At 28.4% G+C, this 144,179-nt stretch overlaps 4 protein-coding genes across 8 annotated transcripts; 2 read left to right on the top strand and 2 right to left on the bottom strand.

Moving 5' to 3' along the window:
* Positions 1–4,214: 4,214 nt before the first annotated feature.
* LOC101237379 (neuropeptide Y receptor type 5) lies at positions 4,215–7,706 on the top strand. Of its 2 annotated transcripts, none has more exons than XM_065798010.1 (2): positions 4,215–4,310; positions 6,427–7,706. In XM_065798010.1, the coding sequence occupies exon 2, from the start codon at positions 6,448–6,450 to the stop codon at positions 7,585–7,587; it is 1,140 nt and encodes a 379-aa protein (XP_065654082.1). In that variant the 5' UTR covers positions 4,215–4,310; positions 6,427–6,447; the 3' UTR covers positions 7,588–7,706. The 2 variants fall into 2 exon arrangements, with proteins under 2 accessions (XP_065654082.1, XP_065654083.1); XM_065798011.1 differs by lacking the exon at positions 4,215–4,310 and adding an exon at positions 6,085–6,222.
* Positions 7,707–75,512: 67,806 nt separating this feature from the next.
* LOC136080344 (uncharacterized) lies at positions 75,513–77,101 on the bottom strand. Its single transcript, XM_065796961.1, has 4 exons — positions 77,029–77,101; positions 76,619–76,747; positions 76,072–76,302; positions 75,513–75,961 (listed from the first exon to the last, which is right to left on the bottom strand). The coding sequence occupies exons 1-4, from the start codon at positions 77,099–77,101 to the stop codon at positions 75,513–75,515; spliced, it is 882 nt and encodes a 293-aa protein (XP_065653033.1).
* A 10,664-nt stretch (positions 77,102–87,765) lies between these two features.
* On the top strand, positions 87,766–109,875 carry LOC100213349 (uncharacterized). Of its 3 annotated transcripts, none has more exons than XM_065798007.1 (3): positions 87,766–87,849; positions 92,314–92,385; positions 108,223–109,859. In XM_065798007.1, exon 3 carries the CDS (start codon positions 108,237–108,239, stop codon positions 109,749–109,751), a length of 1,515 nt encoding a protein of 504 aa, XP_065654079.1. In that variant the 5' UTR covers positions 87,766–87,849; positions 92,314–92,385; positions 108,223–108,236; the 3' UTR covers positions 109,752–109,859. The 3 variants fall into 3 exon arrangements, with proteins under 3 accessions (XP_065654079.1, XP_065654081.1, XP_065654080.1); XM_065798009.1 differs by lacking the exons at positions 87,766–87,849; positions 92,314–92,385 and adding exons at positions 88,527–88,765; positions 100,530–100,578 and having other exon boundaries at positions 108,223–109,875; XM_065798008.1 differs by lacking the exons at positions 87,766–87,849; positions 92,314–92,385 and adding exons at positions 96,636–96,762; positions 100,530–100,578 and having other exon boundaries at positions 108,223–109,805.
* Positions 109,876–125,696: 15,821 nt separating this feature from the next.
* On the bottom strand, positions 125,697–132,836 carry LOC136080807 (uncharacterized). Of its 2 annotated transcripts, XM_065798005.1 has the most exons (4): positions 132,502–132,836; positions 130,550–130,744; positions 128,668–128,703; positions 125,697–125,847 (listed from the first exon to the last, which is right to left on the bottom strand). In XM_065798005.1, exons 1-4 carry the CDS (start codon positions 132,734–132,736, stop codon positions 125,720–125,722), a joined length of 594 nt encoding a protein of 197 aa, XP_065654077.1. In that variant the 5' UTR covers positions 132,737–132,836; the 3' UTR covers positions 125,697–125,719. The 2 variants fall into 2 exon arrangements, with proteins under 2 accessions (XP_065654077.1, XP_065654078.1); XM_065798006.1 differs by lacking the exon at positions 128,668–128,703.
* Positions 132,837–144,179: the final 11,343 nt, after the last annotated feature.

The following is a 144,179-nucleotide window of genomic DNA, read 5'->3' as shown; positions in this document are numbered from 1 at the left end:
ATATATATATATTTTTTTTTTTTTTTTTTTTTTTTTTTTTTTTTTTTTGCTAGTCACTTTTCAGTGATTAAAAATTTACAAACTTTTTGCATTAAAAATAATTTTTTTTTTTTAAAAGTTAAACTAAATGTGTGGTTTCAACTCATTTAAAATTTTACTTGATTTATCTGTTTTCACACCAGTTACAACTGAAACAATGCATTACACAGTAAATACAGTTTAATGCATCCCATTATATGATTATTTAGATTTTAAAAATGTTTTTGGAGATTTTCTAACAAAAGGGTAATAGTAATAACATCAAAACGCCCAAACCTTTTCACATCGGAATTTTAACTTGTAAAAATCCATTTTTTTTATGCAAGAGCAACTTCTTCAAATGGAGAATAAACTAAAATAAAACAAATAGGAGGTTATGTTTCATCAGTTCATGAGGGGAGGGGAGAGGTAGAAAAACTAATGCTCTGCTTCTAAACTTCATAAATAAATTTATTACTCATACCTGTTCATATATCCTACCATATATCGCTAGGCACTTCAACATTTTTTTTTTAATGTAAAATGAAAACAAAACAAATACCATAAGTTAGAACTAAATATAAATATTCAAAAAATATTAGTTTTATTATTATATTATTATTAGCTGAAAAGTTATGCAACTTTTAAACCGCAAAATTTATGATTTTTTTGTATGACTTTTGAGGTTTTCAGCAATAAGAGTTTTTAAGAATTGCATCAACGTTTTCATCACGTCCGTTCTTTTACAGCCTCGCATTAGGTAGATGATAGAATCAAAAACTTACTCCAACGTTTGAAGTTTTGTGTAAATTGATAACCCGATAATAAATCATTGTTTTAAATAACTGCGTAGCGAAAAAAAAAAAGTATATATTTATAATTTACTACATCATAGCTATGTTTTATACGGTCTTGAACTTGAAAATTTTGCCTTGTCGCCGGGCGACGCGGAGTCGATCCCTTTTTAGCGCATGTTTTTGTGTTCCTATTGAGCGCATGTTTTTGTGTATACTCTTATGTTATATTTTGAAATATTTAGTACTGTTTTTATGCGTATTGCCAATGATCGTTGCTTATAAAAAGTTATATTGTTTATAAAATTTTATTTATTATAAAAAACTAGGAAGTGTGTCTACATGTTTAAGACTGACTTAAACATTAAACAGAACAGTCAGGGAGTGTACATTAGGGTTCTGAATTTTTTCCAACCTTATGCTCTTGTATTTTAGTTTAATGAACTCTTACCTAAAAAGCACGAAATGAACTATTATTTGCATATCTTTTGAAAAAAGTTTACCCCACCATTAAAAAATCGATTTTGACATTAGTACTACTATGTATTCCTATTGGCAAAAGACATGTTTAAAACGTCTAAAACACGTGTTAAAACGCATTAATACATATTTTAAACGTTTAAAATACGTCTTATTCCCAATGGCTTACATGTCAAAAAATCGATTTTTCAATGGCGGGATAAACTTTTTTCAAAAGATATGCAAATAATAGTTCATTTCGTGCTTTTTAAGTAAAATTTCATCAAATTACAGTGCAGAAGCATGCGGTTGAAAATAAGTCTAGTAACCCTAGTGTACATACATCAACTGACTAAATAGGTAGAACATGCAGGGTGTGTACATACATCGACTAACGGATTCGGTTTGGGCAGGCAACAAGTTAAAAAAGTAGTTTGTTTTAAAAAGTGTTAAAAAATCAAGGCAAACACTTACTTTGTTATATACCGGTCATCCATTTACACAAAACTTCAAACGCTGGAATAGGTTTTTGATTATATATCATCTACCCTCGTATCAAAAGTAAGAATAATCAAGACAAAACTATGCAATAAAAACTTTTTTTTAAAAAAACAACAACATGAGAAATTGGAATTGAAATAGCTAGGATACGATCCTAGATATAATATCTTTATCATACAAGATATAATATCTTATAAAATCTTTGATATAATAAATCAGCGACAGTACTTTTTTTTTTAACATTTTATTTAACGGTAATGCAAAAAAAGTTCTACAACAAAATAATCATCATTTTTTTTTACCATCTTGTAACTAAGAACTTTAAAAAATTAATTTTTTCTCTGTTTTCTCATGAAGTTAAGTCTTGAAAATTGACGAGTTATAAAAAAAAAAAGAAAAACTGAATTTTTTTTTCAAGTTAACTTTTGGGTGGGAGGCATAATTTTTGTGTGATCAACGCTCATCAATCAAAATTATGCACATTATTAGTGTAATATAATTGATGCCAGAATTGATTTTGTAACTAAATAAAAAATAAAAAAATACTTTCAAAAATGTTTAGATAATGACCTAATTTATGGCTTTAAAATGACCTTAATTTATGAATCAAATTATATAAAAAGTTATTGTATTTAAAGTCATTGGTTGAACGATGGAGGAAATTATACCGCAAACCATTTTGTCGACATAAAAACTTGAGATCTTTTTTTCTTAGCCGCGTTTTAATGATTATCAATATCACGCTCTCAGATATTGAAATGCCTAACTGAACTCTCGCTTATTTAAAAGTGAAAAGAATAGATTATCTAACAAAAAGTAGTTAAAACTACTATTACAGTATTATCAAACTACTGTGTAACAAAGTTGCAAACAAAACCGCTATGCAAAAAAGTTGCGATTAAAAATTTGTGAAAATTGACAAATATGTAAATATTAGCTTGTAAGTCTAAAGTAAGTCTTCTAAAGCTTCCGAGTACAACCAAAAATTGAAGTAAATATTTGCCAAACTTACAAAAGTATATAGATAAAAAATATATCTATTTATTTCATAGATATTATGTAGATTCAAATTTTTGAATGGTATAAATAACCAGTCATATTAAGTATTACTTATTTTATCTATTTATTATGCTTTATCAGATGTCATAAAAATACGCTTTTGGTATAGTCTTAAAACGTCAAACCTAAATGATATTTTGTCTTTATGGATACAACATTTATATTTAAAAAAGTTGAAAATAAAGGCAGAGGTTGTATACCATATCACGGGCTCACTGCGGAAAAGTTGTAACTGACATTTTTGTGAAACGAAGAAAACACGGTTAGGAAGTCGAGATGTGGTCTTGCATTAATCGATGCAAATCCAAAATGTTTTGATATTTAGCAGGAAGATAGTTATTAATGTTTGTTAGTTGCCTACAGATTGATATTACCCCTAAAACTAGATCGGATTATAAAGTAAACTCAGTTTTCGCTATTTTGTCAGTTAGAATGTTTTTGCTCTGAGCCCTCGATATGCAATTATGACTTTTGAGCATTCGGAGAGTGATTTTTATACACTATTTTACATTAATATATTTTTAGTTTGAGTAGTAATTTATAACTGTATATGTAAAATCTAACTTTGTGGCTTAATTTTTAATAATATAATTTTTAACTGCAAAAGTCGTAGTCAAAACGCTCAGTCGGCATAGGTTGTATGCCGACTGAGCCTTTTTTTTAAGAACGTTGTATATCCACTAGGTGTAGTAAGTTGTAAGTTGTAGTATGTCCAATGTCCTAGGTGTAGTAAGGTGTAAGTTGTAAGTTGTAGGTGTTAGTAAGTGTAAGTTGTATTTCCACTAGGTATAGTAAGTTTAGTTAATATATATATATATATATATATATATATATATATATATATATATATATATATATATATATATATATATATATATATATATATATATATATATATATATATGTATATGTATAAGTATTTATATAGATAAAATTATTTATTTATGCCGTTTTTAAACGGCATAAGAATATCATTGTTACGTAACATAACCGCGTATTATTTTTGATCAATTAGTGGTTTTGGACAATTGTTTTAAGAAATAAATGTTTTATTCTACTTTTTATAAATTAAAGTTATAAATACATTTGTCTTGATCAATTGATTTCAACATTTTAATTGTATATATATAAATATATAAAACAATCAATTAGAAGTGTTAGTTGTTTTACTACAATTTTTTGAAATTAATTTTTTTTATTCATGTTAAATATTCACACGCCTCAAATAAACACTTACAAATAAACCAACAGCAATAAAACTTTTTTTGCAAAGCTTTACTATAACATTAAAACTAGTTTTGATTTTGGAAGACGTGAATTCAATTTTTTATTTATATTATTTTATTTTTGCATCCTAATATTTTGGAAATAACACTTTAATTTTTACAACTTTTTATAGTTTTATGGCAAAATGAAACAATTGTTCTGGAAAAAGAAATTTCAAACCAAACCAGATTTCAAAAATAAAGAGTTACATAGGTAGTAAAAGTTTTTATTTTATTAAATCAAACCGGCATCTAAGAAAATATCTATGTGAATAATACTTACACAAATCGTTAAAATCTTTTTCCTATTCTCCACTAAACTTACTTTCATTTGTAAATTTCAATTTTCATGTAATAGACTCTTTGCCTTCGCAATTCTGGCAATATAAAGTTTCAAATCCCTTCAGTATAAAGGGGTTACGCAATTTTAAACGCTAAGAGAATATTGCACGAAATTTAGAATTTTTTGATGAAAATTTTAGAGCTTATTTGTTTCCAGGCTGTACTCAAAATGATCAATATCCAATTACTTATTTTTCTACGGGAACGGTAAGGAAAAAATAACATTATATTTACCTTATTCGTTACCTTCGAAAAGTGCATAAGTAAAAACATATAAAAGTTAAAAGTATATATATATATATATATATACATATATATTATATTTACCTTATCCGTTACCTTCGAAAAGGGCATAAGTAAAAACATATAAAAGTTAAAAGTATATATATATATATATATATATATATATATATATATATATATATATATATATATATATATATATATATATATATATATATACATATTATAATAATAATAGATAAAAAAATCATAAAGACCGATATTTTTATAATAAATAATTTGTAGACATGTCCTCGTTTCTAATGTTCAATATGAAATGCAAGTATGAACATTAGAAAGTATACAAACAAATACATACGTTTTTAACAACATCCCGTACAACCTCAAATGTTCAAAGAATTTATTTTCACTTAATTTTACTTAGTTATTCAACAGCGGAATATATTTTTTTTGATTAGATTCGTTGAAAAAATTTGGAATATTTTGTTAGGAAACTGGTAAAATAGAAGTTTTACTCTTCTATTTCGTACCGCACCTAAGCATTACGTATTTTACAGCTCTGTCCTTAAGTACTTCAAGTAGTCACAAAATAAGTTTTGAAAATTTAGAGCATCATTTTTTAAAATTTTATTTAGGTGCCCCAAGAAGTTCTTACGGTCTTATCACAGAGCACCGCGGATAAATGCGTCATAAATTAAATCTAAGCATCATAAATATTTACTAAAAAAAGTTTTTTAGTTTTCTCCGCAGGAGGGCGGAGAGGGTTATAACCAATCCGCCTTCTTCTGAATTCTCTTATTAACACACAGACACGCACTTTAATCACATCACAAGAACGCAAACACGCATGTGCGTATGTTTTCGTGCGTGTTTATGTATGTGTTTGTGTGTATATGTTTATTTAGATTATAGGTTTATTAAAATATGAATTAATTAAAAAAATAGTTTTAATAATAATATAAATTATATGAGTATTATTAATATACACAATAGACAATATTAATATTATAGAATAGTTTAAAAATTAGCAAGTTTAATTAGTTTAAAGGCTCAAAAAGTAGGAAACATAAAGTTTAAAGCTCAAAAAGTAGGAAACATAAAGTTTTATTTATATGATAGTAAAAAACAAAACAAAAAAATGTTTAAATAAATGTAGCATTGAAACATTAAAAAGCTTATTTATAGATTTATTATACTATAGTTTATTTATTTCAATGCCTCGTAGCAACCACCTCAGCAACCACCTTAACCCCAATAACAACAATCAACATTCACTTGTGATACAAAATACCACTTTTTGAATGTATGTAAATATAGCAAATAAAGTATACATTTCACCCAATGAATTCAGAATTGAAATCACATGTTTGACAGATTAATGATTGTAAATGTTGTTTTATAACTTTTCTTAAATCTAAATCTTCAAGAAAACACGAGCTCCAAAAATAAATTTATTAAATATACATTTTATATAAGTAATGGTAGAAAATAGTCAAATAAAACAAATATAAATTAATAGTATGTTAATAAATAAAGTAACGGTAAGTAATTTGGTGACTGAAATAATTAGTAACTTGAACATTTAAAGATTTACTTTTCTGAGTTTTGATATAATTTAAAAAAATTTTCAATACTCGAGAGTAAATGTTTCAATGTATTTTTATAACTATATATACTTTTTAAGTTTTTTTTGATTAAAGACATGTGATGGAAAACGCAACTTTTTGTTTTTATTTAACTAATAGTTAAAATTCAAACTATGAAAAATGTCTGGAAATGCAACTCAGCAAGAAACCGAACAGCAATGGATTGTATTTACATTTACCGTTACTAGATATATCATTCTTATTTTTAGTGTTTTGGGAAATGTTTTTTTAGTTGTAGCATTGATTAAAATTCGCCGGTATAAAAAGTTTGTTGACAAACTTATTATTAACCTAAGTGTTGTTAATGTTTTACTGGTGTCCGTTTCAATACCTGCCGAGCTAATTTTGCGGGCGTCTAAAAACGTTTTACTTGGACACGTAGGATGTAAGCTTTTAACCCCCATTTCGACATATGCCGTAAACACAGGAGTATTTACTTTATTAGTAATTGCGTTTGAACGTTGGAAAGTAGTTGCTCAACCATTTAGTTTAATAAACGATGGTCTAAGATCTGTTTTGATAATACTGACTATTCATATTTTTGGCATTGGAACTGTCATACCTTTTATGGTCACTCTGCGTATGGAAAATCATCAAGTACCGTATGAATGCAAAGAAACTTGGTCAGATCAATCTGCTCGTTTGTATACTGTGGCGTTGTTCGCAATGCAATACGTTATTCCAGTCCCAATTATGCTTGCGTTTTATGCTAGAGCGTGGATTATCATTCAAAAAAGAAATCTGGCTGTAACCAAGCCAATGACACCTTTATTTTCTAGCCGTGAACACAGCGAAGCATCACGAAAAACGCTTTCTTTTAGTCACGATGGTACGCATTCAAAATGTTCAGAAAAACATGCTCCGTTATTACCAAGTTTGCGTAGATCTAGTGAGGTAATCATGAATTATATTTTCCCTAACTCCATGATTGAACCAAAGACATTACAGCATAGAGCTTTTGAACGGCGGTTCCGACAAAGTCGGGATTTACTGCGTACGTTCACTGTAGTTGTAATGGTATTTGTCATATTCATGCTTCCAAATCAAATTTATTGGATAACAGTAACTTTCAATAAATCAAACAACACAAACAGACCCAATCCTGTTATTTATAATGTAGTTTATATACTAACATACGCGAATTGCGTTTTTAATCCGTGGATCTATGGAGGCCTAAATGAAAGGTTCAGAAAAGATTTTAAACGCGTTATTCTCCGGATTTCATCTGTATTCAGCAAAAATCATAACTCATATAAGTAAGATAATAAAAATATTATACTAAATAAATAGAAGATTATTTATTCGTTTATTTTCAATTTTTTTAAACTTGATTTGTAATACTTTTATTAAAAATACTTTCAAACAGTTTTTTTAAACGGTATTGTTGCAAGAATTTTAACGATTTTGAAGTAAAAGGTAAACAGAACGGTAGGGTTGTATACGGTTTATAAACTATGCAGTATCTACCATTATACAGTAATAATAGTATTGAACCTAAATCCGAGCTTTAACTTTAAATAAAATTTGTATTCTGCCTTGAATTTTAAAAGTTATATTTTTTCACTTTCTTTGCTTATAATAAATTCATTTATTATTTATAACTAAAATTATTAAATACAAAAAAAAGAATAAAAAAATGAAATAAAAATTAAACAACACTACAGTTAGGTTGTTTTAATTTTTATAGGAGGTTGTTCAAAATCGCAACTTCTTGCTAAAAAAATTTACCACTGCACCACTACCTCTACCACTACACCATTATTGCATGTTTATCTAATTGCAATTTTACTTCTATTGCAACGCTCTATCTATAAATAAGATTAATATATAAGATTATTTATATTTAAATTATTAAAATACTTATGCGTTTCATCGACTACCGGTAGTTACAGTCCAAAGTTATAGAACATAACAACTATTGATATTAACCAATTTAGATAACCAAAAATATTAATTTGAAATAGAAAAATTTTTAATAATAGTATAAATAATCATGAGAAATCAGAAAACTAAAAGAAAAGAATAACAATTAAGAAAATAAGGAAGCTTTTAAAAACAATAACTTTAGAATTTAAATCTATTCAAAAAAATTAAACCAGTCAATGTATATTGTGTGAACAATGTATATCATAGCTACTTAGCTAAATTTAGCTACTAGCTAAATAGTTGGACTAGATGCTTACATGTTCGTACAACAGTACCCCGCCATAGCCATTTTACATGGTTGAAGAGTGGCTACTAATTCAGGAATGTTTGTCTCTAAATAATCAAGCCTATCATGTCCAAATGATTTAAGATTTTTTTTATAGCTGGGATCATATCTTTGAAAGTTTTTAACATTTTCAATGCATTTTTCTATTGATTTCTGACATCAAGAACTAGCAATTTGAATTTGATTCCAAGAGATTGAGCATTTTCTTTAGGCTCTTCGACTAATTTAAGTTTGTATTTGGGTTTTTTTTACAATAGTTCGAACATCTTCGAGAGTTTAATTACTAGGCAATGCAGGATAAAATATCAACTCAAATTGTACTCAAATGCTTCCTTATCTTCCACGTTTTCTTTATCAGAACTTGCTTCAGCTTTATTTTTGTCTTCATCTTCTTCTTCGTTTGTTTCTAAACTAAGCACGCTAGGTGCGTTGTAAAAACTCTGGGATGTACATGCTAACATGTCACTCTCTGTATCTGATTCTTCTTTTGATTTTGGTCTGATAATAAATTCTTATTTGCTCTATTGGTATCTGTAATAATAGTTTGATAAATCCAATCTCAGTCAGGATTAATACCGAAGGGATTTCGATAATTTTGCATTCTCAAAAGGTTTTTAGCATCACATTATTTTCCCATTTCGATCATACCAAGATTTTGATTGTATTTTTGATTGGTTCCTAAAATATGGATGTTCATAACTTTAATTTGCTGATGTTCAATAACGTTTAAATGTTGCCTTATCAATTACAAAGGAAAACTTCCCTCCGTTAGATTTTATCAGCGTTATTTCCTTCATCACTTTGACCCTTGCATACGCTAACGAGCTATTAATTGTCTGACAAACTCTTTCGAAGTTTTTGGGAACTTCAACCTTTGTGTAATTTTCAATCAGCTTTTGCACCAACGGATTCGCAATTCGGTTGAAATTAAGTTCAATATTAGATGCTACCTTAGCAACAATTTCGTCAGTCAATATTAGTTTCAAATTAAAAAACGAGTCAATCATTTTTGAGCGACAGAGACGTAGCAAGGGTGGGGCAGTCGCCCCGGGCGCCACTCTGGTTGGGGCGCCAAAAAGGAAAAAAAATAATAAAAATTAATGATTTCACTATTCAGATCCAGAGCCAACAGTCAAACGACTACAAGATCCCACGATGAACTTTAAAGATGCAGCATCTGATATAAAAATGTTGGAAAATTATCTCGAAAAAAATTTCGTGATCATTTTTGCTAAAATGCAATTGAGTATAACAAGGGCAGATGTATGGAATGGGGAATTAAAGCTGAGAGGAGAGTCAGGCGACGGCAAATAAGGCCAGGTGAAAGGGCTAGAGATAGTGGCCTCTATGCTGAAGATGAAGTTAGCAGAGTTTTGAAAATGATATTGGACCGCTTCCAACAAGAACTAACAACTTGTTTTAGACGATTAAATGATCTCAATGAAAAATTTGGATTCCTGCTCGATGTGAGAGTGTTACTAAAGAGAGATGGTGATGAAAATCAAGAAAGTTTGCAGCAGCATTGTTTGGATCTGGGAAACTTTTACAGTACAGATATCAGTGAAGCCGAATTATTCACTAAAATTGAATACTGTGAGACGCAGCTTAAATCTCATGGGGGTCCAATACCAACAACTCCACTGGATTTACTTTCATTTATTTTGTCATACGGAAATGACGTTTTTCCAAACTTACGCATTACATTAAAAATCTTGCTCACAATTGCAGTATTAATAGTCAATTGCGAACGTTCATTCAGCAAGTTGAAGCTTATTCTTTCAAATCTCTGAGCTTCAATGGGGCAACAACGTCTTGTTAATTTGGCAATCCTTAGTGTCGAAAGAGAAACTCTAGAATCAACAGACTTTGACGACATAATAGATAAATTTGTTTCAGTTAAAGCTAGAAAGATCAAATTATAATTCATAAATAATTGTTGATTATTGGATCTGATTGACCATCTACCATCTGCATGAACCATAATGGATACGTAATTGGAAACATGAGTTAAATTGAGTTTGCATTATGATTAGCATTTGCATTTTTTTTTATTAAAATTGTCATATACTTGAAAAAATCAAGTTGTTTTTAGTTCACATGTCTGCTTCAGGGGGGCGTCAATTTTCAGCATTGCCCTGGGCGCCAGAAACCCTAGCTACGCCACTGTTAAGCGAGATTGATGATGCGTTGATTTTTCGGATTTGTCAGCAGAAGGAACATGGCGATATTGATGGAACTTCCATTGTATTGTAGTCTGTTTGTTTGATGAATTTTTCATTTGCACCGTCAGGACACAATGGGCATTCAACGTGAAACTTGTCATTTTTGGAAACTAGGCAGTAGTTTTGCCATTTCAAATAAGTTCCTCTCGCATTTTTTTCCATTTCAATATTTGAATCTGTTCAATTTTAAAAAATCATTAAAGTTGCAGTTGCTATTAGACACTAGATAATCGGTATCGTATAAGTCGATACCGAGAAGAATGGTCTCGTATCGCGTGGTATCGCTTATATACTAATGTCGATACAATCAGTATCGGTTCGATACCACTCGATACCGAGAATGAAGGTCTCGTATCGTGTGGTATCGCTTATGTTCCAATGTCGATACTATCAGTATCGCTTCGATACCAAACGATACCGATAATAAAAAGAATCGTAAAATATCGCATGGTCTCGAATCGAGACTCTCAATAAAACAAAAAATTAAAATGTAACTTTTTGAATTTTTTATTAACAAAATACAAGTACAATTGCTTTTTAGAGATTTAGTTAGTGTTTTTTAATAATATACAATACTTTGGCTATCGTCCATTCGTTGTTTTTTTCTTTGCCGTACTTTCGTTGGTATTTTAGGATTTTCTTCTATTAATAATGGCAAAGATAAGTCTGATTCATGTCCTATATCACTTTCATTTTCTTGTTCGATTGGTCATTTTTTAATGTAACTTTCAAGAGCGAAATAGTTCCGCATTATAAATATAAACTTATCTGTCTTGTCATTATCGAGATTGTATCTATGATCAGTGATGACAAGGCCAGAAGCAGAAAATGCTCTTTCAGATGATGCAGAGGCTGATGGAGTTGTCAACCAAGATCTTGCAACACCCGAAAGGATAGGAAGTTCCGCTGAATGCTGTTTCCACCATGCTAAGGTGTCAGTTTTTTCTGCATTTTTAGATCTTATTGTTTTTTGGTATTTTTCCATTTCAAGTTTAATAGGAGGGTTTTTGTGTATATGATGTGAATGATGTATCTTCCTTCTTCTATATCTTCCTTGTACTTTGTATCTTCCTTATACTTTGCTAAAATAATATTGTACTCATTTTCCTCCCAACCTTGTGCATTTTCAGGAACGGAATCGTTACTACCGTTGTTATTACTGGAGCTTGAGACAGACAATGAAGAATTCTCAAAGGATTCTTTGGTTGTGGGATGGTTTTCAACCAGTTTTTGAATATTTTTATCGTCAACATCAAGAAGATGTCCACGAAAAAATGGATGAAGGTAATGTCCTAGTGCAAATGCGGGTAATTTACGACCTTTGTCTGGGAATCACTTAGTTAGTTTTGATAATAAATCCTCCGAAAATTTTTCTACTAATTTGTTGTTTCCATGAGTAACATAATTATTTTTTTCTTTTTCGATGAAGTTGATGAGTGCTGTTACTTTCCACAATGACATGTCAATTCTGATCTCTGTGTCAGAAGATAAAAAAACTGATAATTCTTTGACAGTTTTAAGCATTGGAACAATAGCTTCAAAGAATAAGAACTGTTCATCTGTAAGTACGGTTTTCTTCCAATCATCACCTTCTGTATCGCGTAAGTATATGAGTGGAACCTTCAGTCGAAGCATGACGTGCAGCATATCGTAATGGCTGTTCCATCTCGTGGTTACTATGGAGGGTATTTTGAGATAACTCACATCTAACCTAGAACAAGAATCTTTCAACGAAGCCTGAAGGCTGTAGATTTATGAAGTCTGGTAGTAAGTGAGCTGGCTTTAAGAAAAGCATCTTTCATTTCCGGGGTACCCTCAACTGTTCGTTGAAGTGCAGTGTTGAGTTTGTGATCACTGCATGTAACAGAACCTTCTTCTTAAAGACACTGTGATCACTGCATGTAACAGAACCTTCCTATTAAAGACACACTGTTGTTTAGAGCACATGCCATATTTGATGCCTGATCAAATTGATTCTGAAAATTTTAAGAGGTTTATGAACAAAATATACCAAATGCCATAATAAAACATTCAACAACTTTCTCAAAAAATAAACTCTCTCAGCTTTACCATACACTGAAGGTAGTAATGCATGAAGTTATGGAAAAAGATCTCATAGATCTTAATCAGGTTGCCATACCCATCGACCACTGGACATAAAGGGCAAATGATTCATACATGTCCGTGACATTACATTATATCTCGCCAGACTTTGCCCTAAAGAAATTTACATTAGAAGTGTGCTTATTCAAAGAGCGACACACTGGTATCAACTTTGCAAAAGCACTTGATAACACAATCTCATACCCTGAATCATTAAAAAAAGTACCCAATAAACTGTGTGTTATTATAACACACAGTTTAATAACACACAGTTTATTGGATACTTTTTTTAATGATTCAGGGTATGAGATTGTGTTATCAAGTGCTTTTGCAAAGTTGATACCAGTGTGTCGCTCTTTGAATAAGCACACTTCTAATGTAAATTTCTTTAGGGCAAAGTCTGGCGAGATATAATGTAATGTCACGGACATGTATGAATCATTTGCCCTTGATGTCCAGTGGTCGATGGTTATGGCAACCTGATTAAGATCTATGAGCTCTTTTTCCATAACTTCATGCATTACTACCTTCAGTGTATGGTAAAGCTGAGGGAGTTTATTTTTTGAGAAAGTTGTTGAATGTTTTATTATGGCATTTGGTATATTTTGTTCATAAACCTCTTAAAATTTTCAGAATCAGCAAAACTGAACGGCAAGCACTCAGTAGCAATCAAAGTAATGATGTCATGATCAACTACTAATTGACGCCGATCTTGAAGTGGCCACTTTTTTATAATCGCTTTCTTCGGGAGAGTGAGGTTTTGAAGGCTACATCTTTTTCGGATCCAGAAGCACCTGCCTCAATTGCGTTTAGTTCTTCATCTACTTGTGATCTCCGCTCGTCTTCTTTTTTTTGAAGTTCGATGAATAACTTCCCATGTTGTGTTTGAATATGCTTTCGCAAGCCAGTAGTATTTGCTTGCTTTGTTGCAAGCTTATTTCCACAAGTTTTACACAGAGCAGATTCTCCTGAAAATGTAAAATACAGTTTAATAACAAATAAAATGATTTTACTTTTTTATTATTATTATATTTTATTTTTATTAAAAACAACAGGCCGGGACGCTTCGAACTCACTTGGGGCCTGAGGCAAAATTAAGTTTTGGGGGCATTTACTGTAAATTTTACCTCTAAAAAATGTCAAAAGAGTTAAATAATTTCAAAAATATTATTACCAGAAAAAGACCCTTTGATAGGTGTGAACTTAATTTTTTTTTTTTACAATTAGTTACTAGGTATCTTTATATGAAACAAAAACAAATTCAGAGTACCCGGCATACAACCTGGCCATCAATTAAGCACACTGTGCTTTGCGATTTATGAATTATTGCTCCACCAATTAAATAAACTTTTTTTCAAATCTTAATATTTAATAAACAATAATAGTTATAACGTAAAAAAGTAAAAAAAAACTGCATTTTTATTTAAAAAAAATTAAAAAATCTTAAATTCTCTTGAAAGACTTGAACCCAGAACTCCGCGCGTCCATGCCATAACTTTATCCGCTTGGCCACACAAACTTACTAGCATGCAAGTTACGTTATTATATCTAACAATAATTCTGCCGGTAATTAATTTTAGAATTATTTCCCGAAATTGCCGGCAATTACCTTTTGAGATAAAGTATGAAAAATACTTAGTAAGTAGTGCTTACCTATATTTTTCTTGAAATAATCCCAGATTAAAGATGTTGTAAAAGGCATAACGAGTAGAGATTAGTTTTCTTTAATAACTAAAGTATACTTATGTTTAATTGTTTAAAACTAAAGTTTAGTTGTTGAATGTTGAACACAGAACAAAGCGAGAGTTACGATACCACGAGAGATTTGATTAAAGTAACTATACCAGAAGAGAAATTAAAATATGAATGCAATATTACACAATTAATTAAATTAAAGTAACTGTAATGACTGTTGAAATCAATTCGCTTTGAACAATCATTTGAACAAGCGTTTAGAATACTTATTAACGATTGCATCACAAGCAATTCCCTTTGGAGAATTATATGAAAAACATTCTTTAATGATTGCAAAACTATTCCCTTGGAGATTATATCCGCACAGAAAATTTTCGCTTGAATGGAATAAAATTTCGATAGAGTTGGAATAACGAGATGGAAAATTACACATTGCAGGGGCTGATCCAGGTCATTGTTCTAAGGGGGTAGTCGCACCAAAAAAAATATAAAAAATAAGGTTTGCGTTTTTTCAAAATAAAACAACTGTTTCATTTGATATTTAGAATGATTTTAGAAAGGATATAAGATAGTTAGTAATAGTAAATATATTGAATGGTTATGTAAATTCTTATTTTTTTAATTTTATCAATAATATTTTGAAGTTTGACGTTTTTTAGGTAGGGGAAGGGGGTAGTTACCCCGAATACCACCCACCCCCCTCCCTTACCTTTTTGTCCGTCCTTACACACTGTTTAGCATAATTTAATAATTTGTAAAAATTTAATATAGAAATAAATGTTGAAAAAATCTTTTCTTTCCTTTTAATCACGGTAGAAAAAGTTGTAATAAGGATAACAGATTAGAAATTAAAATACAGAAGTGGTACCGCACAATTAGTTAAATTAAAACAAAGATACCAGATGAGAAATTAAATGATAAACATGATGTCATACAACCAGCTTAGAGAACTTTTTTTTTATAATAAATGAGCCAAATATATATTTCATAAATTATACGAATTTACTATTTCAAATTACAAATCGTTTATAAAAATAACATGGAAGTTCTCATGATGACCCGAGTTGCAATACCAAATGATACTATCGGTACCAAACAATAATAACATAACCGATAACTTTTGATATTAATATCGATATCGATACCGTATGGTATCGCAGCGATACCAAACGATACCAACAAAACCGATATTTTCGATACCGGTATGCGTGATCTCGAAGTCGATACTGTAAAGTATCGCATCGAGACCAAACGATACCAAACAGTACCAACATTAACGATACTTTCGATACCAGTATCGCGTGATTTCGAAACCGATACTCTATGGTATTACACCGATACCAGACGAGAAATCGAGACTCGAAACCGATTATCTAGTGGCTAGTTGCTATACCAAATGTCATAAATTAAGATAATTTTTTTTATGAATAAATTTAATAAACACTTACCTTTTAATTTAATACAGTCTTTTTATTTAATATATTTTATCATCTTTTTATGCGACAAATCTCATTATCAACAGAATCATAAATGCAAAAACATTGCACTACAATTGTAACTTTTACGATTTTTAAAAACAATAAAACTGAGATTACTGAACAGTATTTAAAATCTTCAAAATTAGCGCTTTCCTTCGGAGTAATACGTGAAAAATAGTTCCTCCAGACAAAATTTATGCTGAGGATTCTTGTTTATTCAAAAACGTTTTGACTCTTTTCTTATTAAAAAATGAAGAATTAAATTTGGAAGGTTTTCAATAATTTTCAGTAATCTCAGTTTTTATATTTTCACATTTATTTTCTCGGTATTCCGAGGCCGAGATAGAAAAATGACCGAGATTTCCGAGACCGATATGTCCGAGACGAGCGAGATCTGAAAGTATAGAATGAAATTTAGATTAGTGCTTAAAACAAACCTCCATTAAACGTCAAGATTTTAACGTACTTTTGACATCTATTAAACGTATTTTCGACGTCTGATAAACGAAGAAAAAGAATTAATGTTTTTCAGCAAGAAAAATAATTATTATTTTTAAACGTATATAAAGAGCTTATATTTAGTATAATATGAATATGTATATATACGATTTGAATTGCTCTTATTACTATTGAATAACTAATAAATAACTGTTTTAATAAATGACTATATTGAATAACTAATAAATAACTGTTTATTTCGTTGTTTTACTTACCAATGTTAATGCATAACCTTTAAATTGAGTTAACAACATGATTCAACCAGGTTTCAGTAACTTAAAGAAATAAGTACTACAAGATTACTAGTGGCGCAATAAATTTTTAAAATGTTAAGAAAATTTTGTTTCTTGAAATTAGAAAAATTAAAATTTTTTAAATTTCAAAACAAAGATTCGAAATGTACGCTTTAATCTTTTTAATGTATACGTTTACACGTTAAATTAATAGGCTTGCAATGTACGCTTTAATCATCCTAATGTATGCGTTTAATAAACGTTTACTAAACGTCTAGAATAATACTCAATATTCTAAACGTTTAAATAACGTTTATTCAACATATACTTTAAAAAGCTTGTAATTTTGATCAAAATCAACCATCGATTTTTGATCAATAATTGGTCGCTAAACGTTTTATTTATTTTTTGAGCAATACCGGCTAAATATTGATTTATTCTAGACGTCTCTGTGTTTACTGGGTAAGCTTAAATATCTTTTTGACAAACCAATAAGGGGTCGTCCATATTATATCACGTAGTTTTTTGACATTTTTTGACCCCCCTCCCTCCTCTGGTAACGCATCTGTAAAACTTTATTGAGCGCCCCCCTAAAATTACGCAACAATTTTGTACCCCTCCCCCTAAATTTTTTTTGATGTTTGTATAAGGGAGGGGGCGGGGTGTTTCAAAATTATACAAAATACTACACTATTTTGAATATAATAATGTCTATAATACTCTGAGCTTTTTTGAGTTAATTAATTAGTTTTTTTCAGTCTGTTTGGTGTTTTTTCACCCCAATAGTTCCGTGTAAAATTGTATAAATTAACATCGCTATCCTAAACATGATACCAATTTTTAAAACTTATTCTTCTGATATGTAATACATGCAAAATTTTTTATATATAAGATATAATACGTAATAATACATTATAATATATTACACTTTCCAAAATATTTATTTATTTATTTTATAATTTTCTTTCAACATACAACGTTAGTGTGGTCGAGTGGATTCCGCTTCAGGCAATCTTCTCTCGGTTTAAATTAAAAAAAAAAAATGCTGTGTCACAAAATCGAGACCCTTCCTCCCCCTCGTAACAAATCGTCACAAAATTGTCTAACCCCCCCCCCCCATCTCATACTAAAGCGTGACGTAATTTATGGACGACCCCTAATATCCACGGTCGTTTAAAAGCGGCAAGTTATTATACGCTCAATGCAACAAAGGCAAAGATCAAACAAACACGTAAAAAATAAAGCCGATAATTTTAAACAAATCCAATTGGTTGTTAGTGGCAAACTGAACAACTTTTGTTTTATTGGTATTTAATTTAAGCAAACAAAGAATTCGTAAATAATGGCAAAATATTATAAACGACCGAAGCGTTTTGCAGGAGATATATCTACATCGTTATAAAGATATCTTGAAGTGTTTATTTGACATTTTAGTTTTTATCTTGTTTTAAATCACAACTTCAAGCCGCTAGAGATCAATTAGTACTTTTTATCGTTTTACAAGCTTTTAGGGAGCAATTAGCGTTTTACATTTGAAATTTATAACTTTATGTGTTTGCTTTAAACAATGTTTTACAATTCACAAGGGAGCGATTAACGGTTGTAAATATTATATAAATCTATACATTAGCCCATTTGACTTAATTCACAATTCCTAATCTTACGACTAGTATTTCCTTATAACTACGAAGAGTCATAACAGAACCGTCTCATAAAAAACAACAAACACTGATTTCTTACTTTGTACATGACAAGCATTCTTCAAATTCAACTTTGCCAACAGAAGAAATTATTCAAGAAGGACACGAAATTGAAAAATCTTTTCCTGCTTGTTCCTGCTGTGAGTGGAATGCCGAAAAAACAGAAATAAATCCTGCTGATATTGAAGCAACCAAAAAATGTATAGCAAGCAACTTAGATTTTTCGATGAAAAATGAATTATAGATTACACTTGGATTATACTATGTCATCCCAAAGAGAAAGAATTTTGCTATATTTACATAAGTGCTGTCAAGAAAATTCTGGTATCTTTTTCAAAATGCGGTGAACAAAATTTTTTGATAATTGGTTAAGACAATTGGAAAAAGGCTGTAGAAAGACTGAGAAAACGTCACCTATCATCATTTCATAGGGAGGCACAGGAAAAATTGTTTACACTACGTGTAGCAGTTTTAAAAACCGTACATCCAATGATAAGTGAAATGCATGATAAGCAATGAGATGACCATTACGAGTGCTTAATTCGTGTAATCTCTACATTAAAATGTGTTACTCAACAAGGTTTAGCTATTGAACGGAATGATGAAATTGAAGGCAATCTTAATCAACTACTTTTAATGAGGAGTGAAGATAATCCACTTCTATCGAGCTGGCTGTCAAGCAGTAAGTACATGTCTCATGATATTGTTAACGAAATGAACTAATGGGAAATTATGTGCTAAGAAATGTACTTAGTGCTATTAAAATCTAGAATTTTTTTTCTGTAATATGCGATGAAACTTAAGACATTTTCGGTATTGAGCAAATGTCTATATGTGTTCAATCAGTTTCTGAAAATTTTACAATATACGAAGATTTTCTTAGTCTCCATGCAGTTGATGCTACCGACATTAAGTCGCTTTTTATGCAATATATGATGTTTTATTAAGATGTGGACTAGACAAGAAAATGGTGCGGGGGCAAACTTACAATGGTGCCGCTTCAATGTCCGAGCATTTAATTGATGTTGCTAAACTGTTTCAAGATGATGTCAATGAAGCGATTTTTATACATTGTTACGCACATCGGCTCAAGCTTATTCTTCAAGATGCTTGTAAATAAGTCAGTTGTATGAACAGGAATTGTGCCAGCTGTTATATAATTGTTTAGCTCCAAGCTCCAAGAGACTGGTAAGGTTTGAAAAATTACAATGCGATATACTTGACGAAGATGTCAAGCAAATCAATTTAAGTGCTCCTTGCCCAACTCGTTTTACAGCGAGGACCAAATCATATGGTTCAATTCTGACAAATTTTCAAGTAATTGTTTTAGAGCTTCAATTAATTTCTGAATCAAATGATCCTAACAGAGCTAAAGCAGAAGGTTGATAAATTATTATCATTTAAATTATATTTTAGGTTTAACCTGGCTTATGATGTGTTTGCAACTGTAGAGCAAGTCTCTCAACATGTGCAAACTGCTGAAGCAGATGCTCAAACAATTGCTTCATCGATAAAGTTATTAAAAACTCATATATCGTCTATGAGATCAGAAACAGGTTTTAAATCATTTTTTAAATCTTGTGTTAATGAAGGAGTTAAGAAATTTGGTTGCAATTCACCTCATGCTTCTTTGCCTCGCCGACGTTTAACTCCTTCACGCTTTTATGATAATACTTTGAACATTTACAAATGGGACACAATGAAATATTACAGAGCTCAGTATTACGAGGTACTTGAATTTATAGAAAGTCAATTAGATCAGCAATTCCCAGAAAATTCAATGGAATCAATAATTGCTTTAGAAAGGTTATTATTACCACTGCAAATGATGATACGGACATAAAAGCTTTAGAAAATATAAAGGTTTTTTATAAAAATGATACAGTTTATGAAAAATTAAAAGCTGAACTCTTTCTGTTTAAATCCATTAAGGAAACTTATAACATTACATATAAAATGAACATTAAACAAGGAACATCAATCACAACTATGGTAGATACGTTAATCGACTGTAAAGGAGTCTCAATAATGTTTTCTGAAATCTCAAAACTTCTAAAAATTTACTTGGCGATACCATTGACAACCTGCACAGTCAAGAGATCTTTTTCTTATCTAAAAATGATGAAGTCATATAGTCGCTCGACCTCGACTTAGAAGCGGTTGAATCATCTTCTCCTTCATCAATTTTATAAATTGAACACCGCGGAAATAGATAAAAAAGCTATAGCAAAAGAATTTATAAATGGAAAAAGAAATGACACCAGAGTTTCTTACTTTGGAAAACATTAAAATATTTTTGTAACATGTTCATTTAATTTTAAATTTTAGTGAAAAATGTTTATAGTTCTTCTCGATCAACAAAAAAGAAATCAAATGTTGCAAATTTTAAAGTAACATGAATTTAGTTAAAAAAAGTCTTCTAAAAATATTTTTTTTATTACATTTTAAATAAAAAAATATTGAAATTACTTGTTATTAATTGTTAGAGTTTATTTGATATTAATTATTTGAGTTATTGAGAATTATTGAACTAAATATTTGAATGTTATCAAATACATTAAAAATATTAGCTTAAAACTTTAAATTCATGTAATAATATCATGTATTTAGTTAAATATATATGTAGAAGCAAATGATGACAAGCAGCTGAAACAAGCCACTATTAATTTAGATTAATAAATTGAACAACACCAACTGTTCTCCTGAAACTGTTTATTATGGAATGTGAAGTAAGATAAGATAATACTTCCTTATGTTTTGCGCAAATCTAAACAAGTTTTGGTGATTTAATGATATTAAAACTGTAAATCTTTTTTTTTAAATACCCAAATCTGTCCTTATGTAATATACAGTATTGGACATAACATTTGCAACCAACATCGAACAATGCTAAAAAGTGTTCCTAATTTTACATGTCTTAAAAGCGAAACGAACTATACTACCACAGCAAACAGTTCAGGAGTCTGGAGTCGTAGCATGCCATGACATGAGCAATCAGCTGACAGGTGACAGCACACAGGCAGAATTTCGTTGACAAGTGCCATTTTGTAGCGGACAAAACAAGTGCAACTTTTTTGGTTTGTTTCATTTTATTAAGTCTGGTCCGTGTCAACGTCACGGAATTTTTTTAATAATTAAAGGAAGTATCCAGAAGTTTCCAGAAGTTTCCAGAAGCATGCAGAAGCTTCCAGAAGAAGCATCTGGAAGCATCCAGAAATATCCAGAAACATTCAGAAGCATCCAGACGCATCCAGAAGCTTCCAGAAGCTTCCAGAAGCATCGAAAAGAAGCATCTAGAATCTTCCAGAACAGGTTCACACCGGTTTATTTTACTATATAAGAGACATGTAAATTGACATGTAATTCAGTCAGTATATGAAAGTCAATCACTCAGTATTATCAAGACAGTTTATCGAAGTGAGTTTTGTCAAAGTGTTTTATCGAAGAACATCAATACAAGAAGTAAAATACAACAAGTGTTTTATTACATCAATACAGTCCACATCCAACCAAGACGTTGTGTTCCACAGAGCATTATTGTATCATCACAAGGTAAATGTAACACGGTAAGCCTTGAGAAGCGTGATTATTTATTTTTATTATTTTTATGACTTCAAGTGCAAAAATGGCTCCCGACAGTCTTGGATTGGAACTAAGAAAGAAAATTATTGGCGATTACGTAAATGGAATGTCACATCAAAGTATTTGTGATAAATATCGCGTGAAAAAATGGACCGTATCAAGACTATGTTCCAAATATCGTTCTACGGGGAAGTTGGCAGCAGGGAACAAAGGTGGAAGACCGCGTTCCACCACTTCTAGAGAGGATTCTATGATCGTCAGATCCGTCAAGAAGGATCCCTGGATATCATCAGTCTAGATACAAAAGCAATTAGAGCTGCCTGTATCAGACCGAACAATCAGACGACGTGCTGTTGAAGCCGGATTGTTTTGTCAACGCCCTGCAAAGAAACCGCTGGTTTCACTAAAAAACCAGAAGAAAAGACTCCTGTTTGCTACATCTCATATTGACTGGAATATGCAGAAATGGCGAACTTTCCTGTTCAGTGATGAATCGAAGTTCAACATCATTGGGAGCGATGGCATTTGCCGTGTACGACCAGGCAGAAAACGCCTCAATTTACGTTACTGCCATAAGACCGTGAAGCATGGTGGAGGCAATGTAATGGTCTGGGGGTGTTTTTCTGCTAACGGTCTAGGTCCAATACATCGAAACGATGGAATAATGGACCGTTTCATGTATAAAAATATCCTGAAAGATGTTATGTTATTTCATGCTGAATGAAATATGCCAATAAAATGGGTTTTTCAGCAAGACAACGATCCGAAACACACTGCAAAAGTAGTCAAGCAGTGGTTTCAAGACAATCACCTATCGGTGATGGAAAGGCCGCCTCAATCTCCGGATCTCAACCCTATCGAGAACCTGTGGGAGATTGTCAACCTCAGAGTTAATTGTGAAGGTGTTAATAATGTTCGTAATAAGGATCAACTGTTTGAACAAATCCAAAAGGCCTCGGCATCGATTCCACAAAGTTTCATTGATCACCTGATCGAACCTATGTCTCGAAGATGCAAGGCTGTGATCGATAACAAAGGATTCGCCACGAAATATTGATAGCGAAATACAGCTTGGTCAACATTTTGTCGAGTTGCACTTGTTTTGTCCAGAAGGAAATCAACTTTTTTAAATACTTTTGATTAATTTATTAATTTTTGTGTACAAATAATGAACTTTGTGATGTGTAAAACTTGAAGAACTTTGTCTCTAAACAGTTACATAGTTATTTCTCTAAATTGAAAAAATGCAGCACTTTTATATAAAGAAACTAAATTAGCATTATTTGGTTGCACTCGTTTTGTCCGATACTGTACTTGCTCAAATATTATACAATTTTCAGTTAAGCTTGATATGTTTTCAGAATATGACGAACATGGTGAACACAGAACTAAAACTTTGTAATGGTTGCAAAAACAAAAATACAAATATGTTAATTGTGGAAAAATAATTTAATTATGACAAATCTTTCAGAAGAGCTAGCAAAAACAAGATGGAAAAAAAAGTATAAGATTTGAAATGGTTATTTTCAATATTTTAGAATAATATGTAATATATGCTTTTATAATATTAATATTTTACAGACGAAGGTTAAGATTTACTTATCATATTGAATTTTAGTTGTATAAGAAAAAGTACATTGCCCATACCCTAAAAACTGTACTATCACAATCAATTTAAAATAGTTATTTCCCATATTAAAAAAAAGTGCAATATCTGATTTTCAGATTATGTATAAAGATTATGTAGAAGAAAACAACATCTTCTTTATCTTGGAACACTTGGAGAAGTATAGAAATAGTTATAAGTAAATTAATATTATATTTGTTTGAAGACTACAGAACCTGGAAAACCCACGTTTGTTTATGTTTTTAATTTTAATAGAAATTGCATTTTGTTTTTGACTACTTTAGTCTTATATATGTTATATACGACTGTTAGTTGATTTCTGTATAGTTAATTATATTCAAACACCTCAGTTGTGTCTAATAGTTTTCTTTTATATAATGGCATAAGCAATAGTTAAACACCAGTGCATGATGAAAAGGATGCAAGTACGCAAATTAGTTCCACTGGGTGCGAAAATTTATGAAAATAGTTTTTCCTGTACAGTTTTCAACAATACAAGTTTTTGTAACTTAGCAAATTCAAAAACAAAACAAGAGTCTTGAGTATTAGTCTTAGTGTTGAGTAGTTATTAATAACAGTTAAATAAAAATAAATACAATAAACTTTATTTCTTAAACTATAAATTCAGGAAGGTGTTGATCTATGCATCATTGTTGGTTGCGAACTGTCATAAAACAATATTAATTTTGCAGAAAATATCTCGGTGTAGAAAATTTAAAGTTTTACTAAGTCGATCAAAAAACAAACTATACTGATGAAAACGCTTAAGAAAGATACCCCAAACAATTTTGTGGATCAAGTTTTTATGAGTATTGTTCTATCTAATCTGTAATCCTTTATTATTTTATAATTTTCAATTAGTGTTGCAGTATGGAATAGTCTTGCGTTAGTAATTTGTTATATTATATAATATATTATAAATTATATATTATATTATATATTATATTATATATTATATTATATATTATATTATATATTATATTATATATTATATTATATATTATATTATATATTATATTATATATTATATTATATATTATATTATATATTATATTATATATTATATTATATATTATATTATATATTATATTATATATTATATTATATATTATATATTATATGTATATCTTCTATATATATAAAGGGCAATGTGTGTGTGTGTGTTTGTTCTCTATAGAAATCCAAACCGCCGGACCGATCTCGATGAAATTTGGCATGGGGGTAGTCCTCGAGGGGGAGAAGGTTCTTAGCTGGGTTTTGACCCTGTACCCCAACCCCCGGGGTCAAGGGGGCTAAAAATTGAGCCCCCCTGACCCCGGGATCAGGGGGGCCGATTTTTTGGGCCAATTTTTGGGCCGATTTTTGTGTACAGATATCAGGTAAGCCAGTTTAAATATTGGCCCGGGCAACGCCGGGTAACTCCAGCTATATATATAAAGGGCAATGTGTGTTTGTGTGTGTGTTTGTTTGTTCTCTATAGAAATCCTAACCGCCGGACCGATCTCGATGAAATTTGGCATGGGGGTAGTCCTCGAGGAGGAAAAGGTTCTTAGCTGGGTTTTGACCCCGTACCCCGACCCCCGGGGTCAGGGGGCCCAAAAATAGGCCCCCCTAACCCCGGGGTCAGGGGGACCCATTTTTTGGGCCCATTTTTTGGGCCCATTTTTGTGTACAGATATCAGGTAAGCCAGTTTAAATATTGGCCCGGGCAACGCCGGGTAACTCATGCTAGTATTATATATTATATGTATTACATATACTGTTAAGATGAGTAATATTATATTTTTAGTTATAAATTTTTTTTGAGAACAAATTAATTAAAGTACTATATTGTTTTAGTTGTTAGCATATGCCAATAAATAAAACAATTAAGTACTTAAGTTAATTTCCTCTCGATAAAATTTTTTAATCTCGATAAAATCTTAAATGACCGTACGACCAAAAGATCTTATAAGATTATTTTGTAGTTATTCCGATTCTACTAAATTTTACCACTCGTATTTTCGCGATAGAATATTCTACCTCTACGCAAAAATACGAATGAAATTTAGTAATAATTACATTATTACTAAATTCTGGTCGGAATATTTACAAAATAATCTTGTAAGATCTTACAAATCTTACCAAGAATTTCTCTTATAACTTGAAAATCTTCTCAGAAATTATGATATAATTTACATATCTTTTTAAGATCTTACATATCTTACAAATCTTACTAAAAAATCGTACGTAAACTTACAAACCCTAATAAGATATCCTTAGTTTTCTTGCACGTCTTGCAAGCCTTACTAATCTTACTAAGGTTCTTAATACGAAATCTTATTAAGATTTGTGAGATTCGTCGCTCTGGGCATGGCTTAGTTGTATTGAGCGCAAACGCGTTAAAACTTTAGGTATTAATAAATATCTAAATCTTATTCATTGAATAAAATTATTATAAGGATTAATCAGTTTATTGATAATAAAATGAAACTAACAAGAAAGGCAAACGTCTCATTATATTAAAATATGTTTTTTATGCAATTATAATGTATTTGTCTAAAGCCTCATTTATTTACTTTTTTGAAATTCATTACAAAAATTTCTGAGCGTTGAAACTTAAAATTTTTTTTTTCTAATTTTAGATTAACATGTTCTTAATTTGTTTCTTTTTTCTGCTTGTTGGATTCAATTTTTTTTTAATGTCAAAGAATAACTCTACTAGCGCTTGTTTTGAAAACCCTAGTTTTTACTTTTATGTTAAACATATATATGTAATTACTGTATACACATATATTTTTGAATATATACTGTAATATAGTAGAGTATATAGTTTAAATATAGTAGAGTATATAGTTTGAATATAGTAGAGTATATAGTTTGAATATATACTGCAATATAATAGAGTATATAGTTTGAATATAGTAGAGTATATAGTTTGAATATAGTAGAGTATATAGTTTGAATATAGTAGAGTATATAGTTTGAATATAGTAGAGTATATAGTTTGAATATAGTAGAGTATATAGTTTGAATATAGTAGAGTATATAGTTTGAATATATACTGTAATATAATAGAGTATATAGTAAGCCATTTTATATTGAATAGTTTGTATAAATTTATGATATAAATTTATACATTTAAACAACAATATCGAAATGTTAATGTCTTCGAGCTTAAAAAATCATTAATTATAAAATCAAGAATTATTGTTATAGTATTTATGTATCACGCAAATATTTTTTATAATTAACTAGTACAATGCGTTTTTACATATATCATTTATGAAGTACGTATTATATTGTCAAAGTATATACTTAATTATACTTGCTTAATACATTCATACATATATTATATGTAAGAATGTGTTATCTGGAACATAGTATATACAGTTGAAAATACTGTATGTACAATTGTATATACTTATTAAGCTCTACTTTATGTATTACCAAATTATAATAACAAGTAAATAATTATTTATTTTATATGCATAAATAATTCGTTAACTATCTTAAAAGTCATTTTTAAACAAACGCACATAAAAAGTCATACAAAAAAGAAAGAAAAAAAAGAAAAAAGAACTTTGAATTAAAAAAAAAGAGCACTTAATAGACTTGAATAAAGATAAAAAAGAAAAGAAAGTAAAAGCACGAAAGTGAAGTAAACAAATATAATAAAAATTAAAAAGTAAAGAAAAAAAAAGAAAAGAAAAATTAAATAAACTAAGAAAAAAGAAAGAAGAAAGAGGAAAAAGCAATAGTAGAACTAGAAGATTGTAGTGAAATTTAAAAAGAATTTAGTTTGTTTATTTTATAATATGCTTTTAATGTAATTATTCTTAGTTTATTATTACTTTTTTTTTTTAGCTTTGTTTTGTTTGTTTTTCATAAATATTATAATTTTTTTTAATCTATTGTTTATTATTATATATACTTTTTATTATTATTTATTATTAATACTATTATATATCTATGTAGTTTTGTTACTTTAGTTTTACTTACTAACTTATTATATAAGTTTTACTTATTAATTTATAATATAAGTATAAACTTAATAGTTTTTTATTATGTATTTTCACTTGTTATAAACTAGAATATTTTACTTATAATCATTCATAATTTTTTATTATTTTAGTACAATTTATTTTATACTTATAACTTATAATTTAACTAATTATACATTATTTTTAATATATATTTACGTTATCTTCCCTAACTTTATTAATAGTATTTTTTTCATTATTTATTTTAATTGTTAAATGAATGTTATTTTTATTTTATCATTTATTATTTGAATTATATTTTTATTATTAATAAATATTATTATTATTTTTAATATTTTTAGTTATACTGCTGTTCATATTACTGTTTGTTTCCTTGTTTCACTTCATTCAATCATTTTATTTTATCAACTGTGCTACTTAAATGTCTACTCACTGCAAAGATTTTCTCAAGAATACCATCACTACCTTCAATGTAATCATTGCCTAAACCTTTTTCATAAAAAATGCTGTCGTCTAAATGATATGGAATTTAGGATAATGAAAAACTCTTAAAACATCTTGGTTTTGTATTTCATGCAGAAAATATATTTTTCCATTTAGTTCTTTATCTGATAAAGAGCTGCGTCTTCAAACAATAAATGATAAAGTGATTCATATTAAGGAACTCTCAAACAACATATCATCTTTTCCAAACACTAGAGAGTCTAATCTTTATAATGAACTTAATGACTTCATTTCCCATCAACTTAATAACAACAATGACAATGACGTAAGCCTCCGAGAAAACACTATTAATTGTAAATATATGGACATAGAATGTTTCAACTCTGCCAACATCGACAAAAATAATTTTTCTCTTTTTCGTTTAAATATTGATTCTCTTATTAAAAATTTTGACGAATCAAACTCACTTTTATCTCTTATTAACCATGAATTTAGTATTATTGGCATAACTGAAACTAAACTAAAAAATAACATCCTACTAACTATCCCATTAAATCTTACCGATTATGTTTATGAGCACACTCCAATAAAATCTAATTTTATTACAAAACAACTTTTTTAATGGGCGATTTTAATGTCGATCTTTTATTAGCAAATTCTGATGATTCTGTCTCAGAATTTTTAGACACCATAGCTTTAAATACCTTTCTTCCCTTTATTTCATTGCCAATAAGAATCACGAATCACTCAAAAACTCTAATTAATAATTAATTTTCTAATGCAACCTCTACAAATATTTTTACTGGTAGTTTTACTTCTACGGTATCAGATCATTTACCCCAATTTTTAATATATCCATTATGTAGAACCAAAATTAATCCTCGTAAAAGCTGCATTTTTTGTCAAAACTAAAAAAAATTGCGAGGAATTATGTAGTGATTTCTCAAAAATTAGCTGGATTAATGTAATCAATTTTGACGAAGGTAAGACAAATAACTCATCTGAAGAGTTTTTCACAAGTTTCAATTCTCTTTTAAATAAACATGCACCATTAAAAAAGTCAGCAATCGCTGTTTATCAAGGGGTCTCAAACCTTGGATAACACAAGGAATCTTGACTTCAATTAAAATACGAAATAAAATATTTAACGAATTTCTTAAAACAAAGAATCCTAATAACAAACTCAATCTAGAAAAAACTTATAAAACATATAGAAACTTACTTGTTACTCTCACCCGTCGTAGTAAAAAGAGCCATTACTCTAAGTTCTTCTCTGATATTGCCAAAAATTTGAAATCTGCATGGGATGATATAAGGAATCTTTTAAACATTAGTTCAAGAGTTAACTCATATCCTTCGTGCTTATCTTCTAACAACTCCATGATATATGACCGCATTAAAATTTCGGAATCTTTTAATTCATTCTTTGTTTCAGTTGCGGAAGCATTACAGAAAAAGATTCACTCATTCAATACTGATTTTAATAAATATCTCAAAAATCTTAATCTTAAATCAATATTCATAAAACCTACAGACAAAAACGAAGTATTATCTATTATTCATTCTCTTAATGACAGCAAGGCTTCAGGACCTAACAGCATTCCAATATCTACTTTTAAAGCTCATGCAAATGATATCTCTCCTGTAATTTCTGAACTATTTAATCTGTCATTCATCACCAGTGTGTTCCCTGATATCTAAAAAACTGCTTCTGTTATCCCAATTCATAAAAAAGACTCAAAACTTGAATGTAATAACTACAGACCAATTTCATTATTATCAAATGTCAGCAAACTTTTAGAAAAACTTATGTATTCTCGTATTTACAACTTTTTGAATAGTTCTTCTTCTTTTCATATTCGACAGTTTGGATTTCGCTCAAATCACTCCACTTCTCATGCTCTTATTAGCATTACTGAAATGATTCGTGGTACAATTGACAGAGGTTCCTTTGCTTGTGGTGCATTTATAAATCTCCAAAAAGCTTTTGATACGGTTGATCACAACATTCTAATAAAAAATTTAAACTACTACGGAATACGTGGTATTGCTAATCATTGGTTTTCTTCATATATTAGGGATCGCACTCAGTTTATATATATATATATATATATATATATATATATATATATATATATATATATATATATATATATATATATATATATATATATATATACATATATATATATACATATATATATATATATATATATATATATATATATATACATATATATATATATATATATATATATATATATATACATATATATATATATATATATATATATATATATATATATATATATATATATATATATATATATATATATATATATATATAAACTGAGTGCGATCCCTAATATATGAAGAAAACCAATGATAAGCAATACCACGTATTCCGTAGTAGTTTAAATTTTTTATTAGTAGTTAACTTTATTAGTAAAAAATTTAAACTACTACGGAATACGTGGTATTGCTAATCTAATCATTGGTTTTCTTCATATATTAGGGATCGCACTCAGTTTATATATATATATATATATATATATATATATATATATATATATATATATATATATATATATATATATATATATATACATATATATATATACATATATATATATATATATATATATATACATATATATATATATATATATATATATATATATATATATATATATATATACATATATATATATATATATATATATATATATATATATATATATATATATATATATATATATATATATATATATATATATATATATATATATATAAACTGAGTGCGATCCCTAATATATGAAGAAAACCAATGATAAGCAATACCACGTATTCCGTAGTAGTTTAAATTTTTTATTAGTAGTAGTTTAAATTTTTTACAACCCTCGGAATTAGGGTCTCCTTCATGTCAAATTTTTTCTGCTGACCTCTAACAGTTTGAGGTTGGCAATTTATTGCCGACCTCATTTTTCCTAATTCCGAGTTTGTATATGTATATATATATATATATATATATATATATATATATATATATATATATATATATATATATATATATATATATATATAGTATATATATATATATATATATATATATATATATATATATATATATATATATATATATATGTATATATATATATGTATATATAAATATATATATATATATATATATATATATATATATATATATATATATATATATATATATATATATATATATATATATATATGTATATATATATATATGCATACATATATATATATATATGGATATGTATATATATATATATTTACATATATAAGCAGTCATTCCATAACCAGTATTTATCTTGAAGTCTACTAAACATACTATATAAACAATGCTTACATATTTTATAAACTATTTTGAATTCAAAATATTCTGAATCTTGTATAATATTATTGTAATTTACTTTATTACGAATTATGATAACAGTTGAACAATGGTCGTTCTCCTTGTTTAGCCATGATATATCAAAGGAAGCTATCCACCGATTTTTTTAGACATGAAATAATTAGATAGTGACCATATATATGTTAACCACATTTTAAGTTTAAAATTGTTGCGATAAATGTTAAAATCAATAACATTTTCTGTTCTTGTTTCAAAAATAAAAGAAGATTTAAACTCAACAAATAAAAACATTTATTTGTGAGCAGTAAAGTAACCCGAAAAATGACGTCAAGCAAAAAAGAACGAATTATTAATCAATGGTTTGTAGAAAGAAAGTTGAATTTTTTTATTTTACTCATTATACAAAATTATAAACTTAAATATTTATGTACTTAATTAGATTGAAGAAGGTACAGATTATTAAAAGACAGGAAAAGAAATTCTAACTATAATTTAACTTTAATTTTAACTTTTTTGTTTATTGCCTGTGTATCATGTAAAGTATTATTCTAAAATTATTAGGTTAATAAATAGCTATCTATTTAGAAAATAAAGAAAATTTTGTTGATTTACTACTAAATATCATCGTGCCCTAGGTTAGGTTCCCATTAATTTTAGAAATAATTTTAACTTGTAAAGACCTCTAATATCGAGTTATAAATAGTCTACGACTCATTCGCTACCACAGTGACTAACAAAATTAGAATGTAATAAATAAGAATTTGAGAGATTACAAAATATAGAACTTATTAATAAAAAGAAAGATATACCTAAGGTGGAAATCCCTTCAGATATATGAAAATATACGAAAAATTTAGAATATTCTCCAAACAGAGAGTCAAACAATCAACAAGAATACTCTCAAAACTATAAACACATTATATTCAAGTATGTTTTATCGTGATTATATAACTTTTATGTTGAGATTCTTTTTCTCTTTGCAACAACAGGCTACATAAAATAAATTACCTTCATACAGATTTCAGTATAAAAAAATCAACTGGAAAAGTAGACAATGTTAAAGAAAAAATAAGTGGTTGCTAGTGCAAATTTTTTTATTTATTCAATTATAAACTGATTAGGTTTTATTGCAATATTAGTGTTTTTAAATCAAGTAAAGATTGTTAATTTATTACAAATTTAGACAAAATCTTTTATCTTTTTATGTAGAATAAAAAATTCATTCCACGCAGCTAAACCAACTACTAAAAATATTAAAATCTTAAATAATTGAAACAAAAAAAAATTTAATTTTAACGCTTAAATAGCGAGCAAAAATATTTTAAAACTTGTAAACAAATCACAAAAAAAGTAACTTTTTTGTGTTTATATTTTTTCCATAATGAAACATTTCTTATTATGTTTGAAATAATTTATGTTTTTATCTATGTATAAGCTTACTTAACTCAATAAATAATTGGAAACGTATATAATGACCTAGAATATACAAATAAGTGGGTTTTCATTTACATTTTTTCTGTTGCTGAGGGTCCGTAGCCATTTTTTATTTTCTCAAGTTTATAAAATTTTATTGCGCTTGCGTATAGTAACTTTGCGCTTTTTTCCAATGATGTATAATAAATCTCTAGCTCCGGGTTTTTTTATAAGCTGCAAGTGAAGCCGATTTTTTTTTGTTTACAGTTTTAAGGGGCCATTATTATATCGGGAAAAATAGTCAAAATACCATATTATAAAGATAGTTTATTCCCGACATAATTTCTGTTAATTTGCTTTAGCATTCATTTAAATTAGTTATTTCTTTGGTAATTTCATCATACAAAGGTTAATTCTTGTGCTACGTACGGATGTTCTAATAGATATACAATAGGCGGCCCAAAATCCTTCCATAAATTTCCTATTAAAAATTCAGAATTGTGTAAAAGATGGATTGATACTTTGAAACGTGAAAATTTTATCCCAACTAAATATACTTGTATATGTAGCGACCATCTTATAGAATCAGACTATAATTATTGTATCCCAGATAAAAATATTTCAAGTGTTGATCATCATTATAAACCAATTTTTAAAATTAAATCCTGTGCCATCTGTTTTTGTATTTTCTGCAAATACACAAAAGCCAAAAAGGAAACTCCCAACAATACGAACACAACCAAAATTGATCCTTTGTCAAAAAAAAAAATTGTTGTCTATCCTGCTGTAAATGACACTGACAAAGAAAATATTTTAACACAAAATTATCAGCCAGAAAACACAATTCATAGTAGTGACCAAATTAATCAATCTTCAACACTACCTGTAAGATCTATATCACCAACAAAAGAAAAATTAAAAAAAACATCAAAGCTTTACAGCAAAAGTTTAGAAGAAATCAAAATAAAATTAGTTCTATAAGAGACGCGGTTTCCCATTTGCAATCTAAAAATTATTTGACTACAGATGCTGCAACTGTTTTAAGCGAAAATTTTTCTGGACTCTCTTATGAAATCATTAAAAATCAATTTCTCAATCAAAATGTTAAAACAAAAGGTTACAGATACAATGACGAAGTAAAAAAATTTGATTTAACTCTAAATTTTTATCTCCACGTGCATATAACTTTCTTCAACCAATGTTGGGCCTTCCTTCTGCCAGTTCAATATCACATTGGACATCATCTGTAAATTGTGACCCTGATTTATTCCATGATGTTTTTGCCTATCTTGGTGATAAACAGAAAACAGATGTAAACTTCAAATATTATGCCCTCATTATTGATGATATATTTGTCATAAGTTATACTGTTTTTAATTGTTATGGCAATCAAAAACAGTAACTTATGACAAAAGTTCAGGTCACTCTGTTGGTTTTTTTGATTTCAGCAAGGATATTATTGTATGCGAACTCGATACTCAAGCTACTGAGGCATTAGTTTTCAGGTTTGTTGGCTTGCAAGGACATTGGAAAACACCCATTAGTTATGTTTTATTGAATAAAGTTAAAGCAAGTGATTTAATACTTTATTGAAAATATTTTGAATTCAGCTTTGACATATGAACGTTACATCAAAAGTATAACATTTTATGGTACAAGTACCAATTTAAATTCTGTTATCCCCTTTGGATGCCAATTTGGCTAAAACATTGACAATATAATCAGTACTTTTTCATATAACAACCAACTGATACACGTTTTACTTGATCCAGGTCATATGGTTAAATTAGAAAGAATTTCTCTTAATGATTTGGATGTTTTTATTGATTGTGATGGCCAATATATTAAATAGAGTTACATCAAAGCTTTGTTCGAATTACAAGATTTTGAAGGTTTAAAATTTACAAACAAACGTTCAAGAAAACATATAGAATTTTATCGACACATAATAAATGTAAAAATAGATGGCCAAACTCTTAGCAGCTCTGTTGCTGATGCAATTGAACTTTTAATGGTATCTCAACATCAATCAATCTTAGGAAAGAATCCATTTTCTTCGAGTGACAAATTACTTTACATGCTCAATTCAAGAAATGCAAAAAACTTTAAAAAACCTTTATATCTTCATGATCAACTTTATTGGAAAGATTTTTTAAATGATACTATTACTTATTTGAGCAAGTTGACTGATAAAAATGCATTCCTTTACTTTTGCATAGCAGAAAGAAATTTGTTTTTGTTATAGCTGCTAAAAACACTGAAAATTTATCCACCGATCTGTTGACACTTCCAGAGAAACCATTTAAGTATGTTTTAACTTACAAGTATTCCCAAAATCATCTTGAACAACTGTTTGCATGCATTCGTGGCAAAAATGGTTACAATAACAATCCTGATGTAGTACAGTTAATGTTATTTTTAAAACGAACTCTGCTGCAAAATTCCATAGTCAGATCGAATCATGCAAACTGCTTAATGTTTGAACCCTATTCTAATGGTTCTATTTTTTCTCTTAATTGGAGCAGAAGGTCGTGTTCTGTTGATAATTTTTATCAGGACAATATTGACTTAGAAAATGTTTTTTTGTACTTTGATGAACTTCAAATGACTAGCTACAAAGAACTAATACTGGGATGTATCTGTGCGAGTTGCGAGTTCTTGTAATATTTGTGCCCAATCATTAATATTTTACAATATGAACATTCCTATGTGAAATCTTATTCTTCGTTAAATAATGTGAAAAATCGTAGTGGTTTGTTTTTGCCATCAAGGGATGTTATTTCTGTTGTTGAGTCATGTGAAAAAATATTTATCTTCTTCATTAGTGGTAAAGATTTTAAAAAACCCAAAATCACCACTGACCGAAATATAAAGCAGAAAATCATTCATTGTGTTAACAAATTAATCATGATAAAAAAAAGTATTTAAAGGACTTTATAGCCATGACATAGAGTATTGGACTTTTAATGAAGATTTACATTCTAGCCAGCTTATTAAAAAGATAAGTGAATATTAATTTAAAATTCGAATGTTCAGATATGCCAAGAATTATACTACTAAAGTGCTACGGAAGTCATCAATTGGATTAAACAAATAAATTATTATTATTCAAGGGTTTATAAATGTTTAATTTTAAAATTTAAAATTCGTTGAAAAATTCTAAATGCAAATATGTTTTTAAAAATATATGTTTTTTGTTTTGAGGCTTTTTAAAATAGCCGCTAGTTTTAGTTTGTAAGCCAATACATTGTAAGCCAATACATGAAAAATCCTCTTTGACCAACACAAATTTATATTGGTTGTAGGCTCATCATAATTATCGTCTCTTAACTAATCAACTTTAATTCCAACTTTAATCAAAACTTTATAATTGCAAATTTCCTTTCATTCGACTATGATCCACCGAAAGCTTTCGCCCTATATAATAATGGCCTCCAACGTATTACGCAATATTAAATTGCCTTCACTAAAGTCCAATATCTAGGTAATATCTTTATACCATTGCTTTTTTCCAATATCTAAACGTCCGTGATATAAATTTTATTTCCAATATCTAAACGCCCGTGAATAAGATATATCTTATTTTATTGTTACTTTTTATTTAAACTATGTGCTATACTATTTATTTGTAAAAGTTCGCGCACGACTCAAAATACGTGTGCTGGTCGGAAGACACTGAGCCGTTATACCCCAAGAGAAGTGAGAATAAATTATTTATTTAGTTGAAGTTATATGACTGGGCAGATGTCCAGTCATAAAACAAAGACTATGTTGATACGGAATGAGGGGAAAGGGGAAGGAAGAAAGGTACCATTTGACTATTTAATTTTTAAATATTTTTGCGGATAAGTCTATTATTTCTAATTAGTGAAAGTTGCCTAAATTAAAATAATTTCTACCGACATCTTGGTTTTAATATGCAATCGTTTTACATGATCTTAACGATATCATTCTGTACTAACTGTTACTAGATACTTTAGAACAAAAAAATAACAATCGATAAAACATTTTGTTTCATCGATTGTTATCTTTTTTATGGATAAACCGATTCTAACAAAGGTTGTATTTTATTGAGCAAGACAAAGCTAAGAATAATAATTTTTGTTAAAGGATTTATTTCATCTTGTCTTTAAATAGTTTCACGGATAAGGTTTTCAGTTCTATTTCTATAGAGTTCAATAGAGTAAAATAGGGTAATTTCGCCACTTTAGAAATTTCGCCACCAATTGGTGTATATCTACTTTTGTAACTATAACTTTACTCAGGAATAAGATTTTATAATTCAAATTTCTTATCAAATTATGTAAAAAAAATCTACTTTCTGTGAAATCTTGATAAGAAAGTTAAGTGACAAAAATAATCTATAAAAAAAACAGGAAATTTAAAATTCTTATAAAAATCAAATAATCTATTTCTATTCAAAGTTTAAAAGACTAAAATATTGGAAATTTTTCAAAGAATCTTTGTATTGTTTTTTTCTTTTTAATTTTGATTGGTTCCAAAGTTTTTACGGAAATACTAAATGGGGGAATTTCACCACCTATTTATATTAAACAGTAATGCGCTTTGATTGGATAATTAATATTATTTCGTTTCCTCTTGTTTTGGTAATTAATTTATCAGGTCATGTTGGTCTTATAATCAATTCAAATTAATTTAATCGATCAATTATCAGCAACAATGCCGCGAAACTACAAGAGAAAATCCGTCACCAAAAGACAGATCCCGAATTCCAATGATGTAATGTTACGGCTACCTGAAATCAAGGCGAACCATGACAAAACTTTTAGATGCTAACAAAATGTTTTGCTATCAAAATTTAAAAAACATGTCAACTCTTACTGTAAATGATATTTTAGATACTGAAGAAGCTATTCCTCTTTTTTGTCACAAGAGTTACCTGAAAATGATTGTTTAGAAGAAAGGAATCTTTTTATACCATATAAAGTTACAAAGATATATCAAAAGTATCTGTTACAAAACAAATGGGGCAAAAGCTTGAAAGAAATACCCTCATTTACCATAAAAGAAATTTAAAATTATCGTAAATTAAGTGGTAAATTATAAAGGGCTATCAATTAAAAAAACACTACAAGAGGTAGAAAATTCCAAGAGGAGCGCTTTATTTCATTAGAATCAATATTTACATATTCAGCAAAAATTGTATTTCAAGCTAAAAGATTGTATAAAGCGAGTATGAAAAAGGGAAGTTATTCAATAACATGGTTACAATATCCTATATTAAATATATAAGTAAAACTCCTATAATGAGTTCAACTGTTAAGAGAGAAAATGATAAGCGACTTTTTTCTTTAATGAACATCACGTGAAATTAAAAGTGTTAGAGTTGCAAAAAAAATTTATTGAAGTTGACTACAAAATTAGGTTTGCCCATGTTGTGCCAACCATTTACACTTACAAGTAGAGGCGCGGATATAAGGGTTGGCCATTGTGGCCACGTAGTTTAAAGTCAGATTGATTTATTAGAAAATTTATTTAACGTTTATTGAAAATCTTTTAGAACTTTTGGAAATAAATATAGAAATATTTTTGAATATATGTTATTGAAAACAAATGTAAACAATTTAAAGACTTGCGTATTATTTTTTCGTCTAAGTGGTTTTTGATAAACTACGTCACGCTAAATTTAAATTTTAAAACTTCGCGGTAAACATCGCTATATTACTTCAAAAATCTCTGCAAAAGAGAGTCAATAATACTTATAAACTCTGCGTGACATATTTATTGAAGGCTTATGGCCATGGAAATAAAATTTCACGGCAGCCAAGTTAGCTTTGGATTTTTTTGCGAAAGGAATATCCCTCAAAATTTAGTTGTGTCTGCCATATTTTACAGAATTTAGCTACAACAATATACTATCACGGTCGTTCATACTCACTTAATAAACGACAAGTTATTGTACGCAAGCGCAGTTTGATAATAAAATTTTTTGGACTTTCAGAATGGCTTCGGGCCTTAGCTACGAAGTTAATTTTTAGGAAACGACCAATTTTTTATAAGTCATAGCGTTTTTACCATTTTCTACGAATACAACCAGTTTTTAGGCTATCAGTAGTGTTATGGTAACTTAATTTAGTTATAAAGTAAGTAAAATAAATAGAACACAATTTTATAAATGATGCAGATTTACTTAAAAAAAAACTTTGTTTGATTTGTTTATAGATTTATAAGGCTTGTTACTTCTTTTTTGAGTGGTAATTACATTACATCATTGGAATTTGGGATCTTTTTATTACTTTTAACTGATCTTAGCTCTCAATCTTTTGTTTTGTTCAAAAATCACATCTCACAATTGCTATAAAGTGACACCATTTTAGTTAATGATTTATGTAATGTCTTTATGTAAAATAAATAATGTCTTAATTTTAAATAGCATCATTAGTTTTGTATGCAGTTTATTAATAATTTTTTATTTTAATTTATTTAATGAATATAAAAAATATTTAATAGATAAAGTTAAAACTTGTTAGTTATTCAGTACACTTATCTAAAAACTTTTCTTTTTCTTAGGTCCATAACAAGAATTTAAATATTTTTTGTGAGGTTTGTAGATATTTGGCTCAGAAAATAAATTACGTTGTTGGAACAAACCAACAAAACAAAGACGAAAAAATGTTCCATGTCATGCTATCAGATGAGATAGAAAAAGTTCATCCGAGTAAATTTTGCTATGTTATAATACCATAAACAATATTATCAAAAGACTGAGATTAACAACACTTATTTAAGTATGATTTCGAAACCTCATTATGATGAATGCTATTTTTGTCAGCAGGTATAAAAACTCAGTAAAAGTCTAAACTTTACAAAATAACTTAAACAAAGTAAAAAGCCTATTTATTATCCTGGTATTGGGGAAAAAGTCTGGCAATTTTCAATGATTTCGTACTTTAAAAAAAGTATCGTGACAGCGCACAACTCAGAAATAGATATTGAAAAATTAAAAAAATGAACTTAATTCTCATTTACAACTTTGTCATTGTAATTTATGTGGTAAAATACCAAACAATCAGTAACTCTAAAGAATTGCAAATTCTTTTTTTTTTTTCTGCCTAGTAGAAAATTAAAGGTAAACAAACTCAATAAAACTTTATGTCCTAAAAATTTGGTGACCAAAACAAACTCTTTTTTAAATATGATAACTGTTGATTGTAAATGTAAAAAAAAGTTCAACGTAGTAAAAGAATATGGTTTACATACTAATCTTTAGAGAGCATATAAATCAATATCACAAACAGCCCTATTGTTATCGCCAACAATATCTTCTTTTGCTTCTAATTTGGCTTCATCGTCATCATATTTATTGGCTCCAGTATCATCGTCAACATTAACATCATATTTATTTAATAAGATGGTATTCCAAGAATAGTTAAAAAGACTGCACTCTATGCTCTTAAGCAAAAGGTAGCTTAAGATGGTGAACAAAAAGTTGAGTTAAAAAGTGGAAGATCTTGAGTAATAATGTTTTTTAATTATAACTGTTAAATTTATTATAACTAAAAATTAAATAGGTGTTATTTTTCATGGATCTTTTTTTTTAACCAGTTTTGTTTTTATTTACTCCAAAAGCTTAAGTAAGCAGTAACCAAACATTAAATACAACTATAAAAGTCACAAATGGTTTTATCAAAAGACACATAAAGTTATGTCTGGTACATCCAACGATGCAATTTTCTGTCTATAATCAAGAGTGCTAAATTCATTTCAAGCAGAGACAAAAGTTTAATATTGGATATTCTAAATACTGGAATAGTAGTAGTTTGTGCAACTATCATGGTAGCAGTGAAAGCGAATCTGTGCATATTTTATTTGAATATCTAATATTTTATTCTGTTAAGAAGGATGTTTTAATTTTTCAATTAAAATATTTCTAATGACCTGGTTTTACATAGCCATAAAATATATGGAACAAAAGAAATCTCCTCAAGAAAGAAATTAAAACGGCTATTTTCATAGCCACAAACATAATAAAAATACATTTGGTATAAAATAATTTTTGAGTTATGGGCAATACATGAATATCACCCCTGTTATTTTAATTGTTGCTGTCTTTTTCTTACACACACAGATTAGATATTGGCTGTTCATATACAACATCCAAAATGTTGTACCATGTCCCAGCCCCTTCTTTTTTTAAAATTTCATGTTAAATAAAAAAGGAAATAATATGCACCAGCACCTTGTCTAAAATGTATATTTTCATGCTAATTAAAAAACGAAATAACATAAGTATTTTATTATAAAAGTAAAATAAATACTCCAGAAGTTCCCTTCAATTGCAGAATAAAGGTTCTAATGCTAATAAAGGTTTTCAACAATATGTGGTTATGTTAACCGTTTTTATACCTTGCTAATCAATTACAGCTGCATGGTTTAATGATAGTATAATTTAAGATATAAACTTTTTATTATAGAAATTATCTATTATCAAATTCTAATTCTAATATTTATACATTCAAGAAAAAAACTGAATTTACTGTAATAAATAGAAATAATCGAGATATAATTAAAATTTTCATTCTAAACGTCTCAGCAATCCTTATGTGGAGCAACATTTAATATTTATAACAAGCCTTCAAGAATTGCATTCCTAAGTAAAAAAAAATAGGACTTTAGATACATTTTTGAGGAAAACAAAAACATGGGAAAATTGAGTCAATTTGAGGTCAACTGACGCAATTTTTCCTCAAACATAAAAGTTTGGGATTCTTATGTTTTAACTTTTCTGACAATTGGTTTTTTTTTACTAGCATAAAAAAAACGCTACTGCAGTTTCTCTCTCCCCCCCCCCCCCCCTATTTTAATTGCTGATTATGATAGAGAATTTAATGCTGATTAAGAATCGTATAATAACATAGGTCTGAAAATCAACATAAAGTGCTGTAATTTGCTGTTGAAGTTTAAACTAAGTATTGAAGTTTAAACACTAAATAACGCTAATATTCGCCATTTTTTTAAAGCGTTTTACATCAAAGTTTACATTTTGAAATTATTCGTTTAAAAAATCTTTTTTTAATTACGCAACCCGGTTTTTATTGTCGTCAAAATTAAATTATATTTAAATTAAATTAAATGTTTTTATTGATGCATTTCATATATTTTTAATTAATTTTTTAAAAATTAATTTAAGATTTTGCTTTTAAAATGTACATAAATCGACTGACAAATAGGGATTGGCGTATTTAAATGTACATGCATCGACTGAAAAATAGGGATTGGCGCAATTGAATGTACATACATCGACTGACAAATAGGAATTGGCACAACTAAATGCTCATACATCGACTGACAAAAAGGGATCGGCGCGATTAAAAGTACATGATTTGAGACAGGGTTAGGGTTTGGGCCAGAGATAAATCAGAAAATGATGCGCTCATCATTTTTTAACAGTTTTGCTTTACATTTTTGATTGAAACCAGGCTTTTTTAAATTCATCGTTGAAAAGAATTTTATTTATAACCGAGTATGACAAAATCGCGAATAGTAGCGTTTTTTACTGTGTTGATTATGTGAAAATACCTCAAAAATATCAGATACCATCAGCACCTAAAATTTATTATTAATAAAATTAAACAATAACATTAAATATCTAAATTTAAAGATACACATAGCTTTCTCCAATATTTACCTTAAAAACAGTTATCAGCTGAATCTTCTTGCAATATAGCGTTTATACATATTGCATTTTGTTCTTCTTGCCGTATAGATACATGTCAGATGTCATAAATGAAACCAAACTGACGTTCAGATTTCTGCTTGAAAATTTTTACATCTGTTGCATCTCCTTGGATACATTATTATCAGTATGTATTTTATATTAGAAGTCTCTTGTTACGAATTGGTTTTATAACATAACTACAAGAGAAACACGTTTTTTAAACGCGGTTCGTGAACATATATGCAATAATAAACCTCGTGTATATAAGAATAAATAAGAAGCGTAAAAAAGTTAAACACGTGCGCAATCACGCGCAACGTTCCCCGGCCAACTAATTACTAATAAAGTGTATCTCATTTTTGTTACAAAACTTCACTTGAGTGGTTTCTTCATTCGGGGCTCTGTTTAAAATTTCTAAAACGTATAGCTTATTAATAGGTCTTTGGATGATAATTTCTTTTCCATCGCTAATGTATTTAACTTCTGCTACACGAATCTGTTTATCCTGTGATTTGATTAGTCTCTGAACTAACCCTGTTTTCCACAATCCTCTCTTAATATTCGGATCGTGTATTAGTACAACATCGTTTATTGAGATTTGGTTTGTACCTTTTCTTTTAAAGTGCTTATGATATGCTCGCAGTTCAGTTAAATATCCTTCTCTCCATCGCTTGCAATAGTGATTTAAAATGTCATCAATGTACGTGTATTTAATTTGTACTCTATATTGCTTAGAAATTTAATGTCCTGTAATATAATAAATGATTAGGCGTCAATAGGGTGCCTCCAGATTTATCATATGTAAATGAAATTGGGCGATTATTGCTGACAGCTTCAACTTCTGCTAAAGTAGTTAAAATCTATCGTAGGTAAGGCGTGCGTTTGCGATTACTTTGCGGAGGCAACGTTTTGTCGAAGCAACAAGTCTTTCGAAGAATCCTCACCACCACGGTGCAGCAGCAGGGTTGAAATGCCATGATATGCCACAATATGCAATAAAATATTGAGTGACTTTAGAGATAAATTGTGATCCGTTGTCCGAAATGATTTCCACAGGTGCTCCTCGTTTTGCTGTAAATCTTTGTAAACTACGAACACACGATTCAGCTGAAAAATCAGAAACCAGATCTAAAAACAAAAGGTCGTGTCGTACAACATGTATATAGGAAAATCCACGTTTTATATACAATTCTGCCCTCATATATTTTTTTAATGTATAAATAGCCTGCATAGTCCACACCTGTAAAATAAAAGGCGTGGTCATCATTAAGTCTGCTTAAGGGTAAAGGGGTTGCTTTGGGGTAAGAAAAAGACAGCCCTTCAAAACGTTTGCACAAGTGACACTTTCGAATAAGTTTTTTGATGTAATTTCTTGCTTTTGGTATCCAAAACATGCTGCATAGTTAATTCAATGTTTCTTTTACTCCATTGTGCATTACTATCGAGTGATAAATTAGTAAATACGGAATCACGTGGTAAGAAAATAGAATATTTCATGTCTAATGAGATCGGAGTATTTTCTAGACTTCCTGACGACTAACTTCAAAGTTTACTTGAAATTTAAGATACAATATATGAAAAATTCACTAAAGTAAATCAACTCGACGAAGAAATCTCTAAAACAGGATGTTTATACTTCCACAGACTTTAAACTTTTATGCAAAAACGAACTTTCCATCATCAACAAACACTTACGAAAATATGATCCTAAAACTGATTCGTCAAGTTTATCTAGCAATTCTAAAAATAAAACTGTCAAGCTTCCCATATTAAAACTAGAACCATTTGATGGCAAAGCTGAAAATTAGGTATCATTCATTGAAAATTTCAATTGTACAATCACCTATAAGGAGGATTTATAAGACATTTAAAAAATGACCTACTTACGTAACTTACTCCAAGGAACAGCACTAGCCTCTATAACTGGACTTGCTTATAAAACTGCACTAAATGTACTATAAAATTGCACTAAATGTACTATAAAACTGCACTAAATGTACTTAAAAGAAGATATGAAAATAAACATGCTCTTATATCAACACATACGCGTAAACTGTTATCATTTGAAAGAATCATTAGTATAAATAGAATTGATAAATTAAGACAATTTATCGACAGTTTAGAGATACAGATAAAAAGTCTTTAAAATTTAGGTACCAGTTGTGACATGTATAGACCTCTACTCATCCCAATAATCTTAGAAAAAAGTTAAACACGTGCGCAATCGCGCAAAAACATCTGGTCTCGTGGTTGTACTGTTTATATCAATGAGCAGGTCCCTAAATAGTTTGATAATATTGGTATTGAAATTTAAAATTCTTTCAGTCACAGATGGACTATTAAAGAATTTTCTTGCAACATTGCCCGTATTGGATGTACCACTTCCCTTCCTCACAAAAGATACCCTTATTTTTAATTGCATTTCGAATAAGTGCTGGAATTTTTTTTTGTTTTCAATAAATTCTTAGCTACTTTATGCTGGAATTTTTCTTCCTTGTTTCACTGCTGGAAGTTTGAAACCAGTTTTGAAAACCCACTCCATGCTGCATATCCACAAATGAAGACTACAAATTCCAAGTTTCAATATATTATTGTCAACAATTTTATCTTTATTCCAAATAGTTTCGAAACTAAACTCCTTAGGACTTGCTTGACATTCATGACAGCACTGAGATGCTATTCTTTTTTTAAGCATTTTTGATACCACAGCATTAAACGTTTTACCATCATTCATTGTGGTATAAATAGTTGACAAACTTGAATTTATAACAAAAGTATTGTCATGAAGTGTAAACTTAATACTCTCCAAAGACAAAATTTTATTTTGTAAATGTTCAAACTTCTCTTGAATAAAACTAGCAGTCTCTTTGGCAAAACAAAACACAAGATGACGGGTTGCATCTTGACTATTTGGATTACAACTTTTCAATATTATCTTTTTTCCACTTTGAATCTCCAAGAGTACAAACACATATATACACAGTGGAATCATCTACACCTCTCTTCATTGTTGCTGCATTCTGAAACTCAGATTGGTCACTCTGACCATCACCTCCCTCTTTGAAAATAACATAAATGTTATCACGTTCCTCCTGTGCTAAAACTTAGAATTATTAGAATGTAGAACAATAGAATTATCTTCACCCTCCAAAAGATACTCAAACCTTCTAGAAACTGAATGTTCGATCATATTGAAGAGACTATATATTACTTCAGTTTCTGAATATCCCACCTGCTCTGGATATGTCAAGTTTTTGTATTCTTTTAACTTGGTTAAACCTGGAGGAACAAGTTAATGATTTTGTGTAACAATTTTCTTAAATTCAGCCCATGTTCTGTCTGTTAGTCTCAAACTGCAAAAATTATGCAATGATAAATTCGGACCATATAAAGTAGATCAGGGTGCAGTAAAGGGATTAAATGCAAACCTTTTTTCAGCATGTTGAAGTTCTTGCAGTTCTTTTCCCTGAAGATTATCAGTTCTTTTACGTTTCATCCTACTTGTGAGTTCTAAAAAAGATTTTCTAGGTTTTCTTGCACAAGGTACAGTAAATATACCTGCTTCAGGTGTTCCATTGTCACAGTATTTCTCCTAAAACATATATAAAATATGTGTACAAATATGTATATATATATATATATATACATAAATATATATATATATATATATATATATATATTTATATATATATATGTATATATATATTATATATATATATATATATATATATATATATATATATATATATATGTATATATATGTACCGAATTACCCGTATATATACCTACATATATATATATATATATATATATATATATATATATATATATATATATATATATATATATATATATGTAGGTGACAGGACAATATGTATATATAGGTGACAGGACAATTCACTACACGGGCAATTCAGTACACGGATAATTCGGTACATAGGCAAGTCAGTACATGGGCATTTCAGTACACGGGCAATTCAGTACAGGGCAATTTAGTGCAGGGCAATTAAGTACAGGGCAATTAAGTACAGGGCAATTCAGTAAAGGGCAATTCAGTAAAGGGCAATTCAGTACATGGATAATAAGTACTGTAATTTATATATAGGTACAAAAAAATTTCCTCTTTACCTCTTTCAGTCTTATTACCCTTTTCTACTTCATTATGGTTTTTCAAAATACATTAGGCACAAAGGATAGTAAATTAGCAATATTCTCAGTATTAAAACTTTTCACTAATTACTAATACTTTTTGATTACTATTCTCTTTTACAATATTATCCTAAAGATATATACAACTAACTTCAAGAACTGTGAGCAGAGTTGGTGCAAAAGAGAACCAAACCTATATGACCTACTGTAGAGATACCATTTAAATGTATCCCCTTAACTAATATCTAATCTTTTTTTGCCTAAATGAAACACATAATTTAATATAAATCTTCTAAAGCTACAATTTATATATTTTCTCTTTAAACATAACTAGTTTACATACTTATCATAAACTGGTTACTTTTCTGAAATGTTTTCTAATGAAATGCATGATTAGCTATTTTTTCTGATTGCTTTCATATATATCTGACTTGCATATTGCTAATTGCTCTCAGGTAGCGAAGTTTTTCACCTTCATTTTGATAACTCTCTGCCAACTGCACATACTTGTTTCTTTGGTTCTCCAGATTTAGCACGTCAGCATTCTAAGCAGTTAAACGATGGTTTGCCATGTCCCTGATGAGTCCATTGAATAGTGTTCAGATAGTTGGGTGTGAACACATAAATAGTGCCTGCAGTGCATTATGAAATCCTTAGCAGCAGCTAGTCATTTTTGGTGCACAGGCTAATGCATCAGCATAATGATTCCAAATTGCAGGTGGGAATCCGGAACTCCGGAACACCCCACCTACCCTTGGACCTATGACATAAGTATCTCAAAATAAGAAAGTAAGTCATTTGTTGGGGGATTGTCTGGAAACATTGGAGTTAATTTTTCAAATCTTTTATTAAGCTCAGCACAAATGATAGGGAAGCTAGTGATTTCACTAAAATGTTGAAGTCCTCATTTGTCTCAAATTCCCTCTTTAAATCAAGTTCTCCAACCTTTCGTATAATTTATTGAGAAAAGTGGAAAGAAACAACCAGAAATATTTGCTACTGCAAACTCATTTCGAAAGCTAGAGATAGCTGCTTGCTCAAAATCGTGAAGAATTTTGCTTGGATTAAAATTTGGCACAAGCCCTTTGATTTTGGAGAAGGCAAAATGGTTTTTGCATATTGTCTGATCCGCCTAACATTTCCTTTAACATCAGTTCGTTTCGGTAGTCTAGCAAGAACATCATTAGACTGCCCCTAAAGATGTTTCCCCAAAATATTCCTTGTAGATGCCTGGGATGTTGAAGCTTCTTGTCTAAGGTTTGCTATGACAGCTCTAGCCTTTGACTGTATTGGGTCACCAGGATGAGTGTGCTCAGTTGGAGGCTTTACAATTTGATTTCTAGATGTGAACATTCTTGAAGGACAAGTTTCGTACTTTTGACAGCGCCATACCTTAATGTCACCATTGGTATGTGACCTGTGGAACAGGTAGTCATGACCATCAAGCTGTAAAATATTCTTGTTCTTCTCTGAATTTGAAAATGAAAATGCCATTTTTATTTAAATTCTAAACTATGGACCTTAATTAGATAGACTTGATAGGTCAAAATATTTAAGAAGAATGAGACTGACTAAAATTTTAGTCCTCCTTAATAGCAGAAGGTGGGCTGTTTCACCAAGATCATCTCCCCACGGTACTAACAGGAAGAGTATAGAAGAAAGGTATGTGAGAAAGAAATCACTTGCCTGTAAAACTGGGAGGGGTGTAGTGTGGGAGAAAAAAAGTTTATCCTCTTCCCTTACTTCTGCTCAGGCAGAAAAGAGTGTGGGAGAGGAAATGCTTTTCCAAAGCTTAATTTTGCCTGAGCATTAGTAAAGGAAGGCAACCTTTTATTCAGGAAAAAAAGAGTGTGGGAGAGGAATTGCTTTTATTTCCCACACTAATATATGCGCTTTTATTATATATGCGAGTGTCATTGCATGCCAATGTGAGTATTTTATTTCTAGATGCGATTGTCAATGCAAGTCAATGTGAGTTGTTTCTGGAAATTATTTATAATTATTTCAATATATAGTTAATGAGTCAGGGGGAAAAGGGTAGTTTTTTGCAAAAAGTCAGGGGGTAAAGTTTGTTTTTCAAGAAAAAAAATTCAGGGAAATTAATTATATATTTGATTTGAGTCAGGGAAATCTTTCTTTTAGAACCTAGATAAACCCTGATAATGTTAAACAAAAACGAAAAATAACTTTAAAATTTTGTTGTTGTTATTAACTCCAATTATTTTATGTAGAAATACTGAAGAGAAATCACAAGGTGTATTTTAAGCATAGAGATTATTCATTTTCCGGAATACCTTTTGTTTTTTCTTCATGCAGCATTTTTAACTTCCAACATGGAAAAGACAGATATGATAGTGTCACATAAAAAAAAATAATAATAATAACAAAGAAACAATTTCTTACGAAAAAGAAAATATATAAGCACTAAAATAAAAAATAAAAAACTTAAACTAGAAGCAAATCTTTTTGTTACGTTTTTAATTGCGTTTGAAACAAATGTTATTAAAATCTTCACTTTTTTAATATTTTATTAAAGTTACGCAAAATGCTTTTAAATTAAGTAGCAAATTACTACTAATGGTTTTGTTTAGTAAATGAACAAGCTGTATCAAATTTATTAAAAAGTGTTATATATAATATTCTTTAATTGTATAAACAATTTTAAAATATTATATAAAACACTTATACTTTAATTCGAGCATTACAAGCAATTTGTTATTTTTAAAATTATTTAATAGGCATTTCACATAACGAATTTAAAAGTTATTATAAAAGATTTAAACTCATTCATTTCTATCGAAATAAAAAAATAAAAAAACTTCTTTTGCAAAAGTTTTTTTTTTATAAATAAAATGTTTGTTTAGAAGATTTAATAAGATCGTAAGTTTAATTATAAATATTAATCATATGAATATTACAAAATAGTTCAAAAGTTTTCCATTAATCAACAAAATACATTATATAAGTAAATAATTTACTTTATATTCTTTTATAATTCATATTTATATGATTTTTATAATTCATATTTATACGCTTATAGTAGGAACACTTTAGTGTTCCTACTATAAGCGTATAAGTTATTAAAATCTTCACTTTTTATTTTACAATGGACTTCTTTTTATAAGCGTAATTTGTTACTGAGTGCAATCGCAAGCCATTTCTGTCCAAGCCCGATATAAGTAAGAAAATTATAATTTATTTCTGTTTTAGAAAAAAAAAAACAATTTGTTGTAATAACTCTAACTAGATTATTTAATACAACTTTTGAAAATAAATATTTAGCCTATACATTTGCATTGCGTAATTCAACTCACCTCTGTTAAAATTTTAATAAGATTTCGAAATTATAGCTTGGATTTTTTAAAACTTCCAAGAAAACAGAAAAAGTGAAGAACAATTAAAGGAGCAATTTGATATGGTCAATACTGTTTCAGTTTCATTATTGTCAAGTTACATTTTAGTGCTTTATACAAAGTGGGATGGATGATGGTTTTTTTTTTGTCCAGATGTAACAAAGGTGGAGATATCAGGAAGGAAGGGGAGGTCCTAATAAACAAGTGGGTGGGAACTTTGGTTTATTTTTGCCTGAAAAAGTAATTCGTTTTTACAGGATACCAAGAAATTTGATTGCCCTGCCAAGGTTTCTACAAAATAAGTTTTAGAGTCCCCTGAATTTTAGGTGTGGTACGGTTATTTAAAAATAAAACATAAATTTATTAATACTATTATTATTTTAACTATAGGGTGGCACTACTCTAAACAAATTTATAAATTGTAGTCATCCTGTTGTTATGACTACTACAATGGACTCTCTAAGGAGTGTCTATCAATATGTTTATAAATATAGAGATGTGCCATGTACCAAAAAAAAACACAAGTTTATATAGTTTATGAATTGGAAATACATTTCAATTTCAAAACATTCAAGAAACTTTTCTAAAAATTACAAATAAGCCAAATTAGCCTTTTTTTACCAAATATAAATATGTGTTTGATCCCAATCCTGATACACACATAATTTCTTCTTAATTAGTCAGCAAGTGGGTTTCGAGGTACATAGGAAGACCGCCTGACTATCTGACGGTCTTCCCATATACCTGGAAACCCACTTGCTGGCTAATTAAGAAGAAATTATATGTGTATCAGGGTTGGGATCAAACACGTATTTGTATTTGGTAAAAATAGGCTAATTTAGCTAATTTGTAATTTTTAGAAAAGTTTCTTGAATGTTTGTAATTGAAATGTACTTGCAATTCATAAATTACCAACGTATTATGATATTTTTCCTTATTTTGTGTCTTCTTACTCTTATAATTGACCACCTGCCCCTTATCTCATATGCAACATTTGTAGACTCTCTCCCCATCCCAGTATACGTTATGGGGTATAACATTTTTACAAACTCAATGACCATCTAATATTCTGTTGAAGTTTTGTATATAATTAAGAGAACTTTGTTTTATTATGTTTCTAGAAAAAAAACTCACATACTTACTTACAAAAAAGCCGAGCCAAAAGCTGTTAATCACATAAAAAACACGCCTGCAAATTCTTTACTGGTAATTTGAAGTAAAATACAATCTGCTTTGTCTCAAAATAATAAGTTATGTTTAAATGAGTAATAAACATACATATCATGTAAATAAAGCTGTAATGATTAACAAAACATCAAAATGTTTATAAAACTATATTGATAAACTACAATAGCTAAAAAGGTTTGCATTGCATTTATTGTGATTTGTTAGTAAATATTTCAAATACAAAGCTTATTCAGATTTGCAAAGACTTTTGGTATCTTCTAAAACTTTTATTGCTCGTTCGGGACATATTGAATCTTTACATATTGAATATTGCATATTTGTAGGCGAAGAAATATCACACCAAAAACTTCTTGGATGTATTGATAGCCTTTGGATGATCTTTAATGGCTTCTTCCAATTCTTTACCATTTTCAGGGTTAAACATTTGGTTTAAAAACCAGATATTTGCCCATTTTCCAACAACAAATTTAATTGCCATTTCACGTCGTTGACTCTCTGAGGGTTAATACCTTTAGAGTATTTATTATAAGCAAGTTGTAAATAAATTGCCTGGCAGTTCCATCTCGATTGGTTAATATTTGGTAAACTTTTAAAATTAACCTTAGGGAGCATCCATGAAGTAGGTACGCAGATACGGGGGAAGGGGGGGGGGGAGTTACCAAATGTGTACAAGAGGAGGGGGGGTGTTCAAGACAGCGAGTATGTACGCGGTTTGACTATTTTTCTCAAGAATTATTCCTAAAACTTGATCTGTATATTAACAAAAAGCAATGAACTTCTCGAATGTAAAAAATCTTGTTTTTTTCTGACTTCGGTCACTGAAAGAAAATAGAAAGCGAGCGATCGCTGTTCGAATTATTTTTTATCTTCAGTAAAGTCGATTGGCCTTAAAAAAAAAATTTTTTTTTGAATTGTTTTTTTTTTTTAGTTCGCAACCTGCTTTTTATCTTTTCAATTAAAACGTTACAGCAAACTAATTTTTATCATTTTAAATCAATATTTTATTATTAACTTTTAATAAACAATGTACTACTACAAATTATTATTAAAGTTAAAATGTATTTTTACTGATTATAAAAAACAATTATTTTTAAAAACAACTATTTTAATGCTAATAGAGACCAATACTTTTGATTGCGAAATGTAACTGCAATTAATTTGAGTCAGGTTATTTTTTTTACGTTTTTCGCTTTAACGACACTGAATCTTATTATTACATCGTTTATTTTCAAATAAACAAAAACTTTTATCTTTCTATTCGAATAACTGAATGCTTTGCATCAACAAAAAAAAAACTGTTTATTTCTAAGATGTCGAAGGAATTTGTTGGGAACGAGAAAAAGTATCTTCAACTCCTTGAGTTAAAGATACTTTTAAGTATTTTCAACTCAAGAAATATAAGAAGCATATTCAACACTTGAAAAACGAAATCAGTATCAGCACGCACAGGAGTTAAGAAAAATAGTAAAATATGATCAGTCTTTGCATGAAAAAAAGGTAAACGAATTAAAAGTGAAAGCAACAAAGTCAAAAGGGTCAATCATGTCATTCTGGGGAAATGCTTTATCATTGCCTAGCAAAATGAAAAAAGATATCCATCCAGTGCCGTCTTCGTCAAATAAAATACAAAGTTTTCCGAACGCAACTATGACAAAACCTGAAAGGATTGAACTTAGTAAGCCATTTTTTGTAATAATTTACAAACTTTTTCTCTCGTGATTTTCTATATATTGAATTCAACCGAGTTGGTAATTAAACTACATTGTACGACTATATCGCAATCGCATAGTTTTATTCATCGTAATTAGACAACTCGAACAATTTCTCTACATCAAATCTCTATATTTGTGAAGAATTTATAATAGTTTATTTTTGGGTATTTCCTAATTTAGATTTAATATCAAACGAGAAGGAAGGAGCAAATCCGACGCAAGTTAAAAGTCAGAAGAAAATCTCAGATCTTGAATCACGGCTTTCATCCTTGATAATCATACGCGATTCTGGTTTGTCTACTGTAACAAGGAAACAATTAGACAATTTGAAAGAAAGCATATGAAGAGAAAATACAAACTTAGACAGGTAAATGTTAAGAGATATATCGAATAGAGCTTATTTAAGAATATAGATAGATGTTTTGGCCATAAAAACCAAACTTTTAAACAAGCATAAACTTTCAAACTTTTATTGTCAATAAGAATTTCTAATTGAGGATTTAAAAAATTCGCAGAATCCAGGAAACTTTAAGAATAGAAGGTTTTATAACGGAATCAAAAACTTGTGTAACATTTTGTTTTCAGATTGATTCGTAAATTGGCACGACAAAGAAAACGGAGACAAAAACTTAAAGGGGGCATCAAAACAGTTTGTCGAAACAACCTTGAAGTATTAAGTGCTTTGAAACAGTTTATGCGAAACCATCCTGGACGGCCACGGCTTGAACTTGATCAACAAGAACTTTTATCAACAATCATAAAAATTGTGCAAAGTTCTTCAGCAGCAGACGAGCGTCGAAGAACAAAATTTCTTTGTAGTGTCTCCACTTTGGATAATCTTCAAAAAGAGCTGACGAAGATTCAACTTGAGTAGAAGTGGTTTGTACCTTTGTCTTTTACCACAACGTGGAAACACTTCTGAAGGAAAAAAGCATGTCAACACAGTTCCAGTAAAGCTACTACGTCCAAAAAATTCGTTGCAAAAAAGAAATAATGATAAAATTTTTGCCAAATCTTTTATTGATGGCATGTTTGAAGTTTGCAAATTGTTTGGACCAAGAGCTGTGCTTTTCATGTCCAATGATGATAAAGCCAGAGTACCGTTGGGCCTTACTGCTGCAAACCTTTAAGCGCCGTTGCTGATGCATATGGAATACAATGTCAAACTTATGGATCATGACATTGTCGTTGGCCCACAGCACAGGTTAATCCCATCTGTGTATGGCATATGCGAAGTTAACATTAATGGAAATGTATCCTACAGTGGAGATTCTTTCATACGCATAAGAAGTGGGAAACACGATACATAGAATGCTTATACACATGCTTTTGATGTTTGGGAATTTTTTGAAATTAAGTTGATTAGACGTAAACCAATTATGTTAATGGAGACTGATGGAGCTCAAGATGAGGCACCACGCTTCTTTAAAACGTTAGCAACTGCTGTTGATCTCTTCCGCTTGCTAGATTTAGATGTCTTGCTTCATGGTGTGAATGCGGCTGGGCTTTCAGCCTTCAACCCTATTGAAAGAAGAATGGCACCTCTTTCTCGTGATTTGGCTGGAATAGTTCTTCCCCATGATTATTTTGGCAATCACTTTGATTCTTCTAGGAAGACAATCAATCAAGAACTGGAGGTAGGAAACTTCCAAAAAGCGGCCGACGTTTTATCCCAAGTTTGGGAGAAAACTGTCATCGATGGTTACCTTGTTAAATGCCGGGCAGTACTAGTTGGGAAAACATATAAACCGCCGAATCCTGATCCTGTTTGGGTAGAGAAACATTGCTAGCAATTGCGATACTGTTTACAAATTGCGAAATGCCAGGACAAGTTATGTTGTTCATCGTTTGAAACAAATTGACTGAATACCATCCCCCAACGTTTCATTCCATTTCCGGCCATCAACGAGTACTGCAAGAATGGTTACAAAGCAATGGAACCGTCTCGATATTTTAAAAAAGTATCAAACCATTCAAACTTTGCACCTCTAGCGCATAGGCATATGCTACAAGATATACCTACAGAAGGCTTAAAGTACAAAATTATACCTTTTGTCCTTCGTTGGAAAAAAAGCTTTTAAACGGAATTTGCGACAAATGCAACAAATACTGGCCGAGCGAGGCTGCAATGAAACGGCACAAGAAAGTATACATAAGATAAAAATTGAAATGGAGAGTGATTTAAGTGAAAGTGAAGAAGTCGGTGAGGAGATTACGAGATTACCAATGAAAAATTAGGAGCAGAGTTCATGCCTGTCTTCCATGACATATTTAATTTATTTAAGTCACCATTTGTGGAAATATAAAAACTTAAATATGAAATACTCACTACTCGAATCCTTTTTAAATCATTTTTCTTTCCTTTTGTTAATAATTGCCCGTTTTTTAGTTAAATACAGAAAAATCTCTAACAAAAAATGTTGATCTTTTTTGTATTTAATGTTTTGAAAACTTTTTTTTTTGGGTGGGTGGGGGGTCATACTTTTTTAATAAATAAACCACCAAAACTATAAGTAACTGGTTTTTTAAATTCTATTTGTCTCTTTTTAAACAATTTTTTTATTATTCTTGAAACTGATCTTTTGTCTGTTGTTGAAAAATTCAAATTAGCCCATAGTTCTAAATATTCATCAGAAATTTTCTTTATTCGTCCTTTCAAATTTTTACGGTCTAATGTCAAGCTGGTGTTAATTATTTGCCAATATGTTGGCATTTTAAATATTGTTCCTAATGATTCTTTAGATATACTCTTACGTAATCTTTTACTTTTCTCAAAGTGAATCAAATTCTTTTTCCATATGTATCTTGATATTTCGGTTGCAGTAGAATTTTTGACATATTGAATGGTTGTGTAATAAAAGAACTTGAAATGCCTTAAACAGTTTATTATTTGAATAGATTAAATAACGCAACGCTAAATTTTACTGAGAAAACAAAACAAAAAAGTTTTCCTTCGCAGAGCATCAAGTTAAATCAAAATAGCACGTTAAGTTTAATAAAAATTGCCGCGTAAAAGTGCTTAAGATTTCCTATTTCTGTTTTTTAAAATTGATTTAGCATTGTGTAATTTATGGACAATCCCTTAAGGACTAAAATTTATTTGGTGCGTGAGTTTTTTAAAAGGATGTACCTTAAAATTATTGTCATTTTTTTCAAAATATAAAAGCTCATAACTAGGTGACATGCTCATTTGAAAATATGAAAATTATTTTTTATTTTATAACCTTAGCGTATATTTCTATTAATGATCCCATAGTCCTGGTTGCGTGTGTTTGAATTTTTATTTAGAAATCTAGTATTAATGTAGGGGAAGTTGGGGTACAGTGGATCGAGAGGCACTGTGAATAAGAGACATTTTCTCAAAGATTACAATTTTGTTCCAACTTCCCCTATTTGTACATATATAATTAAATTTTTTATTATGTATATGTTTTTAAGGTCTATTTTTGCCATTTCTTTTGATCTACATAAAGCTATTGATTCTTTTTATATTTTTATTAAAAGAATTATGTATTTAATGTAAGTTTAAAAATGTTTTTTTTATTATACCAAATCTTTTATTTTTTTTTTAGTTCAACCTTAAAGTTCTGTCCTACTTCTTCATTATTTATAATAAGTTTGATTACTGTTGAAATACGGTTTTAATTTAGTAAATTTTCGTGTACTGAAATTTACTTTATTGATCATTAGCCAAGAGTTTTGGTGATAAAATTGAATTCAACGCCGTCAACGTAAGAATAACTTTGTTTTCTTGTAACACTACACCATGCTAATTTTTGTTTGTATGTTGTACTTGTCATGGTATCCAATAGTTTTTGTTATACTTATAGCAAAATTAATGTCGTAATAATTTTTTGTAGGCTGTTGAATGACATTTTTTATCAACGCTACTCTCAGTAAAAATGAATTATTTTCCTATAAATGAGGTATTAAATTAATACCAAGATACTTAATACTTAATGAATAAACTTACAGGGTGCGTAAAAAGTTCCCGCACTCAGTATTTACGACGTAAAAACATGTAGAACTATCATAATGTGTCAAAAGTTTAAACATTTATTCTTGATAACATACTAAACAACAAAAACAAGTCAGATCTCAAAAAGTCCTCCTTTCGCCTTTATACACACCCTGAGGCGCTTGGGGAATGCTTCAAACGCGGCGGACACCATATCATCGTCAAGAGTGGACCATTCTTTTTCGAGTGCTTGCCGTAGAGAGTTAAAATTTGGATGAAGAACAGCTCCAACCTTGGCGTTCATAATTCACTAAATGGAATAGTCGAGATGATTAAGATCTGGGCTGTTTGGAGGCCACTCTTCTCGTGTGAGGAAACCCGGAAAATTGGCTTTGCACCAATCCTGGACGACCGTTGCTTTGTGGGCTGGGGTGGAATACTGTTGAAACTTCCAAAACCGCTGTCCGAATTGTAAATTGTTCCAAGTTAATACCTCTGTTGTCAAAACATTATCCAGGTAGTTTTGAGCACTGAGTTTCACTCCTTGATTGACAAAAACAAATGGCATCTTTCCGTCTCCTGTAATCGCTCCGAAAAACCATCACTGCTTGGGGGTGAGCTGTCTTTGAAGCAATTTAATCTTTCTGGTTTGCTTCTTGAATGTTTCCAGCGATTATCCGTTCATTCTGAAGGTTCACAAACTGCTCGACAGTGAAGAGACACTCGTCCGTGAAGAGACTCGTCAAGGCGTTCTCCGGCTTCTTGAATCGCTTGAGAAGCTCCTTGCAACGGGCCAAACAAGTGGCTTTCATCCGATCAGTAAGTCCGTGAGCTTTTTGAATTTTGTACGGGTATTTTCCGAGCTTTTTGTGGACTCCCTTCATCTTTGGCCATTTGTTTCATCGATCGTTTTGGGTTGTACCGAATCTTGTCGCGGATTTTTTTGACGATTTTACCCGAAGTTGCAGTTTTTGGTCTTCCTGAACGTCGATGATCATCAATGGAACCAGTTTCTTCAAGTCGCTTCAAGCAATCGTAAACCATACGCTGCGGAACATTCAGAAGACGAGCGATCTTCGATGCTTTCTTTTTCTTTCTAGCTAGCCTCTCGATTGCCGGCCGCAAGTCTCTTGATTTCGTCATGGAACCTAAAAACTTCAATATTAAAACATATTCAAAGATTAGAGAAGAGCATAAATAATGCAGAAAAATAAACGGTATGCTTTAAAATAAGGGAAATAACGTCGTTGCCAGAGGAGTGCGGGAACTTTTTACGCACCCTGTATTTAATGTCTCTAATGATAAAGGTTTATCAAGTTAATTAAGTTTACTCCTCAATTTTAAATTATTGCTGATTATTTATTTATAAACATCCGTTGCCATAGTTTGCCAATAAGAGTTGGGTAAAATAAACTAAACACTTTATTTATTAAAATTGACAAAAAAAAACAACAACAATTAAACAATTTAATTACTACTTATTCGTAATTAATTTAAAAAATTTTTTAAATATAATTTAATTTTTTTAAATATATTTGCTTCTAACAAGGCTGCAAGCAACCACTATTAGAGTCTTGACAGACGACTTAAAATATTGAAAGTTATATAATCAGGAAAGTAAGATGAAATAAGTGAATTCCAAAGAATTGATGTTCGAGAAAAAATACTAGACGAATAAATTTTTTTGAGTACTTAGAAAAAGTCAAAGTAAAAGGATGAGACTCAATTAAATTAAATGGCACAAAAGGTACTAGCTCTTTAGAGCAGTGTCCATTATAGTATTTGTAGTAAAGAGAAAGAGAAGCAACATTACGACAAAGTGATAATGTTTGGAGGTTGGCTGCAAGAACAGGTCCAACTATGTTTGCAATGCATTTTTGCACCTTTCTAAAAGATAGGGCATCATTGGAAGACCCGCCTCAGATATGGCAACAGTATTCCATACAAGGACGGATTTAAGATTTATAAAGATAAAGAATAGAATTCGGAGTAAGAAAGTGTTGAGCACATTAAAGAGATGCGACCTTAGTTGATGCTAGTTTTTCAATTATTATTTAAAATGACAACAAAACAGCAGCAAGTGCATAATGCAAGTTTTCGCGTTTTAGTGGAAAATCCTAATTTGCTTCTAAATAAATGAGGCAAAGAGATTCTACTATTCTGAGTCAGCTCGGACTACATGTGTTGTATTAAAAATTTATTTAAGTTTTATATAAATACGTAGTTAACTAAGTTATCTAATTTTAACATTATGTTAATGAAAAAAAATTTTCTTAGTATATTTTAATGTAACGTTATATAAAAATAATTTTTTACATTCAGGTAAATTAGATTACTTATTTATTTTACATATATTTACATTTACATTATTTTACATTTACATAAATTAGATTACTTATTATATGCCTACAAATTAAATAACATTTACATTACATTTATTATTATTACAAATTTGATTACTTATTTATATATAACTTTTATAAACTGTCGATACTTGTATTCCAAGCCGACGATTTTCAGAAATGGTTGGATGTTTAAAAAGGACTATAGTTAGAATTATTTAACATTTAATACATTAAAAAACTTTTTTTTGATTTAAATCTTAAAAAATTATTTGATGGTGTTAAAAAGAAAAAAAATTATTCTTACCTTGACGGTGTTGAGTTCAATTTTATAATCAAAACTGTTGGCTAATGATCAATAAAGTAAATCTCAGTTCACGAAAATTTACTAAATTAAAACCATAATTCAACAGTAGTCAAACGAATCATAAATAATGAAGTAGGGCAGAACTTTAAAGTCAAACTAAAAAAAATGATATAAAATTAAAAATAATAAAAAAAATATTTTAAATTGCATTAAATATAATTTATATTCTTTTAATGAAAATATAAAAGAATCAATAACAGTTTATTTAGATCAAAAGAAATGGCAAAAGTGGAACTTAAAAACATGTACATAATAAAAATTGAATTATATAAATACAAAAATTTTAATTTTAGATTTCCAAATACAAATTCAAATACATGCAACTAGGACTTTGGGATCATTAATAAAGTGCGTACGCTCAGACGGGGGAGCATATGCTCAGACGGGGGAGCATACTGGTTTAAATGGTGGATATGAGTAAAATATTTAATGTTTTGAAATTAAAATTTAACTTAATTTTTGTTTGTTTAAATGACATGCAGATTTAAGTTAAAAAAAAAGTTAAAATTTTTTTTCAATTTAAAAAGTTACTTTAATGCAAAGTTGAATAATTTGGAAGAAAAAAGACGTTAAAACCCAACAGAGTTTTGGAGTATACTCTGAAAAAAGTGATGAAAAAAAAAATTATTGATCCAAAACTTGGAAAAATAATATTTAACAATACGGGATAAAGAGTCTACATAAAAATACATTTTTCTGGCTAATAATAATAGTATTTCAGGAAACAGTTGGATAATCTTCATAAAAGTGATATAAAAACGGTTAATTTTTGCTGTATTTTTTGAACATTTCAGTCATTATCTCAAAAACCGCTAATGTTATATATAAACATACTAAACCTTATATGATTTCCAATCTACAAAATAAAAACTTTCATTTGCTGCAATGCCTAAGTTGGCCCATTAGCGGTTTTTGAAAAAAAAAAGAAACTTTTGAGGCTAAAAATTGCCATCTTGAGGTTAAAGTCTTGGAATTTAATTTTTTAAAAAGTAACAAACATACTATTGCTACAAAAATAAATTATTTATAAACAAAAAGGTAGTTTAAAATATCATCAGCTGTTGCATTTCTGCACATACATGAGCGTTTAGAATGCCCTATATCTAAACAGTTTTTGAAAAATAGCCGCTCTTTGCTTCGTTTATCTGCAACTAATGGGTCAGACCCCAGGCTAAGTCTTTTGAAGCAATCTTCTATATTGACTAATTGATTAATTTTTCCCTCAAGTATCTGAGACACTTATTAGCTTTGATTACTTCTTCACTACAAGATTTCAAACCAGTGGAATCATTTATTTCTATCCTAGCTATGAGCAAGAGTTTAGTGCAACGTTGTAGTTATACTTACCCAATAAAATTCATGAAGAGGCAAGATGTTTAGCTCCTGACACATTTATTGTATACCTCATTCTTTTTTTGCCAAATGACATTGATCTCAGAATTGCGGAAAGTAGTAAGCTATACTTTTCAACTAGTTTGTGGTCTGTTTGACTTGATATGTGATCTGTAATTACTTTTCCCAGTACATTATTATGTAAAAACTTTCTGGCAACATTTCCAGTTGTATTTTACTTTTGCCCAGTAAATTCTGCAACTTCCTATTTTGTTCCTGTTTTAACTCAGATAATTTCTTGTAGTTCTGCTTTTTCTTCTTTCAGCAATGTTGTGTTTTTGTTTATCTTAGATTCTTTCCAAATTAAGACACTTTCCGTCATGTGAACAACTACCTTCAGAAAATGATCAAAGCTCCTGAGCAAACCATGAAAAAGCTAAATAAACCTAATATTCAAACATGCAATCGGACTTGTAATTTGACTGTGTTGAATGTGGTAATCCTTTTTTTTTTCAAAACTCTCCCGTTCTCTTTTACTAAGTCAAAAAATATTTATTGATGGACTTATAATCCCTTTTTATAATAAAACCATCTTAAATTGTTTGTATATTTGCACATTGTTCTTTTGAAAGGTCACAAATATCACAATATAAACCTCCAAGACCTTAATAAATATTTCAAGCCTTTCTGTCCAAACTACGAGTGACAATGTCTACTTTAACATGGTATTAATTTTCATTATGCTCAACAATAATTCCATCTTCCTTCATACAGTGTATGTCTTTGTTAAATAAATAAAAAAATTGGATATTTTCATTTGACTCTTTCCTCAATTGAATCATGTATATAAAGTTCGCAACTAGAACAAGTATGTCTAGTCACTAGTATAACATATTTAGTCGTAACTGCCTGAGAGAAAAGAAGTGATCAATTATATTAAAAAAAGTGTTAGTGTAATAGTTATACTATTTGAACAGATGTTTAGTGTTAAAGCAGGTAATTAAATGAAAAAGGTAGGAACAATATATCCGTCTTAATACTTAATTTGTTTTTTTTCTTGTTTTATTTTTATTTTATTTTCGAAGCCAGCCGAAATGATGACCAAGTTAAACACATTTTGTGATTGTTATCGTTTGCAAAAATCAAGGCCGTATGAAGCGGTTTTTGAAATATAAATACACAAATTAATAGTTTGACATAAAATTTCATTTTATGTAAAAACTTTTAAGTCAAACTTTCACAATTGTATCTTTTATGAAATAATACAATAACTAATAAATGCTAGGGCATATGCTATAATTTATAGTGTTTACATTGCACTATAATTTATAATGTCCGAAAATTTATTAGTTGTTGTAGGATTTAAAAATAAAGTGGATAAAGCTTGATAATATGGCTTGAAAACATCAACTATTACCTAATATAATTACCCTAAAATAAATAGCAACAGAAGCTCGATTGCAGGCAAACGTATTATTCGAGAATCCTATATATTTGTAGGCGGAGTTTGTAACTCTATACCGAAGATCTATCAAACTACATGAATAAAGAAATAGGTATTACCCTTCAGACATTAAGCTTAATAGAGTAAACATGTGCAACCATTCATTCGAAGAAAAAATCAATAGTACTGAAAAAGAAATGGTACTTAAACCCGATGTTTGGGATAATAACACTACTGTTAAACCGTTTAGAATGCGATGAGAAGCACTAACAATTGAAAAACCACATCAAAATACCGAAAAACATTTGCCACAATTGTTACACCATTCTTCAGCATTCATGCGACAATCAAATTTTAAATCATAATGGGAGAGAAATAATTAAATTTAATTAGCACAAATATAAAACGTTGTCAAAGATTTAAATCGAATTCATATTTTATTTCTAAGTTGTTAAAGTCTTTCGATATTGTTTTTATATCAGGCTTTTAAATACCGAGAGTTTTCTGTTAAATAACATTGCATTACTAACACACAAAGTTTTTTTTCATGCGGCAGAAAAAAATAGACTGGTAAACCATATGGAGGAAATGCTTTCATTGAACGAAACAAATGTTGTCTTTTTACATAACACATGAAGATGAAAACATTCTTGCTAGTAAAGGCACACTTAACAATTATAACTTAATTTTTATTGGAGTTTACCTTTCATCTTGTCGTAATAATAACGAATCATACGTAAAATATTCTTCTCAGTTACAAACAATTACTTCAATCATGAACAACTATGAGGATGAAGGAGAGTCTAAAGCATATACCAGTTACGCATTTAAGGAAGAAAAATAGACGGAGAAATAAAAAAAACATGCTTCTATATCAAAAATGCTGCTTTCTTGAGTGTTAAACAATATTTCAGACAACAAGAATTTTATAAGTATTTAAAACCTTGATGGACACCGGAGCTTCAAAAAATTAAAGATAATCTTTCCTTTCACTTTAGACAATAGCAAATTTCCAGTTATAATAAGTCAGCAGAATGTATAGTCTACAAAAGATATATTTATTCCCGAAAAAACTTCCGTAAAGCTGTAAAAGCGGCACATAAAAATCCACAAAAAAACTAAAAATATAGAACACCTACGCAATACAAATCCTCAAAGTTTTTGGGATATTATTTAAAAAAACAAAAAAAAAATGCTAACAATTGACTCTTTACAATTAATAAATTGCAAAACAAAAATGAAATCGTAGAAGAATTTAACCATCATTTCCAAAAACTACTTAATACGCCGCAATATACAAGTAACTAGTTCAATCCTCTCCAAATTCCACATTTAAGGCGAGAGCCTAATTCAAAAGTTATGAAATAAGTGCTGAACATTTTAAAAACATCAATAATCTTCTTATATTACTTTCGTCGTTTTATAACAGTGTGTTTACAAATGGAAAGATTCTACAATGTTTATCAACCGCTACAATTATTCCATTAGTTAAGTCTTATAAAGCATCACTGGAAAATCCTAACAAATATTGAGGAATCATCAATTTACTAATTTTGAAAAACCTTCTCGATTATCTTATCATACACATATGCCCAAATATATAAAAGAAAGATAATATGTCCGTAGAACAAAGAAGAAAGTAAAATCTTGTCAACAACCTTTTTTGTATATAAAATAAAAAAATAAAAGCTTTTCTTTTTTACAATGATCTTTATAAAATAAAGAGTTAAACAGACAGGGGCTCAAAGAAAATGAAAATGACAATAGAATATAGATATTAAATTAAAAACCATTATGAGCATAAAATGCTGCGCTAATCAGTAAATCAAAAAAAGATCAAATAAAATAAATACTTAAATAATTAAAATTACTTGGTGATCCCTTTAAGCACAAATGATTCCCAAATTTTAAAAGTTTCCTTTTTTATTCCATATATTTGGTCCTCGAAATGCAATGCCATATTCAGCATATTTATTAAAGTTTTGAGGTAGTTTAAATGAGTTACTTATGTTTGCTCTTAGATAATAGTTTTCATTTATGTTTATTTCAAAACTATTATTAAAATTTGCAGGAGAGAGATTATTATTGAATTGATACATAAAAATTAAATGCTGATAGGTATTTATTTCAAAAACATCCATCATTTTCATATCTTTTATTATAGGTTTGGTGAGTTCACGCTTATTTTTAGAGTAAATGATTCTGCTAGCATGTTTTTGTAGACTATAAATTTTTTTAAGTTTTGATGGTTGCGTACTCGCCCTTGTTATGTTTGCATAGCTAATAAAGCAATGAATTAATTCAAAATATATTAGTTTGAGACTTTGTTTATTGATATATGAACGAACTCGATACATCTTACCAATTATATTAATGATTTTAGATTGAATATATCTTATTTGAGGAAGCCCGGATGAGTTCTCATCAAACTCCTAAGAATCTAATACTGGCTTGTTTTTTAATTATATATATAATTAAAAAATAATAATATATAGTCTATCAATAAAAATATATAGTTTGTTTTCTCTGAGTTAAGTGAGAGCTTGTTAGCCCTAAAGCAATTATTTACTTTATTTAGTTCAATATTCATATCTAAGTATAATTTCTTGATATCACTGTTAGTAAGAAATATATTTGTATCATCAACAAACATGACTGAATTAAGTTTTAAAAATCCATTGCAAAAATCATTTATATAAATTAAAAATAGGAGTGGACCAAGGATAGATCCTTGAGGGACTCCACATAAAACATTTAAAACTCCAGATTGTATATTACACATATATTGTTTGCTATTAGTAAGATAACTTTTGATCCAATTGTAAGTTTTATTAATTATACCATAGTGCTTTAGTTTATCTAATAGGATGCAATGGTCAACTGTGTCAAAAGCTTTTGATAAGTCAATAAGTATTCCTGAGTAAACTTGTTTTGTTTAAAACCATCAGTTATTTGATTAACTAATTTAATGATTGCATGCTCTGTTGAGAGGTATTTTTTAAAATCCAAACTGGTTTGGGTAAAATAATTTGTTTATAATGAAGTGATTATAGATTCTATTATAAATTACACATTCAAAAAGTTTTGAAAATACAGAAAGTATTGATATAGTTCTATAAATGGTTACGTCTGAATGTTCATTACATTTAAAAATACGAATTACTTTTGCTAAATTAAGTACATCAGGGAAAATCCCCGATGTTATTGAGAGCTTAAGTATATGAATCAGAGGTCTGCTCAGACTGATTTTATTGAAGATAACTAAATCGCTAGTTATTTCATCAAACCCTGGTGCTTTCTTTTTTTTTAAGGAAAGAGCTTCTTCGAATTCTTTATAGTTGAATTCATTATCATACATGATAGCGTTATTTTCTAGTTTTAGGTAAATTTTTAAATGAGTCAGATGTTGGAAATATTTTGTTAGCAAGATTAGGATCAATATTTATAAAATATTTGTTAAATTCTTCCAAGATTTGTTTTTTACAGAATATGTCAGTGCTGTTAATATTAATTCCTTTTTGTAAAGAAGTTGAATTTATTTTTTTCCTTCCCATTATCTCATGTACTGTAGTATTTATTTTTAGCCTTTTTGATAAGATTTTGGTAAAAATAATCAAAATTTTTGTAATTTATCTCATTTTCAGAATTTTTATTTTTTTCAAATTTATTATAGAGTTTTTGCTTCTTTTTTGAGCATTTTATCAGTGATTCATCCATCCACGGATTGGCACTGCTTTTGCCTTAATTTGTATATTCTCTTGAGGACAAGTTTCATTAAAGCAATCTAGTAATATATCTAAAAAATTAATAAAAGCTTTGTTAGTGTCATGCATGGGCGCCAGCAGGCAAGGGCAAAGGGGGGAGTTGCCCCGTCCCCCTCCCCCTCCTTCCTGGAAAAGCAAAATAACAAATTTTAATATTCACGAAATTTCTTTTAACTGTTAAAAAATTTTATTTCGATATCTCATCAATTTAACTCATTCATAGTTTACTCACTAAATGCTTATTATTATAATTATATATATTTAATTTGATTAACTTGCATTAACCTGCTATATTTTGATTTTTGTTTTGTTTTTTGGAATATGTCTAATTTGTATTTAATAAATCATTTAATGTTTTTTAACTAATCATTATACTATTATATAGTTTAGCGTTATTAGGTGTTTACTTCACATTAGATTTTTAACTAATTGTAAACAACTATGAATGTAAAATCTTTATTCAGAAATATATATGATTAATATAATAAAAAAAATTTTGGAAAAAAGTTTCTTAAATTTATTTAATTTTGTGGACTGTTTTATATTTTTACAATATTTTTTTAGAATATTGAGAAAAATATCTAAAAAACGACAAAGTAGTAATATTTTGGATTACTTCAATTTTAAATGTGTCGCAACTACAGATGATTCCAAAAAATCACAGGAACACATTACTCTTCCTCAACCGGTAGTGGCACCAAGTGAAAGCCATTGTGATGGAAGACAGCAACAAGATGTTGATGCATGCAACGGAAACATGCAGAAAACGTCAGATGTTATGATTGCAGATAAATCATCAAAATGTAAAAATGATAACGATAACTCAGTTTTCGATGTTCGAATTTATATTCAGGCAACAGCTAGATTAAATAATGATCTCAAGTATCATATACTAACCGAACCATTCAAGTCCCATAAAACGTATAATTTCAAAAAAGATGTGCCAGAACATGAAGCTAGAAAGCGACGGTTTAGACATGCATGGTTGGTTCAATATGGTTCTTGGCTGGCGTACTCTTCAAAACTAAAAGGCGCTGTTTGTACATATTGCATTCTTTTCCCACAAAAAGTACAGCAAGGTTTTCAAGGTGCATTTATTATTACAGTCTTTAGAAAATAATAGGATTTTAACGAATGCGCTCGAAATGATATGTCATCGTCATGGCATATATGTTCTCAACAAGATGCTGAAAACTTCATGGCAGTGAGAAGAAATCCTAACAAGGAAATTGTATGTCAGCTTGATGATTCTATAAAACGCATTGTTGAAGCAAACAGACAGAAGCTCTTTTCTATCCTTACAACAATTTTGTTGTGTGGAACAAATGATTTGGCTCTGCGAGGGAAGAAAGGAAGTAAAGGAAATATGCATCAGCTATTGAACTTTCGAATTAAGGCTGGTGATAAGATTATAAAAAATCACTTTGATACTGCTGCAAAGAATGCAAAATGTACATTACATCAAACCAAAAAAGAATTGATCAAAATATCTGAATAAATTTTTTTAAATGATATTGTGTCAGCTGCAAATAACTCCATTTGGTTCTAAGTATTAGTTGATGAACCAGCCAATATTTCAGGGATAGAACAATTTTCCATTGGAATACGCTTTGTCAAACCAACAAAAGAGCAAATGATTCAGGAAGAATTCCTTAGAGTTTTTCCACTGAACGACATGTCAGCAGCTTCAATTTCCAACGCCATATTAAGCAAGTGTTTATCAGTAGGTATCAATTTAGATTGTCTGTTCGGTCAGTGATACGATTGTCTGTTAGGTCAGTGATAGTTGCTCAGCCATGGCAGGAAAGGATAACGGCGTCCAATCAAGAATCAGAATGAAAGATCCAAAGACGGCTTTTGTTCATTGCTCATACCATGGACTGAACTTGGTTGTAAATGATCTGAGTGCACTTCCACAAATTCCCAATACAATTGGTACTATCAAGTCAATTATTGCGTTTTTTCTGTGAAAGTCCTAACAGAAGGTCAATGATACCCAACGTTCCTCTTCTCTGCGAAGCTCGATGGACTGCAAAGTATAAGAGCATTCAAGTGTTTTGTGATAATTTTGACCAAATATTTACCCAGTTGGATGTGTTATCTAACGAAGCAAATGAAAACACATGTCAATCGGCACATCAATTGCTGTTAGCATCCAGCTCAACAACTTTTTTATTTGGACTAATTATCATTTCATTTTACTCAGCTCTCCTAGAACCCTGTACTCAAGCACTTCAAGTCATTCAACTAGACCTTTCACAAATACAGAGGCACATTCACGAATTGCTCTTGGTTATAAATCTACACCGTAACAAGGCAGATATACATTTCAGTGCAGATATCTACAAGAGAGTGATCCAGTTGTCTGGAAAGTTGAACATTCAACTAACACCACCAAGGCAATGTTCAAGGCAGTTTTACCAAAACTATTGTGGAGCAACGGATACAAATGTCGAGGAATACTTTCGCAAGGATATATATATCCCTTATCTCAATTCATTAATCAATTCGCTTCAAACGCGGTTCTCCGAAGATAATATTGCTCAATTAAATAATCCTTTGCTCAATCAATCAAATCATTTGCTCAATCAATCAAACCTTTGTTTACTTCATCCTGCTAAGATAAAAATTTTAGCTCGTAAAAAATTCATTGAGAAAATGTCAACTGTCAATGAAGTATACAAAATTGATAACTCTAAACTCAATAGTGTAATTTGGTTTGATTTTTGGGCCATTCAATCTTTTCAAAACGCAATAAGTGAATTCACAGATTTACTACCAAATACTATGTTGTATTCTGCAGTTCGTGAAGCTTTGCTCATTTTAATAACACTGCCAACAACAGTATGTACTGTAGAAAGATCATTTAGTACATTGCGGAGCGTGAAGACTTGGCTACGATCAACCATGTCCAATGAGCGTTTGTCTGGGCTTTGCATGCTGAGCGTGCATCAATAAAAAATACCCTCCAGAAAATCAGAATTTATGGAACAAATCGTAAATAAGTTTGGCAGTGAACGCAGACGACTACAATTTCTATTTACTAAATAACAATGATTTTATTCTTGTGTTTCTATTTTTACATTTTCTTTATTTTTTTATAGTCACTGGTCTAATAAAATGACTTGATTATTTGATGCACTTATGTAGTTTTTGAAATATCACGGTTGAATTTTATTTTGTCCCTCCCTTGTAAAAAATCCTGCCGGCGCCCATGGTGTCATGACATCTATGCCCGTTGGACCACGTTTCTTGTTTTAGTCTAATTGATAATTCATTTGTGTTACTTGTTTTAAGATTGCGTTTTTTCAAATTTTTAACTTTTGGCTCACAATCAGACATGGTTTTTAAATTTCTTACTTTTATAAATATCGGAAAGTGATCGCTAATATCAGTCATAAATATCCCGGTTTCAAATTCCAATTCCAGGTAATTATTAATTAAAATATTTTCCATTGCCGATGCCGAGGATTTTGACACTCGTGTTGGCTTGTTAATTGCTGACGAGACGTTAAATTTAAGAAGCATATCAAAAAGGATTTTGTTTTCAGAGACTTTGAATAAGTTAGAGCATCAAGGTTCGTGTCTCCAGTAACTTATAAAGTTTTATTTTCTTTATTTATTTTTTTAATTGCATTTTTGATAAAAGTTTGAAATGATTTAATTTACCACTTGGTGGATGATAAACCCATTCAATTAAAATATTTTGAAATTTTTTATTTATAATTTCAATGAAAAGGCTTTCATAATTATCGTTTGAGAAGCATAGTATGTTTTTTTACCTTAAAATCATGCTTTTTTGAGACATAAAGCCCTAACCTTCCACATTTTTTTCCACTTCCTCTTGTTCGGCTAATAAGTTTATAAAGATGGCAAATTAAAAGTAGAATTTAATTCTAGAGAATTTTCAAAATCATGTCAAGTCTCTTTAAAAGCTATGACGTCAACGTGTAATTTATAATATTTAAAAATTCTTTTAGTTTCTCAAAATATTGCTGCATGCTTTTAATGTTTATATGCAAAACTTAAAAAGAACAATGATCGTTTATTATTTTAAAATCAAAAGGATCAATATATGGTGTGTCAATTAAATTTATTTGGGTTTCTTGAAAAATATTTATATTTTCTTAAGACAGGTTATTTAAAAAGTTACCCTCAAAAGATTTTAAATTTTAAAAATCGTAGCCGAATAATCAAAAAGATCAATAATCAAAAAGTATATCCATAGATAAAAACAATGAAATAAATAAAAACTTTAAAAAATCTTACTTTGTGCGTCAAACAACCAGCTGCGCTGTGGTCAATTTTTTCATTTCCGTGCGTCGAATTAACAATTACTTTATGGACGTTTTCATTAAATTCATCAACAATAAGTTGATTGTGCACAACTTTAGCGTAATGACCATTTTGTCGATGAAGCTTGGCTTGCTCAAAAAGTTCTTTTCGTATTATTCTAGTCGCAAAATTATAATCTTTATTTATAAAAATATCGCTCCCTTTTAATTTTATTGCTTTTTCTAAGATTACCTTTTTATCTTCATAATCGCGTAGCTTTAGAACATTTGTTTGAGCTCGTTCTATATTAACGAGTCCCACTCTATGGGCTTGTTCAATTTTAATATCTTTCTCTATTTCAAGTTGTATGTTAAAAGATTTTTTTATTTTTTTATTTTGTTATATCCTAATCTTTTTCTTCGATTATTTCTATCTTCATTATCTACGCTCTTTAGTTTTAGTATGGTATTGTCCGAAGATATTTTTCCCAAAATTTTTCTGACATTTAAATCTTCACAGACCCTATTTATTTTTTCTCCTACTGCTTTAACTTTGTCTTCGCATACGCCACCAAAAAAATTCAATCCTAATTTTATTTCTTCTAGTTCGCGACAAACCTCTAGAAAACTTGTTTGAAAATTTTCAAACTTTTGATTCATGCTTGAAATAGCTTCACGAAAAAAAGATAAAATTGTTTCTTTTTGTAGATTCAGCATTTCCCTCATCAAAACAATGGAAACAAATTCGTCTGATTTAGCCATTAGATAAATAATATTTCGTAAAAATAATATCCACAAAACTTTTTTTTAATTTTTTATCACTCCAAAGAAAAACGCATCCGTTCACCACGATGCTCAATATCTGTATCCGAAACGTAATAACTCACCACTATATGTATGCAGTCTAGACGCCAACAAAGTTTTTGACAGTTGTAATTGGGAATTAATATTTGAGAAACTCTATTACCAGAAAAAAATCCCATTATTTATAGTTCATACAATCTCATCACTATATCAAACAGGAACTTCTAATATATCTTGGATGTATATCTTCTAATATATCTTGGATGTACATCGAAAAAATTTAGGCTGTCTCAGGGAGTGCGTCATGGATCATACTGTTGCCTCATCTCAACAATATCTAAACTGAAAATCTTCAAGAGAAATTTGTTAAAGAATCAAAAGTTGGAACTTCTATAAATGGGGTATTCAGAGGTGTCATTGCGCATGCTGATGATATAGTTTTACAAAGTTCCACTATATCAAAGTCTTACTAACATTGTTCAAAAGTGTGGAATATCGAACTTTATTAAACTAAATCCAGAAAAAACTGAATTTTTAATATCTGGAATAAGTTGGATTACAAATAGCGTTATTTATATTAACGATGCTCCTATCAAGTCTAAAACATCTTGGTTTCTTTTTTTTTTTTTAATTTATTTTTGTTCCATAGTATACATTTTCGTGATTGCATAACAAAGATTCGTTAAGATTGAATATACATATAAATATAAAAAATCACAAACGTAAATAATAAACAAACTTCTTTAATACGAACTGTAAGAAGAACGCAGGAAACTTGCAGCAGACCAAATATATATATATATATATATATATATATATATATATATATATATATATATATATATATATATATATATATATATATATATATATATATATATACATATATATATATATATATATATATATTTATATATATATATGTATATATATATAAATTGTTACATTATAGTTGTATTAAAATGTAAGATAACAATTATACAAACATATATCGTTACTTTTTCTTAATATTACCACGTTTATTGCTAACGCAATGTTTGAAAAATTTAAGTATATTAAAAAATAAGAGTTTGTATAAGAAGCTAGCAGTGAACAAATTTAGAACAAATCAGTAAGTAATGTATTTATACTTTAAAATACTCTTTTTAATAGTTTTTTTAAAGCCATTTATGTTTTCAAAGTCAATAATATTTTGATTAAGTAATAAAAACTTATTCCAGATGTGAGGTGCACGATAAGTAATTTTAAATTGCTCAAGCTTAGTTTGCATGAAGGCTGTAAAAGTTACTATTTGTGCGCACTAGGTATTTATACTCTGGCTTTTGTTTATAAAGACTATAGAAAATTGAAGGAGTTTTTTGCATTTTGCTATTATACATAAGACTTAGAACATTATATATATTTAGTTCAAACAATGTTAGTAAAGACATCTGTTCAAAAAGAGGCTTTGTGTGTTCTTTTTTATTTTTAAAATTAATTACTCGTATAGCATGCTTCTGTTTACGATAGAGAGGTTCTAGTTTGCTTTTATAGGTACTACCCCAGTCTGTATTACCGTAACTTAAATAACTTTGAAGAAATCTATAGTAGATTTGTTTGAGTAGCGGCTTTTTCAATAAATGGCGTGATTGGTATATTATTCCGATACTTTTAGATATTTTACTACCTAAATAGGCGATATGTTTATTCCAATTTAGATTTTCGTCAATAAAAACACCTAAAAATTTAGTAACATTATCCCTACTTATTTCTCTATTTTCAATAAACAATTTTGGAAGAGAAGATTTGACTTCTTTATTTTTATAAGAAGGATGAAATAAAGTAAACTTCGTTTTACTTGAGTTAATAGAAAGTTTATTCGCCCTAAACCATCCAGAAATTTTTTCTAATTCTTGATTCATTTCTACGCACAGTTCGTTTATAATTTTCCCGGACATAAAAAAAATTGCTATCATCAACAAACATTATAGCTGAAATTCTTTTTGATGGCCAATAAAGATCGTTAATAGATTAAAAAAAGCAAAGGCCCAAGTATTGAACCCTGAGGAACACCACACTTTAATATTGAAGGATTAGAGCGTTTATTGTCTCCATAAGATCTAGATTGCACACGTTTATCAAAGTAGCTTTCTATCCATTTGTTCGTTCTACCCCTTATATCATACATGTTAAGCTTTGATAATAATATTTTGTGGTCGACTGTATCAAAAGCCATAGAGAGATCTAGGAATACACCTGATATAGTTGGATCATCTGTCTTAAAATCTTTCTTCAATGTTTCAAAGCAAAGTAGAAATTACCTGCTTATTTCAAAGTAGACGTTATGTAAGCCATTTTTTTCCGCAACAAATTAAACCTGTTTATCAGGCTTCTAAACAACCCCATATGTTGCTCGATTATATGGAATCAGATGCCGTTAATGAACAACCAACGATCATTTGTGGGTGAGGTATTGACAATATGCTCCAATGTATGATCCAGGGTAAAAAAAAAATATAATTGCACGCCCTCAGGAAGTATTGGAGGCAAATGTTGCGGCAATTTTAAAACAATCGTTCCAACTTTGGAAATTGAAGGATTAAAGATCAATATTTAGAACTCTGATGGAAGAGAACATTCCAAGAACAATGCAAGAAAAAACTTACATTTTTTGCTGCTACTGTTCTTTTTTTTTTTTTTTAATACCTGCACCTATAGAGTAAACTTGGGTAAGAGTAAATAAAAAAAAAGTGAACGGTTTAGCAATTTTGTTTCTTTTCATTTATTGAATGCTAAAACAAAAAATTTTTTAAAATGCGAGGCACCGTTTTGTAGAGAACTTTGTGCTCTATCTAAAGGTGTAAAAATTATTTTAATAAATTTAATTTTGCCTTAGCAAACCTCAAAATTCTCACCCTTGTAAAAAAAAGAAGGTTTTTTTTTAGAAAATCAACTTTAAAACTCCCAAAACTAAAATTAAATTTTACTAAACAAAAAAGGCTGACGTCCGTAGAATAGAGTTATTTGAAAACATAAATTTATACACAAGCTATGATCATTTTTGGAGTTATTTTAATCAACATAGATCTGACTATTCTCAGCTTTTTAATTTGTTTTTATCGTTGTTTCATTTGAATTCTCTTCAACAATTTTTCAACAATTAATTATAATATGATTTCTGAATTTTTTTTAAAAAGGAACGTATTTAAATTGCTTTGATAAAACATTTTTATCTTTCGTTTACCTAAAGTATTATCTAATGTTATAAAGCAACCTATTGAATCTATCTATCCTGAAATTCGTTTTAAAAAGCATATTATCGTACCATAGTTTTTTTTAGACCCTTATAAAGTCTCATATCCAAATATTAAATTGTAGAATATATATTTTGCGGTGCAATTTAGATAAAACAAAAAACGAAAGTGTTTTATATTTTAATCCATATCATTTTGTGAATCTAATGTTTCACTGAAAGGAAACAATGTTGTTGAATTTAGTTTATTAAATATCTAATTTTTCACCATCTACATGGTGAAAAATTAAAATCAGGAACAAATGATAATGAACTGTTATTAGAGATTTAGAGACCTAATTACCTATAATTAGGTCTCTAAATCTCTAATTAGGTCAGGTTATCTGACCTAATTAGAGATTTGCTGACTTATCTGGATTACTTTATGGAATTTCTGTCACCCTTTAAACTAAATTTTTGGATATTTCCCACCAACTGGATGAAATTCAAAGTTTGACTAATTGTTTAAAAAAAATACTAAGAAATGCTGATGCTTACTATAACAAATGGTATAAAATTGTTCTTGCACTGGCTAAAACATTTGATATTGATAAAAAAACAAAACAGAATTGTGTTCAGAAGCATAGAGATAATCAAATATGTGATAGCTGAACCATGCAAAGATAAAGATATTTCATTACAAATTATCTTATATTGCTTTATTATTTGAATTGCACGCTCTATATGTATTCGTACAGATGCAGTAGTTTGGCTTTTTTTAACCTCAGCTAATGTAAATTGGTTTCGACTTTCTAAAAACAAAGAGATTTTTAGACTTACATTTATGTTTGCTAATTCCTTTTTAATTGTAAACCCTCTATCGGCAATTACTGAATCATTTTTATCCCATGAATCTTTATTTAAAAATCCGCTTCTTCGTACTATTTCCTTATCTTATACTGATCCTGGATACAACTGACTTTGGAGGGATTTGAGCAAATATTATAGTACCAGAAGGAGATATTCCTTAAAATCCCTTGTAAGTAGCATACCTTTTGTAACTTGAATTCATAGAACTATGAATATTTAAAGATGATAGTATTTGACTGAACAACTCATTGCAATCAATGATGCTTTTTGTCTTTGGGTAAGTTCTTTTAAAAAATTCAGGCATTGTCAAATCAATTTGTTCTCTAGAATGCCAAGTAGGTATCCTACCAAGAGTGAAGTACGAATGATTAATCCAGGATATTATCTGTCTTGATATTTTTGTTTTTGGTAACTTAAACAACCATCCAATATGAGCAAGTGCAAATCCATTTTTAAAATAAACAAGAGTCATAAAAAACTGATCAAGTGCACTTAATTTTGGTTTCGGACCTTTTTTTGCATTGATTCTATGTTGTTGTTGTTGTTTTTGTTTTTTTTCTACACTTGACTGAGAATCATAAAATTTTAAAAACTCACAATTTTCACCTGGGTCCACCAAAAAAATATAATATCTGAATCTGTCTACTATATAATATTCAATCTGTCTACTTCTAAACCAGTCAAAGATTTGAATAGTTTTGGTTCAGTGGAAATACTTTCATAATTAAACTCGTTTTTATTTTTTATGTTAATCTCATCATTTATATTGGAGTTTACTTTTGTTAGTTTTAAGTTTTCATTTTTAAGGAAATCGTTTTCTTTTTTAAGTTGATTTAACTGCTCTTTTAGATTTTGACAATTTCCACAAACAACTACTTCTTTGGGACAATCAATTTGAAAATTTATATCATTTTCTATACTATAACAAGTTTCACTTTCTAAAGCTTCTGTTGATGTATTGCAAGTAAATTGTTTTTTTAAAGTTTTTCTTTCTTTTTTAATAATGTTTTCTTTAAATACAAAATAGACGGGGTAGCATCTTTATGAAGTGTTTTTCTGCCAGAAAAAGGTTTAAAGATTATATCACTTATATTAAAATGAAATTCACATAATAAGGTATAATTCTTTTCAACATTAAAATTGTCTACTCCTCCTTGTCGTCGAATGTTATTAAATACACAAATCCACTTATTTAACAATTGAGGGTTGCTTTTAGAAAAAGTAAATAAACCGATGTTCGTCTTATTTTTATGTTTGTCTTACCTAGCATTTTTACACAGCAGTATTGACCCCTACCACCACTTTCTAGCTGCTTACGACGAGTTTTAGTTGAAACAATATAAATCTCCTCCTCTGCAACTGCAAGACTTACATCCCTACTTTTAAATTTCTCTTTTTTAAGTAAAGAAAAAAAAACATTATTAAACATTAAAACATTATAACAACAATAAACAAGCAAACATAAAAAGCATCATGTTCCAAAAAAAAAAACATTTTTGTAGCAAAACAAAAAAACTTAAAATGTTTTATTTTGAAATTTTATATTTTGTCATGGCTCGCCTCGATTTCAGATAGCAGTAACATTTCATCATTGCAATCCGGGATGTGTCTGTTTTAGCGAAGAGCTCTTTGCTATAATAAACATATCCCGAATTCCAATGATGTAATTTTACTGATGCAACAATGTGACAATGTGTAATGATGTGACAATGATGTAATGTTAACTTTTGCAACGGCTTTTTCCATTAGCCCTTTTTTCATTAGAAGAAAGAATTCAATATCGAGAAAGGATAGCTAGGGCTGGTACATTAACAAATCCTAGCTATGTGACTAAATCTTTACTGGTTCACATGCTTCAAGTTCTAGGTGACTGGGGCTACGGTTTATCGTTCCCAAAAATTTAATCTGTGGTGTTTAACTATTTGAAAGAAACAAATCAAACTGCCTTTTTCAAAAATGAAATGCCAACAAACGAGTGGTACCTAGGTTTCAAACAACGCTGATTAAATGAATTAAGTCAACGCAAAGCACAAAGCATTTCAGCAGCACGAGTGTTGTCATGCACTAACTAAGTGATTGATGGATTTTTTAAAACACTTTAAACAACTTACAAAAATGCTGACGTATTGGAAAAACCGCAAAATATTTTTAACTCTGACAAAATCGGGTTTGGTTGTGATCAAGGTTTAAAAACAGTCTTAATTAGAAGAGGAACAAGGAGACCACTTATTATTAGTGGCCATAATGAAAAAGTTTATTACACTGTCAATAATTGCTGCAATACCAACGGTGAATATTTGCCACCTTTTTCTGTCTACAAAGCAAAACATTTTTGGGCTCAGTGGAGTATTGGTGGACCTTCAGGTACGTACTACACTATGTCCCTTTCTGGTTGGATGTAGGAGGATCAATTCGTACAATGGATTAACTCTGTCTTTATTTCTTTTAAAAATGCAAATTTTAAAAGGTTGAGCAGTTTTAATGGCTGATGGTCATTTAACTCATGTTTCTACGGCAGCATTTCAGTTATGTCGTTACTTAGTAGTTTTACCATCCCATTCTTCAACATTTTTTTAACCACTCGATTCGGGCGTTTACTGTCACGTTCAAAATGTCTGGCGCGAAACTCTTCAACAACGCTACAGAGAAACTGGTTTTAAAAATGTTGATAAGCTGACGTTTCCTCTCTTGCTTTCGAAGTTATATTCATCAGAGCAGGCTTTCAAAAGATCACACGCAGTCAGTGGTTTGGAAAATAAAGGTCTCTATCCTTTAAATAAAAATGCAGTTGATAGAGAGAAACTCAAGTTTTCAGAGCTTCACAATCCACCAGCACCAAAACCAGCACCAACAACTCCATTAACATCTGCACAAATTGCACCAGCAACTGCATCAACGTCTTCACAAGCAGTACAAATAACTCTATCAACGGCATCTTAACTACCATCATTCATCACTCCTCAATTAGTTCGAGAAGAAATACATTTGGCGAGCCAAGTAATTGAAATGAATCTCAAAAAGCACCTGCAAATAAGAAATCAAAATCAAAAGCCCAAAAAGCGATTCAAAGTTGTAGTTGAAGGTAAATGCGATACAGAATCATCGATTTTTGAGCCAGTGAAGGTACCAAAAGAAGAGTCAGAAGCTAAAAAACAAGCTAAAAACCAAAACCAACTATTGAAGCAAAGAAAACTGATGATTGGCAGTGAAGAAGATGACCACGGTGAAAACAGAAATTCAAATATAGCAGAGAACAAATGCAGTAAAGCAAAGTGTCATTCAGTAGCGCAACTACTGATCACCAAAACCTTTGGTTGCAATGTGAGAAAAGTTTTTGTCGAAAATGGGTTTGTGAAAAATGTCGACCCAAAAAAAAAATACAATAGAATTTTATTGCTGAGAAAAATTTAGAAAACAATGAGTTTTTGACTTTTATCTTTTCATCTTTCATGTATTATAATTTGGAAATTGACTTTATTTATGTTTGCTTGATTATTTTAAAACTCTTTTTTTATTTAATTAAATCCCCCTCCCCCAGGACCGTCTTCACAGCTTTCAAAATATCCTACATTTCTATACAAAAAGAAAAAAATAGGTAAAAAAGGTTGAGGGGGAACATGCTCCGATACCTCTCGCTATCGATGGCCATGCCCCCACTGCATGTCCCCACATGGCTATTACAATCAGTTAAATAAAAGAAATCTAACAATATTGAATATTGTTAGATTTCTTTTATTTAACTGATTGTAAATGTGTTTTTAAGATTTGTAATTCGAAATAAAAAATTTATGTTGTATGTTATTTTATAAATAACACAGGTGGAAAAATTCCCCTAAATTAGAATTTATTGGGGTAATTTCGCCACCCCATTTTTTCTAAAGTTTATAAAAATATTATTAACAATAAAAAAAGCTCTATTCTCTTTTTTAGTTCTCGAGTTATTTAAATTAAAAGAATTAGTGGCGAAATTACCCCATCTTACTCTATATATAAAAGTTCTGTTTTGTTATAATAGCCTACTATCAAGTTAGTATTTTGTTATAGGGAATTGATTTACCTTGCCTTTTAGTAAATTAGCGAAACTCAATGAAAATTGGCCGTTACTAGAGGTTTTAGAAAAGGTTTTGGCACTTGGCAATTTTATTGATTAGCCGTTTTTATGTTAATTGTGTCAAGCTTATGTAACCTGAATTAGCAGTAGCCTATTCTCTTTGGAAAGTATTTTCACTTTGTCTTTTTAATCTTTTTTCATATATATAATCAGTATTTCTGTTTAATAAAAATAGTTTTAAATTTTTTTTTACGGTTATTTTGGATTTTGTTTAGAATGTGTGCTACGTGATAGTACTTGCGTCATATCGTAATTGACGTTACGAAAGGTTATTGAACTTTTCAGTGATTGTGTGCTCAGCTTTGAACAGTTGTCAATTTGTTATCTCGACTTAGAAAACTTAGTAATTAAAAACCTCAATGTGTTATAGGTGTCAGAAGTCAAAAGATAGAAATGCAATAAAAAACATTTATTTGGTGAATTTGAACGCAAAGTTATTAGAGTTTGGAGAAATGCACTAACTGCGCGTACAGTAAAGCCCAGTCTATTAAATGCGTTTTTAAATTACATATAACTGTGTAATATAAATTATTAACAACTAATTTAAGTGATATAACTGATTTAGATATTATAATAGCACATACATAAAAATGCATAAAAATAAGTATCATGAACAATGTGCCTATCGTAAATATTATAAATATGTGTATATTATAAAATCCAGTCTCACGTAATACGCATGTCTCATGTGGGCAGCAAAAGTATCAAAAACATAACGTCATTCGTCAAAGTCTAATTATCGTTTTCGACCTTAAAACCCATGATTTTCAACTCTAAATCCCATATTCATGACGCGGTCATGCTAGTCCTATCGCGAGAGTTGCGACCTCACTACTAAGAAAGCCCATACCTATTTTGTATAACACCAGCATTCTCAGATGTTAGTTGAATGTCGGTTGTGTGATGGTGTTATGCGCAAGGTTTTTGATTCACGGTTGGTAATACAAATATGTTTGAAGACATTCTGTATGTGTATAAAGAATCTGTATGCGTCTAAGCATATCTAGGAACACTCCTATGTATGCTGGTGCATTCTTGATAAACTCATATTAATCATTCTCTTACTTGGACTTACGTTGTTCTAGATATGTTCCACTGTTAACCAATCGTTTCTACAATGTATCATAGAAACATCAGTATGTGTGGATAAGCTTAGGGTTGTAAGTTTGTACTTAGTTACATTTGTATATTTTAGATTGGTATTTTTAGTACTATATATCTTAGTAAGTGTTAATTTATAGTTGCGTGTGTGTGTTACAATTAAAATTAAGTAAAACCATATGCGTGATAATATTTTTTCATAATAGTACATTATGTAATCAAATCAAGATGATGTAAAAGAGAAAGTATATATTCTTCTAAAATCCTCTAAAATGCTTTTGCTGCAACAAGGAATCATCGCAACTTCCCATTCCTTAGTAGTAAAACCATATAACGTTATAACATATTTTAATAGTTTACTAATAAACGGATTTTTATCACTCTAGCTATATTACTAATATCACTATAGTAGTAAATAATATAACTATATTACTAACATAGTTATTTTATTAGAAGAAGTTTTAAGCAAATTTTAACCTTGTTGTTGTTCTCACATCATTTTAATTTCTTTTTGGCTGGCTCCACCGCTGTATTCATGTTATCAGTGTTTGACGAAAGCATTATAATTTGTATCATTAGCAAATAGGTCAGTATAAAACTGAGTTTCTGAAACCCAAATCAAAATATATTTCACATATTAATGTTAGATAATAATATTAAAGTTAATGATTCTCCAGAGTATACTAATCGTGTTCATTGTTTATTGTTCATTGTTTACATATGGTAGTTTGAACTTTTGTAAGTTTAATTACACAGGTCTGCAAAAAAATATTTTTAATAAGTTGTTTGAAACTTGATAACTGTTTTTTATGTATTTCTCAGCGCTGATTTCGAAAAGGTGATCCATTTTTTTCTATCACGTCAAGTTTTCTCACAAAAAAGGGATTATTTTTGGGTAAAATTGCAAAATTCGACCAGTTTTTTACATTTTTTAAACGTTATAGAATTTTATTTTATGTATAAGTCATCTTCTAAACTGTATTTCAAGAACACTTACATTTTTCTTTCAGCTTATAAGTTCTTATAATAACGTTTTTGCTTTCTGTTGAAGCTTTTTTTATTGCTTTTCCGCCTGTGGAATCGTTCAAGATCATCTCTTTTCAACATCCAGCAGTAGTCCGCTATCACGTTGACGTTCCATCTTCCCTGATATCTTCTTTCCATTTCCTTGATTTTTGGTGAAATCTTTTGCCTTGCTCTTCACTTACATCACCAAGGTTTGCAGGGAAGTAATCAAGATTGTCGAGCATGTCTGTGACAATAGTCTTGTAATTTGGATCTTTGTTGTTTCCTACACACTAAAAAAAAAAGGTAGAAATTTCTACCTAAGGGTAGGATATGTGATATACCCTTAGTAAGGTATAATTTTTTACCTTTTAGGGTAGAAAATTATATTAAAAACAATTATTTCTCATACAATTTTCTAACTTAAAGGTATAATTTTCTACTTTATAAGGTAGAAAATTATACCTTACTAAGGGTATATCACATATCCTACCTTAACTAAAAATTTCTAACTTTAATTTTTAGTGTGTAGAAAACCGGTAACAACTAATTTAAAGGATGTCCATGCTGCCATTTCTTTTATTTCTATTTTGTCCAGAAAATTAGCATCTCTCATAAGTTTTCTAATGTCTGGTCCGACAAAGATTCCTTCCTTTAGCCTGACCTCGAATAAACCAGGAAATTGCCCCCAAAGATATTTGAAAGTCTCCCTTTCTTTTGGCAATGCCTTAACAAATTGTTTCATCAGCCCCAACTTAATGTGAAGTGGTGAAATTAATACCTTTTTAGGATCTACAAGACTTTTTCTCTCAACATTTTTAAACGCCTACTTCTAAGGTTTTTCTCAAGGGCTAAACTTTTTTTATGTCGTGCTGCTTTCTCAACTGTCTCATTAACAGAGAAAGCAAGGGAGCTTTGTATAGCCACTTTGTTGACCAAGCAGCATTAAAATAACTTTTTAATCCCCGAACAGTATCCATTTGTGGTCTGAGTAGCTGAGTTTATTTAAAACCAGTTCAAGGATTTCGTAACATTCTTTTAAGTGCACGAGTGTCCAACTGGAATAGAAGCATACTTATTGCCATTGTGCAGAATTACTGCTTTAAGGCTTCTTTTTGATGAATCGATAAAAAGTCTCCACTCATCAGAAGCATATTCTATTTTAAAACATATCATAAGTCCAGGAACATCACTGCAAAATACCAGGTCACCATCTTGAGAGAAGAAAGATAAAAATTCCTTTTCCCTTGATCGATACCAAGAAAAGGATGTACCCGGAGCCAACATATTTTTATATTTCAATCTAGATCCTAAAACTTCTGCTGAGTCTTTAGGAAGACCTAGGTCTCCAACTAAATTGTTCAGTTCAGATTGTGAGAATGGAATGGGATTGGTTGTGCCATGATCGTTGCAATCACAATCGTAGCAATCACGCCTTCTTTACTATCACCTTGCTGAGCTAATGTCTAGTGATTATCTAAAATATCATCCAAAGAATCTGGAGGAGAGGGTATTGGTACTCCAGGTCCATGAGGAATAGAGCGAATGGCTGAGTGAATGTTAGGGTAAGAAATATCCTTTTTGTTTTTCAAATTGAAACCTTGTATGTTGCAAGAACAAAAATAGCAATCATCATTATGATTTTTGGGCTCCCTCCAAACCATTGGTATTCCATAACATAAGGACTGCTTTTTACCTTAAAACCATTGCCTCAGTTCTTCAACACATATCGAACAAACTTTGTGTGGAGCCCAAGACTTATCTTGATTGCCTAACTTTATACCAAAATAGGCAAAATATACCTTTTCAACAAAATCGGAGATGTTTCTTTGTGTTTTTTTAATGGTATAATTACCCCAAATGTAGCAGAAGCAATTTGGTGAGTTTATACATCCTCTGGTAGCCATTGTTCAAGAAACAATTTGTACTTTAGGCTAGATAACAGTTTGTGGAGATCTTAAAAACCAAAATTTAAACTTACTAGAGTACTGAACTATTCATAAAAATATCGAAAAAGCTAAAACTAGACAAACAGTTTGTGACATAACTGTACGTGATGAAAGTTTTTCACAGTTTTTCCCGAAATCAGCCTTGAAAATACTATAAAAATCACTTATTAAATTTGAAACAATTTTTATGTCGCAGACCTGCGTTATCTACGAATGTAAAAAATTAAACTTACAAAGGTCCAAATTATGGAACATTAAATTACAAAAGTTCAAATTATCGAACATACAATTACCAACCATAAATTATCGAAGGTGCAACACAATTTATTTTTTTCTCGTGAAAAAATCTGACTTTAGTAGATATGATTATCTACATTAGATAAATTATTATATGGGTGACACAACTCTGTTTTTTTATTACCTTCGTTTTACATTCCAGTATTGATTAACGGAAAAGAATAATAATTTTATCCTTAGGGATCGTCCAAAAATTACTCAACGCAAAATATTAAAAAAAAAAACAGAAGTAGGAGATATTAATCTCGTTCGCACGGCAATTTTCATTCAACTTAAAAGGCTATTTTTTTTTTTTTTTTTTTTTTTTTATTAAGACTCTGGGAGAGAAAACTTTTGATCTTTTTTGTTCTGTTTGTTGTAAAAGTTTGCGTTACGTAAATGATGGACAATCCCTTATTGATCAACGCGCTTAATGAGTATAGTAGGTTTTTGTGCTGGTTCCGTGCTGATAAACTTCGAAAATTATTAGTTTTGTTGAAGCTTTAGTTTTCTTTTCTTTTTTTTTAGAATTGAACAAATCTGCGCGTATTTTTGTTTGAGTTGAAGTATCTCATAAGTTAAGTAAAAAAAAATACGAATTATAAAATAAAATAATAAAATAATATTGATAAAAAGATCAAAAATAGTCGGAAAGACTTGTTCGTTATGTAAAAATATATTTGGGCAATACTTTACCACAATTCAGACATAACCGATTCAGTTGAGCGACATAAATTTTGCCCCAGGAGTACTACAAGTTGTTGTATATGGCAAGCAAATCAAGTTGCATGTCATAACAGATATAAAGTAAAACTAAATCTACCTAATGCTATATGCAAATTGATTGAACTTATATTTTATGGCATAAGTAATGATAGTTTATTAAAAAATGTTTGCATGGTGGAACCCATTACAATAATGAATTAATAAACAATGTTATATGGAAAAAGTGCCCTAAACAAACTTATGTTGGTAAAAGATAACTTAAATTGAAGTAGCCTCTGCAATGTTTGAATTTAATGAGGGAACCGCTGGAATTTGTAATGTATTTTGAAAATTTGGTATTCATACTGGAAAGTTTATGAACAAAGCAACAAATGCATCAAATGCAAGATGCATAAGTAGTACTTTAAAAAAAACTAGTGAACAAGAACTTGCAAGAAGAAAAAATTTTTAGAGTTTTAAGGAAAGATTTTTCTGACTAAGAGAATGAGACAGAACCTTTAGAATCTTATTGACTTGGATCTTATTAGTTTTGTATAATGTAAAGTTACTTGTATTTTTATAGAAATTTTTAAACGATCGTTTTCTCTGAATCTAAACTTTTGGGGCAAAGATATCTCAAGTTTTACTAGTCCAGTTGACTTGGAATTTTTACAACATGTTTAATACACTAATATCAACAAAATATAATCATTATCATACAATCAGCATTACTCAGCAAAGAGAAAGGTAGTTATTATCAGTTAAGCCTTTTTTATCATGAATTTCATATGCTTAAAAAAAAAATACCATAAATTTTAAATAATGTTTTTCTTTTCACCAATTTGGTTCATTTTGTAAACACGCATGTACAAATGCTACTTACAAAATTTGATAGCAATCGGACTATGCAATATGGAGTTTTCTATGTACCATTTAAGGAGCCCTTTTTTGCTTTTTTACCCCAATTATTAATATCGTACTAATTTTTTTTTAAATAACTTTTTATTGTTTTTTCAAAGCAAAAAAATTGATTAAATAAGAGAAAACTTTCTATTGTATTTTTTTTAAAATAATAGCTTAAATGGAGATCTACCACAAGTTCATAGTATATATTGATATAAATTATAACTAAAATAAAAGTTTATGATTTGATATAAAGTAAATAAAACGTTTTTTTTTAGTTGAAATTGTGAAGCAACCTCTTTAATTAAGGAAATCAGAGGTCGATCTGATATATAATATAAATATTTTAACACTATTAGCCAAGTTATTTTGTTCTTGCTTTTGAAAAAAGTTTATATATATATATATATATATATATATATATATATATATATATATATATATATATATATATATATATATAGATCTAGTAAATGTTTGTGTTATTTTAGATGTAAAAGTATACTCCAAATGAGGTGCACTAGTCTATTGATAATATTCTAAAATGTACTCCCAACAAAAAAAAAGACGTTGCTGTAATGCAGAAGGAGGACAAGATTTTTATTATAATAAATCTTAATGATTTAATGAGTGTTTTTTATTTTTATTTTTTGTTGATATTTTAAACAAAATGGTGTCTTATTATTTTGAAAAAGAAAGTTTTAAAAATACTTTTTTAAATAAACTCTAGTTCAGAATAAGCTTGTAATTAGGTTTTTTTTAAGTCTAATTTCTACTTTCAATTTTAAATTTAAATTAGAAAATTAAATTCTGTTATCAAATTTGGAAATTTAGTGTATGTTCAAGTTTCCGTCAGGACGTTTTTTGTACGTACAATAAACGTACGCGTGCCCGCTGGGATATAAAGCGCAACTAAATAAATAAGGTTTGTAAACCACATATGCTTTAAATTTTTTAAATTTTATCCGGGTTTGGAATTTTTATTTGTGTTATGGTCAATCTTGTTTTATAAGACACTCATTTATTGATCCAATTTTGCGTCAAGACTTTCACAGATGCAAAAGTCATTTTAAATTACATGATATACCAATTAAAAAAAAACAGCAAAATTCTACTCAAAAAGTTAAAAAGGCTCTACAGCAAAAGAAAAGACATACATTAAAGGGGGTGGTTTCCAGGTCTCGACCGATCGATTTTTACCAGTTCGATTATCGACAGCATTTACTACTTATTAATGATAAAAAATTATTTGCTATTATATGTTCAACCGCAAATCGTTGTGCGGCCGTTGCGCAGTAGTTATAGAGCTTGTTTTAAAGCAGGAGATCCAGGTTCGAAACGAGCTTTGGAGATATTTTCGCGTCACGGTATAGAAGGAAGCGTTAACTTCCTGGTTAAATGCACTTCCGCGGTTCTCTGTGACAAGACCGTTAGGTCTTCTTGGGGCACCTAAATAAAAAAAAACAAAAACAAAAAAATTTTCGGGGCGTAGTGATAAGGCAAGTATTGTCTTCTTTTAGTCCCGGTCATGTAAATTTTATTTATATAAAACGACATTGTATTCTTTTTTTAATGACGAAATAAATATAAATAATAAATAATCATCATGATTAGGTTTTGAGGTTTGACATATAAAAATTTGAAGTTATGCAATTTAATTGAATCAGTGTTTTTTTAAAAGGGTCCATTTGCTCAAAAAGTTTTAAGCAAATCCGACCTTTTAAAAAACATTGATTCAATTACTCTAAAAATCTTTTTTCCGCTTGTTTATATATAGTAAAAACTCTTACAAAAAAAAATAAAAAAAAGTTCTATACCGTAAATATTAATATCCACGTTCCAAATTTTATTTATACTATAATTATTTATTTTTTGACAATAAATTATAGTCTAAAATGTATAGATATATCATGTCTCATGAATCAAATATTATGTGATGCGTTATTTGACTAAAAATCAAATAGAAGACTAATGCGTTACTTGACCGGAAGACAATTTTTTGATTATTAAGAATATTTTCTTATAAATAAGAAAATATTCTTATTAATCACCTTAATAATAGTGTTGATTGCCGTAAATATAATGTAGGTAATCTAACTTCTTAAATTTATCTAAAAAAATCTTAACTATCTTATAAAATTTTGAGCGTGCGCGTGAACACAGAATCCTATTTTTAAATCTTGTACAACGGTTTTAACATATTAACTAGTGTTTAGCCCTCTCAGCGAGATTCGGTTTATTGTCAATAAATTAAGAAACGTTATTTCGTCAAAATATTAACATACTTTCTTGTTTCATTGAAAACAACTCGTTAATTTTAAATGATGTAATATTTTTAGCACATTGATAACAAATTTGAAGTTAAAGTTTGAGTAGGTTGACAAACGATCAACGGTTATACTTTGTAAAAATTTTGATACAAGTGACAAAGGGTCTTAAAAAAAGTAAGCTTTAATTTTTACTTTTTTTTTTTTATTATTTTAAAATTGTGATGATTGAGGCATCATTGTTTTGTCCGCGACTCATATAACTTTGTTTACGTGACGATTTCCTCGATAACTCACAAAATCTAATTCATAACGATTAAAATAATTAATTATAATTTAAAAAAATGAAATTGTTTTTATCATTTATAGAAAACCAACTCTTTTTAGTTAGAAATTTAAAACTAATTTTAACGCATTCTACACCCAAGTCAATCAAGATTTTATTTTTTACATCGACTTGAAATGAACTTAAGATAAAAAAAATTTCTTTAACTAACGATGAAATTAGTCAATTCTTCTTCGACCTAATATCATTCCAATCTATTAGAATAATTAACAACTCTTCTACATTACTTAACAAATAATTTTTTAAACAATTACAGTTATAGTTTGTTACAGTTATAGATAGTTTAGTTTATTAAAATGTTTTCAGAAATATAATTAAGGATGGTTTATGAGATCACTTTCTTACTTTTTTATAACTAATAACATGGTAAATATTATATAAAACTTTTTCTAAATCTACAATATAAACGCGGCAGATCAATAAAAACTCGTTAAGACAGTGCTTTGATTTTTCAAAAAATAACGGTACGTCAGATCTTATAAACTTTACATATTGCAAAACGTAAATTAATTTTACATATAGTAAAACACAAACTGTACTCATAATAAATTATAAGAAAACACGTAGTGCATGAATTTTGATCATAAGTTTATTGTTAATAAAAGTTTGGCCAAAAAGTGTTTTGCCAAAAAAGGACTTTTTAGTGATAGTAAATGTATAATTGTAGAATTGATGGCAAATGTATAATAAAACAGTAATCGCTGGAAAATTGAATGCTTTATTTTTTTAATATTAGTTATAATTTTGGTAAGATTTTTTTTCATTTTTATTACATACGCTTTAAACCTAAAAAACTTAAATGTAAAATTTAAATCTGAAATTTATGGATTGGTTCAGCGAATCCATAGGGGAAGCGGGAAGGGGGAAGGAGGAAGAGTGGGGGATAAGGTGGTTACCTCCTCAACTTTTTTTTTTTTGTCATTCTGTATATTTAACACAGTATGTTTTTTTGAAAAAGTAGGAAGTACAGTAGGCCTAATCAGCAGGCTTTTGTAAAATGGTATAAAGTTTTACATTTTATAACCATTATATATTCAAATAAAAATTAAGTAAAGATGTATTTTGATTTTCGACTTGCCCACCCACAAATCATAAAATCTAAAAATTGCCCTCTTTAATAGATAGTCAAGATCCGCCAAATCAAAAAATTCTAAAATCTCCTCCCTCCTCTTCCTACTAGTTGGTCTAAATCCGTCCCTGGATTAAACTAACCTATATATTGTTGAATTGAAATTTGATTTAGATATAACAATAGAACAGATTTTGATAAAGTTACCGTTCTATGTTTAAATTTGTATTTGTTATTATTGAAACTTCTTTATTTCTCTTATTTCATTTTTTTCTAAAATCAGATGTTCTTGCAAAAGAATTAAAAATTACACGAATTACACCTGTTTTAAGACAGCTTTAATACTTTAGCCTAATTACAGACTAACGTCGGTTTTACTTTGCTTTTTTAGGTTACTTGAACGCGGAAAAGCAGAATAGAATCGAAAAATAATTGATCAAAAAACGGATTAATATTGAAATTTTTTTCATCAAAACGGTTTTTTGGGAATAATATCGAAAATTCATTTTAAGAAATTAATTCGAAAAAAAAACAACCGAAATTCATTTAGAAGGAATAATGTCGAAAATGCCTACACGGAATAATATCAAAATTTGGATTTAAGCTACTTTTTGAGCTATTTCGAACCTGCTTTTCAAATTTTAGAACCAAACCTTCTTTTTTTTTACATCCTTTTTTTACAAACTCGGTTTTATTCTCTATTTTGATATTATTCCGGAAAGTCCCTTTTCGACCTTATACGGTTCGGCTGTTTTCGATACTATTAATACTACCCCTTGAATGCATATTGTATATAATTAACTTTATTTAAAAAAAAATTTTTTTTAGGTGCCCCAAGAAGACTTAGCGGTCTTGTGACAGTGTACCGTGGAAGAGCATTTAACTAGGAAGTTCACACCTCCTTTCTTACCGATGGCGCGAAATATGCCCAGAGCTCGCTAACCAACTTTACAGACTTACCGTTTATTTAAAACAACATGTTGCATAATAAATATTTAAAATTTTACGAAAACCACTCAACTGATCAAACTATTTCTCCTTTAAAATTGAGTTTTAACTTGTCTTTTTTTCTACAAGAATACAAATATTAAAGTTTAAACTATTCATGCACTATCTTTCTTTCTCTTTCTAATTTCCGTAGAAAAACGGACAAGTGGAAAGTCACAATAGTGATGACTTTTTGACATTTTATCAATCTGTCTAAAACATTTGATGCTATTAATCACGGTACTCTTCATGAAAAACTTAAGCATTATCAAAAAAAAAAAATTAACTTTAAAACTTAAAGTAGATAAATACAATATATAACGGATAAAACAGCAAAAAGCAAACATTATTTTCACTTAATATAAAAGGTTTATTGTTAACCTCAATATTAATAAATTCAATCTTAATTGCAGATAAATCTTTTTTATTTTTATATAGGTATTAAAGCGTTCATTAACTTTAGGCAAGGTGGGGCTTGTTGAACAATTCTTACTAAATCTAACAGTTCTCTTAAACGGTGCGTCAGATTTAGATAATTTTTTTTACTACTAAATAGATAATTTAGCTTGCTAAAATTTGCCAAGAAAAAAAAAATCTTATCTGGATTTGTTTGAGAAGATATTACCTAAAGTTTACAAAATTGCTCAACATGCCTCAGCAAGATAAGTTGAGCAGCTTTGTAGGGCAAATTAAACAACAAAAGAGCAAATTTATATGCATGATATAAAATTTGGGTAAATTTTTAACAAAAGTATATCAATAAGTATATCTATATTACAAATATTTACTTTAAAGATATAACAAACATTTACTTTAATGACTTTAACGGAGATGAAATAGTAACGGAGATGAAATAGTAACAATTCATCACAGAAAATAAAACTATAAAAACAAGCAATTATCTTGAATTTTGAAGCCCTATATTTCAAATTTATTATAAATATCAAAAATATTTATTTAATAACTACTGTTATATATAAATATATACTATGGAACTTAAAATTTATTTAACCCAGCGGGTTAAATAAATTTTAAGTTCCATAGTATATATTTTTAAATGTCTTTTAAACGTCTTCTAAACAATCTTACGTAAAGAACGTTTAAAAGACATTCAAAAAACGTTTAAAAGATATTTAGAACGTAACTTTTAAAAACAAATGCCGTAAGGAAAGAAGATGTTTTATTTCATGATCATTAGCGCAGCTTCTTTTTTATTTTTTTACTAATTTTTTTTCAAATCTACTTAACTTACCCCGACTAAACAAACAAGTTAGGTAAAGAGAACGGTTTTATTTAGGAAATAGCAGCTCGAACTAAAACAGGAGGGCCCTCCTGGTTTCGGCCTCTAACTTCTCCATTAGGTGCGTAAGAAATTTCAAAAGTTCAAATACAGTCATAATGTAGTTTGAGTTCCGACTTTAATTCTACTTTAATAGTTCCTTATATTTCAAGTCATGGTTATAAGCCATGGTCATAAGTCATGGCCATAAGCCATGGTCAGGCCGTTACTGTTCACACATCGACTGAATGAACAGAAAATGAAAAAAAATTGTATTAATTTAAAGTTTTTTTTTAATTTCAAAAATTAAAGTTTTTAAAATTAATAAATGATAAAGCCGACCAAAAAGTTACCGACGCATGATAAACTTTTTTAAGCTTTAATAAAATGGTAGTCAATAACTATTATTTTCATTTAAAAGTTATTCTGTTTTACCTTGATGAGCAGAGCTATTTTACACAAATTTTTTTTTGATTGATCATTACTAATTGTATCTATTTTTATACCAGACTGTTTAAAGTTCCATGCTTTAACGGTAAAAAATTGCAGCAACAACACTGTTTAAGATACAGCTCCATGACACTCATATGTGCCATCATAAAAAGTTCAACAGCATTATAATAGTTTTATCTTCACTTTCTATTTCATGGCTTCCTATCTCCCATTTCACGTGGCAACGACTTATTAAAATTATTTTGTTCCGAGTTATAGCTTATGATTTTTTGAGGCGTATACTAATATTTTCGTGATATTTACTTTTAAGTATATATATATATATATATATATATATATATATATATATATATATATATATATATATATATATATATATATATATATATATATATATATATATATATATATAAATGCTCAAAAGGTTGCTGCAATCCCTGAATAAAAGCATGTTTGATAACTGCATTATTATAAGAAAATTCTTTATTTGTTTATTCCAATGTTTAGGAGGAAACAGTGACATAATATATGGAAATGCAATTTAGCAACTTGCTTAAGTTTCGCTTTCTTCTTTATAGTGTAAGGTATTTTTTATTCATAAAAAAAATGCTTTATTTACTAAATTCTATAACAAAATAATGCAATACCAGGGTATACATATATATATATATATATATATATATATATATATATATATATATATATATATATATATATATATATATATATATATATATATATATATATATATATATATATATAAATATATATTTATATATATATATACTTATATATATATATATATATATATATATATATATATATATACATATATATATATATATATATATATATATATATATATATATATATATACATATATATATATATATATATATATATATATATATATATATACATATATATATATATATCTATATATATATATATATATATATATATATATATATATATATATATATATATATATATATATATATATATACATATATATTTATATATAAGTATGTATATATATATATATATATATATATATATATATATATAAATATATATATATATATATATATATATATATATATATATATAAATATGGCGACGATTTATGGTGTGTGTTCCACCCCCCAAAGAAGGTAAAATCAAGTTATAGTTGGTTTTTGACGGATTTAGTCGGCTGGTCGGGTATTTTTTTTTAAGGAACCAGTCGGTACTTTTTTAAGGATTTACCCCCATGTATGTTTGTATATATGTATGTATGTATGTATGTATGTATGTATGTATGTATGTATGTATGTATGTATGTATGTATGTATGTATGTATGTATGTATGTATGTATGTATGTATGTATGTATGTATGTATGTATGTATGTATGTATGTATGTATGTATGTATGTATGTATGTATGTATGTATGTATGTATGTATGTATGTATTTATGTATGTATGTATGTATGTATCTATGTATGTATGTATATCAGATGGGCAGTAGTAGCTGTTGCCTACTGCTAATTGACAAACTTTTTTAAAGATGTGTAATTTATGCTTTTTTTATTAACCAAAATTTGATATCTGCGCACGGTTAGATAAAGTTTTTAAATTAACTTGATCATTATTAATTCGATATCATCTTAATCGGCTTTTATTAAACAATTAAAATAATAAATTACGTACTTTCTAAAGGTTTCAGTCTAAGTAGATTTAATCTGCCTTAAAAAAAATATTTTGAATAAAATGAAACCCCAAAATTGCCAAAGTTGCTTACTTTGTCGGTATGAGGGCAAAAAATTATTTTAAATCAACATTTTTCTAGTCACATATATTTTTGAATAAATTGATCTTTTATAATCATTTTTTAAAAGGTAGATTTAGTTTATAAAATCAATAATAAACCCTAATTGGGTAAAAAATGTACATTTTCTAAAGTTAGTTGTCATTAAATACTTCGCTTTACAAAGTAAGCCTCATTATCGACTCAAACTATCTGAGCCCGGGAACAAATAAAACCCTACAAAGTTTACAGTCCCATCAAATTAAGGGTAGATTTAAACTTTATATTGTCATAATTTTCAAACACTGAGAGCTTATTGTATTAATTTAAAATTTGTAAAAATTAAAACCTCAACACCAAAAAAAGCTTGCTACGGGCTTGAATAAGTTCATTGTAGTTAAAAATAAGTAATGAAAATGAAAATAAAAAGCAAAATTTTCTGAAATTGGAAAAAAAAAAGCAAAATAATTCAAGAGTATTCTAGACTTTAAAAAATTAATTCAAAAAGTACAATTAATAAAGGTTAACAATTATTTCAAAGCAAAAATAATGAATAGATAATTTATCAAATTATCTGTTCATTGTATTCGCTTAATAGGTAAATACAATAGACAGTATATTATCTTAAAACTTTCAAGGTTGAGTGGTTTTAGATAATATTAGAATTGTTAGTCCTTCGCCTTGGCCCTAGTAAAGGACCGGGGTTGATATTTGACCGGGGCCGGGACCGGGGCTTGCTTTGATAAAATATAGCCGGGGCCGAATAAATAATAATAATAATAATAATAATAATATATATATATATATATATATATATATATATATATATATATATATATATATATATATATATATATATATTATTTATTAATTATTTTTACTTACTACAATCAATAGAATATTTATGTTTAGCTTTTTTTTTTTTTGTTTTGTTATTATTATTATTATATTTGTTATTATTAGAATATTATTGTATGATTTAATGATGAGAATAAGTATCTTGTTGTTTTCAATAAAAACTGAAAATTTTCTTTACAAAAGGTCTCTCTTAAGAACAAAAGTCCTTTCATTATTCCAAGAAGCCAATGTAAAAAGGTCGCGTCTGATGTTAAGCTCTGTGATTCTCAGTTTACTAAACCTTGTATCTTATATCAGATGTTAGGTTCTAGAGACTTTTGGTTAGTCTTCAACAATGTCATTAACTAAATTAAGTCTAACATTTAATCTTATCAATTTTATAATATTTAATTTTTAAAAAGCGCTAAATAAGTGGTTCCAATTTTTCAAAACTCCAGAAGACACTTTGACCTCTCCAACTATCCTACGAATAATCTTCACACTGTTATTAGTTTCTTCATATAAAGGTTTTGAGATTATTAAATTATTTCTTACCAACTGTAGTAATAAAGTTATTCTTGAAGACTTACACCCTTCTTTATTTCAAGTAACTTTAAGGGTACCACAAGGTATCTTGTGGTACCCTTAAATCTTTGCTCCTGTATTGTTTCTTATCTACAATATCAATCTTCATGAAAATTTAACATCTAAAGTGTAACATCTAAAATCTATTTGTTGAAGACTCAACTTTATACTCTTGTCTTGACAAAAAATCTTCACTTTTTGATTGCTTAGAATAAACAGCTTATTTTTAATCTGATCTCTCTTCTGTAACAGCTCAAGGCTTGCTGTGGCTTATGGACTTAAGTTCTGGACTTAAAATCTGCGATTTTTGTTAGCAAACAAAACTCATTTATTTAATGCAAAAAAATATTGCAATAATGTTGGTACTCCTATACCGATGAAGAACAACCCTCATACTTTCAGACAAAATCTAAAAGTACATTGTAAATGTAATGCGGTCGTGGTGTGGTGGTAGAGCGCTCAACTTGTTTGAGCGCTCTACTCAAGTCCCAGGTAGTACCGCGCTCAACTTGTTTCTTTGCGCAGCGATCTTGGTTGTCAAAGTTCGTGTTTTAGAGTTATATAGTTGAATGATGGTTGTCTGTAGTGGCGTTTTCAGACTTGGGGAGGTGAATTAACATAAAAAAAAAACAATAATAATAAATTAGACCTTGTTTATCTGCCAAGCTTGACCACCCTTCCATTGTTGTAAGGTTGCATTTCTTTCACTTACTACTGGGCCTTGGCCTTGCCTTAAGGACAAAAATTTAAGTCTTGGCCTTGGTCTTGGCCTTGAAAATGTTGATCTTGGTCTTAGCCTTGAAAATTTTGGCCTCTACCTTGATTGTTTTAGCCTTGGTCTTTAAAAAAATACATATTTTTTTATTGATTTCATTGAATTTTCCGCATAACCTTGGTCTATTTTTACAAAATGTGGTTTTATTGTCACAGCACTTGCTACATACAGTTTTGCTAATAATTGGCCTTAACGTTAGGCAAAAATTGAAGTCTTTGGTCTTGAGAATGTTTGCGTTGGCCTTTAAACTTTTGGCCTTGATCTTAAAACTCTTGGGCTTGGTTTTGTCTTTAGCTTGTCCTTGGTCTTGGCCAATTAAAATAAAGTACAAACTATTGTCAAGATTATATTTTTTAAAGGGTACACTTCGTTAATATTATTGTCATTAATATTCTTTCATATTAAATACTATAATATAGATAATTATACTCTAGTTATACTAAATATAAATGATTATAATCTTTCCATACAAATTAAAATATAAATTATATCATACCTTTCCAGGAATGATCACTTCATAAATAAATTAGAAATAACCTTAATTTTTTACATTATTTAAAAGTATAACTTTAATATTTGTTTAAACTAATTAAGAGTTGTAATTGTTTTTATATTGTAACTGATTATCTTATTTCATACATTAGGTCCTCTAATAGTTATTGAGAATTTTGTTGAATCATATCGTCGGGGATAGTGAAAATCCACGTAACTAGCATTAGCTACTATATTTATATAATAATATTTTTAACACCAAATATCTATTGTTGACATTACAAAAAAACATGAATAATACTCTTTATACTAAAATGAAACCAAATTCTGTTGAAATAAAAATAAAAGTTTTAAACTTCTCCAGTAAAAAAAACAGTACTGTAGATACGCGGTATTATTCGATGCTAGTCACGCGGTTTTGTACTATCCCCGACAATATATACTTTTGGGTTGAAATTTGTTATTACCCAAATATTTGGTAAGGTATTTGTGCTGAATTTTACTAAATAGTGGTTTATAATTATTAGTACTGTACTTTTATTAATTTTATACATAAAAATTATAAGTTGATATTTGTTTATTTGGTAAAAATATTAATAAAAGTTTTGAACTTGAGAGACGCTGTACATTCGAAAATAATCTTATTGCATGTTTTTGTTTACTGAATTGTTTTATTTTTTTATTTTTACTGAACAGTCTTATTTATATTGTTGCTGCATCATGCAATATTTACATAATTAAGGTAGGAATTTTTGAATGAGAAATATATGTTTTAAGCATAACTGATCTAAGAGAGCTTTCGCTCAATAGAACAAGCCAATGTTTTTAGATCACGCTTATGTGATCTTTCCAAGTTATGATTTCATTGAGAATTTCACCTAAAAATTTAATTAAACATTTTCTATTTACGATGCGATCATTATTTAGAAGTTTTGAGAGTATTAGGAGGATTTTTTCTCGTTTATGAATGCGATAAAAAAAGTATATTTTGTTTTAGTTAAATTAATAGACAGTTTATTTACGTTTAACCATTCAGTTAATTTTAGAAGTTCAATGTTAACCATTTTAGACAAAATTTCTATATCACTATGGGGATAAAATAAGTTTGTATTTCAGCAAATTAGGTAGAATATAGAAAATAGAATATTAGAATTGCTTAAATTGTTAACATATAGGGTATATAGGGTAAATAGGGTAGACCAATATATATAGGGTATATAGGGTAAATAGGGTAGACCAATATATATAGGGTAAATAGGGTAAATAGGGTAGACCAATATATATAGGGTAAATAGGGTAAATAGGGTAGACCAATATATATAGGGTATATAGGGTAAATAGGGTAGACCAATATATATAGGGTAAATAGGGTAAATAGGGTAGACCAATATATATAGGGTATATAGGGTAAATAGGGTAGACCAATATATATAGGGTATATAGGGTAAATAGGGTAGACCAATATATATAGGGTATACAGGGTAAATAGGGTAGACCAATATATATAGGGTATATAGGGTAAATAGGGTAGACCAATATATATAGGGTATATAGGGTAAATAGGGTAGACCAATATATAAAGGGTAAATAGAGTAAATAGGGTAGACCAATATATATAGGGTAAATAGGGTAAATAGGGTAGACCAATATATATAGGGTATATAGGGTAAATAGGGTAGACCAATATATATAGGTTAAATAGGGTAAATAGGGTAGACCAATATATATAGGGTAAATAGGGTAAATAGGGTAGACCAAGGCATACTTGCCCTTTTTTTTTTCTTTGATGTGCAATTCTTTAGTTTTAATTTATTTTTTAATGAAAAAGGTTGACAAGACCCTTGATTACCTATATGTAACATTATTAAAAGTTCATAATTGTTTTTTAATACATTTTAAATTGATTTTATTTGGTTATGTCTGATGGGCTAAATATTAAAAAACGTAAAATTCTAATTTTTTAAGGTTCCTATTATTTATCTCAAGTTTGTTTTTTATTTTTAAACCATTTCAAAACTCATGATATTTTTATCAGAAATAAAAAAAAGCTATTTAAAAAAAATAATTGTTGAGGATCGATTTTAACATGGCCAACGTGCTATTTGCATAATCTCAACCAGCCCCGTCATAATTTTTAAAGTATAAATGCTTTTTTTTTTTAAACCATTAACCAATATTGTTTAACATTATATACTAAAATAATCCTTAAACTATAAGCTTTAATATTATAACTTGGATACTGCATTACTATCGAACAACAGTAAGTATACTAACGTCAAAACAAATTGTTCAAAAATTACTTTGATGCATCCTAAATTTTTAAAACGACCCCAAATATATAACTATGATCAAACAAATATAATTTTTTTGGTGAGTAGCTTTATAAAAGTAGGATTGATATAAACTTGGAGATTTTTTGCAGAGAGTTATTGTAAAGTAGTTGTGTTAGTTGTAAAGCAGTTGTATTGTAGTATATATATATGGTAAAGCTGCTAGACAGAATAAGCTAGCAGTTATTGGTGTTAAATCAATAAATTTTTTTAATCACAATATTTACTTAAACAATGTTCCTAGCTACTTTTTAACTAAAAACTAACTGATTAACTTTCTACTAGTTATCTAATAATTCAGTTGAAGCTTCTAATTGCAACATCTTTAGATTACTACTCTTCACTGACTCTTTAGATTTAAGTACAAAAATTAGAATTAATTAGGTTACAATGTTTGTTTGAAAATACTACAATACTAGGGTACATGGTAACCATTCAAAAGTTTCAGAACAATATATCAACAACCTGATCTGAAAATAAAATCATAAAATACTTTTTAAATGATTTTAAGTCTGTAAAAATAAATTTCTTTGCATTTAACAAAAATTCATACAAAGTGTATATTTGAATGACAATTTAAAGAATTATAGTTTCTAATACTTACTTTAATTAATTTAATCTAAATGTTTAGGAAATCTTCTTTATACTATGACGGAGTTTTACATCATATTTTTAGCAACATTATTTTATCGATTTTATTGACTTATTAAAGGCCTTTGAAAAGTCAATAAAATCGTCATATCTTGAAACAAAAAATTAAATACCATTATTTCAATAAAGTTATTAAATGGTTTGGAAGTAATTTATCAAACCGTAAATATGATGTGTATATAAATGATGGTCATTGAAGCAAATCCCCAAATATAATATATTTCACAAGGTTTTATTCTTGAATACTACTATTTTTAATCTGTGTAGACAATGAGCAAAATACTTGGCATATTTTTCGCCATCGGTAAGAAAAAAGGTGAGAACTTTTGAGTTAAATGCTCTTCCGCATAGTTCTGTGATAAGACCGTTAGGCCTTTTTGGGGTGCCCAAATTAACAAAAAAACAAAGCGTAAAAAAAAACCATTCAACAACCCAAGTTTGCAAAAACACAGATATTTATATAAAACCTGAACTTGCCATAATGTATTAACCTAACCCACCATTCGAGTATTATTGGTCACTATTTTAAGCCAGTCACTTTAAGTTTATTTAAACAAAAAGTGTTAAGAAATATTATAGTTTACTAATTTAAAACTTCCTTAGTTTTTAAGTAAAAACTAGTTTTAAATGTTTATTTTTAAACTTTTTGAAGTTTTAAAAATAGAGTTTTTGATTATTTGATAAAAGCTAAAAAAAGGTTCCGCTTACGTCGGGCAATAATAAATAAAACAGTAATCAATTATCATGTTTATTTCTTTATTCTAAAATTATGTAATAGGTACATCTACTTTTAATTATATGATATAAATTTGTTCCTCCTCCTTTTTTATTGTTTAACCAATAAAAAGATCTTTCTATTTTAATTATTTTTCTGATTGATTATAATGGTGACCGACTTTAGTTAAAAAGAATCCGGTCAAATATAGCTTCTTGCAAAATTCATTTTATGAAATACTTTATAAAATTTTTTTTTACATACACTTGTAGAAAAAAGAATTTTCTTTTTATTCAAAGGTATGCTTCCCATTTGATTAAATTTGATTTTGAACGTTGAACTAAATATAGCTAGGTTACCGTATATATGATGCAATAAATGCATGAAATGTATTCTTCAATACTTTTTTTGTTTCTTCTAAATTTAAAATAATTTTCAATTAAAAAATAGTTAATGTATTTGGTCCATCGTGGGTTTATTTTTATTTTTATGGAAACTTGTTACTTTTTAAACTTTAGTATTTTTTAATTTTCTCATATCTTTTTTTAGGAAGCAAATATAGCCAAATTGTCTATTGAAGAAAAGATTACCTAATGAAGTGAGCTTTTTATAACAATCATCTTATGCCACTTTCCCCTCAGTTTTAATTTTGTAGTTTTTAATTAAGTCTATATTTTTGAACTTCTTATAATCTTTTTGGATTAATATATTTCCATCTATTAAGTAAAATTTAAAAAAGCCTTTGTCAAATGCTTAAACTCAATATTCTCAAGGTGCTTTCCCGCCGGGTATTTTATGCAACCCTAGTTAAAGAAATGTAGCTAGCAATCTCTGTATTCAAATTTATATTGTCATGAGTTTTTTTGTTTATTTTTGTTTTGTTATTAAGGTGCCCCAAAAAGACCTAACAGTGTTGTCACAGAGCACCGCTGAAAAGCATTTAACCAGGAAGTTCACGCCTCATTCCTAATCGTGACGCAGAAACATGCCCAAAGCTCTTTTCGAACCTAGATCTACTGCTTATAAAGCAAGCGCTCTAACCACTGCACCACGGCCGCAAAAGTTTGTCATTAGCCTATGTAGCTAGCGATTTTTGTGGTCAACTCTTTGTCTGTAAAATAAATCTTCTGGTAAGGGGCTGTTTATATGAGGTTTAATTAGCCCGGTTAACCGGGCTAGCTCACTTAAACAAGATCTCGTCATGTTTAATATTTACTTATGAAAATGAATTTTTTTTACGCGACGAACGGGCAAGTCCGGATATCTTAGATCTCGTCTAATTTCACCCATTAAGGTGAGAAATTATTTTTATATAAACGCAAACAAGTGGGCAAGACCTGCTCATAAATGTAGCTGCTTGGATAAAGTAAATCACGCTATTACTTTTTGTAATCAGATATTTCCGATTGTTTTTAAAGTAACTAATTTAATAAAAATAAAATTGCAAAATTAAAATTTAAGTTACAGTTTCTATTTAAAAATTTATTTACTTTTTATTTTTTTATTTTATAGTTGTTATTTTTTTTGGTCAACTCGGTTAGCTAGACCAGCCAGATTTATATAAACAGTCTCTTAATTCTAATTAATTCATGTTTTTGACTACATTAATCATTGAAAATACTAGATAGTCTTGATAATTACTTGTTAATGTATTTTAAAATATTTTTTTTTCAGAAAATTTGTTGTGAAACAATTTATTTTTGTGCCTTCTTAATCTTTTATCTTAATTTTAATCTTTTAATAGAAACATCTTTTCAGATACATTTCTGTTTTCATTTTACTTAATAAACATTTTGAACGTTTAATTAAAACACAAATCTTGAAAGGCAAAGTTGCTTCTTAAACTGCGTTATAATTGGACTGGATTTAATTAAATGTTTTAATTTTACAAAACACAAATCTTACAAAGCAAAAGTTGCTTTATAAAACTGTATACTTTGTTTGCGGTCATTAGTATAACGCAATATATACTAAGTACCACGCACAAAGTATGTTTTACTTTTTAAGATTTGTGTTTTGTAAAAAAAGAACATTCAAATAAAACCAAACAAAACATTTATTTTTGGTCTTTGAACTTTTGTTTGAAAAACCTCATTTTAATATTACCTTTTGCTCGAGCGCAAACAAGTGTTTTTTACTTCTGCAAAACAAAAACTTGTTTATGTTCACACTACATAAATAATCAATCTGCAGAAATTCAAAGTTAAGTCTAGTACTATGAGAAATCTATACCAGTAATATATTTCATTTATATGCTTGAAGTTGATATGTAAATTTAAAAAAAATTGTTTCCGAAAATTTGTTTAAAACGGTACAATAGTTAATAAAACTTAAAATAAAATTTAAATATGTATTATCTAATTTGATAAATTGCCTTTATTTAGGTAACAGACAATATGTGAAACACAATGACAAATATCTTATAAATAGTTGTAAACCGTACGGAAAAATGAATTTCCGTATAAAAATCCGTGACGAAAAATGTGAACAAATGTAAACATACATTTTTTAAAAATTCTATTTAATGATTTTCAAACAATTTATTTTTAGACATTAAATCGTTTATGACATTTCCATTTTATTTCAATATTTATTTACGCAAGTCTTGATATCGTGCGACAAGTAAACTAGTTTCTAAAAAAAACTAACCGCCGTTTAAAGTAAAAAACTTGTGCTTTTAAAGCGCGATATCTTTACTTTTACCGCTGTAAATAACTGACGATTGAAAAGATTTTTTATAAAGGTTATTTATCGGAACAACTCTGAAAAGTTTATGTATATTTTTAAGTTGCTACGCAATGCACGAAACGTTGTTTAAAAATAATCGTTTTAACAATACAGCATTGTTTTTATTATATTGTTCCCAATTATCTAATCAAAATACTTCTAGGTGGAACAAAAAAAAAAATTAAAAAAAAAATAATAGTGCAAATGCAATTGGTTAGAACTTTTGTAACATTTAAAACAATTTATGTTGTTGGGCTTGTTCTCAGCAAAATATCAGTGTATTTCTTTCTAAAAGTATTTTTAAAACTTACCCACTGCAGTCAAGAAACTTATTCAATATTTTGGTCAAAATCCTTTTTCGTTAAAACCTCGACAAACTAGGCCGATGCGTGGAGAAACAAGTAGAGGACGGTATTACCAGGAAAGAAGTAAGAACCAAACTCGAAACTGCTTGCTTATCATACAAGCGCTATACTGCTACAATACTACTGCATTAAAATATTGAGAAAGCAAAGAAATTATGATGCGTTTAACGTGTTTCGCGAATCTTTAGCTTTATTTTGCAGGCCAAATAATGACAATAGCTCAGATGTAGCAAGATTTTTAGCTACTAGTATGGTTTAACACTATTTCAGGTTAAAAACTAAACTATTTATAATTGAACAATTAAAAAATATATAAACGTAAATAATTACCATAAAAACTTATACAAATATATTTTCAATCAAAAATAAAAGTGAAAAGAAATTAAAGAAGTCTGTCTGACCATCTTTTAAAATAATTTTACAATATTAAATGTGTATTTAAAAAATAAAAAACATTTTAGCAATTGTTTTAAAACTTTTTAGTGGTTTTAATAGAGCCGATTTTTTTTTTAATAATTTATTTTGTGTCTGATTTTTGTTGTTGTTTGTGTGTTTTTTTTCTCACAAACGTTTAAATATCATATTGCTAAAGTTGTTTAGAATTTGGTTATGTAAGTATTTCATTTTATGCTATAGATATTTGAATTGTGTATATACCTTGTATATCAAACAAAATTTATAAATCAATTACACAATCAACGAGATGGAAAAAAAATGAGAATCAATTTTAATATCAGCATACACGATCCAAGAGATCTGTGATTCGATGGCAGATAAGCGACATTGGTAAGGAAGGAGGCGTGAACTTCCGAGTTAAATGATACTCCGCGGTGTTCTGTGATAAGACCGTTAGGACTTTTTTAAGCACCAAAGAAGTCCTAAAGGAGTGGAGTGGGAGTAAAATATAAAAGTACGAATGCACTAGTTAAATCTTTTTATTTTTTTTTTAATTGTTGGTTTTCTAAGTTATAGCAATTATCAAATAACTGTCAATTATTAAATCTTTTTAAATAGATAACAATTAAACGCCTTAAAAAAAAAAAAAAATGCTAAGTTCTCTTTTCTAAAACTTGCTGGATTATTAATTTAAAAAAATTTATTTTCCGACATAAAAAGCTAACTGTGGTGATTGGAGCGCAACAACTTTTTCTTGAAAAAAGGTAACAAGTTTAAAAGCAAACGATTAAATATGTCATTAAACATCAAATACTTATTTTTTAAATTTTTTTATAAAAGGTACTATTTATAGTTTTTAAAACTTTATAATGTAAAAAATGTTTCATAATAAAAATAAAACACTGCAAATCATTTCAAAACTAAGTTAATAAACCCCGTTTGTAGTTTGTATAGCTAAAATTTAAGTTGTATCTTACATAGTCAGTTAAAAATGAGTTGACTGACACAGTAATAATTATTCTGTAAAAGTAAAAGTTTTGCATACTTTCTCACAAAAGTCTTGTTGGTATGTAAAAGTACAATAGACGAACTTAAAATAAAATAAAATTTTTACATAAGCAAATAAAAATTTAAGTAACCCGTCTTTAAAAAGTGGAAAGCAAGGCCTACCGCTAAAGATAACCCAGGGCATGTTTGAAACGAACATTTATCATACTTTTAATGATATACCCAACTTAAAATCAAACTTTTTTAAATTCACTAAGCAAAAAAATGGTAGAGCAGCTGTAATTGAAGCTACAATTGCGTGCGTGCAATACAAGGAAGAAATCAGTTTGATTTTTGGTCCAGGCCCAAGCTTTTATTTAAGTCTAGACAACAAAGCTAATTATATCATTAGAATAAGAAAATACAATAAAACAATCACCAAATTTTGATGCTACTTGATAATTAAGTAATTTTGCTCGCTCAGGTTTTTTAAGTAGCTTTCTAACGTAAGCTTTACCGTCAGTTTATGCAGCTTGCAATATTGATTCAAACAAATTTGCCTTATGCATTGTCATACTTTGGACCAAAATATATTGCTAAAAACCTATAAAGCGTGATAGTAGCACTGCTTTATACTTGTAGTCGTGTTTTGAGTTTTTTGATTCAGTTGAAAATAATAGGCTTTACATTTGTGCTCTAGAAAATCAGGTAAAACCTATATTTGTTGTTGCATGTGATGGAGACCCTGATAAATATCCAAGGTTTACGAAATCATTGAAAATTGCAGTCGCAAGGTTTCATTAAATTCGATTTATCATTCATACAGGAGTTGAGAGCTAGCAGAATTGGTTTTGGTACATGATCAATTTGGGACACATCTAAATTTATATGGAAGACAATTAAAATTAATTGAGAAAAAAATTATTTGCTAAAGTTAAGGTATGGTTGGATTTAGTAACTGATAACTACTGAGTTTGCGCTGGGTATCTTAAACCTTTCCAACAACCAGCAATATTAGAGCAAGATTTAAAGTGGTTTGCAAATCACAAGACGAAGTCAATATGTTTTAATGATTTTTAAAGTGTTATGTTCTGAGTTGCTGTAAATCTTGGTGAAGTTCCTGAAATACTTTCTTCGACGTATATTACTAATTATTTATGCAACACAATTATCTCATATAGGTGACCAAAGGATTTTTCCGCAACATTTATTATCAAGTCCAGTTGTAATGTCTGATAGTGATGGATGAATTTATTTTCCTTAGCCAAAGGTAGCACGAAATATTCTAAAAGGTTAATTTTTTAAAACTGAAAACTTTCTTTGATTTGCACTTTCTATCAATTTTAATATAAAAAATTAATTAAAGTACTTAATAAATCTTTAATATTTATCTCAGTTATTAAGAGCGACCCTCGGCAAACTGCACTCTGCTTAGTGCAGTTTGCCGTGGGTCGAACAACTATTTCACGTCAACTTGGTTATTACTTAAAACAATGTGTTTGGGTGCCACGTGATCTTACTCCAAATTACCAAAATCAATCTTAAAACATTTGAACTTTTTTGCTATCAAAAAACCAATTTGCTTGACAATATAATTATATTTTTACTCTGAGGTGTCAAATAAACATCCCAACCCATTTATTCGACGCCAAAATTCACAACATTTTTTCCTTGCCCCTTGCAATATTTATTTTATATATTTTTGAATGCTAAAATTATGGTGGTAACAAAAAAGTTCTTTTAGTAAAAAAATATTAAAAGTAACAAAAAACGGTAATAAGTTGTAAGGAGTTTGAAAAAATGTTGAAGATTATTTGGTGCCGAGTAAAGGGACGGGGACGTTTATATGGCACCTTCCCGGTGGGAAATCGGCTAGCGAATCGCTAGCTATAATTGTAATGATAAAGACAGCAATTTTGTCTCGGGGGCAGCTAGCTTTTTAAGTTAGCAAAAACTATCGATATTTGTAAAGATAAAGACAGCGATTTGGCTACGAGGACAGCTAGCTTAATAAGCTTAAGACCCACTGGTTATTGTAGCCAGCGTCATATCGTTATAAAATCGCTGTCTAAAAAATTTTGATATGTAGCTATCAACCAGCTATAGATTTGTAGATATTTTGTACCTAGCTACAAAGCTACGGTGTGTAGCTAGCGACTGATTGCTACAAAATGGCAATGTTTAAAGTTATAATTAATGTTTAAAGTCATAATTATAATAGAATCAATACTAAAAATCAAATTTTTAAAGATTTTTAAGACATATGCAAAAAATAAAATAAGGAAATAAATCACTTGAAAATCGCTATAAAGCTCGCTAGTTTCCCACCAGGGTAGTGTATCACGTAGATTTTTTTCAGACAAAAATTTATAATTTACTTTAAAAAATTATTATTTTTAATTCGTAGAGGGACGAATTTTTGATAACGTATGTACTATTTAGAGGGAATCTTAAATGTAGCAGAGGTCAAATTTTGAATTTTTTTTTTTGCGTACTTTATGGATAATATATAGTAAAGAAAGGAAATGCAGAACCATTTTCATTATATTTTTTTATAACAAAAGTTGCAAAATCTTAAGGCTATTAATAGATCCGCTTTTTTATTTTTCAAAACTTTAATACATAGTAAAGTTAAAACTAACTATAAAATCTAACATTTTATATCCATCAATAAAACAATAAAATCTAACAATAAAATCTAACTTTTATCTATATTATTTTAAAAGTTTTATTAATTTTTTATATATGATAGTTCTAATTCAACTTTTATTTAATAACAGCATAATTTGTTTAAAATCTAACCTTACACGCGAAAATTTTAGGCGGGAGGAGGGTCGTTTTTTTTAAAAAAAGGTAGTTTAAAATAACAAGTAAAACTCTTTCTTGATAAAACTTGCATGAAACAAAGACAATTTGGAAAAAAAAGGGTACGGTGCCTTAACTAAAACAAGAATATCTTAAGTAAAGTTTGCTCTAAAAACACTACATTTTTCTAAAAAGTTGTTCAGGGTATAGACTAAATTTTTTTTTAATGTTCGATAAATCTGAGTTAACCACATTAAACCGACAAATATCGATTTATTGCCTGCTCAGTCTGACAAACTGTATTCAAATTAAGTAATTTGTATTTTAAATAATTAATAATAACTGTACAAATTTAAAGTCAAAAGCTTTAATAAAACTGAAGATATTTATGTTTTTGTATGTAAAATATATTAAATTGTTTGGCGTTTGCTAAGCGTTGCTATGTCGTTGCAAAGAAGTAAAACTTGTATATACCACAATAATTTTTACTTTTACAGCACTTGATAAAAATATAATATAGATTTAAAAATATGTTATTTAAAATAAAAGCAATATTATATAATATTGCTTTTATTTAAAATAACACATTTTTAAATCTATATTATACTCTTTTTTTTTTTAAATCATGGGATCCATTTTGCAAATAAATAAAAAAACGTTTTAGAAATAAGAAATAATAAGAAATGGCGAATTGGGAGAACAAGTAGCGTTATTAAGAATAATGACAAACATTTTCTCTCTGTTGAATGTGATTGTCAATCACTTTATTTATTTTAATCTGTCTAAAACATTACTTAACTAGCTTAATAGCCCATTATATATTGTGTTTCCTTGATGTATTAATGTCAATAAAGCAGACTCGGTTCACCCCATTCACGTTCCAATCAGTATAAAAATGTCAAAATTATAATTTTGCTGTATATGAGATTAATTATCTTTTGAATAAATATTTTTGTTTTTAGATCAACTTTAAACTATGTTTTGGAATGCTACACAAGAAGTATCAGAGGTTAACAACCCGTGGATTCAACTTCCATACACAATTATTCAGTACATTGTGCTCATCTTAAGTATATTAGGCAACTCTCTACTTATTATTACACTCGTTCGCATAAGAAAGTTAAAAAAATTTGTTGATAAGTTGATTTTTAACTTGGGAGCGTGCAATCTACTTATGGTAGTTGTTTCAATCCCAGCTGACATTTTGCTTCGAGCATCCAATAATTTTCCGTTTGGTCTATTTGGTTGTAAAATTATTAACCCAGTTTCTACATATGCCGTTAACACAGGAGTTTTCACATTAATGGTAATAGCATTCGAACGCTGGAAAGTGGTAGCCCAACCTTTCGGATTAGTCAATAAGGGACTGAGAGCAGCTTTAATTATAGTAACAATCCATGGTTGCGGTCTTGGCAGTATAATACCGTATATGTTTACTTTACGTCTTAAACTCAAAGAAGGCAAAATAATTTGCGAAGAAGGGTGGTCTAATGATTCCGCGCGCGTATATACAGTTGTCCTATTTGCAGTACAGTATGCGGTACCAGTTCCTATAATGTTAGGATTTTATACAAAAGCTTGGTTAATAGTACAAAATATGAACATAACAATTGTAAAGCCACATTCTGCACCATCGGAGGTGTCAATACGGAACGAAAGAAGTTCAATTAGTATTTTTTCAAAATGTAGACTTAATCATGCTAGTGTTTTGTACAAGATTCAAGAAAACTTAATGAATAAAAAAATGGAAAAATTATATCATCTGCCCATTCCTCCGGTGCAAAAACGAAATTCAGATACCTTAAGCAAATCAAAAGGTTCAAATTTATTTGTTCACGACTTAGCTTCTTTTAGAAACAGCTTCCAGTCAAACAAAGATTACATGTTACAATGTAAAATTATCGATCCAAAAAAAGCTATATATTTTCCAAACAATATAGAAAGTCAATTTTCTAATAAAATGTCTAACGAAAAGAACGACGAAAATATACGAAGATTTAGTCTTGGTTATCCAAAATTTGCTAAACTTTCTCTAAGAAGATTTTCTTTAAATGACAAAGATTTTTTTAAAGAAAAAAAAAATCCTCTAAAAATGCAAAATGATGTCTCAAATTTTAAGCAGAATACAAAATCTAGATCAAATCAAGTGTTATCAAGTTGCATCTTTCCAAATATTTTAATAGAACCCAGTGCATTACAACACAAAGCATTACAACAACGATTTCGTCAGAGTAGAGACTTATTAAAAACGTTTACTGTTGTAGTTACGGTATTTGTCATATTCATGCTTCCTAATCAAATCTATTGGATGACTTTGTATTTTAGTCATATATCGCAAAATGAATGTGCTGTTAATATTGTGTATATACTTACGTATGCTAATTGTGTTTTAAACCCTTGGATATACGGGGGGTTAAATCGAACATTTCGGAAAGATTTCAAATACTTGCTTTTGCGAATTTCAATACTACTGAAATTAAGAAAAACATAGTTATGAGTATTTTTAAAATATTATTATTTTATGATCTTTGTTATATCTTCACCTTTGGATACTTATTGATGTTTATGTATCTTGATTCATAAACGTAAAAAAAATAAATTATTATTTTCAAGAATTAAAAGGTTTTTAAAGAATTAAATTAATTTAAAAAGTTAAAACTCACCAATAAAACAAGACCATCTTTCTAAATTAAACTTAAAAACAAAATTAAAAACTGAATTAAAGCGATTCCAAATAAAATAAAAAAAACAACACAATACTAAACCATTGAGCGATTCTGAAGGCATTATGCAACATTGGTAAGCAAGGTGGTATAAACTTCTTTGTTAAATGCTCATCCACAATACTATGTGACAAGATTCATGTCTTTTTGAACCTTTTTACCCAGAAAATTTAAAAAAAAAATGCAAACTAAACTAAAACTTAACTAAAACCAAACTAAAACAAAAAAAAATTGATATTGTATTAAGAGTCAATTAAAATAAATTGTAAAAAATTTTGAAATTATTGTTTTTTAATTTATACCATCAGACATTCATTACAATAACGGTATTCTTTTTCATCTCAAAGGTGTGCACCCTAAATCCTTGCTGTTCAATTCAATTTTTTCCTAACAATTTTTAACAAAAATTGCGCTTCAATATATGCGAATTAATTAAATTGCAGTTTAAACAAAGTTTATTATTTAAATAATCCCACAATTGAACCAAATACCAAAAGATCTAAAATAAGCCGGCTTTACATTTACTCCTATGGGTTCACTATGTAATTTATTATCTCATTAACAGTTAGTGTTTATCAAATCGAAACCCTTTCAAAAATCATATGAAAGATATATTTTATGCAACAATACTTTTTTTTTTTTAAATTTTATTTAGGTGCCCCAGGAAGTCCTTAGAGTCTTATCAAAGTGCACCGCAGATGAGCATTTGAATGGAAGTTCATGCCTGCTTCGTAACCGATGTCGCAAAACAATGAACAAAGGACAAGATACTTATTTTCCTCAAAATTTACAACCATATAATTACAATAATATATTATTAATAATAATAATAATAATAGTTACAATAAGAATAAAAAATAACAACAATAGTAATAAAAATAATAAGAATATCTATAACATTATAAGCAATAAAATCAAAATATAATTATTAAGAATAAACATAAATAATTGATTGAGGAAGGAGTCACTCATGCAGAATCCTGATCAAAGGAGTGACACGAAATAATTATTTTAATAATATTAATTTAAAAAATAATAACAATAATAACTTTATTCATTAATAGAGCAGAAATAACATCAAAAATAATAGTATTTTTAATAATTGTAATAATAATAGTATTAATAAAAACAGCAGTAATGAAAGTAATAAATATTAATGACAAAAACAATAAAGCTTCTATAGAAATAGTAAGAAAAAAAAACAAAAAAACTGAAGGAAGTTAGTAATGATAAAAAATTAAAATTAAATTGTTTTTAGAATTTGTTAAAATTTATTTTGTTTTAAATAAAGATATAAAGATAAATTATTTCGAAATTTTAACTTCTCAAACTCATTCACAATGCACACAAGACTTCGATTCCATTCACTGATGCACTGATGTGTAATTGAATACTAACCATACCTCAAAGTTTTATAGGGAGGTACATTTAGTTTTCCATCATTGATGTTTCTAGTTAAATGTGAATGTATTAATCGAGTTTCATTAAAGAAGGTTGTAATAGAGGAAGGTAAATTTTTATTAAGCGAGTCAAAAACAAGTAGAAGATTAGCAAATTTAACTAGTGCTGACAAAGTGCTGACAAGGTAGAAATTTTAAGTTTTTTGAAGAATATTAAAGTTTCTGAATTATGGAGATGAAAATTATTTATTCGGATTGATTGATAGAAAATTAATTATACAGATTGATCGAACTGTAGATGAGATGAGATTGAAAAATTGCAAAATACAGATTTTTAGGGCTAGTTTTATCAACATAATGGCGAATTATTGAAAGCATGCCATTAGCTCGATTAAGTTTTTTACGGAGTGCGTCTATATGAAAATTCCATGAGAGGTTCGAATATTTAAAAATACCAAGATATTTAACAACGTGTGTTGGATATAAACGTCTATTATTAATTTAAATTTAGTTATATGATTGTTGTACAAAATTTTTTGTCTTGGAGATAAAAAAAATATTAGTTCAATTTTTTCCAAGTTCAGAGAAATTAAGTTTGCATTTAGCCAATGAACTAAACCTTTTAGGTCTAAGTTTATATTCTTTCACAAGGAATGACGAGACTTATTAATATGCAAGATATTAGTATTATCAGCAAACAGATGGACTGATGAGAAGTAGACAGAGTTATTTAGATCATTAATAAAAATCAAAAACAATATAAAGTCAAGGACAAAACCCTGGGGAACACCACAAACTATATGTTTGTTATTTAATTTGTAACCCTTGATGCTAACAAACTGCTTTTGATTTGAAAGATAAGATTGAACGCTTTTTGTAAGTCGATAAAAACACCACCTACGAAATGACCAGTATCCAGTGCCTTTTTTATTTTTTTGGTTATACTTATCAAAGCGTGGCAAGTAGAGTGCTTTAATCGAAATCCAAACCGAAATTCATTTAAACAGTTAAAGGAATTCAAAAATGAATGTAATCTTAAGTACATTAGTTTTTCAAGGCGCTTGCTAATGTAAGAAAGAATTGAAATTGGTCTATAGTTAGTACATGAGAGCTTTGAGCCATTTTTATATACTGGAATGACACAAGAAAATTTTAAAATGTCAGGAAAAATTCCATTTAAGAAGGAGATATTAAATAGCTTTGAGAGAATTTGAGAAAATTCAGAATTAAAATCAATAAGAATGTTTGGGGGATGCTGATAGTACCTGTTCATTTTCTAGGTTTTGGTTTAGATATAAACTTACCAGAGGTGGGGTTTGAATCACGGATCCTTAGTTTCTGAGACAAGTGCGCTACTACTGCGCCACGGCTTCATAATTTATAATTTATAAAATGTTTTAAATAAATTTTTTTAAACCTGATGTTGTAAAGAAATTTCTTGTTGATATTTATCCAATAAAATACATTTTAAAAGGAACTATTATCTTCATTTATAACTACTTAAATCGTAATGAGTTAGCATATGTTAGAAAGGTGTTAATTTGAATAATAATTTGAATGAAACATTTCGTTGAATTATTAATTTAATTAATTTAAAGCGATTTAAGAGTTTCACTTTATTTTGTTTATAAACACACTTAATTTAGTCAAAGGTTTTGTTCTAGTTTTCCTCCATTATTAATATTTCCTCTATTATATCCTCCAACATTATTTAGAAATATTTAACTAAAAACATTGTACCTAAAGTATAGCAAAAACAACTTACTTATTAGTCGGCACTGACGTGAAAAATAAGATATTGAGTGCTGGTAAAGCTTCAAAACTGTATAAAAGTCTGAAAAACTACAACTTTATATCGTAGTGAAAAATTATAGAAGATTAACAGATTTGATAAGATGTGATGATTTTAATTAGATTGATTTTATACGCACTTTGAATGCAACAAGATCTTTTAAATATCACTACATGTCTCACATTAGTGTTTCAAGTGGTGCGCTTCAGGAATCTGTTCTTGGACTAATACTTACTGTAATGTTTATTAATGATCCCTAGTAGCAAGATATATTGGTGCAATAATGGTGCAATGTTAGGTATCTTGGCCGATATTGGACAAGATGTACAATACTGCGCCAATAATGGTAAAAAGTATTTCGCCAATATTTGCATACCAATATTGGAAAGTACTAGCATGCTAATATTGCTCAAGTAATGTTTTTCCAATATTAGAATACCGATATTGGAGCTGTATTGGCATGCTCATATTGGCATGCAATATTGATATTATTCGTAGTTGTAAGCGTACGTAACAAAATTAAATAAAGTAAATAAATTGTCTCAATAACTTTTTGTTAATTATAGGCTTTTATTAGATTTTTAACTGTAGCAATTACTCTGAGAAATATTTTAATAGAATTCCGTAGGTTTTAAATCACCATATCGAATCAATAATCTAGAAAATTAAAAAGACGTATTATAATTGTAGTTGCGTTACCTTTTGTTTTAGCTTTATTTGGTCATGTTTGCCTTTTTAAGTTTTTACAAAGCATCAAGTAAAAATGTATACAAAATATTAGCCATTGTTGTCTTTGATAACTGATATATAAAATTGCTAAGTATTTTATTTAACATTTGCACGGAATCCCATATTTCTCAACAATGCGCGTGTTGTCATATAAGCTTGTGTTTATACATGTATATACACACATATATACATTTTCTGTATTCGTTTAAAAATGGCTTGCTTTAAACTCCATGCTTTTATAAAATGCTTATGAAAAAAAATATCTTGGCGTTATATTGGATTTTATGTATAGCCAATATTGTAAATCAATATTGGCTATATATACATCAAAATGTGGACATTTTGAATATTCTTTACAATATTTAACAAACATTGAGATCAATATTGCGCCAATGTTGCTTGCTGCTAGGAATCTTTCTAATAAACTAAAAAATAAATACAAACTCTAAGCGGATGACGGCAAAGTTTTTACATGATGATATAAATTCTATTAATAAATGAACTGGAGTATGCTAAACTAATTATAGAAAATGTAAAATAGGCAATAAAAAAAAATCTATAATATTAAAAAACACTGAAATTATTAATTGAGTATTAAAGTATTCGATAAAAAATCTTGTGTCATATTAAGAAAAAATTTGAAATAGGATATTACTGCAATTGCTTCTAAAGCAAATGGAGTTTTAGGTCATATCAGACACACGTTTTCAATTTTTAATGCCAGTGTAATTAAACTGTTATATTTTTATTATTATTTTAAACTGTTATATTTTTATTATTTTTTGAACGTCATCATCTTGAATTTTTGAAAAGTCTTCAGTTTGGACTCCGTTTTTGAAAAGAGATATTAACCTCATTGAAAGGGTATAATACAGAGCAACCAGGCTTTTTTCAACGTTATTAAATGTTAAGTTTTAACAAAAATTATAAAAAACTTCATTTATCCACTATTAAGAGAAAAGCAAGAAATTGTATGATAATTTTGTTAATAATATTTACCAGCTTGACTTGAAGAGAACCTTTTATTTCCCATATAAAGAAAAGAATCAATCAACGATATGTTACTAACAACAGTGTTTATTCATTTAGAAAATATTTTTTTTAGTATGTGCATCATAGAATTTTAGGATAATATGCCGTTCCAGAATATGTAAACCAGATTAAAAAAAAAGTTCAAACAATTCGTTCACGGTGATTCATGCTTTTGATAAAAAAAACAACAACATTTGGGCGTTACTTACAACAACATATGGGCGTTACTTTATGACAAGACGCTTTTATTATAGTTTTTTTGTGGACCTAATAGTGATGCTAATTTTTTATTTAGTTATTAAGGTGATTTAAAAAATCAGGTGTTTTAAGGCCAGTTTTCGTAAATTTCAGTTTTCTTTTATTTATTATTATTATTATCATTATTTTTAAACATCTTTACTTTCTGTTCTGAGCCCTATCTCTTTATCGTCCAGCCAATATTGTAGTTGTTAGCTTTAATGCTTATCACACTTTAAACATCTTCATCTTCACAAAGCTGCAAGTAATCACTATTAGAGTTAGAAATTACTGAAAGAGAAAAAATAAAGTTTATAAAGTAAGATAATAATTAACAGACAACTAAAAAGATAGCAAGTTATATGAATCAGGAAAACAAGATGAAGGGAGTGAATTCCAAAGAACTGATGTTCGAAGAAAAAAACTAGAAGACTAAGAATTTTTGAAGTATTTTGGAACAGTCACAGTGAAATGATGACTTAATTAAATGACAAGTAACTCGAAAATGAATTTCCGTAGAAGACACAAGAGCAGCGCCTATTATTTATAGAAAAGAGAAAAAGGAGCAACATTACGACGATGTGATAATGGTTGAAGCTTGGCTGCAAGAGCAGGTTCAACAATGTTCAAAATGCGTTTTTGCACCCTGTCTATAAGAGAAAGGGCATTATTTGAAGACCCGTTCTAAAAATATCAACAGTATTCTATATTAGAACGGATTTGAGATTTATAGAGATACAGAATAGAATCTGGAGTAAGATAATGGCAAACAAAATAGAGCAATGCAACCTTGACATATGTTAAATTTCCAATGGATTTGATATATGGTTTCGAATAAAAATCAAAAGTAAGAGCTAATTCTAGAAAATGAAGGGTAGATAACTCGTTGAGTACATTACCCTTCATAAATATAGGAAGATATAGGTTATTTCAATAACAATTAGCTGAAACAAATTGAGGTTTATCTAAGTTAAAGTTCACCAGCCACTGAGAGCCCCATGCTGTATCAAAGATCCTTTTTAAGCTCAAATACCCCTCCAAGCAATCAGAAAGTATTGCCTTCTTATCAAGACAAGAATAGATAGTAGTATCGTCAGGGGTGACAAGATGAATAATGCCACAAAGTAGCATTTATCTTTTTCATATAGACCATGTTCACCTTGTCTAACAGATGCAGAAGGAGTGCAAAGCTGTTCAACAGATAGTTCTGTTTACCCCTTAAGTCTCTTCTACAGTACAGTTTTGGGATTCATGTAACATCTGCCCGAGGTGAGTATTTTTTATCGAAAAATCTCTCTCTTAGCTTTTACTCAACTAAAAGCTCAAGGCAAGGGGTGTGTTAAGTCAGAGTTAGCATCTTCAAGCCTTTGCTTAAATAAGCGTATCCTACAAAGCAGCAGAACATGAAACAGGTTGTACTTTTACGATATTATTTTTAGTAATTGCTTATGCGCGTGTGACGTGCTTTTTTATCCTTTATATATCGCGGAAGAATTTAAAAACGCTGATTTAGAATATAACAATGACTTTTTGATTTATAAAACTCGAAAAAAAGTTTCCTGTGCTATCTTGAATTTATAACATTAGCATAATCAGTTCGTGTTAGGATTAGGATCAGCATATGATATGACAACACAAATCATAACACAGTTCGTTTTTTGATTTATTACTTTATTGATAAAAATTGAGCGATCGATATTATGTTATTTGGAAGCCAATTATAATATTTATATACAAAGGCGAATCCACCATTTTTTCGATGTTTAAGATAACTTCCAGACATGGAACAAACTTCATGCAATAATCTTTTATCGCTCAAAAATTATGAATTTATAAAGTTTGAACCCCCCTCAATTTGAGGGGATCGTAATTTTATAAGGTAATAATTTTTGAACGCTAAAAGATCATTGTACAAAATTTTAGACTTTTATCGATTTATAAATTAATGTTTAACTTGTGATTGGCGACTGTAATATAAAATCATTTAATATATACTCATAAGTAGGTAATTTCAAACAATCAGTGCTTTAGCTATAAGTCAAGTTTATTCTCATTTCACGTTTCATTAGGATACTACATATAGTAAAGAAACCATTTATCTTTTGCTTAACACATGCACACAGTTAAGCAAAAGTCGCTTTACAGTTCTCTTAATGGAGTTGTTTCTGGATCGCAAGATTTAACAATAAGGTATTAGACTATCATGTTGTGTTTAAACTTTTTAAAAGCTGTACGGTGTGGTAAGTAACTATATTTTGCCAATAGATTCATAATAAATCTTTTGGTGCCATGGACTATAATGGATCAGTAGCCATATATTTTAGTTCCTTACCGACCGACTCTTTCTAGATCAGTCGCCATTATTTTATTCGTTAGTAAAAACAAAATTTGAGATGTTCAAATTATGTTAGTTATGGAGATACTAATTCATTTTTGAAAGTTTTAACGGGAAAGCATTACACGGGGAAGCATTACACGGGGAAGCATTACTTCCAATTAAAATTAAGTGTGTGGCCACGTCCATAAAAGAATGAGGACTAGACTACTAAAATTTTATTGACATCGAAAAAAGAAAATCGAAGATTCGGAGTCTATTTCTGCAGGAAAATATAAAATATTAAATTTCTTTTTAATTTATCTTTATTTTTTATTTTTTTTTAAATGTCGTTACTTTAGAACAACGATATCTTACGATCCCCATATAGTTAAACGAGTAAATTTTCAGGAGATTTTTCTTATACTTTAAAGCAGTGCTTAAAGCACGATCTTCGACAGAAGTATTTTTTTATTGAAAAGTTTGTTTTTCATTCAAAATTTCTCCATCAACTTTAAGTCAAAATTTTGGATTATTCACTAATTTAGCAGTCATTATAAAAGGAAATAGAAATATAAAATAATCTTTAGCCGCTTCAATGTGTTTTGAATTTGTAAAACTTTTAGCTTTACAGTATGAGTATTTTTCATGCAACAGATGCTTTTACATAAATCATACATGCAACAGTTGCTTTTACATTTTTCATGCAACAGTTGCTTTTGCATAACTTATTTTTTGTATTTTTATGGTGACTCAGGTGTTTAAAATTTTTTTTCTAACAGTTACATTTATTGTTCATTTTTTGAATCAAAAATGAATTTAAATCAAGAGTATTGAAAATTTAGTATTATAAGAGTATTATAAATATTATTACTTCTACTTAAATTTTGTATTTTTTTTATTTTTCTTCTTTTTCATTTTTGTAATTGTTTTTTCTATACTTAATTGTTTTAAACTTTATAAATAGTCTTTTTTTCTTTGATTTTAAATATGTAAATTTTACAGTAAAAAAAATATAGAGTAAAAGCAGATCAAATGAAATAGAGATTAGAATGAAATAGTTATGACAATATTTTCTCTTTTGGTCTTACTTAATTATTTAATGAACATTTTGAAAATATTTTTTGATTGTGTTGAATCGATTTTGGAGAATCTTTTTTTAAATAAGAATAAATAAAATTTTAATACAAAATAAATAATTTTTTTCTATGAATGGTAAAATACTTGATTGCATAATAATTTTTTTAAATTTTCGATGAGTGGGCATAAAACTCTCGGTAAGTAAAATTTGCTGGCATTAAACTTAAAACGGATCCTTGCATAACTTTTTACGTCGGTCAACAAACTTTTTTCAAAATTAAAGTTGTTATTTCCGGTTAAAAGTCAGGAGGTACATAGCGGATGGTAGTGCAAGATATTTTTTTCTACTATCAGAACAACAGTCTATATATATATATATATATATATATATATATATATATATATATATATATATATATATATATATATATATATATATATATATATATATATATATATATATATATATATATATTATATATATATATATATATATATATATATATATATATATATATATATATATATATATATATATATATATATATATATATATGTATATATATATATATGTATATATCTATATCTATATATCTATATTTATCTATCTATCTATCTATCTATCTATCTATATATATATATATATATATATATATATATATATATATATATATATATATATATATATATATATATATAGACTGTTGTTCTGATAGTAGAAAAAAATATCTTGCACTACCATCCGCTATGGTAAATTGGGGCAGAGGTTTTGCATTTGTTTTAAAATCACTAAAAACGAAATATAATATAAACGAAATATAAACGACAACGGTGAAATATGGGGTTGAATGAAATACGTCAATACGTTTGATATATAATGATTTTGTTAAATAATTATATCTAAACTAATAAATCTTTATAAATTCTTCGTTCATCACTCAGAGCCACAACTTCCATGCAAGAAATAGTACCAGAGTATTTCAACACACTGCAAAAAGAATTCAACGAAACATGTATTAACGAAAACACTTTATGTCATTTGGGGAATTTAAATTTTTCTCTTTTTTTTTATTTTGCTGTTTATATAAACTACGATTTTCTTTCACAAAAAGTTTCATTACAAATATATAAATAATAAACAGACAGGGGCTCAAAAAAATATGGATGACAAAATACCAATCTTATCTTTTTATAGAGCCCCTACAGATCATTACAATAATAGTAAAATATGGTAAATAAATCAAATAGAAAATTTTGCAAAAAAATAGTCGAAAAGAAGGTATAATATTTAAAAATGCAAATAAAGAAAAAAAAAAGATAAAGTAACTTTAATATCCTCAATGCTCATATACCCTCAATGAGTTGAAAAAGAAGATATAATGTTTAAAAATAAATAAAGTGAGCAAAGAATGCTTATAAATATAAATAGTCGCAAAAATTCAAAAAAAGAAAAGAAAATATTTAAAAATTCCAATATGTCAGAAAAAAGAAAAAAGAAAAAATAAATATCTTTTTAGTTCCCCATCAGACACCTACTCGCACCGGCCCTATATATATATATATATATATATATATATATATATATATATATATATATATATATATATATATATATATATATATAATATATATATATATATATATATATATATATATATATATATATATATATATATATATTTCATTGATTGACAGTTTGTCCACGTAATATTTTGCATATTTGGATATTGCAGTCGATTAAGCAAAAGTAAATAAGCTTTAGAGTTTATAAATTTTGATGCATAATGCTAATGGAATTTGATGCATAATACTAATGGTTTTACTGATTTTTGATTGTTTATATTTTATATATGGGAGCCATGATAAATGATTATCCATAATTACTCTTAAAAGCTATATAGTATCTTGTTTTTTAATTTATTTATAATTTATAATAAGTTTTACAGTTTTAGAGGAAGGGTTCTTCTGGTGTTTTTTTTTGTTTTTGAAACAAGGTGGGTTGTACTTTTTCAACGTTAAGAGAAAGTTTATTTGACCTGAACCAATCATAAACTTTTTCTAATATATATATATATATATATATATATATATATATATATATATATATATATATATATATATATATATATATTTTCATTGATTGACAGTTTGTTCTAATACAATGTTAATGTCAGCAAATAGCTGATTATATTGCTATTAGATAAAAATAGATTTGAATTGTCTGCAAACACAATAGTATTTATTTTTACTGGTGTATTATTAAAATCATTAACATAAACTAAAAATAAGAGCGGTCCTAGGATTGATCCTTGAGGCACTTCACACAAAATACTCAGTAATCAGGATTTTTTGTTTTAAACATGTTTTTTCTATTATGTATATAACTTTTTATCGCATACACTAATCGCATTTATTTTATACCTCGTACCATTTTAGTTTTTCTAACAGAATAAAGAGATCAACAAAGTCGAATGCCTTGGACAAATCTAAGATCACTTTGAGAGTAAACTTATCATTTTCAAAACCATCAGTTATTTTCTCGACTAATTCAATAATGGCATGTTCAGTTGAATGTTTTTTTCTGAAATCCAAATTGTTTTGGATTTAAAAAAATTTTTAGTGTAAAATAATCAAAAATTCTACTATAAACTACACGTTCAAAGGTTTTCGAGAAAACAGAAAGTACTGATATGGGTCTATAGTTAGACGCGTCGGTGCGATCATTATTTTTATTAATTGGGTATACTCTTGCAAGTTTGAATATATCAGGAAGTATTCCATGCTTTAAAGATAGGTTTACTATGTGGGACCTGGTTTTTTAATGATTTTTCTGATAGATATAAGGATATTACTGGGAATTTCATCAAACCCTGGAAATTTTTTTTAAAGAAAAACAAGCTGCGTCAAATTCAAGTTAAAAAAATTTAAGTCACTATCATACATTGTTGCATCTGTTGATTTTTTTTATATACGTTTTAAATGACGTAGAAGTTGGTATAATTTTATTTGGGAGATATATTTGTAAAGTATTTATTAAACTCGATTGATATTTTATTTGGATAAAATATATCTGATTTATTAATATTAGTTCTATAAAATAATACTGAACTTTTTATTTGACAACGGCCAATTATGTCATTAATTTATGACCTTTTTTTTTTTTTTCCATCATCAAACTTGAAATTGCTAATTTGTTTATTATAATACTTTTTTTTTTTTTTAAGAAGATTTTCATAGAAATACTTATAACTGTTGTATGTTTTCTTATTCTCAGTACTTATATTTTTAAGAATTTGTTGTATAGCTATTGTTTGTTTTTAGAACACTTTAAAAGTGTTTAATTCATCCAAAGATTGAAGAAATTTATCTAAGCGCTTTTGCTTTAATTTTTATTTCTTCATATGGACAAGCTTCAAAAAATATCGTTAAAAATTTAGTTAAAAAAATACTGAAAGCTTCGTTTGTATTACGACAATTATAAACATTATTCTAATTTTCTATATTTAGTTTATTCGATAGTTTGTTTGTATTAGTAATGGTTACGTTTTTTAAAATTTGTAAACTTTGGCTAAGTATGCTTAAATTTTTTTAAAAGCAATGTAGATCCGCTACGTTACTATTGAAAATTTGTATCGCTTATATCTGTTTTGCCTGACTGAAATGACGTTTCTTAGTAATTGTTTGTAAGAATATTATCAATTGCAGTTGTTAATTTTTTTTTTCACCCGAGTAGGTTTATTCATTACTTGCAAGGCATTGTATCTAAACAACATATCAACAAATAAAAGTAAAAACGAATTTTTAAAACCCAATGCTTTTATATTTTATTAAAACACAAACTTTGCAATCAATTTTTGCTGATATTACTTTTTTATTTTATCAACATTCGGCTGTATTCGAAAAAAAAAAAAAAAAAAAAAAAAAAAGAATAGGCGGGTCTTGAACCACAGACGTAAACGAAGTCAAGGCCTTATTCAAATAAGCTAAACACAAGTATTAGTAGGTACAAATAATTTAATTAATTAAAAGTTCTTCTTCTTCTTTCCATTTAAAAAATAAACTTAATTAAAATTAACTAAATTAATTGACTTTTTGCAAAACTAAATATTGAATATTGTATTGTAATCAAGCAAGAGTATGTATACAAAATTTGAAGAAAATATATCATCAGGAAGTGACTCAAAAATTGATTGCAAGGTTTGATGTTAACAGACAAACAGAGACGAGGAGTTAATAAAAGTATTGAGAAAAAACGATTTAGTTTTTAGAAAGTTTTTGTTTTGGTATTTAGTTAGTGGTTATTCAGCGCGTTTAAATTTTAATCTCCGGTTCTACATAATTGTTTTTTTTTCTTTGTTTGTTTTCAAAAGACACTATAAATGTCAACAAAATTTTGAAACAATCCGATTTCTCCATATGGTGGACGGTAAACACAGAATTATAGCATTTTTTTTTTGTTAATAATTATTTCAATAAAATGACTTTCATAGTTTTCATTTAATAAGCATAATTGTTTTTTTTATCTAAAATAAATGTTTTTCAAACATATAAACTCTTAGTCCTCCACCTTTTTGATGATTTCCCCGTAGTTGGCCAACTACTTTATAATTTGGCAATATAGTCAGAGTTTGATTTAACCGGACTTTCTGTTTCATGCCAAATTTTTGACAAAGCTATGACGTCGAACGTGTTGTTTATAATATCTAAAAATTCTTTAATTTTTTTAAAGTTTTTACACATGTCTCTTATTTTAAAATGTAATTTAAATAAAGAAATAATATATTTTTTAGTTTTAATATTATAAGGATCATTTGAGTTTCTTTAATAATATTTAAATTATCTCCGGAAAAGTTAAGAAAATCCTGAAAAGGCCTTTTGAGGCCATTTAAATCTTGATCCTATGATCAAAATTTAAAGTTTTCAAATCTTCGTTAGCAGAAATTTTAAAAATAAAAAATAAAATCAGAGCTTATTCATGAACTCATATAATAATATTTTTTTTTTTTAAATAGTCAGAAAAATTTCAACTACATTTATATTTTTTTTCCTAAATTCAATAAACCTGGCTTCTCTGGTAATCAAGGAAAGCAACACATAGTTTGCAAACGTGGTGCTTAACGACCATTGAAATTGGTTGATAAGAATGTAAAAATCTATTATACAATTCGTAATTGCATTAATGCTGCGGCTATAATCATTCGCCATTCATTTTTTTTTTAATTAAAAAAACGTCTGTACAAAAATGAGTGCTTAAGTTGTTCAAACGTACACACAAAATCATCCGGATGGATAGATAAGATAAGTTCGTTCGGTGGCTCACTGGCGTGCGTGTTCCCGTCATTTTAAAAAGTCCAAATAAATAGTTTAGTCGAGTTGTTAAAAATAATATGTTTAATCAATTAATTTTTTAAATAAATAAATCGAACTTTGGTTATCCAATTAAAGGTTTTAATGTTTTATTCTTAGATGGACACTTAACACATATTATCTATTGGGTTGTACTTGCTTGTATCAAAAACAATATCTTGTTAATTTGCTTATCAGCTCATTCGTCACATATTCTACAGCCTCTAGGTGTCGGTTATTGCCCTGTAAAAAAATTGTTTGGTGCAAGTTGCTTTAATAGTTTTATGCAGAGACAAAGTTAAGCAATTTATCAAAAGAATATTTTAGTAAACTGCAAGCAAAATTTTTTAGCTCTAATGAAGTTTTTACACACACGCAAATATCCACTGGATTTCAAAATACTAGTTTGTTTTCGCTCAACATCAGGAAAATCGATCTGTCTAAATTAAAAATTGCTAATACGTTTGAAACACTTTCATTTCAATTTAAGATTTTGTCATCTCAACCACCAAAACCTATGCCAGTGCTACCATCACCAACACCACTAGCTACACCATCTTAGCTACTGCCTTCTGAATCTGCACCAACCACATATAACATTAGCATACGTCGTTTAGCACTATCTCCAAAGTCAACTCTAGAGTCAACTCATCTTCCCCCAATCTTCAATACAATTCCGGCAAAAGAAAATTCAAAAAGAAGTTAAAAAACAATTGCAATTTTTTGCTTGCTTGAAAAAATGTTTCGCATCCAACATGTTGACATAACAAAAACAAAAAAAAGGAGATGTGCCAACATGCCAAGGGGAGTGTCTTAATAAATAAAGAATATTCGAAAAATTGAAAGATGCTGACAGCAAAAAGAGAGGCAATGGAAGTATGACTTTAATGATGAGAAGCATTAATTAACTAAAGCGACTCCAACGACGACAACAACAGCAAACCAAGTCAAGTGTAAAAAATGCCGTAATGTTTTGAACGAAACTTCACCAATTCAAAATAGTGAATAGTACCAATACAAAAATTCAAAACTCAAGGTTTGACTTTGTTAAACATACATTCCAAAGCTATATATAAAAGGCACCAATTTTTATTCAAACCAAAAAGTGTAGCACTAGTGACAACTCAAGTCGACCTCCAGAACCTCTTAAAGACTCAATATCATCACATAAATAAAAACAATTCTCTTTATTAAATAGTCTTTTTTTTTAATTGTTATAATGGTTGCATTATTTAGTTAAGTATTCTTTTAATGACCCATCAATTTGCATATTTCATTATTCCCAAATACGAGGGTAGAATAATTTTTATTTCCAATCAAATAAAGTAAATAAATTAAATAAAGTCAATCAAATAAAGTAAATCAATCAAATCAAAGCCAACAAAATCAAGCCAACAAAATCAAGCCAATCAAATAAAGTAAATAAATCAAATCAAAGCCAACAAAATCAAGCCAAATCAAAGCCAACAAAATCAAGCCAATCAAATAAAGTAAATAAATTAAATCTTAAAAATTCTCAAAATTCTTTACAACTTAAAATAAAAGAGTTCAAAATCTTTTTCCAACGTTAACATTAGTTACAAATTAATGTTAAAGTTGTGAAGTATAAATATATCGTAAATTATTGGGGTTAGTAATAAAATTACAATTGTCACTTTTGAACAACGCGTCTTTTAAATAATTGTCTCTTTTAAACAACGCCGTTGCAACGGCTGAGTAAATATTTATTCATTATCTTTTTACTGTAATTATTTTCAAACGTCGATAAAAAAAAAAGCGTTGCTCATTTTTATTTTTTGATTTTTATTATGTTAAGTTTTCGTTTTTTTCATCATTTTGTAGTAAACCATTTTTTTCATCTTGAATAGTGGAGTTTAAAATCGATATCCCATCAGTCACTGGTCCTGATGCCATGTTGTCTTTATTGAACTTACCTAAATTAAAGTTCTTATAAAATAGAAAACAAAAAAAAATTGAAATTCAACAAAAAAAAAAAAATGAAAGCAACAACTCATAAAACAAAATATTAAGAAAGCGTTAGTTGTCAATATGTTTGTTATCAGAATACGTCTTATAACTTTTTTAATGACAGGACTGTTTCAAAGAAGAGACATTTGGTTTTAGAATAAGAGAAATTTGGTTGTTTTCTTTTACACTAAAACTCGTATAATCAACAAATGCTCTAGTTTCAAAACAATTTTTTTTAAAGATTATTTTGTGTGTTAAAATATTGTTAAAATAAAGTATTGCTTTCTTTGTTTGTTCATTTTGTCAACTATTAACAGCAATTGAAGCATTTAAGAACCAAGCCTTATAAATGAATCTAAGGGTGTAAATAAAATTTTGGGTTGCTATTTTAAATAATAAAACTGAATATACCCTAACCCTTTTACAAGAATTAAATGTAAAAATATTAAAGGTTTTTAGTGTGAAATAAGTCATGAATGCTATATAGTTTATAAAGTCCAAAAAAATCAAAACATTTATATGGAATAAAAAAAATTGTTTGTATAAAAATAAATAAAAATTTAAACTTTTATTCATTTTTATACTTTTATTTGTTTGATTATATCTCTTTTTAAGGTTCATAAAGTTGAATAAATGACAATACAAACGTATTCGTCCTTTTTAATTTGACAACAATGATACGCTTGGTATTTAAGAAGGAAATGGTGTTTAAACAATACGCTTGGTATTTAATACGGAAAACTTTATCATTAAATAACAAGTGGTTTTAAAGTTATAATAGCCGGGGCATGCCAGAGCTATACTTTTGTTCAGTTACGTTAATAATGAATCAGGTTTATTTCTATCTCTATTGCCAATTTAAAAAAAAAATTTAAATGAAAATTTAAACTTTTAGCCCAAGTGACATGTACACTAAATTAATTGTTAATTAATATATAATTTAATCTAATATATAACAGATTACAAAAATTTATTAGAAAAAAACGAATATATATATATATATATATATATATATATATATATATATATATATATATATATATATATATATATATATATATATATATATATATATATATATATATATATATATATATATATATATATATATATATATATATATATATATATATATATATATATATATATATATATATATATATATATATATATATATATATATATATATATATATATATATATATATATATATGTTACATAAAATATATATATATATATGTTACATAAAAAAGAATGTTTGCAAAAACAAACAGGGGCTAAAAAAAAATTATACTCACTACAATCTTTTCACATTGCCCCTATGTGAGCTTTATAGGTTGAAAATAAAGCAATATTGTTAAAAAAATTATGTAGGGGAAAGGCTCCAATGATGGCATACCGGTCATATTTTTATAAATATTTGTTGTGGCAAAAAAGTGATTAGACTAACATGTCTATACTGACGTTACACTAATTTTAGTGAAAATACGTCCCTTATGCACAATTTTGCTTTTATAATCAACAAAAATTGATTTTGGGATGTGCTGTTGTATTTTTAATCCTTTTAAATATTTAAGATTGTGATTTTATTATCAACTGTGCAGAAATGAAATTTTCATGCACTTAATTTCCAAGTTTTATGCATTTAGTAGATTACTTATTTTTATTTTATTTTTTGAACTAGGCAGACATAGCTGGTTTAAATGAAAATGATGACTTCTTCCTATGATGGCATACTAACGAGTTAGTTGTGTGTTGCAATATCGACGAGTTAAGAAAACATTTTTTCTTTAATAAAAGATGTTTGTTAGCGAAGTAATAAGGAATTTTTACTTCACTAAAAAATTTTTGGTTCAAAAAACACATATAACGCAATATCTCTTATGCGTATGCGCAAAATTCTACATTGCTTCAATGTAGCACGAAAGGTTAATTAGGATGATTACGCGTAATTTCTGGCATTTCTGAGGGAAGAATCTAAGGTCAAATGAAAAAGTCAAGTTACCCTTGATGCTAACCAGCCCCATCCTCCCCTATGCCATCATAGGAGCAGTAGTTGCCTATGATGGCATACTTGTGCTTTTTTTTAAATAAAAATAACTAATATAAAAATAAAACTGATAAAAACTCTTGGGGTAATTATTGTTCTACATGTAACAAAGAATGTATCCAAATCAAAACTTTTGTTCATGGTCTACAGGATACTGAATAATGAAGCTTTCATAAAATATGCAATAAATAAAAAATTATGAAGATTTCATAACAATGAACAATAAATTAAAAAAAGCATTTTATTAATTTATTTTACAATTTATATATAATTTTATCCTAAAAAAATGTTTTTAAAAAGAAAAGAAAAATCTAGCTCTCTAAACTTGTGGAATAGATCTCTTCACCAGAAAGGTATGGTATGTCTTCATATGTGTATTTTAAGGGTTTTCGCAGTCGACTATTTGGTGCTTTGGCCAAGAGCCTAGCCGATTTTCGGTTTTTGGTAAAAGCACTATTTTTTAGCATCTTTAATCAACACTTTAATTAAGGTAACTAATTAGAAACTGTTTTAAATTTTGTGTCAATTTAAAATAATGATAGTTGCTTTTACTTAAAAAAATAAACAAACCATAAAATTAGCCTGTAATCAAAAACAATAGGGAACAAAGGGAAGCTCATTGTTTTCTATTTTAGCAATATTACTCTAGACATAGAACTTCAAAGTTTAATAATCAATAAAAGTTTGAAATTACTTCAAATGCTAATATTTGATAAAAATAAAAATGTACTAATACCTGACGATACTCCTATCTTGCGTCTTGAGTTTTTTTCTATAAGTTAATAAAGTGTAATTTTAAGATTTTTCATCTTTTGCTATAAATTATATCAGAATGTAGAAAAAAATTAAATGCGATAGCAATCCATATTATAAGATTTTAAAAAACGAGTAGATCTAGAGAAGAAGATGGCAGGAAGGACGAGGAGTTATTGAATGAGGAAAAAGATGGCAGGAAGAACTAGGGGTTGTTGAATGAGGAAGAAGATGGTAGGAATGACTAGGGGTTTTTGAAGAAGATAACCAAGACAAAAGAATCATAAAAATTATAGATTAAATTTAGTATGAGGTGATAATATAAATTGTATAAACAATATATTATTGCAACTCTATAGTTATCATTTTCATTAAAGTTAAATCATGCTTAAAGTTAAAGTTGTCGTAAAGGTATAATTTTTAACAAGTGTGGAGTTCTTTGTCTTCATGATACGTGCTATGACACGGCCTTGTCACAAACGAAACAAAAACTTCCATAGCACAGTTAACTTATGCGCTTCAATGAAGCAGTTTGGAACCCTCAAAATAACTAAGTGTCGCCTAAATTTCGGTGCTTTAGTCAAGCGCCTAGCCGAATATTTGTTTTTAATTTTCGACACAAATCACTGCTCCTGGAATCTATAATTAAAAATTGCTGAAAAACTTACCTTTATGTTGCATCTTAATGTAAGGCACTCTTAAGTTTGATATTAAAATAAACAAACAATGAAAGTGGAAGTCGAATATTGGATGAATGCCTATAGGTTCCGCTATAGTGAAAGTCAAGTCATTATATTTGCATGACAATACTAGGTAATAAACTTTTTTAATGGCTGAAATCCTCAATAATTTCTCAACTGGACAATTTCTATCTTGTTAAAAGTTTGACAAATAATAAAAATGGCTACACAAAAAAATGCGTACTGACCAATAACTACTAAAAGTCAACTAGCTAACTACTCATGGCATGGTTCACTAAAGAATCATTAACTGGCTGCTGAAAGCTACCATTGGTTCGCTAAGTAGCTAATAAACTGATTCATTATTCTGGTTCGTTCTAGAACTTTTGGCACTGTCTATAGGTCTTCTTGAATATGTTTGATGGATTGTAAAATATATGATGTGATACTCAACAACATGCTCAACGAAGTCTCTTTTTCTGCAACAAATAATATTAATGTATACACGTATTTCTTATTATCCAAGTATACTTTATGGGCATGCAGACTAAAAATTTTTTATCTTAACTGGCAACACGACATTGATTTTGTTGAAATGCATCAAATATTTAGTTTAAACAACTAATCGGTTGTTACAACGTAAATAAAACGTCGCAATAAAGAAAATTTTCTTTCTTTTAAAAAAATTTGCTAGACGTTTTTATTTTAACGGAGGCAGGTACTTTTTAACAAACTAATTAACTATATAGAACATACTGAGGTAGGTATTCCAACTGTAGAACTTCAACATGTGATGTTATCTGAATCATAATATTTTTTGATGAAAGTCAAAATGTCCAATTTTTACTCCAGCTAACATTTTTGTTTTACCTCAATATTTATTTGAAGTTTTGTTAAAACACAAAATAAGTTATAAATTCTGCATTTTTAAAGGTATTAGATATTTTCTAAAAAATTTCATAAGTATTGGGAACGCAAAAATATTCTAAACAAAACTAAACAAAAACTTGTTGAGGGTAAACGAAAGGTAATTCCTTCTAATAAAGAGTGTACCCTTTGAACCATTCAGCTCTCAAAAACAGCTAATCTATATATGCTTTAATTGTAAAAGTTATAAAATAGTTATAATAATTTAAATTTAAAAGAAATAAGTTTAAATTAATTCTTACACTTATAAAATCTTACCTTCAAGCACCACTGAATACTTTTGTACACAAAAACTTGCTTCTTGTTTAAAGGTTTCGCTACAATCATACTTGTCCAAGAAAAACTTATTAAATTTACTCAGCCTCAAATAAAAACCTGCTTTTATTGTTGATTCAAATGCTGTAAATCCGTCAAACCATAAATTATGTAGAGGATAAAATGAACTTTGACGTTCTAAAATAACAGTTTAACTAAAAAATTCTTTAAAAGAAAAAGAAAAAAATGCTAAATGACTTGAGAACATAACAAATACATAACACAATTATCTATATAATTATCTATATTATTAATTATCTATACTTGTTATTTGCGGATAATTAGTTAAGTATTAACTTATCACTTGTTATTTACGGATAATTAGAGGCTTGGCGATAAGAATATTTTGCCTTCTTGCCCCGGCCATTTGTATATTTTACAAAAAAAAAAGCTTGTAAAAGCTCTTGTGTGTGTTAAAACATGAAACAATTGAATCTACTAAAAACTTTAATTAAGAAATCTACATAAAAATAATTTTGCAGCTTGAATTCAAGATAAAACCAAAAAGAATACAACTAATAATGGATCAAACTTTTGTAAAGCTTTTAACCTCTATAAAAAGTAGGTATAAGTACTATAAAAAGTAGGTATAAGTACTCTATAAAAAGTAGGTATAAATACCTAATAAGTAAATAGCCCTGATGCAGCAAACGATTATAAAAAAAATAAAACTGTTGATGAAGATTAGGAAATATAATTTTTGATAATGATTCATTGAGTTTAATAGCTATTCATGATGTCGCAGTTGCTGGCTAAAATGCAGCTTTCAAAAAATTTAGCCAACCAGCGCGTGCAAAATATCAAACGTTGTGATACAAGCAGTTATGAAGTAATAGATCTGGAGAAGTTGTTAAAAAATCATTTAGGGCTGTTTTTACAAATTCAAGGAGTTAGAACCCAATGTACATGTCTGTGGAACGCATGAATAAGCTGATAACTGATAAAGAAATCATTGTGATAAAAGGCGTTTGTGACAAGATTAATTTGTCACTGTTTTGAATAGCTAACAAGAAACTATTACTAAAGTTTTGACAAGCTGAAGAAGCATTTTTGCAGAGTGTGTTTTTTAATTTATATAATCAAATGATATTAGTATTGCTGCTAGTAAGATTATTTCATCATAAGTTAGTAGCACTAATTTATCCATTTATAAACTTCTTGAATCTCCACTAGTGAAGAATATCTTTCTTGAACTGAACACTGCTTTGCCAGCAACTACAGCTAAAGAACGTTTACTTAGTGTAGTAGGACAAAATTTCTTCTTAAACCGCACTAGAATGACAGATGATCATATTGAACAGCAGCATTTATTACGTATCAATGGGATCATGTTCTGTTGCAATAAACATAATTACGTTGATGGATTGAATATATGCAAAAATTTATTTAAAGATAATTTACAAACGTATTTCTTGTATGTGTTAATTTTGGATGTATTCACTTTAGCAAAATGCAAAAGTACTTTTTACTTTGTAACTAAGATGTACTTTCATTATACTGTACTTTTTTATTTTTTTACTCAAGAGTTTTATTTTAGCAGAACCTGTGCTTACACCTGTGCTTAAATTTACTTTTTTACTTTTAGAGCAGTACTTTTACTTAATTATAGTACTTAATTATTTTTAAAATGTAACAACCCCAAACCTGAGCTTTAACATATCTGTTATAACCATTACATATATATAATAATTTATTATAAATTAAATTTATTTATTTATAATAAATTTAAATTTATGATAAATTCAAATTTATTTATATATTGCTTACCTAAAAAAAGTATAAAAATTTTCTAAAAGAAAATAAAAAGGCAAAAACTAAACAATAAAAATATAATACAGTTTTACTTTATATTTTATGTGTAAAAAGACTCTTTATGAATAGAAAGCACATCTCACCGTAATTTCTTGTATTTTTCTTTTTTTCAATATAGCAAACCCGATTTTTACAAGTCAAGTACCATCCAGGTTTTTGGACATATTCTAAACTAATAGCTTCAGATAAGCTTGAATCAAGAGAAACAACTGGTTTAAATTTATCACTAAGTATCGGAGACAGTCTGTTACTCATGTCGATAAAAGTTTTTCTATGAGTTTTTTCTTTTTCTACAAAATGATTTAGCCAAGAAAACATTTTGCCAATGATTTTAATTAACAGCAATAAAAAACGATTAACCAGTAGACTTTCTTTAGCTTTCTATTATGATAAACATTAGGTTCATTTTCATTAATATAAAACTACAAAACGTAAAACAAAATTTGACACTTTCTCTCTTAAAATCAAATTATATGGTCTATCCTTATATTTTGAATTTATGCCAAAATTTTATCACTATGTTGGAAAAAGTTGATAATATTTGAATTAAAATTAAGTGCTTACAACAATTATTTTATTGAAAATTGTAGTATAATTTAAAAGTAATATAATATATATTTCGAAGTTTATTTGAGATGATAGCCAGGCTCATTATATTCCGTTAAAAAAGTAGAAAAATAAAAAAAATATACCGCCATTCTATTATGTTTACTGCATATATTCAATCTGTTTTTTCTTACAACTTATTTAATATGGATGATTCAAATAAATAAATGTAAGGAACCCTAATACATCTAACACTTTGTTTTTCTAAAGAAAATATTTTGCTTGAAAAACTGAAATAATTACTACTTTTCATAAAAGAAAGTAAATGTTTAACAGATTTGCACTATAAACTATGAACTTTGAACTATAGTTTATTAAAACACAAAGTTGTGATATAAATGCATTTAAAGGTATAACAACAAGTAATTGCATACTTTTTGCGTATTCGCAAAAATGAGACCAAAATCATAGTGTTCGATAAATTATTAAAGGTTCACAAACAAATTTTTATATAAGTATCCTTGTGTTGTGAAATCATCATCTGAAGTTTTCACAACAGGTTAATAGTTGAAAAAATATTGAGGAATGTAAAGTAAATCCTCAATCTTTTTATATTACACTCCATCATTCTATCTCATTGTACTAATCTGGTTTTGCTAAAAATATATGAGATATAAAAAAAATATTTATTTATTGTTAAAATATTTATATTTGAAATTATTTAAATCAAAAAAATACTTAACTTTTTACTTCTCTTACTTTTATTTTTTAGGACAAACTTGAACTTTTGGTTACATTACATTTGGTACATTACATTCGGTACATTACCTTCGGTACATTACATTCGGTACATTACATTCGGTACATTACATTCGGTGCATTACATTCATTTATTCGGTACATTACATTACATTTGATTTATTTCATAAAGTTTATGAAAAAAATTAACTATTGGGAACTTGAAAATTTATATGAAATATTTGATATGGGAACTTGAAAAAAAAAAATGTTTGTTATAGTTTAAAAACAACTTAATATTTGGTTTTTTCCACTGTAACAAAATACACTGACACCATAACTTTAAAAAGCTTGTAAACAAAGAATGATTTAAAAATAAAAATAAAATTTTTGGGAGATAAACAATTTAAACAGCATAAATTTTAATTTTAAGATATTCTAGAAAATTTAATTTTAAGATATTGTAAAATCCTATGTCGTCGGCCCTGATATATATATATATATATATATATATATATATATATATATATATATATATATATATATATATATATATATATATATATATATTTATATATATATTTTTTTTTATTTTTTTTTTATTTTTAACTTTTATTTCGCTGATTAAACAATATTACAATTTTTCATATAAAATAAATAACATCGTAATCATAAAAAACCTTTATAAAAAACGTTTTTAATCTTTTTAATTTATAATATATATATGCTGTTATAATCAGTCAGGGACTCAAAGAAGGTAAGGATGATGCGTTTATCATCACAACCTTTTCATAGAGCCCATTTAGTCACTATTGAAATAAAAATAAAAAAACACTTTAATTTTTAAAGAAAAATAAAAAATTTAATAAAATTAAAACACATAAGAAGAAAAAAATAAAAAGTAAATAAAAAGAAAAAGTAAATACAAAAAAATCTGAAAACAAATACTGTAAACTATAATATATATGTCAGGAATTAAGGAGATGCATTTTAGTTATAATAATAATATATATATATATGTATATATATATATATATATATATATATATATATATATATATATATATATATATGTATATATATACATACATATATATATAAATATATATATATATATATATATATATATATATATATATATATATATATATATATATATATATATATATATATATATATATATATATATATATATATGTATATATATATATATAACAACTTTTTCTGAAAATGACTGCTGGCACCCCCTAAATATGTTGTATATAATTAAAAAAATGCTAGATTTAAGAAATTTTTGAATAAAAAATATTTAAGGGGTTGTTACCGACCCTCGAACATTATATAGATCCCTAATATTATTAAAAAAAAAGTTTTTCACAATTATGTCATGTTGGGTCTCAAACTAAGCAAAATCATATACAAATTTTAAAAATAATATTCATTTTATAAAAAAACATAGATTAAATAATAATCAAAAAATCTTGTTAAATTCCCTATTTTTCATTTTTAGTTAAAAAACGTAACTTTTTGTTTACAAAAATCTAAAATAAAAATTTAATTATAAAATGATTAATATTTTTAAAATTTTTATATAATTTCCCTTCATTTGAGACCCAACATGATATAATTTTGAAAAACTTTTTTTTTAATAATATTAGGGACCTATATAATGTTCGAGGGTCGGTAGCAACCTTTGTTTCCTTTGTAAAATAATCGTTTAAACAAAGCTTAAAAATTTTTGACGCAGGATTTAATGATTTAGAGCATTTAATTATAGATGTATTTAAATACGTATTTGTATATATATATAAATATATATATATATATATATATATATATATATATATATATATATATATATATATATATATATATATGTATATATATATATATATATATATATATATATATATATATATATATATATATATATATATATATATATACATACATACGTATTTAATTGAAGATGTATTTAAATACGTATGTATGTATGTATATATATATATATATATATATATATATATATATATATATATATATATATATATATATATATATATATATATATTTCTATTTACAACAAAATGCTGTTCTAAGTTAAAATACTTCACTAAAAATGAGAAAAATTAATTCGAAAATTACATTCAAACCAAAAGTTTGAGTACGTAAAACCAAATAATAGAATAAATGAAACAACTCAGTTCACCTTTAACCATCTCTTTTATCATTTTTACCCCTAACGCAAGAATAAAAATTAGCCATATTAAAAAAAAAATTGAAATAATAAATCTATTTTCTTTGAAAAACAAAACTTAAAAAAATTTTATTTAAACTCTTGATTAATAATTAAAAAGAACTCACAAAGCTAAGTATTCAAAAAAAAAGTATTCAATTGTGTAAATATTTTTAAGAAAAAACTATCAGCTTTTTTATTTTCTCAAATAATTTAGATAGCATTATAAGTTTCAAAAGCAATTTAATCTTCTAAAATAATCTAAAAATAGTAATTAAAATAATAAAATAGAGCAAAAAAAAAGAGCTTGTAGCTTTTTCCATGTGACAACGAATTGATGAAAGATTAGGCTGCGAATTAATACAACATGTAAACACGCGCTGAATCTGAAACTCTTTAATGAAGCAATTCTTAATACAAAAGCTCTTTGTACATTACTGACCATGGTTTTCTTAACTGCCTAATTGGAGATATAAAAATAGAATTTCAAATTCTTTTTACAGTTTATCAAGATAGCAAAAATAAATTGTCGGGTAAACTTGGGTAAAGCTCATGTATTTCCTGCATTTCTGAATTAGTTCCACATGTTGTCATGTTTTCAAAATACTGAAAAATAAAGAGGATCTTTTTATCTAGGCGTCCTTTAAATTCAGTTTTAAACTAGGTTTAAAACTAGTTTTCTGGTATTAGTTAAAATGCAAAAAGCAAAACAAATTATTTTTAAACTCTGAGTTCTAAACATTTAATGAGTCTAGTAGCACCAATGATGATTCACTTTTATTTTTGATGATTCACCAATGATAAAGAATCATCTTCATTCTGAAAGGAAAATATGTAGACAGAAATAATTAAGCAATTAAGACACACAACAGTTTCTGGAACTGTTTTGAAGAGGTTGCTTCATAAATATGCACTTAGATGTAAAATGGAAATGTTCAATTGCAAATAAAGTTAATTTTTTTTATGAAAACTGTTGGTCTTCATTGTACAGGAGTCCCTTAAAGAGATGGTCACCAACCACAAAACAGTATCAGTCTATAAATTAAGTTATAAATTACGTCCCGATAGCAGTGTATATAGTGAGTGGATATTTATAAATAATTTATGAGTTTAAGTATATATTTAATATATATTTTGTTAGTTTATGATACAGAGTTTATTATAATACTAACAATTAAAACCAAATTTTAATAGTATTTTATGTGGGGATCTGGTGCTAAGATAAGTGTTAATTAACAAAATTTTTATAAAAGATTATTATCTGAAATAAGAATTTGAAGAATTGTTAGTAATTAAAACTTCTTGTTCCGACCCATCATAAGAATATTACTGCATCTGTCCTGCTGGGTAATTTTACTGCAACTGTCCTGCTGGGTTTATATACATTATTAACCTCAATTATGTTTTATCGCTTTTTTATTATTATTTTGTTTTTAAGATTCTACTTTTTTTAATTTTACTACCTCAAGGATTTATCACAAAAGCAACACTTGTAATTTTAATCCTAATGTAACTTCATATACCAATGAGTAATTATTTAACGCGTTTAAATTTAGAAATTCAGCAGTTCCCTGAAACTAGGCCCCCTGGTTCTTTTCAAGTATTTTTATGTTTTTCAACAAAATCTTCAATTTTAATTTTTTTTTAGGCTTTTCAAATATCTTTGTTAGAAAATTTGTTAAAAAGATTGTTATCAAGAAAAAAAAATTTCTATAAAATTTGTAATCAAGAAAATAAATTTCATGAATATATTTGGTTGGGGTTATTGAGTGTGCTATCCATCTTTGAAAAAGAATTTGAAACTTTTGAATCATTTTTATATAATAGCAATTGTACTTTTTATCGGCGTTTGTAACGACAAGATTCAAAGAGTAACCAGCAGACGGAATATAGATAGCCTATTTGCATGCATATATGTATAAGTATGCAAGCATGCTTTATAAATATATAAGATCTTGACGTCGAGAACCGCTCATACGTAATGATTTCTTGTGGTAAATAGTGGTAAAAGACAAACAAGATAAATACAAGCTTTTTTTATTTTATTTACACGAGAGCCCGTAGTAAATATATATGTTTTTATATATACTACATAAAAAAATAAATTACATATAACTTTTCGAATGTATATATAAAATTGTAAAGATATTTTAATTAATAGAAAGTAAAAAGGGAATTTACGAAAAAAGTATTCAAATTAAATTAATAAATCATCAATTTTAAGACTAATTCTTTAGGCTTTTGTTTAAATAAGACTTAAATATATCTTATAGTGATAAGGCAATTGATTGGAATATTAAATAGTGTACTGATTACAATCTATAACTTGAGTTAAGTTCTTTAACAAATTTAAAAATTACTAAAGTACCAAAAACTATATAACACAAAAAACCATCGTCATCACCAAGTTTTCTAAACTTATTATTCATTAATATCCGTGGTCTTCAAAGTAACTTTTCTTCTTTTGAGTCTTATCTCTTGCAAAATTCACCAGAACTACTTGCTATTTGTGAGACTAACTTGAGTTCGGTTGTCTCATATTGTGATCTTAGTGTTGGTGATTATTTTCCTTTAATTTATAAAGACACCAATAATCGCATGCTCTGCTTGGGCATTTACATTCGTAAGAATTAGGTTTTAATCCACCAACTATTCTTTTATGTGCTTTCGTTTAGCACCTCTTCACTCTATCGCCTTTTTCTTTGTTCTATATTGTTCTCCTTCATCTTAAGACTAAACTCTTTTTGTTGTTATTTCTGATCAAATTGACCAAGTCCTCTCTCTTTATCCATCTGCCAATATCGTTGTTGCTGTTGACTTTAATGCTCATCACACTGAATGGCTTGGCTCTAGTGTCAGTGACTCTGCAGGCGTTAAGCAACACAACTTTTGCCTTTTTTCAATCTCTAACTACCTCATACAGACAACTTTCCAACTCGTTTTCCAAAAAATCCGAATCAATTACCTTCTCTACTCGACTTACATCTTGTTTCTGAATTCTAGTCAGTGCTCAGTTTCTATAAATTTACCCTAAGGTGCTTATGATCAAGGTTTGATCTCACTAAAACTATTATCAAATTCTTCTTCATCATCAGTATTCCCTTATCATCTTACCACTTACAACTACCTTAAGGCTGACTGGGACTCTTTCTTGATTTTCTTCGTGATAACTTTTACATAACTTCGTGGATTCAAGCTGACTTGAAATATTTTATTCCTAATAGACAATTCCAACTCAAGTTTGACTCTATTCCATAATTTTCCGTTTATTATGGTGCTGCAATTTCTAATCAAAAATCAAAAACTCTAGAAAACATACATCTGTTTACTAATGCAAGAAACCATTGTAAAAAGGTTTTGTCTGACGTCAAAGCCCGCTATTCTCAGGTCATGTAATTTCGTATTTTATCACAAATATTATATCTCATGACTTCTGGAGAATCTTTGACAGTATCAACAATAAGGGAAAATCTGTTATTCCACCTCTCTTGTATGGTTTCATCTCACCTAGACAAAGACAAAGCTGAATTCCTTGCTAAAAACTTTTCATCAATATTATCTTTTAATTCCTCTAGTTGCGTTCTACCTGATATAGCCGACAAACAGGTTGATCCATTGCTTGACATTTGTATCACTCCAGTTTCTGTATCTAAAGTAATCTTCTGCTTAAACTCTTCTACAGCTTGTGACCCAGACAGCATACCTGTTATAGCCTTGTAAAAGTGCTCTCCGGAGCTGTCGTCTGTACTTTCAAAACTATTTATCAGATTCAAAACTACTTCTGAGAGTCTTATTTTCCAGCCTGCTGGAATGTGGCATCTGTTACCCCTATTTCTAAGGACGACCTAACTCGTCTAAATTACCGTTTCATTAATCTTCTTCATACCAAATGCAAGGCTTTTGAATTTTTAATTAACAAACACCTAATCTCTTATCTTGAATATTATAACTATAAGAGATGGTTAGGTGAAGGCTATTGCTAATAATATTTCTTGTCTTCTCCATAAGCTTTCTTCTTAAGGTCTGGTAACGTCTTCAAGATTATTGAATCCTTTCTTTCCAATTGTAGTATGAAAGTTGTCCTCGATAGACAGCACTCTTTTTTATATCCTGTAACTTCAAGGTTCAATCCTTGGCCCAATACTCTTTATAATTTAAATAAACAATCTTCCAGATATACTCACATCTGATTTAGCATTGTTTGCTGTTGATACGACCATTTATTCTTGTCATGATAAGAAGTCAACACTCTCTGATTGCTTGAAGGGGGCACTTAAGAATCTCACTTCTGCTACAGTATGGGGCAAATAGTGACTGATGAACTTTAATTCAGATAAAACCCAATTTTTTTTAGACAATCGTTATCGTAATAATTTAGATCTTCCTGTATTTATGAACGATAATCTACTCGATGATTCATCTTCCCTTCATCTTCTAGGATAAACTCTTACTTCCGATCTTTCTTGGAAACCATATACTAAATCCATTGCAAAATTAGCATCTGCTACGGTTTCATTTCTTAATCGAGCTCGACACCTTTTTACTCCGGATTCTATTCTCTATCTCTATAAATCTCAAATCTGTCCTTTAATGAAATTCTGTTGCCATATCTGGGGCGGATCTTGGAAGGCCTTTCTATTTTAGACAAGGTGCAAAAACGCATTGTAAACATAGTTGGACCTGCTCTTGCAGCCAACCTCTAACCATTATCACATCGTCGTAATATCGCTTATCTTTCTCTTTTCCAAAAATACTATAATGGGCACTACTCTAAAGAGTTAGCGCCTCTTGTGCTAACTACTAAAATTTATTCTCGTGTTACTCGTCATTCAATTAAGTCTCATCCTTTTTCTGTGACTGTTCCTAAGTGCTCCAAAAACTCTTATTTGTTTAGTTTTTTTCCTCGAACAACAGTTCTTTGGAATTCGCTTCCAACATCTTTTTTTCCTGATTCATTAATTTGCAATCCTTTAAGTCGTCTGTCAATCGTTATCTTGCTCTACAATCTTCATCTTTTCTCTTCCAGTAACTTTTAACTCTAATTTTAAACTAATTGGATTTTTTAATAAGTTTATCTAAAAAGACAATCTGCAAGCAACCACTATTAGAATAGTGGTTGCTTGCAGATTGTCTTTTTAGATAAACTAATTTAAAAATCCAATTAGTTTTTGACTTTTGTTTATCTCAAAAAAACGTATACAGGTCTTTTACAAAAAAATTTTAGTTTTATTCCCTCTTGCTAAAAATTTGGACTTGTTCGTTGTTTGATTGATCGTGCATTTAAAATAATAATACTTGGGTTGGTTTTGGTAAAGTTATTAAGAATCTATCATTAGTTTTACAAAATATTAAATTTCCAAAAAAAATTATTGACTCTGAAAAGAAGCATTCCACATTGAATGGAAAAGTCCCTCGCTTAATAAACAAACTTTAAATTATGGTATAGACTTATCTCATTACTTTTACTGTCAGTTTATTTATTTTTTGACAGTTGGTTATTTTGATTTACTATTATTGGTTATTTACTGAGTTATTTTTTAATAAATATATTGATTTATTATGTATAATTTTTGTCCGTTAATATTTCTCTGTAAAGACTTCTATTTTTCAATATTTATTTCAAAGTTTTTTTATTGTGTAATAATTTTTTTTAAATGTATATAAATTTTACGAAGTATATCAAGAATAAAAAACATCGCCTTATTTTTAAAAATAATTATATATACACTAGTGGCCATAGGAATGGACACCCCTTCAAAATATATCAGGTCTTGATTATGGCCAGGTTTTTCTTTCCTTACAGGTTTTTCAGTTGAGACCACAGATCTTCTATCGGATTCAGGTCCGGAATGTAAAAGATCTTCACCTGGCCTTCATCTCACATAATTGATTCCATCACTTCCAAAAATTGAAATCTTGCTTTCATGACTTCAAATAACTCTTGAAAAGTCTTCCTTTGTCCACTCCTTGTGTTCTTTTGCCCAAATCGAACGATTCTTTTGTTATTTTTTGTTTAAATTTGGGTTTTTTCTGGGTCTTCTTGCTTTTAAACCTTTAGCCTAAGGCGAATTGTTCTTGAACTAACTGAAACTCCGGCGCCCTCTAAATTATTTTTAATTTTAGCTGTTTAGCTTGCACTTAAGAATCGAAGTTGCTCTTCGGTTCTTAAGTGCAAGCCTCATTATCGTCCTGTCATCGTTGGCAGTTGTCTTCTTAAATTTTCCATTTTTTGACATATTTTCGAAGATATTGGTTGCCTTAAACCTATCGCAAACCTTTCTCACTATAGATTTTTTTGCTCCATTGCCCAACTTTCCATGCACAAATAACCTTCTCCACGTAATGTAACAGCTTTGCATCGCTTTGTAGGTGACCAATATACTTTTGCCATTGTAAATAAAACTACAATTTAAAAAAAAAACACTAAATCTTCAAGAGCACTGTCGACTTTTCACCAGCAATTGTTAAAACTCAACTAAATGACTACAAAACAATGATCTTGTATTTATAGATTAAAAGATTTATGGATAAAAATGTTAATTAATAACGTAATTAACTATTAGTTATCACAATAAATAGACTAATTTTCACAAAAGCACAAAAATAATGAAACATTCACCTTTTACTAGAGAAACCCATTAGCAGAGCAATAACTCATTTTTGTCTCCAATTAACAATAATAATCCATAATTATGTTTAAAATTGATATAAAAGATTAAAATTTGCGATTTCCTATAAGCCAAATAATAGATGACGTGGTTTAAATATAAAAATAAATAATTAAATCCACCAAATGCATGATATGTCAACTTTTCTAAGAAAAATGGTAAAAATTACAGGGGTGTCCATTCCTTTGGCCGCTAGTGTATATACATGCTTTTGAGCCTATTCCGTAAGTGCACATTCCGAAACGCTCCTTCCGTAAGGAATTGTTCGCAAGTATTCTTTCGAAATGATTTGTTTCGCAAGTTTCTTTTTTTAAATGGTAATTACGGAATTATTATCATTTGTTTTTTTCGCACAATGCGTTACGGAAGGTGAATTTGCACAAGTACAACTTCCGCAATAGCAACTTAAACAAAGTTTTTGTTTACGGCGAACAACCCTAATTTAGATTGAATAACCAACAAGCATAAAAAGCTTGCTTTACAAAGATATGTTGGAAAAATAAAAAGCAGGATTAAAACAATCTTAGACACAACAGGATACGACTGTAAAAACTTGATTTAAAATTCGTTAATGACAATGAAGAGAAATTATTTCTTGCTGGGAATGAGGTTAATAAACTCCTCTTGTGCATTCTTTGGAACATCATCAACTCCTAAGGTGAAGGACTTTTAGCAAGTGCAAATGGTTTGTCAGGTAAATTTGGAAAATATCTTGAAATGTCTTCTTCGAGAATTTTAAAGAGTTCTTTGACAAAAAGTTGTTTTTTTTATCGTTTCATTTTCAATGTTATTTTCCTCATCCAATTTTGTCCGTGAAAATTGAATTTTCAATTGGAACACTCGAATCTTTTCTGACAAATTTAGGCATGTTGTATTTAGGCCATGGAGCGATAAAATCAATTCGTTTAAGATTGCAAAGATATCAATAAAATAGGCATTTTTCGTGAAGTTGGCTTTTCTGCCTAAAAATGCTTCAAAGTGTAATTTACATTTTTTATTAAAAAACATTTCTTAATTCATCACAAAGATTAAAAAGGCTTTAAAAAATTTCAAAGATTAAAAAAACTTTGTCTCTCAACAACTACCTCACATTATAATAAATAACAGAACATTATTAGATACATCCAATTCACTGTGAAGTTTTGAAAACAGCCGTTTTGAAAACAGACAAAACCTTTTACAAAAATTACGGCAATAATAACGTTTTTCAGCATTTTTTAAAATTTGTTTAACATTTAACTCCAAGCATAACTCGAATAAAGTCTTTGTTTGCTGACAAAAGAAAGTTTTAGGCAAAAATGTGAGGTTTCTTGGCTCTGGCAATTTTGAGATCTACCAAATATGAAGCTTCAATTGCTGCTACATTTTGCTGTTGAATCAAGTTTGCTTTTTTTGACATCATCAATTTTTAACTTAAAGTACTGGACATCCTGAAATCAGTATAGTTTATATTAAAATTGCGTTTCAATTGTTTGGCTTCGACTTCATAGATTTGACTAACTTAATTTGGTTGCAAATAAAACATGGAGCTTGTTGGGTAATTTCTGAAACCTGATCAATGGAAAATGTTCCT

The sequence above is a fragment of the Hydra vulgaris genome, chromosome 05 (genome assembly GCF_038396675.1).
Source record: "Hydra vulgaris chromosome 05, alternate assembly HydraT2T_AEP".
In the NCBI taxonomy this organism is placed as follows: Eukaryota; Metazoa; Cnidaria; class Hydrozoa; order Anthoathecata; family Hydridae; genus Hydra; species Hydra vulgaris.
The sequence above is the reverse complement of the archived record's forward strand: the minus strand, read 5'-3'. Positions and strand labels throughout refer to the sequence as shown.

Excerpts from the sequence above, each read along its gene's own strand:
- LOC101237379 (XM_065798010.1), top strand. The coding sequence starts at position 6,448 with ATGTCTGGAAATGCAACTCAGCAAGAAACCGAACAGCAATGGATTGTA.
- LOC136080344 (XM_065796961.1), bottom strand. The coding sequence starts at position 77,101 with ATGGAAAAAGCCGTTGCAAAAGTTAACATTACATCATTGTCACATCAT. Across the intron at positions 76,748-77,028 it reads ATTGTCACATTGTTGCATCA|AGAAATTTAAAAGTAGGGAT; the intron begins GTAAAATTACAT and ends TACTTAAAAAAG. Across the intron at positions 76,303-76,618 it reads CTGCTGTGTAAAAATGCTAG|AAGCTTTAGAAAGTGAAACT; the intron begins GTAAGACAAACA and ends ATACATCAACAG.
- LOC100213349 (XM_065798009.1), top strand. The coding sequence starts at position 108,237 with ATGTTTTGGAATGCTACACAAGAAGTATCAGAGGTTAACAACCCGTGG.
- LOC136080807 (XM_065798005.1), bottom strand. The coding sequence starts at position 132,736 with ATGTTTTCTTGGCTAAATCATTTTGTAGAAAAAGAAAAAACTCATAGA. Across the intron at positions 128,704-130,549 it reads GTATTCAGTGGTGCTTGAAG|AAAAAAACTCAAGACGCAAG; the intron begins GTAAGATTTTAT and ends ATTAACTTATAG. Across the intron at positions 125,848-128,667 it reads CAAGATAGGAGTATCGTCAG|GTAAGTTCAATAAAGACAAC; the intron begins GTATTAGTACAT and ends ACTTTAATTTAG.